This window comes from Micromesistius poutassou (genome assembly GCF_964030765.1).
Source record: "Micromesistius poutassou genome assembly, chromosome: 5".
In the NCBI taxonomy this organism is placed as follows: domain Eukaryota; kingdom Metazoa; phylum Chordata; class Actinopteri; order Gadiformes; family Gadidae; genus Micromesistius; species Micromesistius poutassou.
The window spans coordinates 18,241,609-18,353,904 of NC_140275.1; the positions used below are offsets into that span (position 1 = coordinate 18,241,609).

At 46.4% G+C, this 112,296-nt stretch overlaps 9 protein-coding genes across 14 annotated transcripts; 4 read left to right on the plus strand and 5 right to left on the minus strand.

The window, feature by feature from the left end:
• Positions 1 to 260: 260 nt before the first annotated feature.
• adora2aa (adenosine A2a receptor a) lies at positions 261 to 11,302 on the plus strand. Its single transcript, XM_084468843.1, has 2 exons — positions 261 to 917; positions 9,849 to 11,302. Exons 1-2 carry the CDS (start codon positions 580 to 582, stop codon positions 10,930 to 10,932), a joined length of 1,422 nt encoding a protein of 473 aa, XP_084324969.1. The 5' UTR covers positions 261 to 579; the 3' UTR covers positions 10,933 to 11,302.
• Positions 11,303 to 12,779: 1,477 nt separating this feature from the next.
• Positions 12,780 to 15,982, plus strand: c8h22orf15 (chromosome 8 C22orf15 homolog; the record flags this gene model as incomplete). The annotated part of the gene is made up of 6 exons (XM_084468198.1): positions 12,780 to 12,878; positions 13,100 to 13,186; positions 13,424 to 13,546; positions 14,132 to 14,206; positions 15,643 to 15,665; positions 15,908 to 15,982. Exons 1-6 carry the CDS (start codon positions 12,854 to 12,856, stop codon positions 15,980 to 15,982), a joined length of 408 nt encoding a protein of 135 aa, XP_084324324.1. The 5' UTR covers positions 12,780 to 12,853.
• Positions 15,983 to 16,132: 150 nt separating this feature from the next.
• upb1 (ureidopropionase, beta) lies at positions 16,133 to 20,940 on the plus strand. Its single transcript, XM_084467951.1, has 10 exons — positions 16,133 to 16,410; positions 17,936 to 18,107; positions 18,349 to 18,436; positions 18,597 to 18,691; positions 19,089 to 19,247; positions 19,381 to 19,550; positions 19,790 to 19,871; positions 19,974 to 20,016; positions 20,128 to 20,282; positions 20,648 to 20,940. The coding sequence occupies exons 1-10, from the start codon at positions 16,307 to 16,309 to the stop codon at positions 20,729 to 20,731; spliced, it is 1,152 nt and encodes a 383-aa protein (XP_084324077.1). The 5' UTR covers positions 16,133 to 16,306; the 3' UTR covers positions 20,732 to 20,940.
• Positions 20,941 to 21,116: 176 nt separating this feature from the next.
• On the minus strand, positions 21,117 to 23,623 carry gucd1 (guanylyl cyclase domain containing 1). Of its 2 annotated transcripts, none has more exons than XM_084467953.1 (6): positions 23,292 to 23,623; positions 23,027 to 23,108; positions 22,704 to 22,869; positions 22,509 to 22,600; positions 22,181 to 22,422; positions 21,117 to 21,910 (listed from the first exon to the last, which is right to left on the minus strand). In XM_084467953.1, the coding sequence occupies exons 1-6, from the start codon at positions 23,383 to 23,385 to the stop codon at positions 21,819 to 21,821; spliced, it is 768 nt and encodes a 255-aa protein (XP_084324079.1). In that variant the 5' UTR covers positions 23,386 to 23,623; the 3' UTR covers positions 21,117 to 21,818. The 2 variants fall into 2 exon arrangements, with proteins under 2 accessions (XP_084324079.1, XP_084324078.1); XM_084467952.1 differs by having other exon boundaries at positions 23,027 to 23,111.
• Positions 23,624 to 24,042: 419 nt separating this feature from the next.
• p2rx4b (purinergic receptor P2X, ligand-gated ion channel, 4b) lies at positions 24,043 to 28,285 on the minus strand (the record flags this gene model as incomplete). The annotated part of the gene is made up of 12 exons (XM_084467755.1): positions 24,043 to 24,075; positions 24,161 to 24,283; positions 24,446 to 24,511; positions 24,743 to 24,836; positions 25,261 to 25,397; positions 25,511 to 25,652; positions 26,137 to 26,217; positions 26,319 to 26,415; positions 26,573 to 26,645; positions 27,244 to 27,315; positions 27,568 to 27,721; positions 28,143 to 28,285. 12 exons carry the CDS (start codon positions 28,283 to 28,285, stop codon positions 24,043 to 24,045), a joined length of 1,215 nt encoding a protein of 404 aa, XP_084323881.1.
• A 5,126-nt stretch (positions 28,286 to 33,411) lies between these two features.
• On the minus strand, positions 33,412 to 36,210 carry zbtb26 (zinc finger and BTB domain containing 26). Its single transcript, XM_084467875.1, has one exon. The coding sequence runs from the start codon at positions 35,865 to 35,867 to the stop codon at positions 34,332 to 34,334; it is 1,536 nt and encodes a 511-aa protein (XP_084324001.1). The 5' UTR covers positions 35,868 to 36,210; the 3' UTR covers positions 33,412 to 34,331.
• Positions 36,211 to 36,302: 92 nt separating this feature from the next.
• susd1 (sushi domain containing 1) lies at positions 36,303 to 50,734 on the minus strand. Of its 5 annotated transcripts, XM_084467872.1 has the most exons (19): positions 50,493 to 50,734; positions 49,883 to 50,026; positions 49,183 to 49,338; positions 48,705 to 48,860; positions 47,782 to 47,961; positions 47,140 to 47,319; positions 45,093 to 45,257; positions 41,861 to 42,064; positions 41,583 to 41,762; positions 40,810 to 40,989; positions 40,325 to 40,510; positions 39,877 to 40,041; positions 39,611 to 39,705; positions 38,483 to 38,669; positions 38,043 to 38,136; positions 37,513 to 37,771; positions 36,823 to 36,862; positions 36,565 to 36,648; positions 36,303 to 36,432 (listed from the first exon to the last, which is right to left on the minus strand). In XM_084467872.1, the coding sequence occupies exons 1-19, from the start codon at positions 50,539 to 50,541 to the stop codon at positions 36,392 to 36,394; spliced, it is 2,745 nt and encodes a 914-aa protein (XP_084323998.1). In that variant the 5' UTR covers positions 50,542 to 50,734; the 3' UTR covers positions 36,303 to 36,391. The 5 variants fall into 5 exon arrangements, with proteins under 5 accessions (XP_084323998.1, XP_084323997.1, XP_084323996.1 ...); XM_084467871.1 differs by lacking the exon at positions 36,303 to 36,432 and having other exon boundaries at positions 36,459 to 36,648; positions 49,883 to 50,023; XM_084467870.1 differs by lacking the exon at positions 36,303 to 36,432 and having other exon boundaries at positions 36,459 to 36,648.
• Positions 50,735 to 52,109: 1,375 nt separating this feature from the next.
• On the plus strand, positions 52,110 to 56,843 carry rhbdd3 (rhomboid domain containing 3). The gene is made up of 6 exons (XM_084468562.1): positions 52,110 to 52,314; positions 52,808 to 53,001; positions 53,086 to 53,469; positions 53,592 to 53,751; positions 55,230 to 55,493; positions 55,628 to 56,843. The coding sequence occupies exons 2-6, from the start codon at positions 52,839 to 52,841 to the stop codon at positions 55,785 to 55,787; spliced, it is 1,131 nt and encodes a 376-aa protein (XP_084324688.1). The 5' UTR covers positions 52,110 to 52,314; positions 52,808 to 52,838; the 3' UTR covers positions 55,788 to 56,843.
• Positions 56,844 to 57,086: 243 nt separating this feature from the next.
• emid1 (EMI domain containing 1) lies at positions 57,087 to 110,104 on the minus strand. The gene is made up of 16 exons (XM_084467743.1): positions 109,691 to 110,104; positions 101,489 to 101,602; positions 100,910 to 101,013; positions 73,172 to 73,258; positions 72,991 to 73,052; positions 72,539 to 72,665; positions 71,121 to 71,165; positions 70,925 to 71,032; positions 68,648 to 68,764; positions 64,496 to 64,585; positions 62,168 to 62,220; positions 61,809 to 61,871; positions 61,464 to 61,508; positions 60,989 to 61,033; positions 58,483 to 58,573; positions 57,087 to 57,369 (listed from the first exon to the last, which is right to left on the minus strand). The coding sequence occupies exons 1-16, from the start codon at positions 109,852 to 109,854 to the stop codon at positions 57,239 to 57,241; spliced, it is 1,446 nt and encodes a 481-aa protein (XP_084323869.1). The 5' UTR covers positions 109,855 to 110,104; the 3' UTR covers positions 57,087 to 57,238.
• Between the last annotated feature and the right edge of the window lie 2,192 nt (positions 110,105 to 112,296).

The following is a 112,296-nucleotide window of genomic DNA, read 5'->3' on the forward strand; positions in this document are numbered from 1 at the left end:
CTGTAGTACAGCAGTACATCGAGCTTTCCTCATTCTGCAACACAACAGCGGATGGGCCTGATCTGCAGATAGGCTATATCAATGCTCAACTTCATTTCCTCTTTTGCTGAGACGTTTCCTGTGTCTGTGTTTTTTTTTTCCTCCCAATTCCGTCTTCCACTTTTGGTCTTTCTCTGAAGCTGCATGACGTGAAGGCCTGTTCCTGGCACGTCTCTCAGCCGACCAGAAGTTCATGGGAAGAGTTGAGCGAGGAGGAAGGGGCAAGAGGACCGGAGACTGCAGAGGATCACACAGACTGGAGAATGGAGGCCACCGGGTCCTGTGTGTGGACCATTACCACAAAGCTCTGACGGCTTCCTCTGCCCCTCCTGCACAGCTCCACTAGCTCCCATCTCGGAGAAGAACACCGAGGAGCTCTCAGGATCAGTGACCAGCTGTCTGTGGAACCTGCCATCTGGAGGAGGGGAGGACGTTCTCTGGGTTCTCCTGGCTCCTGAGGTCTGTGGGCTGGCCGGGGGCCGCAGCTATGACCGTTGAGAAGAGGCTTTCTCTCCCTGTGACCTCACCCGCTGCCTCATCATGCCTGAAGTCCTCGCAACCTCCGCCGTCTACATTGTCGTGGAGCTGCTGATTGCCGGCTTCTCCGTGCTGGGCAATGTGCTGGTCTGCTGGGCCGTGGGCCTCAACAGCAACCTCCAGAGCATCACCAACTTCTTTGTGGTGTCGCTGGCCGTGGCGGACATCGCTGTGGGCGTCCTGGCCATCCCCTTTGCCATTTTCATCAGCTTGGGCTTCTGTTCCAACTTCTACGGCTGTCTGTTCATGGCCTGTTTCGTGCTGGTGCTCACTCAGAGCTCCATCTTCAGCCTGCTGGCCATCGCCATCGACCGCTACATCGCCATCACCATGCCTCTCAGGTGAGTGCAAGGAAGGGGAATACATAAGGGGGTAGGTCTAGGTAACAGGAAGTTAACACGTACTGGGGTCTAGGTAACAGGAATTTAACATGTACAGGGGTCTAGGTTAGAGGAAGTTTATACGTACGGGGTCTAGGTAACAGGAAGTTAATATGTACAGGGGTCTAGGTAACAGGATGTTAACACATACTGGGGTCTAGGTAACAGGAAGTTAGGGTTAACATTTCAGATTGGCAACAGGCTGATACTTGCTGACTTTTTAACACTTGGATAAATGAATACCTAAATGTACCATTTAGAATTTAAGAATGTGAATCAATTTATTGTGAGCATAACCCAAGCGTCCTTAATGTATAATATACTATACTTACACTATACTTATAGTCTGGACTGCAAAGACAGAGCGCCAGCCAGTGTTTCTGAAGGGCAGAGAAGGAAAATTTATTCTCCTTAATTGCTTCTACAGATTGTGAACTCAACCGTACCCTCAAATCAACATGCTTGCTTATCACATTACTTGTTCCTCTTTGTTTGCCCTTTGTTTGAACAACAATGCAAAATAGTTGAAACACTCAAAAATGTTCAGCATGGAATATATGACCTATCACCTTGTAAACTTTCCATCCACGTAGCAGTTTACCCCCGGTGTCGACGTGCGTGAAAGTGCTTCCCCCCTCAATGCAATCATGTGTTCACGTCTCCATGTCCACCTAACCTCTGCACTTTAACATGTGAAGAATGTGATGGAGACATGCCAAACATCTCAGCTGCAATCCCACACTGCACAACAGAGCGTCCGGAAATAGACTCCTCTGAGGAAACATCCACAATACGGGGTGTGTTAGTCCAATAAATCACAAAGATGAACTGTGTGATCCCAGCAAGCAATGACCTGGAAAGGTGCTCTCCAAGCCCGTTCTACCCTACGGGCAATCAGGGCCACACCTAGCGCATTAGGGCCCTCTGGAGGAGAGAACATAGAATACAAATGTTTTTCTTATGTCGGGTTCCACAGAAATATGACAGAAAGTTTGACCCCATTCTCTTCATCTTGATAATAAGCCAAACAGAATGTTCTAAAAGTTGTTGCCAAGAAAGTAAAGTATCATGGCTGTTCTAGTGGCGAGATGGCTGTTCTATTGGTGATATGGCTGTCCTATTGGTGAGATGGTTGTTCTATTGGTTAGAAGGCTGTTCTATTGGTGAGATGGTTCTTCTACTGGTGAGTTCAATGTTCTAGTGGTGAGATGGCTGTTCTACTGGGGAGATGAATGTTCTAGTGGTGAGATGGCTGTTCTACTGGGGAGATGAATGTTCTAGTGGTGAGATGGTTGTTCTATTGGTGAGATGGCTGTTCTACTGGTGAGATGAATGTTCTAGTGGTGAGATGGTTGTTCTATTGGTGAGAAGGCTGTTCTATTGGTGAGATGGCTCTTCTACTGGTGAGATTACTGGTGAGTTTTATTTTATTTTATTTAACCTTTCCTTAACCAGGAAAAGGTCCCATTGAGTTACAATAACTCTTCTACCAGGGAGTCCTGGCCAAGACAGGCGGCAAAAAGTTTCAGAATACACAAAAGACAAGACAAGGCCACACACTACACCACAAATGACACACTACACACACTAGAATGCTAGACATTACACTTAATATCAAGCTAAGTTAAAACAAGCTAATACAAACAGACAGCTAAAAAAGGCATCAGGTTAAAAAACAGTTGGATTGTTCAGTCAGGGTTGATTTTAAAAGGTTTTTAAAAGTATTGAGAGATGGGAGTGATTCTAGATTTAAGGTGGCTTGAAGTTCATTCCAGACATTTGGTGCATATGATGAAAAAGCTGTTTTACCAAGTTCTGTTCTTCTTGATGGTGTAGTTATTAGTATTGTGATATTGTATTGTTAATAGTGGTGAGATGGCCCTTCTACTGGTGATATGGCTGTTCTAGTGGTGAGGTGGCTCTTCTACTGGTGAGATGGCTCTACTGGTGAGATGAATGTTCTACTGTGGATCAATGTATAAAAGTATAAAAGTATAAAAGTAAAATAACACTGGCATAACACTGGCAGGATATATATATATATATATATATATGTGTGTGTGTGTGTGTGTGACGGGTCATAGAATCCAGGGACACAAGTCGCGAAGACAACATTCGCGGAAATGAACAAAGAAGCGATTTTTTTCTAAATAAGAGATTTTAGTTTTTTTTGCAGAATCTGTAGTTGAGATCATGGAGAAGCCACTCCATGTTTCACATAACAGTATTGGTTTCTTTAAAAGTATACATTTTGTGTTTGAAATCGGGTGTAGTTTCAGGAATTCTCACACTTTGTAGGGGTGTGTGCGGCGATACAGTTAATTTCCATACTGGGCATTCCGTTGGTCATTAGTGTTCTTTTGTTCTCGTCTCCGCCTATCAGCTGCACGTTAGAAGCGAACCGCATGGCTACATAATGCGGCATATGATACTGATACTACTACTATACTGACGAGCTGAACCGTGGCTGCGAAAATGTATTGAAGTACTTCTTCGACAAGTCGGATGCCTCTTCTGCACAAGCCAACCTCACATCTGATTCTGAAGATGAGTGCAGTGATAGCGACGACAAACGCGACTGTATCACATTGGAAAACATCCCTAATCTACAACTGACTTTAGCCAAAGATGAAGATGAGGAAGAATCTCTCGGTCTCGAATCAGACGAGTTAGACCGGAAGATATCAGACGCTATATCTACAGTAACATTTGAAGAGGATAAAGACATCGAAATGGAGAAAATCCGTAACTTTGACTGCAAGTGTTACACAAGAAGGAAGGAGAACTCTCTCCATGGGACACAATCTGACAAATTTCTGCAATTTCCCAGCTTGGGATCAATAAAGTAAATCTATCTATCTAATCGTGTAGCCACAAACTATATTTAACTATATATATATTTTTTCAATTTTTTTTTCAAACTCCCGAAGTCCGTCGGCCCTGTATCCAGGGTACATCTAGGTGGACACGCCCACTTGTGATGTCAGAAGAGGCAGCTTTTCATTTTTTTCCTTTTTTTTTTTTTTACAAATTTTTATTTGTTTTCTTTTTTTGAGGCAATACAAGGAACCGCAAAGTGATAAGAGACATACACAAGACATAAACAGACATATCAAACAGACATATCAAAATAAAAATAAAAGAGTAAAAGTAAGTATAAAAGTATAAGTAAGTAAAATAACACTGGCAGTTGCAGTATAAAATTAAATATTTTGTACTTCACTTTTCAAATTCATACCCCTATACATATTACTCTAGACCATTCTTCTTTCAGGTTTAATTATAATGGGGACCATTCCCTTACAATAACATCAAGCATATCTCTTAGTACATGTGATAATCTCTCCAATGGCAAGATGGACATACATTTTTTATACCACATTGTAATATCAGGAGGATATTTGTCTAACCATTTCTGTAGTATGGGTGCAGGCGTGCAGCATACAGAGCAACTCTAAAGACATTTCTCAATTCGCGTTCTTGTGTGTTCTCGTGTACTTGCGTTCTCGATAAACGTCATCAGTGGTAGCCCAAGCACTGTTTCAATTCCAAGTACGCGAGTACGCGAGTACTGTCGTAAAACCCGGAAGTGTTCTCGATGCGTTCTCGATGAGGCCGTTCTACCGAGGATGCATCGGAGGTGACTCGTGTGGACTTGGGACCGTTAAATATCCCAGAATGCATCATCGAGTCCGCTGCTGTTCCAATTGCAGGTGCGTACTCGCGTTCTCGGAAGTCTGTCTTACCCTTCCATACAAATTTACTTATCAAACTATGCAGTGATTTAAAAAACTTAACTGGAACATAATTGGGTAGCATCTGCAATGGATATAGTAGCCTGGGTAAGACATTCGTCTTACTGGTGGCAACTCTGCCAAGTAATGATATTAACAAAGGGCTCCATTTTAGAAGAATTTTTCAAATTTCATTCACTAAATTCATTTTTACCATATCATCGAAATTACAACAGACATTAATTCCCAAGTATCTAAACCCATTAGGAGACAACTGAAAAGGAATGTAACCCGATAAGTCAGAACAAGTCAAGTTCCCTAGAGGTAAAGCTAATGATTTTCCATAGTTGACTTTATAGCCAGAGAACACCCAAAATTAATTTATTATCTGGACAACAGCTGAGACGAAGGATATGGGATTGTTCAAAAATAAAAGGACATCATCTGCATACAGGGAAATCTTGTATATTTGTTTTTTAGTTTGAATACCGGCATCTGAGGAGCTAGAGCTAATCATCTCCGCCAAAGGTTCCATTGCTAATGCAAATAATAAAGGAGATAAAGGGCATCCTTGTTTGGTCCCTTTACTTTTTGAGAAAGGAGAAGACATTACCCCCATAAAAGAAACTGATGCATGTGGTGCAGAATATAACAACTTAACCCATTCAGTAAACCCGTCTCGGAAAGCATACTCCTTTAAAATTTTAAACAAATAATCCCACTCTATATGATCAAAGGCTTTTTTGGCATCTAATGATAGGCAAGGCAAGGCAACTTTATTTATATAGCACTTTTCATACACAAGGCAGACTCAAAGTGCTTCACATATAAACATTGTCATACAATAAAATAAAATAATAGATAAGTAAAAACTAAAATAGACAGAAAATAAAGGCAAAGTTAAAAAAAAAACATTTTAGAAACATTTTTAGAAAGGCAAAGTTAAAAAAAATGCATTTTAGAAAGTGAGAAAATAAAGGCAAAGTTAGTAATAAAATAAAAAATAGATAGAAGCATTGTAGATTTAAGATTTAACAGAAAGCTAAAGCAAACATAAAAGTCTTCAGTCTTGTTTTAAAAGCTGTCAGAGTTGGGGCAAGTCTTAAATCCTCAGGGAGTTTATTCCAGCTATTTGTTGCATAGTAACTAAATCCTGCTTCCCCATGTTTCATGTTGACTCAACAGATTGGTCTCAGAGGATTTAGTGTAGTGGAAGCATATCAGTTAAATATGTTGGCCCTAAACCATGTAGGGATTTATAGGGTTGCAACATGATTTTAAAATCAATTATCTGACATACAGGGAGCCAATGTAACGATTTAAGAATTGGTGTAATCTGTTCAAATTTTTTGGTCTTTGTTAGAACTCTAGCAGCAGCATTCTGAACAAGCTGTAGTTGCCTTAGAGGTTTTTTGGGAGACCTGCAAGGAGACCATTGCAGTAATCAAGCTTGCTAGTGATAAAGGCATGTACAAGTTTTTGTAAGTCTTCGGTAGACATGAGCCCTCTAAGTCTTGCTACGTTTTTAAGGTGATAATATGCAGATTTTGTAACTGATTTGATGTGACTGTCGAAATGTAAATCTGAATCCATGATAACCCCTAGATTTCTGGCTTTGATTGAGGTTTTCAGGGACAGAGAGTGAAGGTGTTGGGTTACTTTAAGCCTTTAGGTTTTAGCACCAAATACAATTATCTCAGTTTTGTCCTCATTTAGTTGAAGGAAATTTCGGCACATCCAGTCTTTGACTTGCTCAATGCACTGGCACAACAGATCTATGGGCTGATTTGGTGATAGCGATACATAGATTTGCGTGTCATCAGCATAGCAGTGATGGTCAATATTGTTATTTTGCATGATTTGCCCTAGTGGGAGCATGTAGATGTTGAATAGAGAGGGTCCTAAGATCGAACCTTGTGGGACTCCACATGTCACGTTTGTTGATTCTGAAACAAAGTCGCCAATGGAAACAAAGTAGTTCCTATTTTGTAGGTAGGACCTAAACCAATTTAAGACTGTGCCTGAAAGCCCCACCCAGTTTTCTAATCTGTCCAAAAGTATTGTATGGTCTACAGTGTCGAATGCAGCACTGAGGTCTAGTAGCATTGGTATTGAGATTTTGCCAGAGTCTGTGTTAAGACGGATGTCGTTTACAACTTTAATAAGGGCGGTCTCAGTGCTGTGAAGGGGTCGAAATCCGGATTGGAAGGTGTCATAGCAACCAGTTGATGCCAGGAAGTCACTAAGTTGCTGGAGGACAACTTTCTTAATGATTTCACTTATGAAGGGTAGATTTGATATTGGTCTGTAGTTGTTAATAATATAGCTTTTGCCTGAACAGGGTGGTAGTCCAACATTTTTGTTTAAAGTGGAGACATTGATGGCGCGTCTGATGCCTTCAATTTTATCAGTATAAAATACTGCAAAACTTGCATTTCTGCGTGGAATGAAGGTCAGGTGGAATTTGTGTTGGGGGCTTGGTCAGTCTGTCAAAAGTTGCAAATAGGGTTTTGGCATTATTAGTATTGGTTTTAATGATATTGGAGAAAAATGTTTCTCTAGCACTTTTTAAGTCTAAATTGTAGGCATGGAGGCTCTCTTTATAGATGTGTAGCAGAGAGCAGTTCAACCGCTCTCAAACCTGCCACCTCTCAAACTACAACACTACCGGCATGGAAGTCAAACTCTCTAACCACTGAGCTAAATGCCCAGGCTGCTAACTCAGCAGCTAGAAGCGTTCTTAAGGCTAGGGGTGTGAGGATTTACAAACTTACTAATGCCACCTAGCCGGCATCCGTTACACTCACCCCCCTAAATCCTCACTCCCATCCAGATCACAGCACGAATGTAGCAGAGAGCAGTTTGACCGCTCTCGGGTCTCGAACCTGCCACCTCTCAAGCTACAACACTACCGGCATGGGAGTCGAACACTCTGACCACTGAGCTAAATGCCCAGGCTTCTAACTCTGCGGCTAGAAGCGTTCTTAAGGCTAGGGGTGTGAGGATTTACAAACGTACTAACGCCAGCTAGCCCAGGCTAGTTGGCATCTGTTACAGATGTCATGGTGAATATGAAGTTTTGTTTTACGCCATATGCATTCAACCTTCCTGCATTCTTTTTTTCATTTTTCTGGGCTGTTACAAAAGCAGCTTTTCTCCAGGGTGCCTTTTGCTTTCCAGAAATCATTTTAACCTTATAAGGTGCAATGACATCTATGACTTTCAAAATTTTCAAATTAAACTTTTCTAAAAGATCATCAGCAGAACATGGGTTGAGAGGTGGTAGCAAGGAGATGGCCTTTTTAAAAAGTACATTAGAATGTTCATTGATATACCGTTTTTTGACAGTATTTTATTTTGTCTGTATGTCGGGAATAAAAGATATATTAAAGAAAACACAGAAATGGTCCGACAGTGAAGGATCAGTCACAGAGAGATCTGAAACATTGAGACCCTTTGTGATAACCAGGTCTAGAGTGTGCCCCTTACAATGAGTAGCCTCTTTCACATGTTGAGACATTTCAAATGTGTCCAAATGGTAAAAGTTTTTTTTTGCACACTTATCATTAAAATCATCAGTATGAAAATTGAAGTCACCAGTTATAACTAGACAGTCAAAGTTTGTGGAGATGCTAGACAATAATTCTGTAAAGTCATTGAAGAAATTTGCAGAGTATGTGGGTGGCCTGTAAATAATTAATAGGAGAACTCTGGGGAAACATTTCAATACAGCACAAAGATATTCAAATGATGGAAAATCACCAAATAACATGTTTCCCCTGAAATACATTTTTAAATATAGCAGCAACCCCTCCACCTCTTTTTCCAGATCTACATACATCAAAAAAGTTGGGAGGAGCTGTCTCTATCAGAACGGTTGCACTGTTATTTTGTTCTAGCCATGTTTCAGTTAAGAACATAATATCTAGTTGAGAAGTGGTAATAAAATCATTAACTAAAAAAGATTTGTTATTAAGAGACCTAACATTAAGTAGACCCATCCTGATGGTGTTATTGATAGGCTTTAAGGTTGATTTTGGTTTGGAGGGAATAGGTATGAGATTTGAGAGGTTAGCAGTGCGTCTAAGTTTCCCTTTGTTTACTCTCTTAGTGGTTACAGCAGGAATGCAAAAGTTGCCATGTTTTGATGTAGGCAACCTTGGGTTCAGAAGATTATGCAAAACTTCCTCAGTGATAATCAGGATTACTATCAGTACAGGGGGTCGGGGCTGGGGCGCCCTCAGCTTGGGTGTTATCGGACCGTGGCCATGATGTGGGGATATGGTATCATTGACGCAGATGCACGTTTGATGCCAACATTTCTCAGTTTCTTAAATTCATCTGGAAAATCATAAAGGGAGAAGACAGTGGAACTGGAGTTGTTGTTGTGGTAATGGGAGAGATGAGGCTGGTGGTCATCGTCGATGGGGGAGTGCTGGACGTCATCGTCAATGGGGGAGTGCAGAGGAGGGGGGTGGCTGTTCCTCGCCAAGCCAGCATCAGCAATGGGGGAAGGCATGTTGTCGATGGTGTCGGGCGGGCTGTTGTCTCTCTTCAAGGTCTGTGGTCTGTCTGCTATCTGTGTGTCAGATAGTGGCACAGTAGATGTGTGGGGGAGGCTGTAGTCTCGCTTCTTCTCATGGCATGACCATGGCAGGGTAGATTTGTGGGAGAGTGAGAAGAGAAGATTGTCCCTTAACAGTTTTGAGCCTAACCTGTTTGGGTGTAGGCCATCTGCCCTGAAAAAATATTTGCGCCCCCAGAACAAGTTGAAATTGTCAATAAAGCCCCTTCCTCTTTCATTACAGACTCTTGAAAGCCATGTATTCAGTGCAAGTAGACGACTGAATCTGTTTATTCCCCCCTGTTTATTCCCCCTGATACCATTAAAGCACTACGTTTCTAAATTTTAACATACTGTAAAAGAGGCAACTTTTCAAAACGGCTTGTAATGGCTAATCACACTCACACCTGGTGGTATAATATGTCACCTTTAACAATCCTATCTTTGCACTTTGACCTTCTTTACTCACACATGACATTTACTCACTAGGCAGCAGAGTCACAAGTTGATGCTCTGTGCAACCTGGTTTAGAATCAGAAAGATGCACTACACTAGTTATCTTATTGTACGTCTTTGTTTCTAATCGTTCTGCAGATACAATGGCTTGGTGACGGGCCAGCGTGCCCAGGGCATCATCGCCATCTGCTGGGTGCTGTCTGTCATCATCGGCCTCACGCCCATGCTGGGCTGGCACAGTTCCACCGACGTCCAAACCAACCACAGCCACTGCCCGCCAGGCCAGATGCGCTGCATGTTTGAGAATGTGGTGGTGATGGAGTACATGGTGTACTTCAACTTCCTGGCTTGTGTGCTGATTCCTCTGCTGCTGATGCTGGCCATCTACCTGTGCATCTTCATGGCGGCCCGCCACCAGCTGAAGCTGATGGAGCTGAAGGCTGCGTGTGGCGAGAAGACGGGCTCCACGCTGCAGAAGGAGGTGCAGGCCGCTAAGTCGTTGGCTATCATCGTGGGGCTGTTTGCCGTCTGCTGGCTGCCCTTACACATCATCAACTGCTTCACGCTGTTCTGCCCGGAGTGCGAGCGGCCGCCGGCCTGGATCATGTACGTGGCCATCCTCCTGTCTCACGGCAACTCCGTGGTCAACCCCTTCATCTACGCCTACCGCATCCATGAGTTCCGCCAGACCTTCCGCAGAATCCTCCGCCGCTACATCCTGACCTGCCAGGAGCGGCTGGAGACCAGCAGCAGCATGCGCACCTCCGTCCACAGCAGCCTGGCTGGCTCCGTCCACAGCGGGGTGCGCACCTCCGTCCGGCTGCAGGCCGACGGCCCGGGGGAACGGAGCAGCAGCGGCAGCAGTTGTGAGAGCAGTTACCCCTGCCTGGGCCCCATCACCCCGATGGGCACGGGGACGCCGGCCGGCTCTCACAGCCAACTGGCCGCCGTCCCCCCTCACGGCCCTTCAGAAGGGCCCTGCCAACTGCAGGGGGGCTTGTCGGGGCCCTGCCCAGTGCAGGGGGGCCCGGCGGGGCCCTGCCCGCTGCAGGCCACGAGGAACCAACACCTCCCCATGGACATTCAGTTGCAATGCCTGGATCTCCACCGCAGGGAGGCTGAGGAGCTGAAAGACATGCAGAACGGTTACACTGTAAAGGAGGCATCGCTGTTGGAGAAGCGGCGGTCCATCTGCTTTGAGGAAATAACTAAAGCGTACTGATCTAGGGGGATCAGGCAGATCACCGCCCTCGTGGTCTGTGTAGCAGCGTTTTAATTATGCAAGGGGTTACTTTCCAAGGACTTTATTGTCGTTTGTGTTTCATGTTGATTCCGTTTTACCAAGAGACTCAAGAGACTTTAAAGGTGACATTCAGCCCCTCAGTTGGAGGCCAAACCCTTCTTTATCAATCAAAGTCCTGGTCTTCAAATAAGTTGCATTTTAAGATGTGTGTTACGTTCAGAATAATGACTGACGTTAGCTTTGTACAAAGCTTTATCAGGGTGTGAAATTTTCCAAAGTAAGCTGCAAAAAGTGTCTTTTATTTTTGCTCTGTGTTTATGTGACTTAAATCTTTGCTTATTAATAGCACATTTGCATATTTTAGCAACACAACTAAAATCATTCAAGGGGGGGAGCATTCAATTCTGGGGGGGTTGGGGGCTCTGCCTGGGCCGTGGCTGACCGACAGAAGGTGAAGCTTCTCAGACACTTGCAGTATAAAGGCAAAATTTGTGTGAATGCGGATGTGTGGAGCTTGTTCTGGAAGGCCGTTGATTTTGATGATCACGTGTGAGAGATAGTTAGGCTTCACGGACATCAATAGTACAACGCTACGGTGTGTGTGTGTGTGGATGTGTTGCACTCTCAACTCAAAACACATTTGTCAATATCTCAATAGTGTTCGAATTCTATCTGAAACAGTCACTGGCTCTTTAATTTTTTGTGTTTGTACAAACTGGCCCAAATCCAATGTCTACAAATAAAATCATTTTTTACTTCTGCATATTTCTGGATTTGATCTTCTGCAGTAGTTATGAATTATAATAAATAGTTCATGAGCGCTCGTCTACCACTTCAGGATGGGCCCGGCCCCTACCATGCCCCTACCGACCACGAGGTGGGGGGACCAACGGTGTAGGTGCCCCCCCCTCGCCCCTTGGAGGAGGGGCTCCACTTGGACGCATTTAGACCATTTCTGGAGCTCTTTATTTTCCCAGCTTTTTACCAGAATCCCCATGAGTCCAGGTTACAGGGCCAAGGGCCCACTGTGTGCTGGATGGTCTCTCCAAGGGGCTCCCAGAGCCAGGGGCCGCCTGTGTTCTGGGTGACCTCTCCAAGGGGCTCCCAGAGCAGCAGAGGACCAGCTGCACCGGCCCCGTCTACTATGGCCTTATTAGTCCCTTTATTAGTCCCCTTTGAACACCAACCCTGTAGGGACCTATTTTGTAGGAATTCTTTCAATTGCTGCATATCCCTCACAGAGGAAATTCAAAACTTGAAATTCAATATTCTCTAAGCTTGAACCAACAATAACCCATCTGACACTTATCCAGTAGCTGAAACTGTCTGCTCTGTTGAACAAATATGGTCTCAGTCCGCAATGTCTGTCTCTCTGTCTGTCTGTGTGAGTGTGAGTGTGTGTGTGTGTGTGTGTGTGTGTGTGTGTGTGTGTGTGTGTGTGTGTGTGTGTGTGTGTGTGCCTGTGTCTGTGAATGTGAGTGTTTGTGGACTCCATGGAAACCCATATAGACCGCTCCGTCTCCTCCCATTGAATTGGGATACAAGGAGACAGGAAGAAGAGCAGCAGGCCAGAGATGACGTCAGACCTGCAGATGTATGAGAAGCCCTCTGTGCACGGCTCGTAATGTCTGCACATATAAAGTAGACACTTCTATTGTGTTGGCTCCCTAAACAACCCCAGCACAGCAACCGTCTGTCTACAAGGAAAGGCCCATTCCCCTCAGAGTTTACGTTTTCTGTCTCCAAGTACAGAGTGGAGCTGTCAACAAAGATTTAACACCCCCTCCTTTGTTGTTCGACTCCTTTCTGCTAGAGCTTCTTGAAGGGCGCTGCTTAAGGACTCCTTGTAGCCACAGTGGAAGAAGAAGGTAAAATTACACAGGGACCTTTCTTCTGGAAGATGTTTGTTACAGTGTTTTTTGGAGGTTAGTAACACAGTGGTGATTATACAGTATATGTATATATTACATTGTAAATGCTATTTTGAAAGTGCAGCAAATATTGATGTACAGTACATCTTATGAATGTCACTCTTTACTGAGAAAGTAAAGTGTATTAAATGTTGATCGACTTATATTTGTAGATAACATCATGCAAGTGTACAAATTGTGGCTTTAAATATTGAACTCCTTGTTGCACTTGACAGACAGCAGGCAAGAACTGTTCAATCTCAACTGCAAGCTGATAAACTTCATCCATGACTTAAAGGAGCGGTGTGGCTTGGACAGGAAAGGTGAGTCATCACTCAGGTCTGTACATCTTCACATATCTATACATCCACTCCTGCACAAATAGCTCAACATCACGCTATGACACCCAAAGATAAAGTCATGGATTTAACAGTTATGGATTCTACCAATTAAAGCCAACTACAAAAACAAGTGATAAGTGCCATGTGTTTTGAGCTGGGCTTTGACTGTGGATACCTGATGGACAGGTGTGGATGTGACACTTGACCTCTGCCTTTCAGACTGTGTAGACCTGATGGACAGGTGTGGTCAGGTGACCAGCCTGTGGGAGAAGGAGCGGAGTGCAGCCTGCGCTGCCAGCCTGCTGACAGAGAGGAGCTCCTACGTCCTCTTGAGAGTGTGCAGTGAGTCCTCGTAATAAACGCATTGCATCGAGTCCAATAATCCACTTCAAGTGATCAGCATCACTGCTCGTGTTGGATATTGTAACGCAATGACAATACATATTTCTGTTCCAGTAGTTGGAGATACTGAGCCATAGCAGGACAGTGTTTAGACTCAACGGTAGTTCCCTTGCCATGGGAAACCAGACTTGACTCAAACATTTCATCCACCGTCCCATTGTGCATTGTTGTCCCATTGTCTCGAGGAAATATTTATAACATATCTATGCATCAAAATGGCATGATTGAAATGATGCATGGAAATGATGCATGGAAATGATGCATGATTCATGTTCATTGGACCGTTTTCACTCCAGTTGTTGCAAAGCACAGATCTTTTTAGGGTTAGCATGTACAGTATGTGTCCTTGTAGCCTATGCTATGTTTAAAATAAATGATGTAGGTTAGTCAAAAGTAAAATGTTTACGTTTTAAACCCATTGTTGAATATACAAGTAACTTTTTCTAATCTCATCCATGAATCAAATTATTTAAGATTCCTCTTGGGTTTAACTCTCCTTTTACAATGTTTATTCCCCCCATCTAGGGTGTGAAGAAAGTGAGGGTCGGAAATATGAGTCTCTTCTAAACAACCTGAGCAAGAGCCATCCAGAGTTAGCAGGTAATCATCTGTCCTGTCTGCACCAGTATGGGACTACATGTAAACACACAGCCTGATATCTGTCTAACTTATTCCAGATATCCTGAACAGAATGTCAAACCCCAGCAAGGAACGAGACAAACGGGGCTCTTCACTCAGAAAGAAGGAAATGTCTTCTGCTGCTGCACACTCAAGGAGCAAAAACATATCCGGAAACAAGAGGAACAAATGAAACATTGCTGTGTGTGTGTGTGTATGTCAGAATGGTGAATACATTCTGAAGCTTTGACCAATTTATATTTCCATAACTGCAAAGACTAGCGTGTCTCAGCCAATAAATAAACACCAGATATTCAAGTGTTATCATCATAATGTTTTACCTTGTGTTTTTGCAATCGTTCGCTTCCGAAATGTCTATTCACGTTCCTGGATGATTCCTACATTTTATTTAACATGACTTCATGTTCTGTAATGGGAAAATTATATTTTCACATGCTGTTTCTCTAGCTGTCATTTGTTGGTATGTGCCTGTTTTTCCTGACACCCTTGGGAAGGTCGAGAAGCCAGGGCTCCAACTGATAAGGCACGACTACATCCCCCCTTTATGACATCCTGAGGAGGTTCATCGATAGTTTTACATCTGGTTAACCAATACTATGGTTTCATTGGTGGGCAGAGGTGTTCTCAGCATCTTGACAACACTGTAGAAGAAGTCCTTGCTTTTGCCAATGCATTGGACTTCTCTTTGTGGAGCTCAGACTCTTGGAGGGACGCAGGGCGAACTCCCATCTGGGGACTCGGATGATTGTATGTCAGTATGTCAGGCCTCAGATTATTATGTTGGTTTTATGTTTATGGTTTGTTTGTTGTATGTTATTGTAGCTTTATTACTCAATTAAATTATCCTAATGGTTATAAGTTCGGATGACTCTTTATTCCTACTCAGTTTACACAGAAACGATTGGTGTGGTCCCGAAATTCAACTACAGTTCCCACATAAAAAACTCAAAAATAAGGTTCTGCTCAGTGTGAACTTTTGGAACGGTTTCCAAAAGCTGAAATATCAAAATGGATAGAAAACTAAAGTATCTAATTTATGTCCAAAAGAGAAAAACCAACGTTTCAGATGACTAAAGGTCTTCGGATCTCTTCATTTTCTCATCATCTTCATCACTGCAGTCAGACCTGATCCATCACACCCAGGTGTACCCCCTAACGAGCTGACAAAACAAAAATCACCAGAAAAAGAAAATGGAACTTAAAACGTAATGACATACATACTTGTGACTCAAACCGAGCCGATCCAAGCTGGAGCCATCCATACACCCCTGGGTTGGGAGCTACAGAGTCCAGCTCATCTGCTTACGCCCAGCCACTGAGCTCCTGAAATGTGTAGACTCTCTGGAAAACGTTGGTGGTTACCTGTTTGAAAAATGACTCTTTCTTGGACCTTTTAGAGAAGCACACTTTCCGGTGCCAGGTTGGCCTCCATCTTACACTTTATTTGTTTCCAACCATTTAAAAAAAAAAAAAAGTTTTTACATTGTTTACTCCATTTAGACTTTTGAACTCTGAATTCTCTCTTAGAATATATTCACTTGATTACTTATAGGACTTATAGGACGATTATGACGTGTGTGTATTTGTTTAGGTATTAATTTAAATCTGAACTGATGATTCGTAAATACACGTGGTTCACCTCTGACCCCGCCTCATCCTCAGGTGACCCGGGGTCACCTGACCAAGATCTGGTCATCTGTTGTCAGCCGTCTTACCTGTACCTGCAACCTCTCCTAATGAGAATAGGCTTATCTTACATTGCTAATACTTAGTAAGTTATACATGATGTCTTCCTTTTTTAAGCACAATAGTGTTTGAACAGTGAAAAAACGCCCTCCTGAAGAGAAGTGATTATGCTGAACACATGCGCAGTGGGACGCCTGTCACTCGACCTGTTCCACTGTTACTACCCCTCCGTACCCTAACCCTGTCTCTTAACCTGTTACACTGTATTGAATGTGTTATACTAACCCTCCGTACCCTGACCCTGGAAACAAAACCAGTTGCTCCTCCAACTTTGACGCGTCTGAAAGCAGAAGAACCTGAACCAAGTGCTGCACAATGTCGGGATTTGAGTTTGAATCACTAGAGAAAACGCTGGAGAAACACATTCCAGAAAATGAATTGAAAGAAGTTAAACGCATACTTTTCGGGAATTCAACTAAGTGAGTAGTAATGTTGAGTTATTATGGATTATATTATATATCGCTATGTGTGCACCTAATCGAATAACAGCACTATATGGTTTATTATCATTACAATATTGTTCATTCTCATGCATGTTAATCTCATGGCATTTTAGTTTTTCCTTTAGTTCTCTTGAGTTACTTATTATACCAGGTGGACTTTGTTCAGTTTTTCCGTTTTCAAGAGTGGGCATGTACCCTCGGACCTACAGCTGGGGTCAAAAGTCACGAGTCTCCCCGAATCAAACCCCGTCTCCCAACCCTGTTATTTAAATCTTTTTAGATCATATGTCTTCAATTTCTTCTGTTCAATCATTTCCCCAAATGGCATTTACTGTAGCTATAATAGTGTAATATTGGCTTCTGTTTTTTTCCTGAGGTAGACAGTGAAATGTTTCTTATATAATGGCATATCAATAGCACATACTCTCGACCAACAGCTTACACAATTACATAAAAGCGTATAGTAACCAGGGTTGCCAACTGTCACACGTTTAGCATGAATCTCACGCTCTCACGCACACGCAACAAATGTCACGCCAAAAGAAGAAAAAAAAAACGTTAGATCTCCTGTGGCTTCGGACGAGGGCTAAATTGGTGCGGTTGTCATTCCCCCCCCCCCAACCCTGCTTTCTGACTGACTGCTTTCTTTAATATAAACATAACACAATACTTTTATTTTTACTTTCAGTACTTGAGTAGTACATTTTTAAATAAACTGCAATTGCAATACTTAAGTACAAAACATCTTGAATACTTTAGTAGGCCTACTTCCACTTAAGTGGGGGGTTTAAAGAACACTTCTACTTCTACTCAAGTCACTTTTTTGATACAGTACTTTTACTTAAGTCTGGGTCTCTAGTACTTTATACATCTCTGGTTAGTAGTAGGACATAACAACACCGGCTGAAACGTCCAACTACTTATCAATAAGTAACCACCTTCGTAATGACTATACGGGAGGAGAGGGTCAATATTCACCACTGTCGCTCAATACACAACTGTTGGTATGTTCATCATGTTATATTCGCTATGGTATTATATTCACTATAGATATGTGTTTTAATATATTTTAATGTTATATCATGTTATATTCACTATGGTATTATATTCACTATAGATATATGTTTTAATATAGTTTAATGTTCTATCATGTTCTATTCACTGTGGCAGCAGTTCCCAAAATCACGATGGTGGCTCTCCATCGTGATGACATCGTCCATCGGCACAACCCTAATCATTCATAACACAACGGTTATGGAAATTAGAACGACAGTACATTGAATTAAATTGCAATGAAGTTACAAACAATCCACAACATTAAAGAGAATAGGCTCCGAAACAGATAAAATAAATAAAAACAAGGTAATATTACACCAGACCGCCATTACATTTTTCATCTTGCCCCTGGTAGCAGCTCGCGTACCCCTGGGGGTGCGCGTACCACACTTTGGGAATCCCTGCACTATGGTGTTGTATTCACTATAGTTTTACCACCCTGTAGGAAACTGGAGCTCCCAGCATGTGCCGAGACTGCGGCCTCAGAGCGGGACTTTGAGCTGCAGGGCCACACCTTTCAGAGTGCTCCAGAACAGCTGAGGGCCCCCCGGAGGGTCCGCGTCGGACTCATCCAGAACCACACCGTGCTGCCGACGGACGCTCCCATCCTGGACCAGGTCGGTCAGACCGGAGCCCAGCAGACCAGGGGGGGAGGGGCTCACCTGGTGTTGAGGGCAGGACAGTGTAGGGGGTACGGTAATCCCCATGTCACTGTACCTCTAGACGTCCTCCCCTCCATACCTGTTAGTCGTTATGGATAAAAGCATCTGCTAAAGTAAATAGTATACGGTATCCTGTGTTCATGAGGTTTGTCATAAACATACTAAATGTCGTCTTTTGGCCCCACCTATTTGACAGATCAGCGCTGCTCACAGTCGGATTGCAGAGCTAGTGGAGGTCGCTGCCATGTGTGACGTCAACATCGTCTGCTTCCAGGAGACCTGGAGTAGGTTAATTTCATCATCCTCATCATCAGAGCTAGTTATTATACTGTCTATAGAGTTCCAGTGGTCTGTAATCCAGAGTGTTCAAGTCCTGATGCGCTGTAAATCATGTTGTGAAAGGCCCCCAGCACTGACCTCTGACCTCTGCCCCCTGCTGGTCAGCCATGCCGTTTGCGTTCTGCACACGGGAGAAGGAACCTTGGAGTGAGTTTGCAGAGTCGGCTGAGGACGGAACCACCACTCGCTTCTGCCAAGAGGTGACATGAGAGGCCCTAGTTTAGAGTAGAACCACACACGTCCTCAGGCACAAACCTAACGGTGGAACAATATTTCATATTTGAAATATACCGGTCCAGCAATCATACCTGTATAAGTCAAATGTAGTGAAATATTTAATGAGGAGCTTTACTCCGGATTAGAGCTAATTTTGTTCTGTTGTTCAGTATATTATATATAATATTATTAGGTGCCAAGCAAGAAGTGCGAGGAACCTTTTGTAATTATTAGGGTTATTATTATTATTATTATTCTTCTTATTATTATTATAGTATAAACTATATTAAAGTATAATTATAAGTCTATACCGAGCATGACAGCTGCATAGCGAGCAGGGAGCTGTTTTTTTTAAACCAATCTCTCCATCTCCGCCCCCAGCTGGCCAAGAAGTACAACATGGTGATCGTGTCTCCGATCCTGGAGCGAGAGGCTCTGCACAGCACCTTGTGGAACACAGCCGTGGTGATCTCCAACTCCGGCCAGGTGTTGGGGAAGACCCGTAAGAACCACATCCCCCGGGTCGGAGACTTCAACGAGGTCCGTCAGCCGAGGGCCTGATTACGGATGACATGTTATAGACTTAATGAATATGATTTGATCGATGAACAAAAAAACAATCCTCAGATCCACCGACAATGAGAATAAATCTCTCCATCTTTCTTGCTCCTAGTCCACCTACTACATGGAGGGCAACACAGGCCACAAGGTGTTCCAGACACAGTTTGGTAAGATAGCTGTGAACATCTGCTTCGGACGCCACCACCCTCTGAACTGGTTCATGTACAGCATGAATGGAGCTGAGATCATCTTCAACCCCTCCGCCACTGTTGGAGCGCTGAGGTGGGCCTCCTCCTCTCCACACTGCCGCTCTGTAGGCGCTTCATTGATTTATGGCTTGGTCTGACCTTCAGCCCAAAGTGTATATATATTAAACTGTGGCACATGCCCCAGTAAAAGAGGTCTAGCTGCTATGTTGAGGCTGTAGCTGTGATTAAGGGCTGTACAAATAGAATTTACTTGACTTGTTAGTAAATAGTATAATCTGTATTTGTTTAAAGTCTGGTTTGTTTACTTTCCAGTGAGCCCATGTGGTCCATTGAGGCGAGGAATGCAGCGATAGCCAACCACTGCTACACATGTGCAATCAACCGCGTTGGGACCGTAAATAATCTGTTTTTGTCTCTGTACACACTCCTTCCAGGTAATTGTTATCTTGCTGTAGTAAGGCCCTTTGTACCTTTATCATGTGTTTGCTCATTGCAGGAACACTTCAAAAATGAGTTCACATCTGGTGATGGTAAAAAGGGTAAGAAGATGCTTTCTCTTGTGTGTCCAGCTCCAACAGATAATATACAGTACACATTTTAGTTCCTCTCTAGAATAACAGATTGTAACAGATAGCTCTTTGTTTCCGTAGCGCACCATGACTTTGGACACTTCTATGGTTCGAGTTACGTGTCTGCCCCTGATGGCAGCCGCTCTCCTGGGCTCTCCAGAACCCGGGACGGCCTGCTGGTGGTGGAGCTGGACCTCAACATGAACCGGCAGATCAGCGACAAGTGGAGCTTCAAGGTACGTCCTATCAGAGCCCTGGCGCAGTGCTCCTTAAGTAGGGGCGCTAGTATTACTGCGTGTACTTCTAATGCTTATATTGTTCATAAATATTAAAAAAATATATATATTATATATAGCATATCCATGAATTTATATATATTTGTAAATGAGAACAAGGAACTGTTTTTTGCATCAATCTTACACTGAACCTTATTATGCAAAAAAAATGGCATTATAAAGTGGTAATAAATTATATAAATGAGGCGGAAATGATTTTCTGTTCTGACCTTCCAGGTGTGACTCAGTTTAGATAGATATTGGAGTTAAGAGCTTAAAACAAAACAAACATCCTGGGCATCGTTCTGTATTTCTTTGTAATCCAGATGACCGGGAGGTATGCAGAGTACGCATCAGAACTGGCCAAGGCGGTCAGCGAAGACTTCAAGCCCAACATAGTGAAGGAGTAATGGCATTCAGTCGTATTAACATTTGATCTTAAGCCCAAGTCAAAGAAACGTAGGCTGGTGTGACTGTTTTAGACTGAATGACACTTGAGGTAATGAAGCGATTGAGGCAGATCAATATGAAATACTAGGTCCAACCATCAGATCAAATTGGCATGTGTTCAATTATTTATTGATTACAGCACATAGGGAATGTGATTCTATGTATCATACAAAATAAAGATTCCTGCTGAAATGTGCCGTTTGTTCATACTTCAAATGAACAGCTGGGAGACTTCTCTGTACACAATGAAAAGCAATCCATAAATGGTTTCATAAAAGTTATAATTTAAATACTTAATTATGTCTATGGAAAGGATAGTGCAATCATTTCATCCATGATATGAAAAAAAAAAGATAAGGGGTAAAAGGTCTGGTCATGTGAGCAGCTGAACTGACAGGGTTCATTATTTGGCTCCATGTATCCGTCCTGGGACGGCCCTCCTGTGTCCGTCCTGGGACAGCCCTCCTGTGTCCGTCCTGGGAAAGCCCTCCTGTGTCCGTCCTGGGACAGCCCTCTGGGCTAGAGTGGAGTAACTCTGAAGAGGACCAACAGGCCGGTCTGCCTCCCTGACCCCAGGTCTGCCTCTCTGAACACTTCAAGCACACTTACCTGAGACCCCCCAAAAAAACACCCGGTACCGCTGTCCTACGACACGTTTGATACGTTCACGCCGTCAGGACAGGAGTATTAGAAGCTCCTCCAAAAAGCTCCTTACTCTCTTATGCCTCAACAAAGCTGCTGCTGATCTAAGGTTGAGTTGACCTTTACCATCCAACACCTTCAAAAGAAACGCATTAAGATGCTAAAAAAATAACACAGTGGGTCATCTGATGCAACGGGTAAACCCGGTCTGAAGCCTGCAGCGGTGGGGGTCCTCCCTCTCTCTGAGGGTTCAGCGGCATGAGTCCTCGCTCTCCTGAGCGCTCAGCAGGGTGCAGCTCCTGAGGGATCCTGGTGTTAGTTGTCGACCTGCAGCGGTGATGATGTCACTACAGCGTGGGGTGGAGGTGAACATGCCGACGGAGTCGGCGAAGGCTCAGACCCCCGTCAGCTGTCTTTAAAGACCAACAATATGTCCTCGTCCGTCCCATAGCTGCGCCGAGCCTCCTCAAAGTTAGTGATGCTGGTGCAGCAGACACCTGGAACAGCAGAGGACCCACAGGTTCAGTTTATACGAGTTTCTGATCACCCACACATGGGATGTGTTGACATTGTTATGAAAAGTCCTTTTAACTCCTTTAAATATAGCTGTGACACCTCTTTTTGGGTCTTGCTACAAATACGTTTCAGATATACGAAGTGAAACTTGTGCTGGGTGTGCTTGGGCCGCTGTTGATAAAAAATTAAATAGAAATTATAGAAATTACGTATTTGGTCTATTAAGACTCAGGTGTGAGGGGGGGACTCACGGTCGGCGTACGCAGGGTTGTTGTAGAAGATGCTGCCCGTGGTGCTGTTGAAGCCACAGGCCACCACGAAGTGGCCCTGGTACTCAGGCCTCCTGCAGAAACACTTCTGGCCCGCGGGGAGGAAGCAGCAGTACTTGACGGGCAGCGAGCAGAGCTCACAGGTCAGGACCACGGCGTTGACCAGCACGATGGCCACGTGGCCCTGCTCTATATGGGCCGTGATCTCCTGGATGGTCACCGAGCTGTCAGGGAGAACGGAAGAAGAGTTTAGTTACTCATGTCAGAGACGCTGTCAGGTCAGGCTTAACGTAAGTACTAGAGAACTCACCATTTCCGAACCACCACACCCTTGCTCTCTGCATTCAGGAAGAGCTCATTCACTCTGTCTTCTTCCGTATCAAAATGCTTTTTATAAAAGGACTAATAGAGAGAAAGAAATAACAAAGTGTCAAAACATCACTCTTACTACCTCAACATCACGTAAGTCGAAAACAGGATTCATATTGAATTCCTCAACAAATACCTGGTTTTTAAAGCCCTTGTCCACGCCAAGAGTCTGAGTACAAAATTGGTGCCTGATTCCGAGATGACACATGAGGTAAGCCAAGTCGATGGTCCACACGCTCTCAGTCAGTTTCAGCTCCCAGCAGGCGCTCTGGAAGTCCGGGTCACTGATGGGGTGCAGGTACCTGCAAACCGATCTGACATGAATACCTAGAATCCATCCTATGGTATGCAGGCTATGAATCTACCTGATCACTTGATTAGGCACAATTACGGATGTATTATTAAGCATTAATAAGTATTATTATAACTGTGCAACCAGGAAGTTTAATGTTCACTTACTTCAAGACCATTTTGGAGCAGGCCAGGCCACAGTCCCAGTGGTACAGCTGTCGGATGACAGGAACGTTCAACAAGACGCCATCTTCTGTGGAGGGCATTGAACTATTACGATATCAAACTATTATATTAAACTATGATATTAAACTTATGATATAAAACTACTATGATATATCGTCTTCCTTATGGTGTTAACCATGAAGAGGATCTAAAAGAACAGTTGGTATAGTATTGCATCGTTATAGCAACTTTGTGGTGTCAGCATCACCTGTCATCCTTGTTGAATCTTCGTATTCGTACAGATATTTAATAGAATACTTCAAGTTGGATACAAGTGAAGATATTGAGATAAATGATTTCATGGAAGCTAACCAGCTAACGTCACCTAGCCTGTCATGGTTGGTAGTTAGCCTCCCGGCTCACTGGATGCTAATGTTAACCTAGCTGGTTATATGAACAGCTGGCGCCATTGCTAACGTTTTGTTGAATTCTTTCATCGTCTAATTCTTACAGAATAAGCTAATTCGAAAACTACAGCTAACGTTGTTCCACTCATTAGCGGTGGCTCGTCTTTTGTTTGGTAGCCTGATGCTAGCGGCTGGACTGTATGCTGTGATCCCGCCCCTGACGTCAGTGACGACCTATAGGGACATGACGCATCTATCTCGATTATGAATACATGGCCCTAAACCATGTATTTTTATGTTTTGCATTGATAGGCAAATGTACTGGTTAATGTACTGGTTAACACACACACACACGCACGCACACACACACACACACACACACACACACACACACACACACACACACACACACACACACACACACACACACACACACACACACACACACACACACACACACTTATTTGTGTTATATATAGTTATAGCACATTACAAGTTAAGTTAACAATATGTTTATTTGTAAGAGGATGATCAAAAGTCATATTCAATTAAATCATGCATTATTGGATAACTTATAAAAAGTTTGCATTGCTTCTCATATGCGTGTCAATCCTATTGAGTTCCATAGCTGGTGCCCATGGACATCTGCAAAAAGAGAAATGATCAGGTACAATAAATAATAAATAAAAAAAATAATCTAAAGAACAGTAGAAACTTTTTTTTTTTTTACTGATTGTTTGTTTTCATCTTCATCCTCCTCGTCTTCATCTCTCAGGCGTGTGGTTTTATGTTTGCTGTAAAAATCTCTTTTCTTCGTGAATGTCAGTAGAAACCAGTCAGAAACCGTCGGCACCTGCAAAATAAGAGTTGAAATCAATGAATAAATGAAGAGATGAGTCAGCTGTAAATGTTTGTTCAGGAGGCTGTCCTAGTTATGGGGTTAGGGGTAGGGTTAGCTAACTCACCCAACTGGGTGAGTTAGAGTGAGGGTTATGGTTAGGGCTAGCTCACTCACCAGACTCAGGAAGGTCAGTGTGGCTCCCAGATTCACTACTGTTGGTAGTATGCTGAATTTACCTGCCTGGGGAAAGGGTCAACATGCTGACTGTGATCCAGACACGTTAAGGGCCACACATTCACATCAGAAGACAGGGATAAGATATTCATGTTAAGGGCCACACATCCTCAACATAAGACAGGGATAATGTTTTCATGTTAAGGGCCACACATATCCTCATCATGAGACAGGGATAATGTATTCATGTTAAGGGCCACACATCCTCATCATAATACAGGGACATTGTATTCCTACTGTTCCGATAACGATGACTTCAAAGCGGATTCCGTAGGCCTTGATCAAGGTCCTGGACTCCGTGCCTTCTGGGCTTTTGTAGTATTTTGCAAACCTGTATTAACAAACAAAGCACACAGTTTTTTTTTATAAATGACAGTTTAAAGGTAATGAAATTAGTCGCCTATATACTATACATTTAAAGTAAGTATAATCATTATCTTGCCTATATGCTGTATGAATAAAAAGTGTGGAAGTGTGGAAAAACATATTTAGATGTTAAACTGGGTAAAGCAGACCCTACAGGCGTGACTTCTCTACCATTCGTACCAAAATATACTATTGAATTTCCTTTGTCCAACAGTTGCTTCTTGAACCAACTCCAGATTGCATGTTTGATTGCGTGATTTGATTGCCTTCTGTAACAAATAGTTGTACTATTATACTTCCATCCTCTGAGTCTTTGATGAAATTACTCCAACCTGTGTTGTTTTTACACCACATAAACTACACTGCAATTAACAGGGAATGTTTCCCACCTGAAGTTGTATCCTGGTGCTAGCACATGGCTCTTATTGTTATCATCCAACCGTCTGAAGCTGTATTTAGGAAGACACTGGCTGGCCCACAAGTCCAGGTCACAGGTCCAATCAATCAGAATGCCAAGCACGCCCCCCTTAAAACAACAAAAACATAAACAACAACAACAGCAGCATTGTGAGGCTGTAGTTGTCCAGTAACAGCAGCCTGCAACCATCCCCGGCCCACATGTTTTAAGCCATGGCTTACTTCCACTGCCATGTCCAGAAATTCCTCCCCAGCGTCTGAAACGATTTGTTTGAGGCGGAAGATGGGACAGTGGGGATCCGTGCTGCTGTTGAACACACACGTCTTCAGGTAGGATGAGTTAATGTGTGGCATGATGTTCCTCCTAGGGTCAGATTGAAATGTAAACCTAACTGACGTCACGTGTCAATGTCAAATAAAGTCCCCCAAAAGTAGCCTGCATATAGAAGATATCATAGAAAACAATCTTTTTTTCCACTTTCAGAAAATGTAGCTAGTTTGAAGTAGACCTATTGTAATATTGAAGTCAAGTGAGATACCAAAGCACATGTCTGGCCTAATATATGCTTAACCATAAATATGACAGGTGCCAGACAAAGATGGATTACCTGAACTAATCAGTAAAGAAATTCCCTGATTGGTCAGAAATTATGCTGGAGCGGTCTAAAATACAGAGGCAGGTGCAGAGAGACGTGTAGTCTCTAGCTTGTTTCACTCACAAATAGGTGATGGATGGCCGTGTAATCTTTTAACCAAATATACTCAAATGATAGCTCTTAAATCGTACCTATCTGGTACCTAATCGCCCTGAGTGAGTCTTCATTTACTGTCTTACTGCTCAGACCCACCGGTGAAAGTTGAACTTTGGGTAGGTCACACTGTTCTTGATCAGCAGCGTGAAGTTCTCCGCTGCATCTATCAAAGCCTCCCTAGAAGACAGAGCACGTCACACAGAGCATTAGCACTGAAATAATATTCAAAGGATTGGGATTCTCAGCAGAACATGATTTCCTCTTGGATTGTTTCTTACTTATTTGGTCCTGTGTCCTCCTCAAGAGGGCACCAGGACAAGACCTGGCAGGTCTGGACGGTGTCCGAGTAGTTCACACATCGTCCTGTCCGGACACCTGGCCGTGAGGACACAATAAGCGATATGAAACAGCACTACATGCTCGTCATTCTGCATGCATTAGAGTTAATGAAGGGTCAAGGGTCAAGGGAACGATCGGAGGGCAGTTGGGGGGGGGGGGGGGGGGGGGGTGAGGGAGGACAGTACCGGCCTACCGTTCCCTCGGAGATCCTCCAGTCCTGTGGTGCATTGGCTGTCCTGGTTACAGAGGGTGGACGGCTGTGGAATCTAGAATACAGACGGCCATGAGACATGAGGCCAACATCTATATCAACATCCAGCCTGAGCCTCTAGATGTTTGGGTCTTAGTCATCCGGTCAACTCCTGGATGACTTTGTTCGCATTAATAAGAAAAGATTTGTATTCATTGAATGAGAAGAACATGGTGTTAAGTGTGGAGAACTATTTCAAGTTGTGTTGTGTAACATTTCAACTAACTTGTAGCTTACAATGACCTAAACATCTGTAGTCAATGCTAATCGATAGTGATTTCAATACAATCATGTTACTGATATATTCTACAAATAGTAAATGCTGGCCATACCATACTCAATACCTCTCTTTGTCGACAAGAATCATCCTATAGACCCTCCCTCAGCTACGCTAGTTTGCAACACAAAGCTGCTCAGCCAGTCAGAGTGGATAGAACGCCGTTATTGAGTTATTTTAATTCTGAAAGTTGCAAATTAAAGCTAAATTGACCCCCAAATCCCTCAGGAGCCAACCAAGCTCTGACCCAGGACCAGTGTCTTTGACTGAGGGTCCTACGAAAGCCGTCTGATCAAATCGAGGTGGAGGGAAAAACAGATACTTGAAAGTAACGTACCTCAGGGCAGTGTGACACTTTTTGATTGGTTGTGACGATCATATTAGTCACCACAAAGAATGACTTATCACCCTACAATAAACAGAAATAATGACTTTTCACTCTGCAATAAATACAAAGAATGGCTTATCACTCTGCAATAACCACAAACTGGTTTCAGTCCTAAAGGCTCCAACAGGTAGCATGCACTCTTCCACTTTAACATTGTGTTCTGAATCGTATCATAAAGATCTCTTCATAGAGCATAAAGAGAGCAGGCTGTTATTCTTGTGTTCGAGATGTCTGTGTCTTAAAGTGCACGCTGTCTTTCAACAGCGAATGTACCTGTGGGGGAATGACATAATCAGCTACGTCCCTGAACTGAGGACTGGGGGTGTGGGCAGACCCCTTGATGACGGCGTAGCCTTTCACTTTGGTGGTGACGGTGCTGACCACGGAGTCAGTATCCTGGTAGGCCTTCTGAACGATGCACACGTACCTGAGTGACGTCACACAGGACCTACTCAACATTTACAATGGATATGACATATGTCCTCATATGACAGTAAAGCCATTCTATAGCACTGGAAACCCAAACTCCCATGCATGAATGGTAAATGGACTACATTTATATAGCTCTTTTATCCAAAGCGCTTTACAATATTGCCTAACATTCACCCATTCATGCACACATTCACACTGATGGCGGTGTCAGCCATGCAAGGCGACAGCCAGCTGGTCGGGAACAGTCAGGGTTAGGTGCCTTGCTCAGGGACACCTTGACACTGAGACACAGCTAGGAGGAGCTGGGGATCAAACTAGCAACCTTGCAGTTACCAGCCAACCCGCTCTACCTCCTGAGCTACTGCCGCATGACCTGTGGTTTGTGCTGAATGAGCACATTATTATGCGTCACTTACCCGACCAGATAAAGCAGGACCAGCAGCTGGGTGAATCTATACACCGCCCCTGCAGCGATGCTGGGGACCACCAGCGTTCTTGGGGTCTCGTAGTCAAACGCATAGTGCAGGAAGCCCTGGCACGAACTTCTTGCTGTGCCCATCTCTGACCGTTTTACTCTCCGGTAGGAAGAGTTTAGTAACACAGCTTGTCACACTGCTCCCTCGACCACATCTGATCCCTGAAGATTACAATTCAAATATTTTTTTTTTTGCATGAAGAACTATTTTGCATCACATGTTCTGAGTCCCAGGCCAGCAGACACATGGATATATATATACTTAATATATATACTATACATCAAATACATATTGAACCCCTTTTTGAACTGTCTCCTCTCTTTTTTAACACCTGGACTCTTTTTAAACTATTATTTATTGCTCCTCCACTATGGAGGTACTATTTATTGACTAGGCTTAGCAAAGACTTTTTATCTGCCATGTCTAATGTTGGCTGATGGTGTGTGTGTTTATTGAACGTATTGTTGGGTATGGACACACCCTGCTGCTCCTCCACATGTGAAGTTCCTAACGGAAGAATAAAGTTCTTTGAATTTAATTGAACCACATCACACTGCTTTGATGGTGTGCTTTTGATTTGGACAGTAAATACATTTTAGTTAATTACTTTTTTGAAGGGGTATTTATTCCAGGCCTAACAACAGATGGGGCATTTTTAAGTGATTCTATCTTTGTAAATAATTCCAATAAATTATAATTCATAACCTTTTCCCCCCTTATTTATTGAACTTATTGATATAGAACCTTTCATGTATTCATACAGCTCAAAGCGCTTCACATTCAAAACAATATAATTAATTAAATGTAGAAGAAACAATTTTAAACCAATAATCCTGATATTAAAGCTGGTTGAAAAGTATTATCTATATCAGATGCACTGCACATCAAAAATATCATACATGCCTTAATCTAATTCTAAAGCCCAACAACAATATTATTCAGATAGGTAAGGAAAACATTCAAACAATATTGGGGGAAAACTATCAGTCACCAGCAGCCTTGAACCCAAGGGTCAAGTGTCCTGAGCATCACCTACCATGCCTCCTTGTATCTTTTAGAAAGTAGTACCTCTCCCTCAGCCTCCTCCCACAACCGCTGGTTCATAATCCTCTCCCCTGGCGTAGGGGAGGTTGCAGAGTTCAAGGCCAGTGGAAGTCCTTGTGTCTGTTTGGCCTGGAATAGTTACACATGTAACACAACATCTAAATATGTCAACAAAACAGCACACTTTTAATTGGGACTAGAAATAGTGTCATATGTTCAAAGGGCCCATATCCCTTTCCCTCCACACGTTAGCTAGATAGACAATAGATAGGGCAGCAGGGGCACCACAACTCAGGACATTTGCATCCAAATTTTTGATATAGAGGACTGATATATAGGGCAGAAGAGTCCATCTCTTTTCCCTGCCTCTATCTCTCTGGCTTGAGAAGTATTTCACCCAACTGTGATTGACAGGCAAGAAGGACTCTTGAACTAATTACGTTCAAGAGTCTAATTAATAAGAAAAACATTAAACTACTAATTAGCTCTTGAGTATTTGTGGATACCTATTGTTATTTTAATTAACACTATTCTTATAGTCCACCTTTTTATTCAGAAACTAATTTTGTGTGTAGACAATGGAAACACATCTTGGTTCACCATACAAAAGATAACAGGGTAACACTTTATAATAAGGTGCCATAATAAATAGCAAACTAGTCATTACCTAACCCTTTGTTAATATTTGTTAATTGTTACTAAAATATCTATTTGGCACAAGTTAATAGTTTTTTCATCATTAATTAAATATTAGTTGTTTGCATAAAATCTGTATGTTAATGTTTTAACAAATAGAAAACATCTATTAACTAATATTGTATTAATATTTATTAATAGTTAACTAAATGTCTTTTTGGCACTAATTAACAGTTATTTCTTACATCATTTAAATGTTAAATGTTTATTCACAAACCATATGTTAATATAAAAGTTAATGACATATTATTATTTAACTAATTGTTATTAAACTGTGCTTCTGCCTATCCCAATATGAACCACTCCTCATAGGACCCTTACAATAAAGTTGGTTAAGCTTGATTAATATATTAGTAATATATAGCTATCAGCGTGGGGCCCAATTTTGCCGTTTTAGTTTGCGATGATGTAACTTCCGGTTTGGTCACTTCCTGTGATGTCTCTTCCTGTTACTTACCTGTGTAGAAGGAATGGCCAAGTACTAACGGCTGCGGCCTGCGGGAAGGCGGAGTTGGACGTCCAGCCCCGCCCACATCCAATACCTTTATCGTCCTTATTTCAGGACGAAACTTGCTGCATTTACGAGACCTGCGAACTGTAGGATTTCGTTTTCTCTTGGACTGTTTGGACGCCCCCCGTAAATATACGTATTCTTCACATATTCTTTCAGTGAGCGGGGAAGGAGAAGGGGGAGAGGGCCGGCGGGAAGAAGAGGTCATCTAAAGGCGGCGGCGCAGACATGTACCCCGTCGAAGAGAACCTCTTCACCATCAAACAGAGGAAAGGGAAACGCAAGCAGTAGAGCGACATGGTTACCGCTACCAACAGCTGTTGGTCTTGTCAGCCTGAATTGTGTGGGTTTATATGAACACACACACACACACACACACACACACACACACACACACACACACACACACACACACACACACACACACACACACACACACACACACACACACACACACAACACCAACCCCCCCCACCTCATCTCCTGACTGGATTGGTGTCACAGGTGTGACACTGACAGCGTTTCAGAAAGTGAACCGCTCCCCAACAGCACCACCCTGTGGCTGGAAATGAAGACAGTTTGGGGATTTTACAGTCTGCTTATTCTTGTAATAGGCCTATAAAACAAAGTCTATGCAACACCTCGTGGTTATATTCTGCTTATCAAGTTCTTGAATGGAGGACCAAGCAGAGAAATCATTCACGTTGGAAGTAATCTCTCTTCAACTCACTAAACTCCATAGGCCTACTTGCTTAATTGTTAGAGGACATGTTTAGGATGATTTATTATGGTAGATTTATAAAAAAAAACGATGTTTGATGTGTGGTTTAGACGGTTTGGATACAACTATGCACAATGTGATGTTTAGTCATAAATGGACACACAATATTTTTGTATTCTTTTATTTGCAGTTTTCACCGTCTGTTGACGAGGAAGTGTGACAGTAAAAGGTCAAGCTTGCTGCGACTCTCTCTTCATTGGCTACGGTTTAACTCAGTGTTAAGTCAGAGTTGCTACAACACAGTGCACGAGAACACTACAATTTAAACTCATAGCACTGTTCTGAATACACATTTTTATGTGTGTTCATACCGTCCATAATGTAGGTTTTCTTTATGATTTGCTCCTTGCAGCCCGTGGCCCTTTTGAAGTGATAAGATACAAGAAGGTCCTGAAAGCATACAATCAGGGCTTGAAATTGTCGGCTGTCGTGTTGTTTTTTTCAAGTGTGGTTAAGAAATATTGCCTGTCGCTCACTCTGTCTTTCTCTTTCTCATGCTCTCTCAAGCCCTCTCTTTTTCTCTTTTTCTCACACTCTTTGTCACACTGTTTCTCTCGCTCTCTCCCTCCCTCACTTTCTTGTGCTGTCTCTCTCACTCTGTCTTTCTCTTTTTCTCACGCTCTGGTTGAACCCCCTCTCTCTTTCTCTGTTTATTTGATATACCATTTTATACATTCTGTTGTCATTCTAGTTTGATCATCTTTTTTGATCAGTTTAACCGTCAGTGATCAGTGTTCCAGGAGACCATCAGGTTAACCATCAGTGGTCAGTGTTCCAGTAGAAAACAAAAAGCTATTGGAGTTCTTTGACTTTATAAATAAAGTATTTTCATCCCCCTTCCCAACAGTGTGTGCTTAGATCATTAATTTCCAGTGTGAGAGACTCACTGTAAAATATTTGCTATCGTTAATAAATGTTATAAGAAATATTTGTAAATAATGAATAATTACTGTTCCAACTTTATTATAAGGGTCCCCCATACTAATAGTTATATATTACTAATGTATTAATTAAGCTTAACCAACTTTATTATAAGGGTCCCCCATACTGATAGTTATATATTACTAATATATTAATTAAGCTTAACCAACTTTATTGTAAGGGTCCTATGAGGAGTGGTTCATATTGGGATAGGCAGAAGCAGTTTAATAACAATTAGTTAAATAATAATGTCATTAACTTTTATATTAGATGATGAAGTGTGGCGTCTGCGCCTTTAGTCTAGCATTGAGGTGTCGCCCGGTGCGTATAGTCTCCAAAAAACGTAATACTCAAGTGAAGAAAGGGGAGAAGCCGAAAAAACAATTACACAGGCCACATAAACAAGGGGTAAACGTTTCGGGTCTAGCCCTTCATCAGTGTTCCTTGTACGTGACGCATTACAGGGCGCAGCGGCCTTTTATAGGCTCGCCTGCCAATCACCCAATCACCCCAAGACACATGAGTGCATTTGGGGTCACAGTGTATCCAAATCACCCAAGTTACACCACAGATACTATCAGAATTATATACAAACATGTACAGGAGATATAACAACATTTGGAAACAGAAACATAGTCACACAAGATTTTAATAGTGATACCATATTTAAATATTTGAAAAATATATATAAAACATGAACAATATTTAGAAAAAGGTGTGGCCTGTAATTGTTTTTTCGGCTTTTAAAATACACTTTTGGAACTTCTCAGCCCTTGTGTGTGATCTCCCCTTTCTTCACTTGAGTATTAACTTTTATATTAACATATAGTTTGTAAATAAACATTTAACATTTAAATAATGTTAGAAATAACTTAATTAGTGCCAAAAATACATTTAGTTAACTATTGACAAATATTAGTTAATAGATTGTTTTCTATTTGTTAAAACATTAACATACAGATTGTATGCAAACAACTATTATTTAATTAATGATGAAAAAACTATTAACTTGTGCCAAATAGATATTTTAGTAGCAATTAACAAATGGTTAGGTAATGACTAGTTTGCTATTTATTATGGCACCTTATTATAAAGTGTTACCGATAACAGTGTATGTGCAAAATAACCCTTGTCACGTGATTTGTAAGTCTTCAGTATTGGCAACCAGCAGTCAGCAAAGCACTTCATGACATTGATAATACACGTCACACGGGACAGTGGTCAAAGTGTGTAAGATATGGACGATGGGAATGTTGATGACCAACTGTCATCTGAAAATATTGTCACACTATTTAGGCATTGATTCAGCCTGAGCGCTAGATCAGACGACCACATATAAAAAAGACAAAGACAAATAAAAGTTTAGTAAGTAGTGTTTTTTTTCCTGTCAAATTATGATTCTTTTTTTATTGTGTAAGTTACATCATGGCGCTTTGAAATACTTTCATTATACTAAGAATATATTGCCTAGCCCTAAATGCAACACATTCCATCTCCGTCCTATCCGAGGACTCACAGTAGTCAATGTACACAATCTGCTTTCACAATAACAATACTATTTGACAAAGGTTATAAAAAAGTTCAAATCAAGTTAACATCAGTGCTGAACATAACATAAGAACTGAAGGCAGATCAGTTTATTCTCATACAATGATGGATTTTATGCTAACAATTCCCCAAAAATATTGTGAGTGATGAGTTTCATCAAACTAATTATTGGACTGACTCCACAACAATCCTTTTTTGCGGCTACCGTTTCCAATCATTAAAAAATAGATACACTATATGACATTCATGCGGTCTAAGCTACATATAACCCTCTCATACTGCAACTCCAAAGATTACAATGATTTTCCCAACCATTGAATACCCAGATATTTACAGAGAGAAATTTCGATGGATTATATCCTTTTCAATTCATGGATGACCTAAAAATAAAAATAAAAACTCAGCCCAGATGTGGGAGATGTGGACCTTCAAGGTCCTTCTGACCGGTTCCCTTCGCTTCTCCACCTGTGGAGCTTTAGAGGAACAGACAGAGAACTAACATCTCAGTGGAGAGCACAGGCCTGTAACGCCCCCATGGGAACCGTCCCAGTCCAAACGTGATTCACAGAGCAGTTTGATAAAAGTACAACAAAAAGGCTGTTGATTACATGTCTACTTTATGGCCGTACTAAAAGTCCAGCACGCTGTTGAGCCGGACGTCCAGCTCCGCCTCCATCAGCCGGCCCTCCAGCCCCCCATCCATCAGCCTGCCCTCAAGCCCCCCGTCCAGCAGCCGGCCCTCAAGCCCCCCGTCCAGTAGCCTACTCTCCAGCCCCCCGTCCAGTAATCTGCCCTCAAGCCCCCCATCTAGCAGCCGGCCCTCCAGCCCTGCCTCCAGGCCCCCATCATGCATGCCCCGCTCGTTGGCATTGTCGAAGCTGTTCTTGCCATGCGTCTGCTTGAGGTGCTTGCGCAGCACGGGCTTGTGGGCGAACACCATGTGGCAGTAGTTACAGCGGTGCGGCTTGTCTCCGCTGTGCAGGTTCAGGTGGTCCAGCAGGGAGCACTTCTGCGTGAAGTTCTTTCCGCAGATCTTGCACTGGAAGGGCTTGATGCCGGCGTGCACGCGCATGTGGCGGTGCAGGTTGCCCTTCTGAGTGAACGTCTTGCCACACAGCAGACACATGAACAGCTTGTGCATCTTCAGGTGGTTGGCATAGTTCTCCAGCTGCCGGAAGACCCGTGCACACTTGGGGCACTGGTGGTACCACTGGGGCGGCTTGTGGGTGCCGCCCGGCCCGTGGGCGTGGCGCCCCGCCACCAGCGGTGCCACCGGGACGGGGGGGCTGAGTGGGTAGCCTGACATGGAGGGGGCCGGCTCGCCCCCGCGGGGCCCCACCGTGGAGTTGATGAGGGAGTGCTGCGGCTCGGGGGGGCGCAGCGGCTCAGGGGGCCGCAGCGGCTCGGGGGGCCGCAGGGAGGGCGGCGGGCTGGACGGAAAGCGGCTCACGGGGTGCTCCGCCTCCGACTCCACCTTCACGATGGTGATGTCGCTGTTGTCCTTGGCTGCACGCTGCCCGCTGGGCCGGCCCGGGTCTTGGGGGGCAGCGGTGGCGGCTTGTATGACCACATCGTCGTCAACATCATCCACATCGTCGTCGTAGTCCTCAGCATCGTCGTCGTTTATAACATAGCTGTCCTCGCCGTCCCCCATGTCCTCCTGCTTATGGACGGTCTGGGTGGGAGAATGCTGCTGCTGCTGCTCCCTCTGACTGCGAGGGAAGACCCCGTCCCCCTTATCTCTCTCCACGTCCCCCACCGGCTGCCGGGGCAGTGGTTTGATGAACTTGCTGAGGGCCTGGGTGCACTGCTCCACGATGTGGCTCATTTGGAGGAAGCTGGCCACCGCTAGGTAGTGGACCAGCTCCAGCTCAGGGAACACCAGCCGGCCCGTGTAGCAGGACAGCAGCAGCTGCCGGCCCACTTCCGCCTCCTGGCTCATGTTGATCTGGACCTCCCTAGAGTCCTGCTGCAGGATGAACTGGTCCCGTAAGAAGGAAGAGCCGGCAGCGAACACCACCTTGTGTCCGGGCACCTCCAGCTGGTCGATGCGCACCGTTACGTCGCAGAAGCGCCTCTGGTGGCGGAGGAGGTTCATCTTGTGGAGCATCGAGTCTCCGAACGAGGCGAAGCGGAACTGGAGGATCACCTGGTTCGGGTCCATAGTGTAATAACGGCTGTGTTCCCGTTACAAAAACGTATACAAACGCATTTCACCGTCTGATAACAAACGGTTATCATTCATTAACGTTACCGTCAATGACTACAATCAGCGTATTAACCCTAATGTCTCATTTCAGACATCCAAGTCACACAAGCCCATGAGAAACAAGGAAAGCAGTTGTCTGTATGTCATGTTTCACTAACGAGGAATACGCTAAATATCATACTGTTAAATGCAGTTTCTAAATGATTGTACCTGATATGATAGCTCCTGGACAAACACTGGCTAGCTTGTGAATCGAGGAAGAAGAAAACACCGGAAGAAATCATCTTAAAGGGACAGTACACGACCGTTGTGCTATATTTTAAAGGGACAGTTCTTGAAATGTGAAATAATTTAAATTAGTTACAAAAATAAAAAAACAACAATCACTAGTAAAATAATTAATAACTTTATTTTTTACAAAATGTAAACGGTTACAGTCACAAATTTAGACCTACATGATCATGCCAAAAACAAACATCTTATTGAGAGTTTAAAGGGGAATCACGTCCTCTTGAAAAACCTGTTTAAAGAAGAAGACATCTCTTATTCAATCTGACAAATTCCAATCCACTTAAGGGTTTTCAAGGTTTAAATAGTAGGCCTAATCATTTGAAAAGGAGTGAATACAGATAACCTTGTCTGGGACTCTCACCATATCCCAGCAGGACGAGCAACAGTAGCACTCCAACAGAGCCAGCAGCCCACAGCGAGGACACTCTCATGACATACGATGTACCTGGGTCAGATACATGTCAAACTACACATAAAGGCATGTATATACGTACTGATTCATATCAACATACACACATTATAAATAAATGACACATAATGGACGATTAATAGATGAATGTGCATTGGAATAGATACTAATAATCATAATAGATAATGTGAGGTATACTTCACTTCTTACCTGTTACTTTCGCCCATAGAACACAGGAGCTTTTGAAAGCCTGAAAAAGTAAATATTTAAGTTAATTTCATTGCCTCCAAAGTTGTAAACCTTTTCGCTATTAACATACCCTTTCCATTTTACTGTCGTGAAAACATTAATCATATTAACTATCATTTATAACTATAAATCATAAATCTAAATTCTTGTTTATATAGTTACTATTACTAGTCAATTGAAAATGTATTTGCACACATTCCCCTTGGATCTCGAGATACCGCCCATCCTCTCTCTACCTGAGAGATGTTAAGATAATTAGCATTTCCACTCTAGCCACAGGTCTGATACTGAGGCCAATCTGCTGACTTCTTTGTTGGGTAGATTCCTTTAACCGTCTTGCAGCCTTGCTTGTAACCTTGCAGACATGTTCACTTCACCCAGTGTATTGCAATTGAACCGCCATGGCCGACCTCAGCCGTGTCCAATCCTAAACTCTCCCTGGTTTTCCTCTGTTGCTACTGCCCTTGATGTGAATGTTTCCCTATCAGAATCTTGTACACCAATTGTCTCATTGAAGATGCTTTGTAAATTGCTACCTGTATCTTCCCATGATCATGCTCTAAAATGAAATCAAATATTTGACTGTCGAGAAGTGTCCTAAAAATAAGTTATTCTTCATAAGTTACTATTATAAATAAAAGATTGACCCGCCTCTTTCCAGTGGCTGACCACTCGCAGAATGACGTAATAGTTTGTTCCTCTCTTGAGTGGCGCGTTAAAGAAGCCGCCGTGGAACCGTCCGTCCCCGACGGTGAAGATCAACTCTGTTTCGTTCATTTGGCTGAGAGGGAACTGGCCTGTGACGTACTGGCCGGATGGGGGGTCCCCCTGAGAGGAGCCAAGACTCCCCCGGGACCTGCAGTCGAACACTACAGTCCCGTCTAAAGGCACCACGACCACCTGGTACACACTGCAACACAAACAAACAGTGTTCTGTTCACATCACACTGCAACACAGACAAACAAACACTGTGTTCTGTTTACATCACACTGCAACACAAACAAACAGTGTTCTGTTTACATCACACTGCAACACAAACAAACAAACACACACAGTGTTCTGTTTACATCACGATGCAAAACAACACAAACAAACAAACAAACAAATAAACAACCCCCCTGGCTGGCTGCTGGCTGCATGTCCTCTTATATGTTATAATTACATGTGTTATATATGGTACCTGATGGCGTCTAAAGTGTGAGCTGAGCGCTGGAGCCTCAAGGTGGTCGGGGGAGCATCCAGCTCGCGGTAGAGGATGAGCGGCGCCTGAGGCACTGTGGGGTGGGCGGACATGTTGTCAATCATCACTGGCTTCAGATGGAAGCTTGAATTTCAGTTTACTGTTTCTCTTTCATAGAAACGGAAATCAGCCTGTGTAATGTATGTATATATATATATATATATAGAGGAACCTGCTAATCCTTTACGACCTCTGTTGAAATACACAGGCTTATATATATATATAAGCCTGTGTATTTCAACAGATTAGCAGGTTCCTCTTACACCACCCATCATGGGTCTGCTCCGTGTTTGTGCCAGGGCACGCAAACACACAAAACTAGCTAAGTCTTCTAGCCCCAGTAGATACAGGCTGAGACAACATAGGTTGGTGAGCAGCACCTTGCAGGCTGGTGTTGGTGGTGATGTTGGCCGTGAATCTGGTGGACAACGCGATGACGGAGATGGTGTAGTTGGTGGCAGGCAGGAGACTGAGACAGACCTCCACCCACTCATCCCCAGAGTGGAGGAGTTGCCTCCTCTCATGGCGGAAAGCCCCCTGGTACTCTCTGGTGCCCCTGAACACCACCTATTAGGGCACAGGAGCACAGGTTAAGTGATGGTTCTTCCATCGGTGTAGACAGTGTGGAATATATACAGTATATACATAATATATCCTATCTGCTATCACTGGAACGTCGAATAATGCCCTGGAAATGCATTTAGGTCATACAACCCCTCTAGTTGTTGAGCATAACATTAACATTCTAGTCTTGGTTTGGTGAAACAGATAACAGATCACAGACCCTGGACTCCTTGAAATCTCTACCTCAAACCAAGGGCTTCGGCCTAATGCTCACGTATGAGGAGATAGTATCCATGGAAACCAAATTGAGCTCCTGAAAGAGTACCCCCACTGGCCCCCCTCTACAAAATGGCCCTGTTTCTTATGGAAAGATGCTCAAATGAAAATAGTGAAAGTGTGGTGAAACTGTTGAAGACAATAGTGAGAGAAAGAGAACAGCGAATGAGGAAGGATAATAGTGACATATTGGAATATGTGAGAAGATGAAGGATCATTGGGTAATGGTCAGTGACGGACTGGGATCAAAAAACGGCCCTGGGATTTGCTAATTTTCTAACAGGCCGCGGGTAACCCTAACCCTTGTTGATGGGCAGGGGGGGGAATAGATAATGTGAGGCATGCTGCTCCGTGATTGGCCAGCCCAAACGGCCCACGAGAGGCTGCGGCCCTTCTGGCATCTGCCCAAATGCCAGACCATTCAGTCCGTCACTGGTAATGGTGAAGGCTATTATGAAATGATGTTGGAACCTGCAGAGTGACAGTAGATATTCACAGTAGGACTCGACTCTTGACAAAATGCCTGCATGCTCAAAGCCACATGATCCATTGGTTTATCAAAACATACCAGAATGATTTAAAGTTGTTGCTGTCAACCAAAGAAACAACACATAATGGACACTTTATGAATTGAAAAGCCATCCCCAGCAGCAAATCGGCAGTCTTACCTTATATATCTCCTTGTCGACGTCATCCTTCTCTGCCCTCCACTGCAGACACTTTTCATTCAAGACACGTAGGTCACTCACAGCTGGTTTGACTTCTGCAGGATTACAGAAGAACACATGGGCCTTAATGACACACAGCGTTATCAGGCCTCTTGCTCCGGGAGGCCTACAGGTGGGCTGCAGACATCGGGCCCCCAACCCACAACCTTCCAGCAGGGAACCAATGGAAACAAACATTGAATATCTCCCATGGATTTTCCTCTCACCTATGCATTTCAGTGTTGCCTTCTGCCACTGCCCAGCGCTGCCACACACAGAGACACTGCCGCCTGTCCTCCTGCGGTATCCATCCATGCAGCGATGCACTGTCATGCTGCTGTTGTACCAGACCACCTCTGCATGGGCCAGCGATGGAGTGGGCCCACACCTAGCTGGGGTCAGGGAGGATGAATGGATGAATGTGAAGGTAAATAATAGTATGAGCTGTCCATGAGAATGGCTAACAAACACAGCTTCATCCAACATTATACCTATATTTAACAGTGGATTTCCCTCCAAACACACACTCAGAAAAATCAAGGCCAGATGACTGACAATTAAACATACAAGGAGGATATCAGACAGGAGTGTTTGGTACTTCTATGGGGACAAGAAACGGATCAAAAGCAAACATCTCATGAAAAGGAGAAATAAAGTGTGCGATGAGCACGGTACCTCTGCAGTTTAAAGGCACGTGTCCCCACTCTCCTGTCTCAGAACATGTTGAAACAGTGTTGTTCTGTCCGCCCTCCTGGTAATAGCTGGCAGCACAGTTATAGTGCACCTTGCTGCCCACTGAGCTGCGACCGTCCCAAATCCGGTTAGTACCAGGGAGGGTTAGTGGGGCTCCACAACTCAGCTCTGCATGGAGGTTAATCAGCGCAGGACACCTGCTATTAGTAAAACACGTGGCCGGCGTTCTGATTTTTCCCCGTTGACTTTGATCAAAGGGTTATGGTTAGGGTTAGTGCCGTGTTTCTCTGGCCTTCAAGTGGAGAACAGTATTCTGGTCTGACCACCAGAGAGCAGTTCCTCAGCGGTGGTTGCTACCTACAGGACCTCATATGTACAGGTACAGGATAATAGGTGTATGTATGTGTGTATATATACAATAGTGTGTATGTGTGTGTGTGTGTGTGTTAACTGAAGGCAAGCTGCACCTTCACAGCGCAGGTCTGACTCCTCCCACTGTCCGTCCTCTCCGCAGATGGAGTGGTTAGTGGAGGGGGAGGGGCGGTAGCCCTCCTCACACTGGTAGTGCAGCACGCTGCCCACGCGGGTACTGTTGTCCCACAACATCCTCGCATGCGGTTTAGATAAAGGTTCTCCACATTGGATTTCTACAAGAGAATTACAAAGCAGGCAGTATCATACAATATGTACAATATGCTCGTAATAGATTTGGTTAGATTGATGACTACAGGATAGTGAACAGATGCTGAAGATGATGACAGCTAAACAGATTAGCTTTAAAATAGAAACTGATTGCCAATCATGTTACTCATTTTTGGTCGCAAAGGATGCGAGTGCTATTGGCCCAGCCATTCATTAGCTTTCAGTGAGTGAATTGCACTGTGAGAAACTGTTTAGAGTTGAGTGCCCCTTCCTCTATATCAGCTCATTTGGATTTAGACCTCTCCTGGCTAATTTCTGACCATCTGGATAAAAGCATCTCTTGACTGATGAGTTCGGGGAATCAATCTTGATTTTAACCCCAGTTGTGTGAAATGCATCACATCTCAGCTGCATAGAAACCTATTGAGGGAGGGAAATGTTTTGGTTGTTTACATTCAAAATCTTGTTCCTGCTATTTTCTGCTCTCTCTTTTTACAGCCCTCAAATCGTACGTACGGCAGCTGTAAGTTGAGGTCTAAGGAGTTGATGAAACATGTCTAAACATAAATGTGATTTCTGAGGCTGTTGGCAGTTTTACCTTGGCAGAGGAACAAGGCCAGGCTCCATTCTCCAGAGGCAGAGCAAACGGACACGTTTCCCCCTCTGGTGTTGCGGTAGCCGGGGTCACACTGGTAGAGCACTGAGGAGCCCAGCGTGGAGCCGTTAGGCCACAACGCCGTGGCATGAGGGAGGTTGGGGGGCACGCCGCAGTCCACCGCTACAGGGAACAGAGAGTTACTGCGCTGGGAGGAGGTTTGTGCAGTCAGCAGGCCGGTGTGAGCACATTGTGCGAATTCCAGAGTCATGGGCTGTTACCTTTGCACAAGATGTTTGGCCCTGTCCAATTTCCGTGAATATTGCACACAGACATGTTGGCAGCATCATGGTTGTTCATGAAGTCTATTTTATCCTCATGAAAGCCCATTTTACAGGTGTAAAACACAACCGTTCCAGGGCTGGAGTTGCCATTCCACAGTTGGCCAGTATGGGGCAGCACAGGTGGTTTTCCGCATGATACCTCTGAGAAAGGAAATAACATGCAGAAGAAGTGGAATAATACAGATAATACAACAGTGAGTTCTGACAAACTAATTTCATTGGACAAGAGGCATTCATTAGTGCTTATATAGTGTATAGCTGTGGTCCAATAGCATGTTCTGCTTAGGAAGCTTCCTAACGGAGTGAAATAACCTCTAATGTCGCTTTTCCACCGACAGTACCAGCTCAACTCGACTCGGTTTGGTTCCAGGCATGTCGCGTTTCCATCTAAAAAAGTACCTCTTCAATGTGGGCGGGTCGTAGAAAAGAACCTCTCCAACATAGGCGGGTCGTCATTAGGTTTAATCACGGGAGACGTGATTCCCGGGAAATCTGAATCTGATCAAGACTATTTCATGATTCCTGGGAAAGGTTATGATGGGAAATAAAATAAAATGAAAAGCGCGACGACTGCGCGTCTATTGTTGTCATACGGTAACGTTGATGGAGGCGAAACTCGAGCCCTGGGAAAGGAACGACACTAAAAAGAAACAGCAAAAACGCTGATCCTCCGGAGCCAGTCCGTGGACTCCAGCCATGTCGGACACACACAATCACGCCGGACACACACAACCATGCACAGCCTAACTCTAGCCCTGGGAAAGGAGTGACACACACGGCGAAACGCTGATCAGTAGTGGTGGCTCGTTCGCGAACGAATCAGTTCGAACGAATGACTCTTTAAAACGAACAAACCGAACTGATTCGCCGCTCTCGTTCGTCGTCGTTCGTCTCGTTCGTTTTCCGAGACTCGACTCCCAGCTCCACCCACTAGTCGCTGACTCGCGAGTCGCCGTTCGTTCACTGACTGTGTTTAGCGGTGAAGACTCGAGGACTGAGAAGTCACGAGAGTCAGCCGGGCAACAACATCCCGATTAAGAACATGAAGCACTCCTCAGCTAAAAGGAACTTAGTTAATGTTGTGTTGATTGATGACCGTTTTCACCATTGCACGATCGTGATTCGTTTGAGAATGAGAACGAGGGAGGAACTGAGTCTGACCGACTCGGCTGAGAACGTGCATTCGCCATTCGTTTGAACGAGAACGAGGGAGGAGCGGAGTCTGACCGACTCAGTGACTGAGAATCATGATTCACCGCTACCGGAAATGCGAACGAACGAACGAATGAACGACTCTTCATGGCGAACTGACCGACGCGAACTGATTCTTTCAAACGAATCATGAAATCCACCACTACTGATCAGTGTCCCCCTCTGGAGCGGGTTCGTGGACTCCAACCACGCCGGACACAACTTAACTTTGAGTGATTATTCCCATTTACAACCGCTGGCCAATCAGTTGCCAGCAGCCTGTTTAAGTCAAACAAAAGTACCTACTCTGCTCGCTTGGAACCTCGACGGAGGTAGTACTAAAAAAAGTACCCGGTACTAGGTACCGGGTACTTTTTTTGCCAATGGAAACGCAAAAAAAGGCAAGGCGAGTCGAGTCGAGCTGGTACTGTCGGTGGAAAAGCGGCATAAGTATCTAATTGGCAGCCATGATACGAGCTGTTCAAGTTCTCTAAATGCTAAGGAAAGGTGCCATGAGAGAATAGTTTCAATGTGACAACCATTTAATTTCCCTTTTGTGACTGAGAGCCTTACACACTTTTTTATTTAAATTTGAACCGTGGTAATGAAGGTATATTTTTCACCGGGTTGTCAACGTTTATACCGCCGACATGAAGCAACACGGTTAGATTGGCCTGAAACTGGCCTGAGGTAAATTGTAGACTGAAACAATGTAGCAAAAAACACAATGCTGAAGTTAAATGTTTTTAACCATTTGTTGAGTCATAACGCTGGTAAACTAACCGTGCGTTCACACCAAAAGCATATTTTGTCGCCTGTTCGCGTGTTCACCTGAGTTAGGCACGAATAGAACTTCACTCGCAGGAGTGATTTGCGCAAGTTTGCGTGATTGCACAATCACACAAATTTACTCGCGGGAGTGTAGGAGGAGGGGCTTCCTCTTATTACACCAAAGTTTCTGCCAATTCCTTCCGGGAGCTCCAGTGGGAGTCCGCAAACGGCAACAATCCCTTTCTCCTCAATGTTGCGGTTAAATCTGGACATCAGGGAGTCAAAGACAGTTTCTTTTCCGTTTTCTTTTTTTTCTCCTACTTCCACTAATAATTCACTACATATTTTTGATGATTTTACTACATTTTTATTTTTCAACACAGACATTTACATCGATAGTTGGGCATTATAATTGGTTTGCCTCGGGAGTGGGTAAAACTGTTTTTATTGGCAGGCTAGCAGTTCCCCTTGACTTGCGCTAGCCTATCACTCCAATGATAGTCTCCAATGATAAATAACACACTGGCTCACTTGGAAATGAGACCCGATGTCCAAAATCCTGAACTATCCCTTTAACTTACCCATGTTTGTCACTTAGCCATTTTCTTGGAATACCCCTCTGGCCTTTGAGATGTTTTAGTTTGTTTTTACAAACAACAACAAGTTTGTTGTTTTTACAACAAACTTTTGACTGCTTTCTTTAATATAAACATAACACAATACTTTTACTTTTACTTTCAGTACAAAGTACAAAACATTTTGAATACTTTAGTACTTCCACTTAAGTGGGGTGTTTAAAGAACACTTCTACTTCTACTCAAGTCACTTTTTTGATACAGTACTTGTACTTTTACTTAAGTTTGGGTCTCTAGTACTTTATACATCTCTGTATATTATATAGATATTTATATATTATATTATGAATTATGTAGATATAGAGCTCTGGGAGTTCGCAAACGGCAACAATCACTTTCTCCTTCATGTTGCGGTTCACTCTGGACTTCAGGGTAAACGTTGTTTGGCTGTCACGACCATGCATCACGCGAAACGCGGAAAAGTTCAAATATCTGGTGAAACATTTGCCTCTAAACGCGTCTTTGCATTGACTTTGTATGGATTCACGCCACGCCATCTTTTTTGGTGTGTACCCCAACCCCATTTTCTCTCCTGAAATGCAGTGAATATCGCCCATGGGTTTTCCTCTCACCTATGCACTTCAGCGTTGCCTTCTGCCACTGCCCAGCGCTGTCACACACAGAGACGCTGCCCCCTCTGCTGCTGCGGTATCCGTCCACGCAGCGATGAACGGTCACGCTGCTGTTGTACCAGACCACCTCCGCATGGGCCAGCAATGGAGCAGGCCCACACCTAGCTAGGGTCAGGGATGATGAACGGATGAATGTGATGGTAAACAATAGGATTAGAATCCCATGTGTCATGTCATACTGCAACATTGTGGAAGAGTTCAGGAGATTGCTGTGCCATCTTGTGTTCAGGATGGTTGGACTCCACTGCACCCACCAAGGAGAAATGATTCCCCATCGAATCAAATAAGCACAGCTTCATCCAACACTATACCTTTATTTAGCAGTGGATTCCCCCTAAAAACACTCTCATAAATCTAGGCCAGATGTCTGACTTTAGTAGTTTTTACACTGCCAAATATGCTTTCTTCTTTTTTGTCTTATACCCGCCTTTTTCCCGGCATGGTCCGCGTTTACACTGACCGAGGTAATATACCGGCTTGATTTCACACCCCAATTTACCCTCTCGAGCCCTACACATATTGGGGGTTTCATTTTCATGGAAATGCGATAGGACAGTATTGTGGTACCAAGGGCGGGACTTGGGTAGAGGTGTTGGTGACGCAGCGACATCAACATAAGTAGTTTAAACTGGAGAGATGGTGAAATCCGCGAGCTGCTGACCATCATGGGAGAGAAGGGGATGCAGTAGCATTTAACGAAGATGGGGAAAGATCTACGAGATAGTAGCAGAGGAACTTTCCTTACAAGGATTTTCCCGGGATAAAAAGCAAAATAAAGAATATGCTGGCTTTTTACACTTGTAAATAGTTAATCGCATTTTAGCCTATACTCAGATGTTGTCTACTCATTCTTGCATGCGAGTGGCTTGAATAAAATAAAAATAAAAACATTCTGAGTATGCTACTTATTCTAAAGCGGCCTACTCTCTGTGTGTAGTCCCGCCTGCTCCACGGCTCCTTGACAAAGGGGGAATATACCCCCTTGGTTTTACACAGGCAAGACAGTGAAATTGCAGGGTGTGCCAAGCCGCGACTGTACCAGCTTGGCAATATAAAAATGCCTAATTAAACATACAAGGAGGATATCAGTGTTTGGAACTTCTATTGGGACAAGAAACGGATCAGACGCAAACATCTCATGAAAAGGAGAAATAAAGTGTGTGATGAGCACGGTACCTCTGCAGGTTAAAGGCACGTGTCCCCACTCTCCTGTCTCAGAACATGTTGAAACAGCGCTGTTCTGTCCACCCTCCTGGTAATAGCTGGCAGTACAGTTATAGTGCACCTTGCTGCCCGCTGAGCTGTGACCGTCCCAAATCCGGTTAGTACCAGGGAGGGTTAGTGGGGCTCCGCAACTCAGCTCTGCATGGGGGTTAATCAGCGCAGGACACATGCTATTAGTAATAGGCCTATCATAACCCCAACCCTAATGACATGCATGCTGGATCTCAGATAGCTGGGTATGTGTGTGTGTATGTTAACTGAAACCACGTCAAGCTGCCGCTTCCCACCACAGGGCTGACTGGTTAACACGCTGACCTTCGCTGTGGAGGAAGTTGAATGCTAATAGTTTTTATGGTGAGGCCTAAACTTACAGTTTACAGTTATATTTCTAAGGCTCTAACACCACATGTTAAGTGTAACAGTGCTATTACTTATCGTGCGTTTCCTCCGAAGGGTGCGGTTCGGTTAGGTATGAATAGGTGTGGAACGATTCCTGTTTCCACCACCAAAAGTGGGCCGGTAGAAACGCAAACTGAGCTGCGCCTAACTGCACCTACACTACCGGACCTAATCGTACTGGGCCTAACCGCACCCACCACATATGTTGAGTGTAACAGTGCCTTTACTAAGGCTCCACCACCACATATGTTAAGTGTTACAGTGAATTTACTAAGGCTCTACCACCACATACGTTAAGTGTAACAGTGCCTTTACTAAGGCTCTACCACCATTGTAAGGTGTAACAGTAATGGGACAGAGGCACCTTTGCAAAGCATGGTCCCCTCCCAGTGTCGACTAGGACTGCACACAGAGACAGGCTCCCCTCCCACGTTCTGATGTCCAGGGTCACACCGGTACAGCGCCTGTGAGCCCAGCCTGGAGGTCTGGTCCCAGCGCAGTATGTGAGCGTGAGGCGGGGTCCGAGGAGAGCCACAGTCCACCTCTAAGGGCCCAACAGGGACAGAGCTGAGAGCCACAGTCCACCTCTAAGGGCCCAACAGGGACAGAACTGAGGGCCACAGTCCACCTCTACTGGGCCCAATAGGGACGGAGCTGAGGGCCACAGTCCACCTCTACTGGGCCCAATAGGGACAAAGCTGAGAAGCTGCTGTGTCTACAAAAGACTGTCTGGCTCATATTTAAATATACATCACTATTGGCATCAACAATAGTGATGTCCAACATATCAGTAATCTCTAAACCTCTTAAAAAATAAGTACTCATATAATTACATTACCTCAACAACATGCTCTCTGACGTTCACAAACATCTCATATAATGAACAGACCTCAACATGCTCTCTGACGTCCACAAACATCTCATATAATGAACAGACCTCAACAACATGCTCTTTGACCTCCACAAACATCTCATATAATGAACATAGCCCAACACGCTGTCTTACCTTCACAAAGCGGGGCTGGCCGGCTCCAGGTTCCGTCCGGCCCACATGTGGACGAGTTGTCTCCCCGTCTCCACAGGAAGCCGTCCTGGCAGCCCATGAGGACCACGCTGCCGTAGGTGGTGCCGGTGGTGGACAGTACCTGCACTACCTCTCCTGCGGGAGGGGGGCCACAGTCCACCACTGAAGAAGAGGAAAGAACTCTGTGTTTAGACCAAGGGAACAGCACTCCGACTGGGTGAAGGTTACAGGGAGCATGACTCAACGGGAAAGAAAATCACAAGAATATGTTTGAGGCCTATATATGCACAATAACAGTTTGCGGAGAATTGTTTTTAACGATGATGTTATCCCTTGAACAGAGTTTTATTGTTACAGTACATGGCTGCTCGTGGCTCAACTCCTAACAACGTGCAGCGACCCTGGTTCCATTAACAAGTCCTTTTTAGCCCACAATATTATGTCTAGACCATAGCTGTCAAAGTCAAGGCCCGCGGGCCTAATCCAGCCCGCAGTGTAATTTAATTTGGCCCCCCAGACAATATCTAATGTCTATCAGAACTGGCCCGCCGGTATATCGCACTTCAGCGTTAATGTGCGTCTCGGTGCGTAAACCCTGGCGCGTGAACTCTGGCAGCCCGTAATCCCGTACCAACCCCCCCCCCCCCCCCCTCAAACAACTCCACCAGCCCGTAATTCTGTACCACTACCCCCCCCCCCCTCCCCCCTCCCCAATTAATGTAATGTAATTGGCCCGCGACTTTGTCCAAGATTTCAATTTTGGCCCACTGTATATTTGAGTTTGACACCCCTGGTCTAGACTGTCCAAAATGCCCCCTAAAGTCCAGAGAAATTAATAGACCTCTAAGATCAACAGCAAACCCTTCTTGTTGAAGTGGGACGACAACGTGAACAGAAGCACACACCTTTGCAGGAGCCTTTGTCCCTGAGGGGCTGGAAGGGCTCTGAGGCATTGTGCGCTCTGTAACCCAGGAGGCAGTGGCACTCAAAGTCCCCCTCCAGGTTGACACAGCGGGCCCCCTCTCCACACACCGCAGGGAGCCTCCGGCACTCATCAACGTCTGGGGAAAGGAACACAAGAAGTGCATGACATCTGTCTACATGGACATACATACGTTTGTTCAATACTATTTAAAACTGCATATCCGGGGGTTTAATACAAGGGAGGCTAACAGCTATTCATGGGTTCTCTATGTATGGAATATGTCTGTAATAGGGGGCAGGAACGTTGATCGTGGAAGGGAATTGGTTTGAGCTCCGATTTCTGAAGACTGTAGACAATCGAATGCCTACCCTGCTGCATAATGACACGCACACACCAGACACAGAAACACAACCCCCCCCCCCCCCCACATGGTGTGAGGAGGAGCCCTACGCCCTTACCCTGGCAGTACGTCCCGTCATTGGGGGTGAAGGAGGTCCTGTGGTTGGAGGGGCTGAAGCCCCCCAGACAGGTGCAGGCGTAGCTGCCCACGGTGTTGTGGCAGGCGGCCCGGGGGCCACAGATCTTCCTCGCTCCGATCTGACACTCGTCTTTGTCTGGGGGCCCAGCGTCAGTTCATTTTCATTCATGTATTTCATTCTCATTTAATTTCAACAGAGGTCATCGTTGGACGTGTAACGCATTTTCAACATATAGTGAGAGTAAGTTCATATGTTCAAATGGGATAAACAGTCAATGAAATCACTGCTGGTGCATAAAAAACACACTTAGGACAGCAAGATTTAAGCATCTCGGTTTTCCCTCGCCAACGTTTCCCTCGGTTTTCTGATTAGACAATCATGTTTATCTGTACCTTTTCACTTATGGGAGATTCACCCTCTTTAGTGTGTTTTTGTGTGTGTGTGTGTGTGTGTGTATGTGAGTGTGTGTCTGTGTGTGTTTGTGTGGTGCGTGCATGCGTGCATGAATGGGAAAGAACACACTAAAGAGGGTGAATCTCCAGCGTGTTATGAGGATCACAAAGGGGGTCATCTAGTGCTCACATGAGGGATGAACACACACACACACACACACACACACACAGTCAGCCCTGTCAGCCCTGTGCTGTTCTAACCCCCCAGGGGAGGAAGGTGACCATACCTTGGCAGAAGGTCCTCCCGTTCCCGATGAAGCCGTACATGCAGATGCATGTCTGGCCCGAGCCGTCCGGCAGGCTTGAGCATGTTGCATTGGCATGACATGAGGCACAGATACCCCCCGGCTGCCCTGCGGCCGGCCTGCCTGCTGGGGTCCAGATAACACCTCAGTATCTCATGGTGGCCAGCATGTTTCGGTGGATCTCTCTAAAAACCTTCTCTCTTCTCATAGCAAATCTGAATTTTCTTTCATGTCACAAACTTTAGGCCTGCTGCCTTTATTATCGCCGATGGGCAGATTAGCAGCCTACACACAATAAAACGCCTTAGTGCAAGCATAACCAGCAGGGTTGGATTATTAGGACTAGTTTATGTCTCAGTATTGTAATCATGGGGACTTTAACAGCATGCTTACCTTTTCATTTGTGACCAAAACTGCATGATTAAATCATTATTCCTAATAATTCTTCATAAAAATAGATATATGAAGAAAAACAAATCATATACTTATCCACAAACTGGAGTGCAGGAATTTAATTTTTGTAATAATGTATTATTATTAATTATATATGTTTTACTAAAGACATAAATGTAAATGAATGTGGCCTTCTCACCTGGGATAACAGAAAGCAGGACAATCCAGATCACGTTTCTTCTGTCCATCCTCCTGAGAGTGTGTGTGTATTTGAGTCTTTAACTCTTCATCATCTTCGTCTCTCTGTAGACATCTGTTTTATCCTGGTCTTCTCCTCAGGCCCAGTGGTGCTGAGCACTCCTGATAAGCAAGACCAGGACCTTCAGCTCGTTTCCTCTCTCAACGCCTGCCCTGGCATCTGGGTTTTGTGGCTTCGGTGGACATCCTGTTCAAACGGTCGGGTTATTATGGTCTGCTTGTGCTGCTGTCAGTGATACGCAGCGAACCCCCTGATGGCCAATCAGACTTCACCCTCCTGCGTGGGAGGGGTCAGGTTCTATCTTTGGCCCCCCGCTGCCTTGATGAAGCATCCCAATGTATCGTCCAATCAGCTGCCAGCTCATTACCTGGAGATATATCCCTCTATATTTTAAAGAAAAGAAAAGATAGGCCATCTTTTAACTTTAAAATATAGTGGGATATATCTTCCCAAACAGGCCTCCAGATTCAATGGCAGTGGGAGCAGAGGGATTGGTGGTTACCTGGTTGACTGAGGTCAACCAGGTAACTAGCAGAGGGGCTTGAGGTGACTGAGGTTAACCAGGTAACTAGCAGACTGGTGGTGACTGTGGTTAACCAGGTAACTAGCAGACTGGTGGTGACTGTGGTTAACCAGGTAACTAGCAGACTGCTGGTGACTGAGGTTATCCAGTTAACTAGCAGACTGGTGGTGACTGTGGTTAACCAGGCAACTATTCAAGGGGCTTGAGGTGACTGAGGTCAACCCATTAACTAGCAGACTGGTGGTGACTGAGGTCAACCCATTAACTAGCAGACTGGTGGTGACTGAGGTTAACCAGTTAACTAGCAGAGGGGCTGGTAGTGACTGAGGAGGTTAACCAGTTAACTAACAGAGGGGCTGGTGGTGACTTGTGGTGGGGGAGAGGGGGCCGTCTCAATGTGGGAGGGGAAGACAAGCCGGGTGAAGTGCTATCTCTCTGCCCACCAGAAATGACGAGCTGAGGTCACCCTGTCACCCCCCCGCCTGCTGGGTTCAGTAGATAACAGACCAGCCAGCCCATAGCCCCGCCCTCTCTTAAAACATCCTACATCTACCTGGACCTCATGACCTGTGTGTGTGTGTGTGTGTGTGCGTGCGTGCGTGTTTGAGTAAGATATAGTTTGTATAGGCTAAAACAGGCAATAACCTCCTAGTACAGAAAATCACAAATCCTTTGAATACATTTAGTTTCTAATTGATAGCTGGTGAATCTTGGTTGTGATTGTTATTATATTCATGACATGTCGGTAAGTCTCAGCCCCTCCACGCTCAATGTCAATGTGGGATGAAACCATTATTATCTTCCTCATTTTCGTAGGGTGGGCGTAATTTAATACGATGCATTATATAGGCGGAAATCCTAAAAATATGAACTTCATAACTTCTCATCAATAAAAAATTTAATATCAGTTGATAATACTGTTATTTTGGTAATATTTAAGTCATAGTTAATGTCATAGTTAATACGAGTCGTATTCGACTCTTCCAAACCTAAGGGGAGGGACTAGGGAGGGGGGAAACGGCTACAGCGAATCATGGAAGTAGAAGTTGTTGTCATCGTTTGTGCTAAACCTCTTCATGATAAGGACTTTTGGCATGTTTTACTGGTGTAAATGTTGTTAATGTTTACGTAAACGCGTTACATCCGTTTACGAGTACCGCACAAAACGTCCCATTCCGAGTGGAGCGGTTCTCCGGATCAAGCTAGGCTGTAGGAGGGTCAGTCCTCCAGGGCAGACCAGTGAGTGTGTGTGTAGACCAGTAAGTGTGTGTGTCTAGACCAGTGAGTGTGTGTGTAGACCAGTGAGTCTAGACCAGTGAGTGTGTGTAGACCGGTGAGTGTGTGTAGACCAGTGAGTGTGTGTGTAGACCAGTGCGCGTGTGTGTGTGTGTGTGTAGACCAGTGTGTGCAGACCAGTGAGTGTGTGTGCAGTCATACTAGTGTGTGTAGACCAGTGATTGTGTGTGTAGACCAGTGAGAGTGTGTGCAGACCAGTGAGTGTAAACCAGTGAGTGTGTGTGTAGACCAGTGAGTGTGTGTGTGCACACCAGTGAGTGTGTGTGTAGACCAGTGAGTGTGTGTGCAGACCAGTGAGTGTAAACCAGTGAGTTTGTGTGCAGACCAGTGAGTGTGTGCAGTGCACCACAGCATGGTGGTCAGGGGTCTGGTCCTACTGGTATTCATGGTGGCCAGGTGTCTCACTGGTATCGTGGCCTTTACCTGAACGGGTCAGGAGGCGTTGGAGTCACTGTCCAGCCCTCAGGATGCTGGACCGCATGTTCTCCTTGTGGTTCTGGTTCGGGTCCGCCCGCCCTGGGTTCTTCCTCTGGACAGCGGCGGTGTGCTCCGGGATCCTCCTCATGTACAACAGGGGGGTCCATGCTAGTCTGAGCCTGGGTCCAGGGGGAGACTTCCCTCGCCTCACAGGTGACGGGCCGCAGCGTGAGTGAATGTTGTGTACCACATGTTGAGCTGAACTCTGAATCTAAATAACCGCTTTGTGTGTCTCAGATCTGCTCCTCTACGCCTTCAGCCATGAGGATCTGCCCTCACTCCTCGTCAACACCATCCTGCTCCTGCTGCTGGGCCCGTGCCAGGAGCGGCGCTGGGGCACCCTGGCTCTGGTCTGTCTGTCCCTCCTGTCCGCCCTCCTGCTGCCCCCCCTCTACTCCCTGCTCCTGTTCGTCGGGGGGGGGGAGGCCAGTCGGATCAGCGGCTACTCGGCCCCCCAGCTGGCCCTGTTCACCGCCCAGTGCCGCCAGGTGACCCAGAGGAGGCTGCTGGGATGCGTGCCCGTCTGGTTCCTGCCCTGGGTGGTCCTGCTGGCCGGTCTGGTGCTGCTGCCCGGGACGCCGGCGCTGCTCCACTTCTGTGCGATCTGTCTGGGACACAACTGTATCCTCAGACCTTTAAACACTTCTCCAGGCCTGGACTGAAGGACGTTCAGTCTTTAAGCAAGTTGAGTTTGTTACCACATTGATTTTGTTTGGTCTATTTGACTTAACACATGGTTTCAGATCGGCCGTCTTTCATTGGGCTTTTCCAAGAACTGGAGAATGCCACAATTTTCAAGGGTGTTCCTGAATGGGTCTGCGTCCTCACCACCACTTCCCTACCTACCCTACCCTACTACACCACGTCTGGCCCCAGGCTGCCCCCCTCCACCACGCCCAAAAGGTACTGCTAATGTACAAGTGGACTAAAAATATTGTTTTACAAGTTTGGTCTTTTTTCCAAAGAAAGGGAGCAACCCAGCAATGGTCTTAATTAGGGCTGTCAAACGATAACATTTTTAAATCTAATTAATCACAAGGTTTCTTGAATTAATTTCGATTAATCACAATCCTAAATATGACTGAAAAATTCACATTTTCTGTGTACTGTTCTCAGAATAGAAAGATAAATGACAAGAAGCGGATATTACATTTGTGTTTTTATTTATGACAAATCCAAAAAAATAATTAAATTCTAAACAATTTTGGCAACTTAGCCATTGCTCTTTTTTTTAATTTTTTTTTTAGCAAATACAGGATAGGTGAATGGAACGTTTTTCTTTTTGAACAAACAACTCCACTTTCACACAATAACATGTGGCCCTTTTACCTTTTATTTATTCATCTTTTAGCCGTCGACGGGTCCGTCGGCCAATCATATCGCGGTTATGCAAATACACTAGTGTGCCGCTACTTGGACTCTGTCCAATGAAATGGTCTTTGTGATACAGTAACTCAGTAATTCAGTTACTAACTGTGAGTTAGTAACTGAATTACTTTATAATAAAAGTAACTAGTTACTATTTTACGGTACTGTAAAAAAAAAAAGTTGCTATATGTCAATGAATTTGAAGTAGTGCTTATATCTCCTCCTTGAAAATGCTAACTTTTCATCGGATTGCTCCGGACTCGCCATCTCTGCTGCTTCTTTGAATCTGTTTGGTGTGTGTGTCTGGTGCGCGTGGCCTTGCTTGTGTGTAAAAACACTGGCTCCGATTGGCTACCATGAAACATGGCTCTGCCTTAGCCAATCATAATCGCTTATCTCGTTGTTAACCCACCCGGTCTCCTTACTACCAGGAGTAAGGAGCAATCACAGCGATTGCTGTGGTACACGTACAGGGGCAACACTCTCCTTGCGACTACGGGATCCATTTAGCAATAACAACAACAAGCAGGAAGACGCAGGAAAAAGCCGGCTTTATAACGCCTGGTGCAAGGAGAGCGCAAGGAGAGTGTACCCTGTACGTGTACAGCGATTTGATTGGCAGCAGGCTGAGTCAACAAAGACTACTCCCCCATACGTCAGACACGCCCTCGCCCATCCGTCGACTGACGGAGGTAGTGTGAACGAGGCGTCAGCCATGCTGTTTACGCGACGAGGAATGAACGCGCCGGGGGTTGTGGGTAAAACAGGGCGGGAATGCGTTAATGCGTTAAAAAAATGATCGCCATTAATTCCAGGATTTAATTATCTCACGTTAACACGTTCATTTTGATAGCCCTAGTCTTAATACACGACCCTGCAGTTTCTGCAGCTGCCAAAATGGTATAATAAGGTGCTGCTGATGGCGGTGGTTCATTCTGGACCCTGCTTACAGCAACAAACCATCAAACTCATGGAACAGCCTTTTGGAGGGTTAACGTGGCCCCATCCCGCAGGTCTGGATCCCCATCTCAATGGAGACCTTCTGGCGGGGCTGATCCTTCTGCTAGCCACCCAACCCGAGACCCCTTGCCCCGACACCAGAGCCCCTGGTCTGAGCCAGGGCCTTCGTGGGCGCTAGAAGGAGCTGCTGCTCTGGGTGAACACCTCCTACTGGAGGAAGAGATGATGAAGGCGGGGATCTTGGCCTCCCTACAAGACACGTCTGAGGACCCTGTGGGGAGGGTGGAGGTGCCAAAGTCCTCTGTCTCCTCTCTCAGGCAAGTAATAATAATGATCATGGATTACTGGTTTTAATCTTCATATCTGCTGTTGCTAAATTGATGCCTATGTCTCTCTGTTGATTGTTCGGTTTTAATAACGTCTCATTTAAATAAATGCTATTTTCTCATAGACTGCAGCAGCTTGAAAGAATGGGATTCCCGACTGAGAAAGCTGTAGTTGCGCTTGCGGCCTCAAAACAACTAGATGGCGCCATATCCTTGCTGATTGACGACCGCGTTGGTGACCAGTCAGTGATGGTGTCGAAGGGGAGGATCACTCCGTCCCTGTAGAGAACCACAAATGTTGCATGTGATCTTTGATAGTGACATGGCATTGTGTTGCAATAGTAAAATATGCTTGGGTTATGCTGAGCTTAAGTGTTGTTAAATGTTCCCTGTGGGCCTTTGTTGATAACAAAAATAAGTTTATATCAATATTAAACATTGAATCAATCAAATGTTCTTGGTATGACTTTCAAGATGGACACATTTTTTTCAGTGTAATCAATGTGACAAAAAGAGGAGACATGTTAAAAAACACTAAACTTATTTTTATTATCATATCAACGACAGGATTATCCTAACACAATACCACCTTGGCAAGCAATAAAAAAACTATCAAAATATAATATGAAGTTACACATATCAGCATACAAAACATACTTCAATTGATCAAAATTTTAAATAATGAATATGTTTGATGTAGGAATAAAAAATAAATCAAGTCATTATGTCAGGACAGTTTAACCAATCTAAATTTACCAACATTGAAATCTGTTCTATCAAATACACCAAACACTGTTCTATTGATAATTCTTCACTGAATCATTGTGTGTGTGTGTGTGTGTGTGACAGACTGAGTGAAAACTGTATGTGTTTATTGAAATAGAAAGTGGTTAATAAATAGGCTGCAGTGGGAACCACCCTAGGTCTTTGATAGTTTGAAGGGCCATCGGTTTGTGGTGTTTTGAATTGTAATTCCTTTTTAGTTTAAAGGAAGAAAAGAAAGCACCATCACGGCATTACAGTGAATAAGCAACCAGGTCAGAATGCATTTACAGTTTGTGCAATTTCCCCCTAAAACCAGATGTCCAGTGAGTCTCTTGAGGGCTTTGAGACTCACACCAAACACCTTGGAGCCCAGCACTGAACAAGTGATGTTTCTGTGAGAATTGTTTCTTCTTTTTAGTGCACTATATAACATTTAGTTAACATGAGGATCTAAGCATATCTCATTTAAATAGAAAAGGTTTGTGTAATTGTTCACTGCAACCTGTACATGCTCAATATACTTAAATAATGACATTTGTAAAATATAAAATTGAAATAAAGTTACATATTGTGATAGCTAAAACCACTTGAATCCTGCTTGATAAGATATTTCTTACTGCCTACATGTGACCTTTACTTTCCCTGCGACATCAAAGCACCATAGACTAAGTCATGGATTTTCCTTTTGTAAAACATGAAACTGCTTGTTTCTGCTCAGCACCTTAAAGTGAGCTCTGCCAAGCGGTGGACAGGAGGGGGGGGGGGGGGACAGGGGGAGGGTCAGTAAGGGAGGAGGGTCAGTAGGGGAGGGGGGTCAGTAAGGGAGGAGTGGTCAGTAAGGGAGGGGGTCGCTGCTTTGCTATTTTTGTGGCCATTTTCAATATTCAGTGGAGCATTCCCTGAGGTGTCCCCCGTCTTTAATCTAAGGTACAGCCAGGGGGGTCGGTGACGTTAGAGATCCTGGGGGGCAGCTACTTCCCTCTGACCTCGGAGTCCGGGAACAGCGGAGCCTCCGTCAGGCCGAACCGCGGCGCTCGCTTGTTCCTGTAGAAGGAGGAGGAGCCCGCTCCAAAGGGGCCGTCCCCCGACCCGGGCTCCGGCTCTGTTGGAGAAAGGAACAGGTTGGAGCCGGGCTGCCCTATCTCCTTGGGGACCAGACCTGGGGACCGGACCTGACCTGTGGACCGGACCTGTGGACCGGACCTGTGGACCTGACCTGACCTGACCTGTGGACCTGACCTGACCTGATCTGACCTGACCTGTGGACCTGACCTGACCTGTGGACCTGTAGACCTGACCTGTGGACCTGTAGACCTGACCTGACCTTTGGACCTGACCTGTGGACCTGTGGACCTGACCTGACCTGACCTGACCTGTGGACCTGACCTGTGGACCTGTATTGTCGTCCCATTCAAGTAGGATTGTAAGCTAATTCAATTCGGATTGTAGTCAGAATCAAGACAGATTTTAGTCAGATTAAGCTCTCATTGCAATAATGCTAAATTCTGATTTGAATGGATTTAGATGTTTTAACTGGGTGTAATCAGTCAACTCTGATATCAGCCCGACAGATCTTTCTGTTGAATATTATTTGATTTCCAATCTGCCAAGAGGTGAAGGTAACCATGGCGTGGTATTGCAGGGTCAGGGATGGAGCTAAGGTGAAACATATTGCAGGGTCAGGGTCAGGGTTGAAGCTAAGGTAAACCATATTGTAGGGTCAGGGTTGAAGCTAAGGTAAACCATATTGTAGGGTCAGGGTTTGTGTTGCCGTGGGCTGCAGTAAAGCACAACCTTTAGTGGTCAAACGTCCTGAGGTAGGATGGATAAACAATTGTGGTCCCGTTTTTCCCTTGTAAGCTAAACAGCATTGGACCATTTCCCATAATGACAAATAGTATATGTCTGTTATTTGGTCATTTGAGTTGGCAAGAAACTCATCAACGCAATCTTCTGTGTGCTTGTTTCACTGAAGTACTTCACTTTACCTGAAGATGAAATGCTCAACAACACTGAGCATGTCGGTGGGGAATCCACAGCATCAGTCATACACTTAGAAACAAGCCTCATCAGATCACTTAGAAACAAGCCTCATCAGATCACTTAGAAATAAGCCTCCTAATCAGATCACTTAGAAACAGGCCTCCTAATCAGACACCGTGAGTTCTGCTCCCTGGGCACCAGGTACAGGGGGAGGGGGGGGGAGAGCGTTTACCTGGCCAGATGATCGCCTCCAGGAGGGTAACCCGGCGGGCAAGCAGCTCAAGGTCTGCCTGCAAGTCATGGAACATCTGCAAGCTAAGGTCCTATCAAAGCAGGGGGAGTGTGTGAGGGGAACTAGGATGTGATATGGGGGGTAGACCAGGCCAGGTCCCTGGGTTTGCCGGCGACTGTGTTCCTTGTTACACCGTGTCCCATGAGCCTTTGCATGTGACCCTGACGACCCCCTGCCTAAAGCTGACTCAGGCCCCTTACTCACCATGAATACCAATCATAGTCTCCAGGATTAAAACCCTCTCGGCTAAGATCTTCAGCGCCTCTCTGATCTGATGTATGCCGTCCCCCTGTGAAGATAGATACAGCCGCGTCAAGGCCAGCAGCACAAGCATACAGGGCGGGCCGGGGTGCGAGTCATCCCCTGTGTCTCCACAGGTCATCACAGCCGTTAGAGGGTTATTAGAACTAAGATACAACAGTCTGTCCATTCAGCACTCTGCTATCATCTCAGCTCTTCTAAAGGTCTAGTGTTGTCTGGCCATGCCATGCAGTCTCTGCCATGCTGGGCTGTACAACAGCATCATGCACACACCCAGCCAGCCCAACCTCAATGCACAACAACGATGATCAGGATCATGACATGCTTCTGAATGCAATCATGCTATCTGCATTCATTTTATTTTTTTTACTGATACTGCTTCAGAGGATGGAAGACAGTTGTGTCTGTTTCCCAGCATTGCTTCTGTACTTCTGCGTAGTGTTAGTTCTCTTGCTTACAGGAGTCCTCTGGCACTGGCTCCTCTAAGCAGACGGGTTCAACAGAACAGCATAGGAGGTCGTTATATCGGAGGGCATGCAATAGAAAAGGAAACTCCAACCAAGAAATAGAGATGAGGACATTTCTAAACACACTACAAAATATGGCAAGGTCAAAGTGACTTACGGGATTTTCATACCATGCTAATTTTAAAGCAAATCAATTGCACTTGTTAAAATATAAAGTATTTTCCCATTTTAAAACTACATAAAAAAAATGAATACATATAAAATTCATTTTTGTAAAAAAAAAAAAAATTATGAATGAAATCATTTTATATTTTAATAAATCTTGCCTTATTTTGGGTTTGTGAGGGGGGGGGGGGTTGTAATGTTGTGTTAGTTAAACAATGCCATAGTTTATTTTCATGCATCCAAAGGGGGATTTGTTTCCGTGGTTTCCATGGTTACAAAAGATGGTAGCATGCAGCAGAAGAAGAGCTGTATCCACTCCACAGACATCAGAACTGTCCCCTATACCCGACACTGATGGAGCGTTGGCATATACACCTCACAGTGTGCTGCTGTCCACCACACCGTGTGCACAGATACAGCAGAGAACTTGGAATACGATAGTTATTCTGAATATACTTTCAATTTAACATATATTAGCTTTAATTATTTGACTCTAATTGAAACCAGAGACAGCATTAACACTGCGGTTTGCATTTATAATTTGGTTGATCTGAAAGCAGCTCAAGTTCTGTCTACCTACCAAGGTGTTCAGTCTCTTGAGTCTGGTCCCTCTGCCCAGAGACCCTAACCCTAACCCTGCCACACCACTGGTCTACAGTCAGTCTGTGTGTTGATGTATATGCCAACGTTTTGCTGAACGGTGACCGTGAAAGGTAGCCATGGGGGATGAGCGGGGTGTGGACAGCTTTAGGGTCAGTGGACAGCGTTGTGATAAGGAACAGCAGTCCAGAGCACTCCCAAGAACCCCATGTAGCATCACAGCATCACCCACACACAACCACATATGTAGCATCACAGCATCACCCACACACAACCACATATGTAGCATCACAACATCACACACACAACCACACATGTAGCATCACAACATCACACACACACACACACACACACACACACACACACACACACACACACACACACACACACACACACACACACAGCATCAAAACATCACACAAACACAACCACAGATGTGGCATTACAACATCACACAGCCATAAACACACATGTAGCATTACATCATCACACAAACAAACACACATGGAATCCAAACTTCAATCACATGGCTTAAACGAAAAACATGTACAACAAAAATAGTAAGTATTTCACATGAGCTTGAAATACAATAGGAAAATGGTCCAACACTTTGTGGTCAGTAAAGTCATGTAAACATGGGAACTGGAAAAGACAGAGGACCATGAAGAAAAGGAGCTCATGTTACGGTGAACTGGACTAAGTTGATCCATAGGGAGTATGTGAGGAGAATAAAATAGAAAGTCTTACATTGTGATTGTTCTTGTGAATGAAGGAGAGGTAAAAGCAAAAGTTAGACAGATACAATAAATGCTTAAAAGTGGAAACATGGATGGGGTTGGGGTTTTAGCCATTTGTGTTTTGTATTTCCTGAGCAGGACCTGTCCTAATATGGGGCTGTGATCCAGGATGGGTACTGGGGTCATAGCCAGCGATCAAGCCCACCCTTGTCTTACCGGCAAGCCTTTGGATCCTGGCTCTCCTTTGGGGCCTACTGCTCCCTGCAGAGAGGATTCAGAACCACATGAGGGAAACGCACCCTGTTATCATTCCACACGTTGGTCAAACAAATAGACATCAGACTTCTTTACATTAATTAATACATAAATGTTGTTGTTATTGTGTCACCAAGTCAAAGTTTGAATGAATAAACAACATTTCAATGAATAAAAAGGCTGCACAGATTTCCTCACATGTCAAATAACTGTTCAAGGATCAAATCAAATCCGACACAATGTCTGACCTCAGTATCCTGTAATATGTCCCATGAAGGAAGCAAAAAACTCTCTGAATGTCGTTCCCTTTAACGGCTCGATGAGAAAGCAGTGCTAAGTGATGTTTGAGGGGTTTCTTGGAAGTGTAGTTTACAGGGCCCTAAGCAGCCTGTGTTGGTTCATTCAGGCCTGGTCTTCAAAGAGTAGCAGATCTTACCGAGTCACCCCTGATGCCTCTCTCTCCCGGATAACCCAGAGATCCCTGGAAACACCACACACAGGACGGAGATGAGGATGTATAGAACCACACACAGGACGGAGATGAGGATGTATAGAACCACACACAAGATAGAGATGAGGACGTATGGAACCACACACAGGTCATACATGGAGATGAGGACGTATGGAACCACACACAGGATAGAGATGAGGACGTATTGATAACTTATCAATCACTATTTAATACAAGTCATACTATTCAGCATCAACTTAACCTCCCTGTATTGTCATTGTTTAGTGTGTACAGTGTATTCTGGCTTCATGTCTTGTTATTGGAACTCACTCTCTCCCCGCGGTCTCCTTTGGGCCCCGCCGGCCCCGTCACGCCGAGGGCCCCTGGCCTCCCCTGCAGGTTCATCACATCCACAACAAGGCTTCATGTTGGAGGGTTAGGGTTAGGGTCATGACCTATCATGAGGCTTCATGTTGGAGGGCTGACCAATCATGAGGCTTCATGTTGGTGGGCTGACCTATCATGAGGCTTCACGGCTTATTATTATGTCTTCATCTATGGAAACATCAACTTCTCACGATGTACACCAACAGGAAGTTCAACCCTTCATCAATCATGGAGTAAAACAGCAAACTACCAGAGAAGCTCTTTAGAGTAAATGTTTAGTAGCATTGAGGATGAGCGCTTACGTTCTGACCAGACTGTCCAGCCGGTCCTACTGGTCCTACTGGTCCCACTGGGCCTGTGGGTGACACACAGCAATGCATGAGAATGTGACACATTATTTATATTTTTACAAATGTTTTATAGCATGGTCATACATCAATTAAGAATGATATTCAATTTATTTTATATTATTATAAAATAAATTGGAAAATAATAATAAATTGTGATCAATAATGAGTTGAAGCCCCCTGTGTAGCTTACCTACAAAAACTAATGTGAATGTAAAATGACCAAAATTCCAAAACTATAAGATACTAAAGAGTACAAATGCATACATCATTAACCCTAACCCTGTATCATTAACCCTAACCCAGGGGTTTTCAAAGTGTGGGATAGTGAGCCTCCCCTAAGAGAACTCAAAAGCATACCGCCCCCCCTTCACCCCCCCTAATTATTATTGCTATTATTACTGTTATTGTTGTTGCTTTGTATGTTCCACACAGGCTTAAAAAAGGTTTTAAACAATAAATGTTATACACATCTTTGTTTTTATAAACATCTTAAACATGTTTGTATGTTCTTAAACATATTTTTAAAACATTTTAATCATCTTTATCTGTGTATGTGCTTAAATATCTTTTAAAACACAATCCAGTGTTTCCCACAGACCAGGTAGCAATGTGTGGCGGATTTGTTGACGGGGGGAGGGGGGAGGGGGCGCGCGATTACCGGCTGGCGGAGTTGTTGAGGTATTATCGATAATAGAAAATGCGGATCATTTTCTTTCTCGTGTGTCTCGTTTTTCGCCCGTGCCTAAAACCGCCACTGCTTATAATGCTAAAGCCCAGTTCAGACCAAAGATTCGCGACGCAACTGCTTGCAACTCGCGACTCCTTGCGACGAGACGGGCTGAGACGTTCTAAAAACTGGGCAGTTCACACTGCTGCACCGGGCGGCGATTAGTTTTATTTTGGTTGAGAGTAGGCTAGAGTTGCTGTGTTTCGCCATTCTCCACTACTTCTGCATTGTAGTAATTCGCTGGAGCTTAGTTTGTTTAGATCCCGCTAGTTGCATTGCATTCTTTCGTAGTGGCGACTTCTCTACTGCAAGGGAAGCTCGGCTTCACCTAAAATTTCGAAAATTAAATGGTCAGATATATACTGTTGTGTTAACATTTCATTGATTAAAAATGCGTTAGAACACGTCCATCTCGAAGACGAGTCCGTTCAGAATCAGCTGCTTATCGCGGGTCGACTGACTCGATTTCCTTCTCATACACTTACGTGTTTAATTTGCGTGTGTTTAGACAGATGGGCGCGCACACACACGCGCACCAAGCATCACCCGCATTCATTCATTCTATTAAATACTCACTCGCGGTAAAACTATGTTTTCTCACGATCAAATACTCATCAATCCTAAAAGTAATGGGCTTGTACACGATGTCTGGGTCAAGAACATATGTGTTTGCTGTACGGTGTTTACAGATGCATTGATTTAAAAGTACAACTTACCGCTGTATCAGCTGTTCTTTCCCAAATCATTTACCAATCATTTACCATAAAACTAGATTTCGTTTTGGAAGCCTGGGATATACTTTGCTCGAATGTATTATTGTTATTATTATTTTAACGCATGGCATAGCCTACTACTTCATTCATGTTCATTCATGTAGGGAAAAAAAAATGTTTCCACAATCCACACGCTATTTCTATGCAGTTTCACACGTATGAATAATCTTTGACATCATAATATTTAACATGCAAGTGTAGTGGTGCCTGGTTGCTGCGGGGGAAAATCAGCTTTGCGCCGGGTGCAAGCAACGACACACGCGTCGGTGTAGAAAGTCAATTGCGCCGGGCGCAAGATAGGGCCCTTCTGTTTGGCGCACATGGCTAATTTGCATACGCGCACAGGACTGTAGGAATGGGAACATGTCGGGCTGGCAGCATTACGGGGGCGCGATTACGGGCTGGCGGAGTTACATTTAAAAATCGCGTAAGTAAAAATAAATAAGAAAAGCGGAATCAATTTGTGGCGCTCGTTGTTCAATCTGTGGCGCAGCGCCACACATTGGCCTATGTGTGGGAAACACTGCAAAAATCGATCAATTTTGCCACTCGCCAGATGTTTACAGTTTTTTTTTCTTTTTTTTTTCTCTCGCCGCGCCTCCCCTGAAACCCTCTGGCGCCCCCCAGGGGAGGCGCGCCTCACACTTTGAAAACCGCTGCCCTAACCCATTAACCCTAACCCTATTGGGGCAGATACGGGCCAGACCTCTCGCTCCAGGAAGGGCCTACAGCAGGTGGGCTGGGAGGTCAGGACCTGCGCTGGGGACTTGGACTACTCACCAACAGGTCCAGGAGGCCCTTGAGGTCCTGGGATCGGGGTCCCCTGTGGCTCCTGGAACGTGTTTGCGAAGTATGGATCCTTTCCATGACCTGCAGGAACAATACGAGGACATTTCGCTTCACAAAAGTTGCTTGCAACGCTGATGATGGGCCTCCAGGGGGTGACGTTTCCTAACAAGTCCCCCAAGTGTGGGAGCTTCAGTGGCCTGGGAGTAACTCTACCATCTCCATCTGCTTACTTTGTTTGTTGCACAGTGTTTTTAGCTTTTATTGATTATGCTATCTGTAGCTGTGTTTGAAATTGTTTCCTATCATGGATTTAGTGCACTATATAGGGTGCTCACCATTTTGTAGTGGTGTTCGAATTCTCAGTGGTTCATTTCATTCACTATATAGTGGACAATAAAATACACAAAATTTGAGTGAACATACGATGTTCCCTACATCTTACTCCTGTATACCACAATGCAATGCGGGCACATTTACTGACGCAAATGACGTTTAGAAATGTTCAGCGTAGTGTCCGAATTCTCATTTGTTCGTCCCCTATAGTTCACTATATCATAAACACTATATAGGGAATAGTGAGTGAGTGAATAGGGAACGATTTCGAACACAGCTTGTATCTTCAGTTTACCGGTACAGGAAGCCATGTTGCTGGACAGGAAGTGATGCTAAATGCACATGACAACAGTAAATCTGAATTAAATTAAGAAAAAAGGAATTACAATAGTTTTAAGTCAAGCAATACGGGTTCTGGTTCTGTAATTCTAAGCCTATGTGCAAGTCTATATGGCTCTAGCTGTAACTACAGAATTGTTGCAAAGTGCAACAAAAAACCTTCCTTGCGAGTACAGTAGGCTTGAAGTAGGTCACAACATATTAACCATGTGTAGCCAATGTTACCTGTGTGGGTAAAGAAATGCAAACAGGCCTGGCCATATTCACCCGTCTATGCAATACGGAGGTCAACTCGCTGGAATAAGTTTTACGACTCTATACTATAGAGTTGTAATACTAAAAAACTAAGTAATGCAAGGATTAGGAGCAGAGCGTCTGTATACTATACAGTGTGTATATATAGTATATATTATAGACTCTGCTTCTCATACCAGTAGTATACAGCAGAGCTGCCAACTCTCACGGTTTCACCATGTGACACACGTTTTTGCCCGCTTACACACGCGCACACGCCACACATCCACTTTCTCACGGCAAAAAAACTAAACGTCTGTCCACCCCCCCCCCCCCCCCCCCTTCAACAATCCCGATCGCCCCCTCGCCCCCCCCCATCAACAATCCCGATCGACCCCCCCCCCCCACAGTCAACATTTACACCCGCGGACCCTATATGGTATGCATTACAAGATTCTACAGAATCTCACGCCAGCGAAAACCCAAAAGTTGGCAGCCCTGATACAGACACTCTGCTCCTCATTCTTGCATTACTTACTGATAGATTGTCTCTTTAAATTTTTTTTATTGCACCCTTGGTAGTGTGTGATAACTTAGCTAGCTAGTTTGTTATCGTGTGAAGCTAGCCAGTGTGTTAGCGTGTGAAGCTAGCCAGTGTGTTAATGTTCCTCCAGAGGAAACAGGCTCATGACCACAGTGCACTGTGGCTTTCATGTGTACCATAGTTTTTTTTGGGAGGCAGACGGCATCCTGACTCACGGCTAGTGGCCATGGAAGACTTTGTGTTAGCATTGTAGCCACAGACCAGCAGAGCCATGAAGGCTCTCTCTCTCTCTCTCTCTCTCTCTCTCTCTCTCTCTCTCTCTCTCTCTCTCTCTCTCTCTCTCTCGTTATTCTGGGTCTCTATTGTTCTGTTTATTTTTAATGGCGTAAATAAAGATTCATGTTGAAACTTTAATTAGACTTTTATAAAAAAAGTTTATATAAAAAAAGTTTATATAAATAAAAAACATGTGTGGTGTTGGAGAATGATATCAAGCAAGTCAGGAAGTAGCGGCGGTCTCAGAGTCACTGGCCGTTTCTCAATACCAAGTACGCGGACTACGTTCTCGCGGACTTGGAAGTACGTACTTGGCAAGTCCGGACTTTCAAGTACGGACTTCCGAGAACGCGAGTACGCACCTGCAATTGGAACAGCAGCGGACTCGATGATGCATTCTGGGATATTTAACGGTCCCAAGTCCACACGAGTCACCTCCGATGCATCCTCGGTAGAACGGCCTCATCGAGAACGCATCGAGAACACTTCCGGGTTTTACGACAATACTCGCGTTCTCGCGTACTTGGAATTGGAACAGTGCTTGGGCTACCACTGATGACGTTTATCGAGAACGCAAGTACACGAGAACGCACGAGAACGCGAATTGAGAAACGGCCACTGTGTTTGGTCTTTGGTTCCACGCCGCTGTTCACATTCAGATCAACACTTTACAAGAAAAACTAGAAAAAACACATCCATTACAACCCTTACCAGGGCTACAACTACCACTACTACTACCTACTATTTAAGTCAAAATGTCTCTCGCTAGTGTATAGAGGATATTTTGGGTGGTACAATTTTTTTTTATTAATATGCATTAATAGGGAGAAATGTGCATTTTATTTTCTTAATCTTTTCTCAGTAATTGTATATGATCTTTAGTTTGTTAGTTATATGGCCCTCTTTCAAATAAAAGACACCCCAGGTCTCTATCTTATTCCCAAGTCATTCTAGGCTTTATGGTTTATCCATGGTTTACCCTAGTAAGGGGCGTGGCTAGGGACCCTTTTGACTTTTGGACACCAACCTTTAGAACCTGGTCCCCACCCCACATGTGTTAACATCCCTAAAAGCACAAGTTTCTATCTCCATCCCTCCGGAAATGGGGAACTTGAAACCTTCTAGGCCCCTATTCATGGATTATTCTTGTAAGGGCCGTGTCTAGGGCCCCTTTCAACTTTTGGACCCCAAACCCCAAACAGACGATCCGGGTCCCCACCCAACATGTGTTTACACACCTCAAAAGCACAAGTTTCTCTCTTCATCCCTCCGGAAATGGGGAACTTGAAAACTCCTGCCATTTTACCTCTATTGACTCTCATGTTGCAGGTCTCGACCCTTTGGTGACCTTTCTGGGTGGTGAGAGGTGCTAAAACTAGACACGCGGCCCCCTTGGTCCCGGGAACGACAAGGCTGCAGCCTTCAAATTGATAATCCTATATGCTATATGTCTTTCCTCTAAGAGACCTCAGGTCACTGTACTTGACCTCTGACCTATATTGATGTTGTTCTCATGACCTCCCAACCCATTTCCATGAGACATGGGGTATCTTTTATATGCATCAGGGCATTCAACTCTACTAAAATTATTAATTACTTTTTTATTATCTAGCCCAAGAGGAAGTGACCGAACAACCTGCCTACACTGCCACCAAGTGGACATAAAAAATGAAGCACACACAATGGACAACCCAGTATCAAGTCTTTTTGTGCTGGCCATTCAGCTTTCCTTGGTGGGGTTCCAACCCCACGTGAAGCTGATTGGCCAGCATGCTCTATGCCACTATGCTTCGTACCAACAATCTCAGCCAATCAGTGGCCCCCATTTAAATGCTTGGGTTTGTCCTGTTTGGACCTGTAAATTATACCTAGATCAGGGTGGGCGTGTCTGCACCTAACATTAAACTATTGTATTGGTCAGTTATCTAGGACACACACTTATGCTTTTGTGAAATGTTAAAGATATGATTAAAAAAAAGAATTCCGGGTGTCCATAGAATAGAAATAGATAGAAAACGCTGGGAGACCTGAACGAATGTTCGTAATATCTAACAAACTAAAGATCATATACATTCACTAAGCAAAGATTAGGAAAATAAAATGTACATTTCTCTCTATAAATGTTATAGAAATGCATATTAATTTCAAAAACACCTTAAAAAATAGCATTTACCACTCTGAATCAAAGCCATGTCGGCCATTTCCTTTGTCCTGCTCTGCAGGGCTTGATCCGCGCTCTGATCACTGGAGGTTCGTAGGATTATGCACCGATAATTGTTGCATAACTTTTCATAAGATATCGTACGAACGTTGTATGAGACCAGGATGAAATAATAGCTGAATGAATCAAGATTTAATAAAACATAAGGCTTTAGTCATGGCAAGCTGAGGGTGCATCTTTAGTGAACAACACTCACGGAGATCCGGCTCGGGGATGCGGGCGCTGGCGGGGGCAGGGGTCCCAGGGGGTCCTGGGATCCCGGGCGGTCCCGGCAGACCCCCAACTCCTGGGTTTCCTGGGGGCCCGCGCGGCCCTGAGAGGACAGAAGGTCAGAGGTCAGGGGGACAGAAACCAAAGCGGTCATAGCGTGAGGATTCATATTGGATATTTAAAAATAGGTTTTATTAAAAAATAATAAACATTGGATCATGTAGGTATGGATGTTGTTTCAGCATTATTATTAAGGCTCTGTGAGCTGGGAGAACACTTGACTGTAGTAATAGGGGAGGGTCTCAGGGACTTAAGGCTGGCCGCTCAGCAGCTGAGGGAGAGGGAACTAAATAAAGTAACTATTTAATATTTTGGCTGCTTGGGCAGAAAGTACTGATGAATAACTGCCTACTTACATTGTAGACACCATTACATCAGCACCAGGTGTGTGGGTGTTTGTGTGTGTGTGTGTGTGTGTGTATGTGTGTATGTACACACACACGCACAGATTCAACCATTCACACCTGGCAGACATACATATGCACACAGGCACACCCACACACATACACACACGCACACGCACACAGCTCGATGTGACCTTGTAGTTTGGACTCTCATAAGGACACACCACTGTACTTTACTTTTCCTTCTTCTCCTCATTTCCACTTTTCCCCAAGAGAGCCAGCGCTAGCGACTAGCGGCTAGCGGCTAGCGATTAGCTATAGGCTACGAGCACTTGGCTCTCTTTTCATAAGCTGTAAAGTGGTGCGTGCGGCGGCCATGTTCGTAATGTTACTACAGACCGGGGTGACCCCTCTGTGGGGAGAGGAGCAAACCCCGATCTCTGGGTGGACCTGTCCCAGAGGGGCGGCGTGGGGCCCGGGGACAGACCCCTGGCCCCACTATGTGAGGGTCCCAGTGTGGGGTCCGGGACACAGACCACTGGCCCCAGTGTGTGGGGGTCCCAGTGTGGGGGTCAGTGTGGGGTCTGGGACACAGACCCCTTGGCCTAATGACTAATACATAAGCTGTACGTTAGAGATATGAATAACTAATGCATAAGCTGTACGTTAGAGATATGAATAACTAATGCATAAGCTGTACGTTAGAGATATGAATAACTAATGCATAAGCTGTATGTTAGAGATACTAAAACTAAAACTAATGCAGCCCTTCACTCACACTTCAGACCAGTGACTCATTACAACTCATTTGACTTCAGTGTTGTTGTTTTTCTTGACCTCTCCCTCTAACCTCCCGTTCAGAAATCTGCTTGGCTCGGCATGTTCTGCGTGACATGAGCCCAATGCTATTCCATGTTTACCTTTCTGCCTTAAAGAGGAGGTATTCAGCAGCCTGAGAGAGGCTGAGGCGGGGGGCTCCTCCTAAGTAATGGATACAGGGCAAACAAAAACACTGCAGGCATATGGAAATCATAAGGACCCAGACTTGTATATATGGTTCCTTTTTGATTGAAGTCACATGGCGCTTCTCGTGGGTTTGGAGTTCAACTCCTGCTCTAAGTCCCGTCTGGGGCGAGTGGCGGGATGGAGGGTCATGTGACCACGTGAACAGTGGTGGGGAAGGGGGGGGGCTGCCGCTGAGCCCCATATCGGGATGTGTGTGCATCCTTCGGGTCTTGAACAGGCTCGACATTAGCTCGAACAACATATGAATAGTCGCTATTGCTCTGGCACTTATACGTGCATTTTGCTCTTTGATTGATTAGGTGACGACAGCAGAGTCAGACCTATGGGGAGTTTTATTCAGAGAGGCCAAACATCTTCTATCACACGCTAAAGATCCACATAGTCAGTGAGCAGATAGGAAAGCGGATTTCCTCCTGGATCATCTGTGGCCTCACTTACGTCAGATCTGTTGTGTGTCTATCCTAATGGATGCAGCCAAGGCTGGATTGGTTGTGTTTGCTCCGTTCATGGATCACCTCTATGCTAACGGCCGGATTCAGGGCATCTCCTTTGTGTTTGTGACCTGCTCCATGTTCCTGAACAGCTGCTCTTCAACCGTTGAAGACCGTGGTTTAAAGTTAGCTTGATGTTAGCTTAATGTTAGCTGGCAAGCATATGAAAACCTCTGCACAATATCTTTCTCACAAAACAACCCCCCCCCCCCCCGACACACACACACAGACACACAGACACAGACACACACACACACACACACACACACACACACACACACACAGAGTGTCGTTCCGCATCATGAATGACTCCATTAGCAGTTCCGGTGTAAGTTTCCTTACCCACTGGTCCAGAGGATCCTCTGCCTCCAGGGGTCCCTGAAGGGCCCCGGATCCCGGCATCCCCCTTGGGGCCGCTGGGGCCCGGTGGGCCGTGCAGCCCGGACTTGCCTGGGGAGAGAGCAGACTCAGCCTCTGCAACCTCAGTGTGTTCTCAGTCTCTAAAGAGGCCGCAGGAAGCCCACCAACGGTAACTCACCATCACGGCCCGGAGACCCGTCTCTCCCGCTGTCCCCCTGGGGGCCTGAGACACAAGAACCACAACAAACCATCAACAGACCATCAACAGACCATCAACAAACCGTCGTCCAGATTGATGTGTTCACGGTTTCAGAGACGCTGAAACCAGGAATTCTCAGAACTGTTCTGACAGCCGCAGGACGCGAGGAGTCACGGTGAACAGCGGCTGCGCTAAGCGGGGGTTCGACGGCAGCAGCTGTGATGCTAGCGGGCGCTGGGAGCTCCAGAGTAAGGCCGCAGTGACAGCCTCTCACTCTGGAGCTTTTAACAATGGCTTCTGGGCAGTGAACCTCAGCTCAGTATCACATGCCTGATGCCGTAACAAGGCCTCGCCGGAGAACAAAAGCCATTGTTTTAGCTAATCAATGACATGCGGCCAATGGACGTGAGTGTTTAAATGGCGAGCCAGTGGCCTGCTCCGCATTAGCTCCCGCGATGTTCGTAACTCGGGACATCTTGTGGCAGGACGCATCGGAACGTAATGGAAACAGATTCGCTGTGGAGCTTGTTTTGACACTGAGGCAGAGGAGCCTCTCTTTCTACCCAGAGTGCAGTGCAGCGCTAGGCTCAGCTCCAAAGGACCAGAAGGCTTTTAAAGCCCTGAAACTCCACGGTATTACGAAGAGAGCTGCACCAAGTCGGCTCTATGCAGGGTAAGGAAATTAGTCTGTGTCTGTGTGTTCCTGTGCATGTATGCCAGCGTGTGATTGTGTGTGTATGTGTGTGTGGTGTGGTGTGGTGTGTGGGTGTGTGTGTGCTTGCAAGGAAAGACTGTAGAGTATGTATGTGTGTGTGCTTTTGTGTGTGTGTGCTTGTGTGTTTCTTGTGCCAGCGAGAATGTGGTGTGTGACTGTGTGTTTGACTGTGTGCAGTGTGAGCTCACAGAGTAGTGTAATGGAGGAAGTAGGAAATAGGATATGAGGGGAGTGGACTGGGTATGGACCAGAAGAGAATGACTGCTAATGGAGTAAACTAAGAATTTTAGTTTAACTAAGAGTTTGAGTGAATAATTCTCACTCAATTATTAAAACACAAATGTTGCCAAATGCTGTCAATTTGCATGACTTCCTAGCTCACCCTAGCAACAACACAAGGTATATTATGACCTCCTAGCTCACCCTAACAACACCAGGTGTATTACCTGCTGGCCCCCCTAGCAACACCAGGTGTATTACCTGCTGGTCCCCCTAGCAACACCAGGTGTATTACCTGCGGGTCCCCCTAGCAACACCAGGTGTATTACCTGCGGGTCCCCTAGCAACACCAGGTGTATTACCTGCGGGTCCCCTAGCAACACCAGGTGTATTACCTGCTGGTCCCCCTAGCAACACCAGGTGTATTACCTGCGGGTCCCCCTAGCAACACCAGGTGTATTACCTGCGGGTCCCGGCTCACCAGGGGCTCCTTGGGCGGGCGCGGCCCCCCTCAGCAGTGAGCCCTCAGGTGAAGTTGCCCCTTTCCCCTGAAGGGGGCGCTCTGTCTTGGGTGCAGCCAGTGATTGAACCTGGTCAAAATAAAAAGGAGGCTCAGGAAAACATGAAGTTGTGTCCATAAAAAACAAATCATTAAAATCAAAGCCCTGGGAAAGCATAACAGAAATATTCAATCACTGCTTCTAAATGGTTCACTTCTGTCAGTGATGTCATGTATCACATGTCATGTGACATGTCCTGGCACCAATTTCAGACAATTATATTTTAAGAGATGGCAATAACATCTGTTCGACCAAGGATGGCGCTTAATGTGCACATTTCAGTGTTCTCTTTTTCCAGCTGATTCATTGGGATTTAGTTTCACCAGAGTACAGACCATGTGGCCTGTGCACGTACCTTAGCCTCCAGTGAGCCGAGCCGATCGCTCAGAGCTGTGATCCGGGAGCAGTTGAGACAGCCTACAACACATCAGAGCATCAGTCAATAAATTAGCCACAGACTGGACTCTTAACATGAGCCATGTGCTGGGAGGGTTCAGGGAGCTAGGCGATGCTAAGGTAGCGGCTACAGCTCTTACCAGCAGTCTCCGTGGTGCGTGGTGGCGGAGGCCGCAGAGAGGAGGGCCTCCTCGCCGCCTCCTGGCCCACCAGCTGGTTGGCGCCTTCTGAGAGAAGAACAAAGACAGGTTTGAGAAAAGATTGTCAAAGGTCAGATAGGTCTTCTTTTATGGGGCCTACTGCTTTATCATTGATGTGGTTTAAAGGTGATCTTACTTTTCTCAACTGAAGTTCCCTGATTTTGCAGAGCTAAGCTGTCTCCTGTTCTTCATTTTCTTATCATCGCTCTGGTGTAAGATTATCAAGTAACCATGGTGAACATTTATTGTAGAATGCATTGTAGAATTCTTTCCCAAAATTTACACATGAAACATATTGTATCGGTCTGAGATGATAAATGATTATTGCACTGGTGATTTGATTGAATGTTGTGTAGCCGTCGTTAAGACAGTCAGCAGCCGTGTTCCTTACACTAGTCAGTCAGGGACAGACAACACAAAGCCTTCAACACCATGTCTCCGGTTATCAATGGTATCACACCCACTGAGTGTTAATGAGCGTGTGTTGCTCTGACCTCTCCTGCTTAGTATTAGATTATTAATGTACTGTAGTGTGCGCAGTGTTTGATGGTCGTTGAGCCACTGGCTGGGTTTCAGCAGAACATGTGTTATGAGTTGAGTCTGTGGGGGTGGTGATGACAGATGTGCTCCCAGGTGAGCCCAGTCTCTACCGCAATATGCTGACCACCTGGTGGTCGGCCCCTTGTGTGTGTGAGAGAATATATCAGCTTTATCACAGGGAAGAGGACAACTTGTTCTACGCTATTGCTACCAAAATACCAGCATGAAAGAGGATCAGCTAAGTACCCTTTGAATACAGAATACAAAGGTGTTGCACTGGTTTTTGTCTGCACTGAAGCGGCGGCTCTTGGAGGAATGAGGCGACCAGAGACCACATTCAGCCTCGGCTCCGGTTATGAGGTGTGAGAGTTTGAGGCTCTGGCCTTCGGTATGTTTTCAATGGGCAGGCTCTGGAGGAACGGCGAGATGGGGTTCATTGTGTGGTCTGGCTGCGGTCCGTCCAGGTGTTTCTGACCCTGGAGACCAGACCAGGGGCGGGCGCCACGCCGTCAGCCAACACAATTTATTTGCATTAATTGTTTGATTGATGGATCGGCTGACCAATTAAGCAGCGCCGTCTGAGGTGCAAGCCGTGCACATATGGTGCCCGTGTGGACCGAAGGCTGGGCCCCTCGTCAGAGTTCTTCTCCATCACTCACCCACAAGCTATGCTTGTGGACGCAACAGCTGACCTGCCTGCGGACTGGGAGGCTAGGGGGACTGGGGGGCTAGGGGGACTGGGGGGCTAGGGGGACTGGGGGCGGGAGAGCAGGTTGAGTAATTTTCTGACGGTAGGAGTGGAGGTGGACCACATGGTTGGCAGTAAACTGAGCCCCCTAATAGCCCCCCCCCCCACACTACTCAATGCCGGTGCTTGTGATGTTTAGTTTTGGCCATATTTGAGGGTATTTCTCCCAGGATTCTCGGTGAAGACAGATTTAAACCATGTAATAACCTGAGGCCAATCGATTATGGCACTGGATGCAATCAGCACACAGAATATCAAGAGTATTCCACTTCTCAGTTAGCTTGGAAATCCAGACCCACACCTAGAAAGCTGTAGGGTCTGGCAACAAGTAATGAAAATGGCCCAACTCGAGGGGCGGCACTAAGCATGCATTTGAAAATATCACTGCATGCTATTGGATAACACGACCAATCAGAAGAATACAAGGGATGATGTATCCAGACCAGTGGAGCTAACCAATAGATAAGACTCTTGCCGTATCCGGTCGGTAAAACAGCAATGGTTTTGGCCCACCTATATCAGAGACACTGATGTGATTGGTTAATGTTCTGGGCCAGGGGAATCGGGGAATAGTATATTGCAATATAGAGTATATTGCTCGTTCCCAGAGTGACTCTCTGAGAAAATTCACAAAAAGCTCTTGCAAGAACTCTGGATTTCCAAGGTACTTCTCAGTACACGTAAGGAGTAAAATCTGTGAACGATGCCTGGTGAACGACTGCTCTGTTCCCCTCACGGGAGTCAACACACGTTCATGGAGACGACAGCGCAGAAGAGAACCCTCTGTCTCTGTGCTGATGTTCAGTGTGTAGGTTTTCCGATGCAGCCCAGCTCATGGAAGCTGCTGCATTTAATTAGAGTGTGCGTGCATGTGTGTGTGGCGGGGACGTTCTAGAAGAACCTGAAGACCCACCCTCCCCCTCTCCCCACCTTTCCCTGCTGAGCACCTCCTCCTCTGAGGAGGAGAAATCAGGAACCCCTCCTTCTCTCAGCAGCCCAGTCTAACCTTCTGGTTGGTTCTTTTGTTCTCCTTCACTCTACCTTCTAGTTGTTTCTATTGTTCTCCTTAACTCTAACCTTCTAGTTGGTTCTATTGGTCACCGTGAAGCTGTCTCCTTAACTCTAACCTTCTAGTTGGTTCTATTGGTCACTGTGAAGCTGTCTCCTTAACTCTAACCTTGTTCACTACTCTCCTCCTCCTCTCCTCGTCCTCTGATCCCAGCGCTGATGTAACGAGGTTCTGTGAAGTGTCCCTGGGACCGAGCCAAGAGTGACACACCACTAACAATGATGTGCAGTTGCATGTGTAAATGAGTGTGTGTGTGTGTGTGTGTGTGTGTGAATACGTGTATGTGTATGTGTATGTGTGTGTGTGTGTGTGTGTGTGTGTGTGTGTGTGAATGTGTTAATGTGTGCGTTTGTGGGTATGTGTGTGTGTGTGTGTGTGTGTGTGTGTGTGTGTGTGTGTGTGTGTGTGTTGAAAAGTTTATGAGAGAGAAAAAAGAGGGAGAGGACATGAGAAGGATGTCTTCAAGAGGATCTAACCACAACAATAACGTCACAGCTAGTGAGGGACCCCCAGGGCCCCTAAGCCCTGGGGGTCCATCCATCTCCTAGTGGGCTAATTGCCCCAGTGAGCACAGAGTAGAGCTGTGAATGGACATAACCTTTGGACCTCTGTTCCCTGAATCACAGCTTCATTAGGGGTCCCACAACCTGAGACCCCTCTGAGGAGCCAGCAGGACGGAGAATCTCATGAGGTCAGCTCTCTCAGACGCATGCACGCACACGCACACGCACACACACACACACACACACACACACACACACACACACACACACGTGATCTTACACAAAGAAAATCTCATAGGCTTGCCTTTGTTGACCACAACCATCACGTACATATGCATCACATCGACACATTGCAATAAACAATCTCTGTAAGTACATTGCTTTTTACGTTCTTTATCAGATCAATTATGACATGAGCTCAGAAAATTGGATTTGCTCTTTCCATTCCTGTGACATCACCTTTCAGCCATCTGGACCAATCGGAAACTAGTTCTGCAAAACAATGTACTGGAGTTCATGGGCTGCTTGGCTTCTGACCCGTTTCCTTTATGGTTGATTGATCCAGTGGAGCAGGAAGCTCACTCTGACCCTCTACCAGGCCGGCCGTCCCCCAGTGGGTCCTGCTCCCACCAGGGGGTCCCACTAGGGGGTTCTGCTCCCACAGCTGCCCAGGACCCAGTGGACTACAGGGCTGCAATCAGCAGGGGGCTCTCCCAGTAAGACCAGCAGTCAGCAGGGGGCTCTCCCAGTAAGACCAGCAGTCAGCAGGGGGCTCTCCCAGTAAGACCAGCAGTCAGCAGGGGGCTCTCCAAGTAAGACCAGCAGTCAGTAGGGGGCTCTCCCAGTAAGACCAGCAGTCAGCATGGGGCTCTCCCAGTAAGACCTGTCCAGGAGAAGAACTCAAGACTAGTTCTGTGGGAACCTTGTCTAAATGTCTTTGTACTGAAGTAACCCTAACCCTGATGTTTCACAGGTTCATCTGAAACCAGACATTAACCTAGCCACTAACCCACACAGTTAATTTAACCTAGCCACTAACCTACACAGTTAATTTAACCTAGCCACTAACCCACACAGCCACCTCAAGCACGCACGCATGCACGCATGCGCACACACAGCTACCGCACACGCACACACACACACACACACACACACACACACACACACACACACGCACACGAACACACACACAGAAAAAGTTCCCGATCCATCTCTGTCAGCGCTGCTGCTGAGCTCAGCATCGTTAGTGACCAGGTGCTGCGGCCAAGAGGAGTATTAGTCTATGTCTGCTGCCTCCACACACACACACACACACACACACACACACACTCAGAAACCCACACACCCACACACACTCAGAAACACACCCACACACACATACGCACACACAAAAATTGTTTTGTTGATGTGTGCTGAGTAAGTGGTTTCCTTTGCTTTGTCCTTAAAGACGGATGAGGTGGGAGGGGCCGTCCCCCGCCCTCCTCTGGGTCTGGATGAGGACCTACTCAGGCCATCCTCCACCACTGATACCTGCTAGTAACTCGTCCATTCAGCACATCCTGTGGCCTGTAGCTTCTCTACTGGTTTGGAACCACTGCACCACAGAGTGTGTACCTCTACTGTACTGTACCTCTACCTCTACAATCAGAGAGTCCTCTGATTGTAGTTGGAGTTGATCTGTGTAATATGCTTTCCACGGATGATGAAACACTTCTTAATACCAACAATGAATAAAATGCGTTTAGGAAACAGCACCGCATTGCACACATAAAAATGATGTGATGGGGCTGAACAGATCACACCCGACCATGAAAGTCGGTTGGGATATGAATGACTTCTGCTGAAATGTCCGTTCTCATGTACAGAAATACTCACAGACGTACATACGTCCTGATGTGAGACGGAGAGAAACGTCACATCACAACGTTGGGGCCCTCGACGGGCCCTCTCACAGCACCTGCTTCCTCAGCCAGTCTTTAGGGTTCCCAGGGTGACGGGCCTCCTTTATGAGGTGGCGCTCGTTGTTTATCAGCCTGGGGGTCTGCAACCCCTAAGTAAATATAACTAGTAAATGATTTATAGGCTTCCTTGTTGTGGCTCAATAAAATGGAAGTGAAATGAAGCACACATGTGGGTATTACAGGAATGTCTGCTAGAAATAATCCAATACCTGGACCACGTGACCATTTGTTTGCATCATGTTTTCATCGTGGATTGAAACGAGGTCGGAAACGGCGAACTGCACGAGTCCAGACCAATGCTGACATGGGCGTTCATGTGTGACTTCCTCCCACGATGCGGCGGTCGCCCCTACCCCCCCCCTGGCCCCACCGTCTGCTGGAGTCTAAGGGTCTGAGGTGTTGGGGAGGGGGGCCACCTTCAGGTGAGGGCCCCGAGGACCCCGAGGGGGGAGGGGGCGTGTGTGGGTCAGTCTACGGGGCGCTGAACACAGACACACACACACCTCACCTCATCAGTCAGCACAGAACAGCAGGAGCCCACCGCCCACCGTAATGCTTTGTTTGGTATTAAGTTAAGGGTAGAGCAGGGTAATGCTTTGTTTGGTATTAAGGGTAGAGCAGGGTAATGCTTTGTTTGGTATTAAGTTAAGGGTAGAGCAGGGTAATGCTTTGTTTGGTATTAAGGGTAGAGCAGGGTAATGCTTTGTTTGGTATTAAGTTAAGGGTAGAGCAGGGTAATGCTTTGTTTGGTATTAAGGGTGGAGCAGGGTAATGCTTTGTTTGGTATTAAGGGTAGAGCAGGGTAATGCTTTGTTTGATATTAAGGGTGGAGCAGGGTAATGCTTTGTTTGGTATTAAGGGTAGAGCAGGGTAATGCTTTGTTTGGTATTAAGGGTAAAGCAGGATAATGCTTTGTTTGGTATTAAGGGTAGAGCAGGGTAATTCTTTGTTTGGTATTAAGGGTAGAGCAGGGTAATACTTTGTTTGGTATTAAGGGTAGAGCAGGATAATGCTTTGTTTGGTATTAACGGTAGAGTAGGGTAATGCTTTGTTTGGTATAAAGTTAAGGGTAGAGCAGGGTAATGCTTTGTTTGGTATTAAGGGTAGAGCAGGGTAATGCTTTGTTTGGTATTAAGGGTAGAGCAGGGTAATGCTTTGTTTTTCCTTTACATCTAGTTTATAACTTTTAGCTAGCCACACACATGCGCACGCACGCAGAGACACAGAGAGACACACACACACACACACACACACCAAGACGACCGCTTCGACACTAGAGGAAGGAAGTTGGGATGGAGAAGACAGCTGGACGGTTGTCTGGGTGATGTGGGTCTGTCTGTCTGGTGGAGCAGAATCAGCCAATCCAGAGCCTCTAATCTTCTACAGGAAGGGGAGGGCCTTCCTGCTTCCTCTCCCACCCCTCACGTCCAGACAGGGGCAGGTAGATCTGCCTCTACCATACTTCACTCCCGCTCTCTTTTTCTCTCACCCCGCCTCCCTCTCTTCAACCACTCGACTTGCTGTCCGTGAATCACCTCCCTTTCCATTTCCTTTCCTTTCTGTCTCTGTCTCAGGCTTCGCTTCTGAAGTATGTTGATGACAGACAGACAGACAGACAGACAGACGGGCAGTCAGGCAGACTAACAGGCACAACAGTCTGTAAGAGTGTCGGTAGGCAGAGAGGTTTGCGGTGAGGTTAGGGGAGGAGGGGACCCCAGTACAGCCCTTGCTGGCTGAAGATGACAGCCTGACCGGGTGCTTCCAGACCGGACTAGTTCCTGGGGCCGCATCATGCAGTATGTATGACGTTGTTACCGGACAATGATGCCCTGTTGGAGCGTCACTTAACGCCCACACCTCCATTTAATGGCTGCCTCTTCCTACCCCTCCTCCATCACCTCCTCCATCTCCTCCGTCCCCTCCTCCGTCACCTCCACCAGCCCCTCCTCCGTCACCTCTGTCTCCTCCTCCATCCCCTCCTGTCACCCTCTCCATCTCCTCTGTCACCTCCTCCGTCCCCTCCTCCACCCCCTCCTCCATCACCTCCTCCGTCCCCTCCTCCGTCACCTCCACCAGCCCCTCCTCCGTCACCTCCTCCAACCCCTCCTCCATCACCTCCTCTGTCCCCTCCTCCGTCACCTCCACCAGGCCCTCCTCCATCACCTCCTCCGTCCCCTCCTCCACCCCCTCCTCCATCACCTCCTCTGTCCCCTCCTCCGTCACCTCCACCAGCCCCTCCTCCGTCACCTCCACCACCCCCTCCTCCATCACCTCCACCAGCCCCTCCTCCGTCACCTCCTCCAACCCCTCCTCCATCACCTCCTCTGTCCCCTCCTCCGTCACCTCCACCAGCCCCTCCTCTGTCACCTCCTCCAACCCCTCCTCCATCACCTCCTCTGTCCCCTCCTCCATGACCTCCTTGACCCCCTCCTCCATCACCTCCTCCGTCCCCTCCTCTACCCACTCCATGACCTCCTCCATGACCTCCTCCGTCACCTCCTCCAACCCCTCCTCCATCACCTCCTCTGTCCCCTCCTCCGTCACCTCCACCAGGCCCTCCTCCATCACCTCCTCCGTCCCCTCCTCCACCCCCTCCTCCATCACCTCCTCTGTCCCCTCCTCCGTCACCTCCACCAGCCCCTCCTCCGTCACCTCCACCACCCCCTCCTCCATCACCTCCACCAGCCCCTCCTCCGTCACCTCCTCCAACCCCTCCTCCATCACCTCCTCTGTCCCCTCCTCCGTCACCTCCACCAGCCCCTCCTCTGTCACCTCCTCCAACCCCTCCTCCATCACCTCCTCTGTCCCCTCCTCCATGACCTCCTTGACCCCCTCCTCCATCACCTCCTCCGTCCCCTCCTCTACCCACTCCATGACCTCCTCCATGACCTCCTCCATCACCTCCTCCAACACCTCCTTTTGGCTGAGTGGTGTTGTGTGGTGGTGAATAGTGGGCTACAGTGCGTCACTTCTTCCAGAAGGTTGCTCTGCGGCCCGGTCGTCATGGTGATATAAAACGGCCACAGCGGTGGGCGGTGGAGCGAGGGATCAAAACAGACGGCCACAACAGAGCAGACCAGAAGTTTATTCCAGTGTTTTCGTCAGCCTGATGAAAGTCAACAAAAAAAAACTGAGTTTAAAAATAGAGCAGAACTGTTATACTGTCCTTCAGCCATCTTCACCCTAAACCCCAGTACGGTTTGTGGCAGAATGCTGAAATGGAAGCAATTTTCTTGATCCTCAAAGCCATGCAAACAAACAGGGCTGAGGTCATTGTGGCCGGGCGAGCGGTGGCACATCTGCTGCAGCGCGGCGCTCCGATCAGGCGCACGGCACCGGGCCGCAGACCACCGCCGCTCACCATGTCAACATGTCCTCCGCTGGAAACAGCAGATGTCAATAAAAGACGAAGAGAAGAAGGAATCCCACACCCGGGTTTCTGGGGCGCCACCCTTTGTTTTTAATGGAGACACAATGAGGACCAGACCTGATAAAACCCTCGCGCCTGACCCCGGCTGACCCCGGCTCTCACATCAAACCTGTCTGGGGCCTTTCTCCTCCTTGGCCACCACTACTCCCCACTGAGGAGCCCACAGCCATGGGCTCTGTCCCTCCTTTATGCATTTCTCCTCTACTCCTCTCTACACCTCCTCTATTCCTCCTCTTTACACCTCCTCTCTACTCCTCCTCATTACTCCTCCTCTCTACGCCTCCTCTCTTCGCCTCCTCTCTACGCCTCCTCTCCTCCTCTCTATGCCTCCTCTCTCCTTGCGGTCGTAACCAGTAAAACAACAGTATGGTCGCTGGTGTCGGGCTGCCTTGCTCTGCTGCCTCGGGTGAATCCTCCTTCGCTGTTGCTCGACTGTAGGGAGGGTCCGTCGGTCTGTGACCTCGCCACATAAACACACACTTTGGTGTTCAAGTGGTGGTCTAAACCCGGGTACCGCTAGCACCGCGCAGAGATAGCATAGCGCAGTGCTAGCACCGTGCACCGCTAGCACGGCGTAGCGCTAGCTGTCCCTGGTGGGCTACAGGGCTCTGATAGGAGGGACTTTGAGTTAGTAGATAGATACGTACTGCCAATGTATTCTTGCATGTGAATGTGAGCCTATTTACGGCAATAGCTGACTTCATACCTTATCGAACAAACTACTGGGATAAACCCGACACTGACTTTGTTACGATCAAATATTATTGTATTAAATATGTCATGTTCACAATCTTATCGAATTGCCATATTAAAATGTTCCTCAGGCTGATGCCCCCATACTTTGACATGAGTCAGTAGCATTGGGAAGGGAAGTAAAGATCCCTTTACTTCTTCAATCTTCTTAAGTGCAGACGGTTTGGCGTTGGCGTGAACGGTCTACATCTAGATGGTCTGCAGTGGTCTCGAGCCGTTGGACACACAAATTGGAGAATAAAACGTAAAACTCTCTCTCATCATCTCATCCGAGCATCAGAGTCAGGGAGCCGACCCACGACCTATGGCTAAACATCCTGCCCTTCATCATCATCACCAGCTGGTTCTGGGTCAGCTCTCAGCCCTCGTGTTTCCTACTCCCACGCTGTTTGCCCACGTTTGATTTGGACACATTTGTCTCTAGCCGGTCGCCCCAGATGAGAACTGTATTTTCCCTGGCCTGATGCGCGGGCCGAGAGAGGACAAAGCATGGAACACAAAACAATGTACTTCCATAACCATAACCGGTGTTATGGCACTCCCCATATGAATCACCAAAATCAAAGATATCTTAAAAACCGCAGAACGTTCAACATGTTTCCTGAGAACACAAAGCTTCCAGTCTAACACGGTAACCGTATAATACCTGACATCCACAGCCCAGCTATTGTCTCCAGACTGTAGCTTCACAGCTCCTCTTACGACCACATTCTGCTCTCAAAGAAAACCATAAACCTAACTTAAACTGATGCTTGTAAAAATATCAATAAACACGGGAGATATGTGTGGGAAGACATAAGCCAAACTTTTCTTTCCTCCCTCAACTATTTCAATTGTCCTCAAGATAGAGTTGTTGATTTAAATCAGATAGCCCTGTCCATTTTACCCCCCAGAAGGAATGACTGTTATGTAGTGTTCTGAGTTGTGCTGGACGTCTCGTAAAACAAACTCATCTCCATCTTAGCCTTCCAGAGGACTGGACCTGTTGTACTGAAGTGGTCTTCAAGCACTCAGAGCTCGACCCAAGGTGAAGTATATGAACCGTAGCGTAAAGCAGAATGGCCGCAAAATGAGAGAGAGTGCGAGAGAGAGGCATACATAAAGATAATGAGGCTGCTTAGAATAGTGGACCGGGGTGGGGGGGGGGGCACAATGTCGCTGAGCTGGAGCTTGTTAATCTATGTTGCGTCACCATGGAAACACAGCGCTGTATATTGCGACCATAGAACAATGATGACAGACTACGAGTTGCTAGATAACATTGGCTATCGATGACTGAGAGAAGTCCCTTCACTAAGATCACCAACCTGGAGCAGTCTCTTGAAAAGTAAAGGAGAGGGACGTGTCTCTCTGTTCTCCATAATTGTGTTCTCCGGACACAATTTATAATAGAAATACACAAAGGTGTTAAAAGAAAACATACAAGACGTCTAGTTTGTGTTCCTTTGGGCTGCTATCAGATCTTGTGATATATTGTATATTGATGCTGGAAGGGTTTTTGGTTTCTAAAACAGGGCTGACATACCGCATTAAAATTAATGAGGTAAAAAAATAAAATAATAATAATAGAAGTAAGACATGTTTTAATAGTGTGAATAAAATTGATGGATGAATAAATATACACATGCACACTCTCTAACACACACACACACACACTCTAACACACACACACACACACACACACACACACGCACACTCTCTAACACACACACACACACTCTAACAAACACACACACACACACACACGCACATGCACTCTTTAACACACACACACACACACACACACACACACACACACACACGCACACACACACACACACACACACACACACACACACACACACACAAACACACACACACACAGACACACACACACACACACACAAACCCACTTCTCTCTCCAAATCCCTTCAAAATAACTCTTTCAGGGCCATTTTATTGCTGTTACTTTCAGTATTATTTTGATTTTGGTCCTTAAACTTTGTGTCTCTGCTTGAAAACTGACATGAAATTGAGATTGAATGACATGCAGTGACAGCTGTGGTGGTTACAAGGCACGTGTTGTTGTGCAGTGTCGATCCAGCTAGAGGGCGCTGAAGAGAAGCAGACCCAGTGGAACACATCAGGCTGAGGTTAGTGAACACGCCGTAGGACCGCCTCAGATTAGTGAACACGCCGTAGGACCGCCTCAGGTTAGTGAACACGCCGTAGGACCGCCTCAGGTTAGTGAACACGCCGTAGGACCGCCTCAGGTTAGTGAACACGCCGTAGGACCACCTCAGGTTAGTGAACACGCCGTAGGACCACCTCAGGTTAGTGAACACGCCGTAGGACCACATCAGGCTGAGTAGTTTAGTGAACACTAGTACACAGCCCTAGAGTGGCAAACATCAACCATGACCACGTGCCTTTGAGCACCACAATAGCTTGACACACAGATCTGTAGGTAAAAGGGGTGTGGTGACAGTGAGACAATGCTCTCCTGCTGTCTATTTTTAGCCCTGGAGCTATTTCTGGATCATGTGGTGAGAAAGAGCAGTAGGATGGTGAGCCGCTCAGATCAGACCACTCACTCCACGTGGGACATGTATGTGCTTTCAAATCAGAACAGATTAGCCAACGTAGATCTGCGAACAAAAGGTACTCGAGCAAACACACACACAACTGTTCATGAGCACACGTGCACACACAGACTTCATTAAAAGCATGCAGGTTTCACACACACACACACACACACACACACACACACACACACACACACACACACACACACACACACACACACACACACACACACACACACACACACACACACTAGCTGTGCTGGGGGGTGGTTCTGGTTCTAATCCAGGCTGAATGGGGGCTGTGTGCGCCAGGCATTCCTCCCTGCCTTCTTCCAGGGATTTCTGGGGCTTAAGCCCTCTCTCCTCCAGGGCTGCAGGCCGGGATCAGAGCCTGACGGGGACTCTCTGGGCTGGGGTGATAGAGGACCGCTGAGCAGGTCTCAGGTGACCAGGAGGAGCAGAGAGGAGGAGCAGAGAAGAGGAGGGGGGGGGGGGGTCGGGTCCAGCTGAGAGCGAACGCAGAGCCGCTCTCAGAGTGATGGAAGAGGGCCCCCGGGGGGGGAGAGATGAGGATCTGGTTCTGGGAACAAGACAACAGCAGCAGGGGGCTGGGCGGTCACCCTGGCTCACTCCTCAACCCTGGCTCACTCCTCAACCTACTGCCAGACCAAAGCACTACTAAGGTTTGGTGGGCACTTCAAAATGGCCGCATTCTTAGACTGATGGGGTAAGGGCTAGAGTGGGATGAATACAACTAAATACCTATAAATGATAGGTGTATGTGAGCCCCTCCCAGCCCATAACATCTGGAGCAGGGAGAGTCCTTACGGCTGGATGGCTCCTCTCTCTTCTCAAGGCCAAGAACATCAGCCTCTAGCCGCCCTGAGGGGCAGAACGCTCTCTGAGATAAACGCCCTGAACGGACCAGACCAGACGGACAGACAATGTGAGGAGTCACAGACCCTATGGAGGCAGTCTTCAGCATCTCCACAACACAGTGGGGTACGTTATACCTCCCCCCCAGCACGGGCGGAGCAGACACACAGCCCTCAGAGGCTTTCAGTGTTGTGGTCTTCCAGCAGAAGACTCCATGACAGGATTAGGATCGGTCTTTTTAAGCCCCCCTCGAGGCACAAACCTGCTTTCTCCACACACACACACACGCACACACACACACACACACACACACACACACACACACACACACACACACACACACACACACACACACACACACACACACACACACACACACACACACACACACACAGAAGATTAAGTGACATGTAGAACACTACACAAAGAAGACAGGAGAGGCAGGCTGGGGGAGCTGCCATCTTGTACATCCTGTACTTTGATTCTGTGATCTATGAGGGTGCATGTGCAGTGGTGCATGCATGTATGTGTTTGTGTGATCACGTGTGTGTGAGAGAGAGAGATTGTGCATTTGTCTTTGTGATTATGCATGCAATGATGTCTGTATGAGTATAACGTGTGGGTATTATGTGTGAGTGTATTATCAGCTGATGACGGTGATATCAGCCCTGATGGGACAGGGACCTCCAGCTTGTCATCATGTCCAAGTGTGAGCCCCTAGCCACCCACAACTCTCATCTCTGCTCCATCAACACCCCCCCCCCCCACCTCCAAGTGTAGACACGTCTCCCTCAGCACCCTGCTCCTGGTGTCAGACCAGGGGGGGGAGAGGTTCTGTGTAATTGGTTTGGGTTTTGCACCGTTGCACCAAGGAGGCATGCTGTGTGTGTTGAGGAGGTGATAATCAGTAGACTGGGGGGTGGTCTAGGTACACACACATGCACATACACACACACACACACACACACACACACACACACACACACACACACACACACACACACACACACACACACACACACACACACACACACACACACACACACACTTGGAACTCTCTTGGGTCAAGGAGAGTTTACCCAGTGATGGTCTGCAATGAGAACGGTCAAAGTAAAGTGGATGATTAAAGTAAAGTGTGTCTGGTCAGGTGCAGAAGGCTGTGGTTGTTTATAGGTGTTATAATATCCTGTGAGTGAATCCTAACACTGATCCTTTCTTTGAAGTAAACACGTTTTAATTCTACACCAATAACTCAGTATAAATGTTAAGTCTAATCAGGGCAACAGACGTTTTATAGAGACGAGACCAAGAGAAAGCGTACACAGTATAAAGAGGGGCAGCGGCGTGTGTTAAAGGGGGATTTATGTACTACGGGTTCAGTTTATTTAAATGGTGGAGCAGATGTCTGAGTTTAGGGCTTTCTCTTACGTTTTGGCCACACGGCTCTGTGGTCTCTCTCCCTCACTCTCTCTCTCTCTCTCAGGCTCTCCTTTTGGCATGGCACCACTCTGTCTGTCTCTGTCTCTCTCTCTCTCTCTCTCTGTCTCTCTCTCTGTCTCTCTCTCTGCTCAACCTGCTAGCTGATGACTGTGAGGTCCGTCTCAAGCAGGCTTCAGCAGCCTGAGCATGGCTCCCTCCACAGTGGACTCTGATCTGAGGACCAGGTGGGAAATGGCAGAGAGTGGGAAGGAGGGATCGAGGGAGCGAGCATGAGAGCATGCAAGAGAGAGAGCGAGAGAGAGAGAAAAGCATTTTGGGGGAACTGAAAAGGCAGTGGAGATGAAAGAGCGAGGGAGAGGGAGGGAGAGGGGGAGAGGAGATAAGGGAAGATGAAAAAGAAGAAGAAGAGATGTCTCTATTCATGGCATCTTGACTCCCATAATGCCTTGCTTTTCAGCTGTGGCATCAGAATGTTGGCCTTATCTCAGAAAGAACATGCCTCAGAAACGCCTCACTGTGTTCAGACAGGCCCAGCAGACACATACACTGATAAAGACACACACACGCACACACACACATTGATAGAGACACACACACACACACACACACACACACACACACACACACACACACACACACACACACACACACACACACACACACACACACACACACCATTTCCTACTGGCATATTAAAAATGTTTTAAGACTCACCAAAGTATTGAACCAAAAACGAACACAAAATAACCCAGCATTAAAATTAAATGAAAATCTCTCGCCTCAAACGGTCAGATAATGGCATCACAAAAACAATAATCTCTATCTGCAAATTGAGCTGAGAATGTTTAAGGTAATGATGTCATTACTCGACCTCCATTAGGCTGATTCCATCGGGACATGGCTGCTCTAGAAACACAACACATGAAAACATATGATTACAGTTCACTCGTCACAAGAGAGCACTTGCACACAATGAAGACGAATGCCAAATATGCATGGTGTGTGTGTGTGTGTGCGTGTGTGTGTGAGTAGCAGACCCCATGGTCTTCACAGAGTAATTAAGCAGAGAGTTCGGTCCAGGCTTGGTGGCCCACTGCCCACTTGTACTTTTCACTTGAACACTCTAGTTTAGTTGACATGTTGCACTGACACACACGCTCACTCGCTGGCTCGCACGCACGCACACATGATCGATCGCACACATACAAACACACACACACACACACGCAAACACAGACACACTCACACACACACGCATGCAAACACACATGCACGCAAACACACACAAACACTCACAGACGCACGCAAACACACTCGCACGCAAAGACACACACACACACACACACACACACACACACAACAACAAGCTATAGTTACATAACAACAGCAGAGTGCATCTCATAAAAGCATGTAAAAAAATGTCCTCTTTTTCTAGTTTGATTCTGGCAGTGACTTAGTGGGTCTTTGTGTGGTTTATGTATGTGGTGTGTGCGTACATGCGTTTCCTGTGTGTGTTGTCTCAACAGGACTTGGATCTCTTGGCTGAAGAAATGGACTCCAGCTCAATTAGCCCTCATTGCATTAATCACACTATCATTATAAGCTTCGCAATTTATTATAGACCTAGAAGTCTATATCTTCTACTCTGTGTGTTTTCAAAGACACTCCAAGATAAAGTCAGCTCTTTCTTCAGTTGTTAGAAGGCTTAGGGCTCACTGGGAGGATATTGGCTGAGGGATGGAGGAGATTTCAACTGAACCCTAACGTTCACAGAACCTTTTAAGAAAACAGCGCTGGCTAATCCTCTTACGCTTTCTGCTGTTTCCAGGCCTTGATGAAGTTTTAATTGATTCAGTCCAGAGTCCTGGAGCAGCAGCCGACTCATTAAAACACAAAGCTGCCGGGAGGCGGCGGGTCCTTGACTTAGTTGGCCAATTCAGTTTTTATCTGCGGCGATAAACTCCTTACGAAAGCTGTAATAAAAATCACAGGCCACAACTTTGCTTCAAAGCAGCCTTTAAAACTGACTCTACAGCCCACTGCGTGACATCTTCACAGCAGTCGTTGCACAAGACCACTGTTTCTAACAGAAAATGAAAGCATTTCACTTTAAACCTTGATGAAAGCAGTTGTGGGGAGATTATGACTCTATGAAGAGCAATTTATGCAATTTCAGCACTTAACTCTTCATCCATTTGGCGTTGTGGGTAGGATGGTAGAAACCAGAGCATGTGGAGAGAACGTTATCGTAGAGCAGACGTCAGACAGAGCCCAGCTCCAGGGCCATCTCCGTAGTGACCACGTTGAAGGTTATCCTTGTTTAGCTCAGGACCAAGTGAACCCAGAGAGACCTGATTTGGGACCCGGTCCCTTCAAGAGTCCTGTCTGGTGAGGCCGGGGTTTTCAGGGTGGGGGGGCCCTAGGGCTCAGCTCAGATGAAGGGGAGTTACCCTACAGCCCCTGCGGGGGGGGTTTCTCTTCCCAGCATGCCCTTTGATGCGCTTCTACGCAGATCTTACAGAGCGAGGTGGTCTCCCATAACCGTGAGGAACAAATGGCGCCCCGACTCATCATGACCTCAAGTTACCTCAAGGTAACTCTGTTCCCCTGGAAACCGCTGCCTGGTGTCGGCCACGGGACAACTCTTCATTCTCTTCCACAGGATTACAGAGACGTGAATTTGATACTGGACATTTTTCTGCAGCTGTCTGAAGCATCCTCTGGCCTTTCACCGAATGCTGGCACACAAATGTCAGTTTCGCTGCAATCTTCTGAACTAAAGAAAAGCTTGAACAATATCAAACTGATAATCTTTTACACAAAATGTACGAAGGACCCTAGATGAGCGGGATCAAGAGATTCTGTAGGATGTCTCACAGCGCTGCTACTTCAGGGACAAGGCTCACAAATAACCAAACACAGGGCCACATTTCTCTGGCCTTTCATCCTGCTTGGCATCACCATGGTGATTACCCCCAGCCCACTTCAATGGAGGATAACTAAAACGTGTCAGTTTGTTGATGGAGAGAGCTATACAGGGATAGAGAGAGAGAGAGAGAGAGAGAGAGAGAGAGAGAGAGAGAGAGAGAGAGAGAGAGAGAGAGAGAGAGAGAGAGAGAGAGAGAGAGACCCTCAAATTAGATCACACCTGTATGTCCATGTATGTTATATGTAACATGATTTGAGAGAAAATAAAACTATGCCATAATTCAAAAGCATCACGAAATTGTGGCTTCAAGGAAAAGGCCGTTCTTGAGGTCTGCTCTTTGTCCTTTTTTCAGGAAGAGCCAAATCCAAACACTGTTTTGATTTCTCTTTGTGATTTTCTTTCTTCTCTTTTGGCTCGAATGTCTTTAAATCCCGGCCAAGAGTCAGCTCAAACAATACGAGGGAGGGGATGGCTTTCTGTTTTCTCTCTCTACCTCCATCTTTCTCTCTGTTATCTCTCTCTATTGTTCTCTCTTGTTATCTTTCGCTCTCTCTGTTATCTTTCTCTCTCTCTACCTCCACCTCTCTCTCTGTTATCTTTCTCTCTCTCTACCTCCATCTCGCTCTCTCTCTCTGTTATCTTTCGCTCTTTCTCTACCTCCAGCTCTCTCTCTTTTATCTTTCCATTTCTCTCTCTCTCTCTCTCTCTCTCTCCACATGTCTTTCTGAAGCGTTCCCTGTCTTTCCTCAGGGTTAGTGCCTGTCCCTCCTGCATCCCGTCTCCCACCAGATGCTGCACGTATTCCAGACCACCTGACTCGAGCGGAGGAGAGGAGGAGTGAATCCCTCGCTAACAGGGATAACACCTTCCTAAACACTTTGACATCGCTATAAAACATGCAATTCATTCTAGGGTTGCTCTTCATCATTTGTAATCTATCATAATATGCAATATTTCCATCCGTTCTCGTCTCTGTGGGGTTTTCTCTCAGCAGGAATAGTGCAATAAGTTGGTTTGCATTGATTCTCAGACATCACCTCATCTTGTTCCTCTGGGGTTGAAACATCTGATACATCGAGTGGAAGGCACTCCCATGTTAAACCTGTTGTGTCTACAGTGGAGCCCGTCGTCCACAGAGACTGACATGCTTGTAGCATAAGGACTGGGATCCTCCGAAGGGCGTTGACCTGTCCCCAGGGTGTAGTTTGTTTCATTCCTTCAAAACTCCCATTCTGATCAATGAGGAGCCATCGGAGGGTGAGAGGCTTCAGGTCTTTGTTGACCCCAGCGGTCCATCGGAGGGTGAGAGGCTTCAGGTCTTTGTTGACCCGAGCGGTCCATCGGAGGGTGAGAGGCTTCAGGTCTTTGTTGAACCGAGCGGTCCAGAGCAACCCGGTCAGAGGGCCTCTGTTTCTCATGTAGACAGGATGTAGGAATGGGAGTAGAAAGAGGGAATGCCGTTTTTTCAGAGAGCCGGGTCTCTCTCAGTCTGTCTGGATCATCTGAGGTGGCCAAGTGTGACCCCTAAAATCCCTTTCTGCTTTTACTTTTTCATTCCACCGATCTAGTGAAGCATGCGACGAGAACCAGGCCCAGTGGTCCATCTGTGTGGCGCCACGTGACTCAATGGACAAGGACGTTTCATCGCCGTTTCTCTGATGAATGGCCTTTTGGCTTCTTATGGCTGTTGTTCTTTAGCTGCTCTGTGTGCACTCCTGCTGACAGGTCCATGTCCCCCCAGACCGGCCCAGACAGCATCCGCTCTCTGGGGGACCGGGGCCCCAATCAGGTGAGGTGGGGCCTTTCACGTAGACCGCATGGAGGACAGCCAAGATAAATAAAACTGGCATGACATCATCCTCCCACTGTCTCTCTTTGTCTTTCGTGGCTGACAGCCGGATAGCCCTGTAAGCTTCAGATGCAGAGAGGTAATTCCCTTTCTTAGAACAATATTTAAATAACCGTACATTTGCATGAAGTGAATGTATTTCATCAAAGTCATTCTACAGTGTCAGATTGACTGCGGCCTTTGAAGCCACGATTTAGCCGTCAACAAACATGTCACGCATTCCTGGGCCCCAAAATATAAATGTTTCATGGCTCTGTCTCCGTAGGAAGACAGGTGCTGGAGGAAGCCTGCTCCATCAGAGCTGGACGAGTCTGCTTCATGAGGCTCCATCATGAGTCTGCTTCATGAGTCTGCTTCATGAGTCTGCTTCATGAGTCTGCTTCATGAGTCTGCTTCATGAGTCTGCTTCATGAGTCTGCTTCATGAGTCTCCATCATGAGTCTGCTTCATGAGTCTGCTTCATGAGTCTGCTTCATGAGTCTCCATCATGAGGCTCCGTCAGGGCTGGATGAGTCTGCTGTAAGACTCCCTGGCTGTGAGGCGGGAGAGAGTTAGAAACCCCAGAAGAAGCAGGATCACACAGATGCCTTCCCTGACCGCTAGTTATACTACTGACGGACGGACACACACACACACACACACACACACACACATGTACCACACACGCACACACACACAGCTTTGCTTGCTGTCCTTTGGCGAAAGTCCAAGCAAAATACCAAGCTGTTAAAGCCCCCCCCCTCAGCCCACAACCGCCCACCGCCCCCATATGAGTCTCAGGGGGGCAGAGGGGCGGAATGCAGAGCGCTGGTTTGGAGGTTCAGGGGTACTTCCTGTTATTAATGAGCCTTCCCCGCCGGGCCTCCCTGGCTCCCATCCGGGACGCTCAACGTCTGCATGCTGCCACAGCCAAGCAGGCTCAGGATGCTGCGACAGCCAAGCAGGCTCAGGATGCTGCGACAGCCAAGCAGGCTCAGGATGCTGCGACAGCCAAGCTGGCTGAAGATATGCCAGCTTTGTCACCTTGATAGCACTATGAATGCTTTAAAATCCACTAGCCAGACCGCTGGAAGACAGAGAAGCACCTACGCTATACTATAATCAGTTCAAGAAGTGCCCTGTAGAAAGAACCCCCCAAAACAAATATTTAAACATAGGTCACACCTTGTGACCTGCGTGTGCGTGTGTGTGTGTTTCCTACTCCATCCTAGGAGTCAGGACCTAGCGTAGGAGGTCCGAGCTCATTCCTAAATGGTGCGTGTCTTACACACTCTACTAAGCGCAGGGTAAACAGTGTAAAGTGCCAACAAGGAGCTCTCCTATGCTGGTGTCGCTGTATCTGTTTCTCTGTCAGGCTGAGCCCAGAGCTAGGAGGGTATAGCACTCCATAGTGCCAGAGGCGAGAGGGACGAGCAAGGGCTATAGAAGCCCACAAGCACACAACAAACAACCCATCAACCATTTCTTGGGGGTCTTTAACCGGCGCAGCACACGGTAGAGAGCAGAGACTGCTTTAGAGTTGCTGCTTGATACATCAAATCATTTTCTGTCCTATGTCCACATCATGTGTTAAACCCCAGGAGGCCTTGTGGACGTGTGCTGTGGTGGTGAGACTGAGTGCCAGGCTCTACTCAGTCCGCTGACTTCATCCTGAACAACAACTCATCATCACCTCCCTCATCCCCATGTTTGATCTCATGATCTCTAACCCTAACCCTAACTCAAGAATATGGATCAAGTAGAACCTAACTCCACTCCCAGAACACCCAACTGGTCTGTACATGCTGTGGGAGCTAGAACCATGAGTCTCATACATTTGATTTTCTTTGATGCTTGTCATGCGACCCAAGCTCAGACGGCAGCTGTCCTTGTATGTATACTTTAAGATGAGATGTGAATCCAGATCCTCATAGAACAGTTCAGCCTATACATGGGAAGACAAAACACTTCCAAACACACTTCCAAACCCAGGAGACCCCTGGGCACCCTGGAAGACCCCTAGGCACCCTGAGAGAGACCCCTAGGCACCCAGGAAGACCCCTGATCTGGACATTGGTGTTCATCAGAGTTCATAGCGTTCACTGGAGATCAGTGGTGGCTGCTCATCTTTCAAAGAGGGGAAGCTCATTTTCGGCCTACATCATATAAATGGTAAATTTATGTATATGTAAATTATCCTCTCTGTTCCTTTTCAAGAAAATGCTCTGTCATACCAACTAGCTGTCTTTTATAGTGACTTGACCAGTGTCCTCTCAATGGCCAGCAGAGCTAGGCTGCTTAAACGGCCTTGGCCCATTTTGTTACGGGTGTAGGACTTGAGCCACTTTAAACAGGAGAAGCTCCTTTATACACCTGAAGATGTAGCTCCAATTGTTGCCACTAATGAGAACAGTTTGTAAAGCTGAGGCATTGCACTGTCCAACTCCACGTCTTTAAGGAACACCAAGAAATCACACAGCTTTCCCCTGTCACCCTGCAAGTCCTGATCTGAATACAGGACTTGAAGTTCAGACCTCAGGCTCCCTGAATCAAAGTGATGGCCAACTACCAAAACGATATTAAACTTGAAGGAAATGTGGGGATTATGTTAAACTGAAGCAAGGAATTGTGTTTGAAATGTACAATGAAAATTGTCCTGCAATTTCGCCAAGCAAATATCAAGAAATAGGTTGCAGTTTGTCTTTCGACTCCCTTGCAAAATCCGCGATGGGACTGAGGACTGAAGAGAGCTCCGGCGACGTTTTATAGTTCAAAATCACTGTCAATCTAACGGCAACTCAGTCTTTCGCAGACCCTCCAATCATCACGCAGAAGCCCAGCATCCAGGCCAGCCCACTCCTCCATTCACCCCCAGAGACTCTGAGTGTCCGTGGGAGGGACATAACATAACTTTCAACGCACTAAAAAAAGCTGTTCTATGCAGCCCCATTGAGGTGGATGGACGCTGAGTTTCAACAGGCAAATGCACTGTGACGCTACGGGAATGTATGAGAAGGAAATCGAGTCAGTCGACCTGCGATAAGCAGCTGATTCTGAACGAACTCGTCTTCGAGATGGACGTGTTCTAATGCATTTTTAGTCAATGAAATGTTAACACAACAGTATATATTTGACCATTAAATTTTTGAAATTTTAGGGGAAGCTGAGCTTCCCTTGCAGTCTTAGAGAAATCGCCACTGCTGGAGATCCTCCGATGTGCTGTCGATGGAGGCATGACCAATGAGCAGCGAGACTGTTTGGATTTGTGAGTTTACAGAAACCGCAGACCGATAAAGTGTGATGTAAACATGGAATACGCGTTTATACATTTTTATGGTGTACTATATAGCCTGACACTGGCCTCAACGTGTTTTACTGTAAACGCTTTTACTTTGTGGCTTGGACTGAGGTGGAGACGTGAAAGGAAGAGAAGAAAGGGACATCAAAGTTGAGGTAAAACAAATAGCTGCCAGGGTGTTTAAAACTATTTTTTTATCCTAATGCAGATCCCAGACACCCAAATGTTGCCTCTGATAACTTGAATAGTGAATAGTAGTTGCATCACATTGTCACTGTAAACAATGTTATGCATTCATGTCAAATAGGCTTTGACAGTAGTTTAGTTTAATTGTGTTAAAGCTGCATTCAGCAGACAGCCTGGATGTGACCCTGGCCTGAGGAGGCTACTAATGCCGCATTTCCACCGCCAGTACCAGCTCGACTCGACTCGACTCGCCACGCCTTTTTTGCGTTTCCATTGGCAAAAAAAGTACCTGGTACCTAGTACCGGGTACTTTTTTTTAGTACTACCTCCGTCGAGGTTCCAAGCGAGCGGAGTAGGTACTTTTGTGTGACGTAAACAGGCTGCTGGCAACTGATTGGCCAGCGGCTGTAAATGGGAATAATCACTCAAAGTTAAGTTGTGTCCGGCGTGGTTGGAGTCCACAAACCCACTCCCGAGGGGGACACTGATCAGCGTTTCGCCATGTGTGTCGCTCCTTTGCCGGGGCTAGAGTTGCGTTGGTTGTGTGTGTCGGGTGTGGTTTTGTGTGTCCGGCGTGGCTGGAGTCCACGGACCGGCTCTGGAGGATCAGCGTTTCACTGTTTTGTTTTAGTGTCGTTCCTTTCCTAGGGCTCAAGTTTCGCCTCCATCAACGTTACCGTATGACAACAATAGACGCGCAGTCATTGCGCTTTTTATTTTATTTTATTTCCCATCATAACCTTTCCCGGGAATCAGGAAATAGTCTTGATCAGATTCAGATTTCCCGGGAATCGCGTCTCCTGTGATTAAAACCTAATGACGACCTACCCATGGTGGAGAGGTTCTTTTCTACGACCCGCCCACATTGAAGAGGTACTTTTTTAGATGGAAACGCGCCTGGAACCGAGTTGAGTCGAGGCGAGTTGAGTCGAGTCGAGCTGATACTGTCGGTGGAAAAGCGACATAACACACCTGGTCTTCTGCCTGAGCTTCTATGATGAAGATGCTTATGTCTTTACTTCATGCTGTTCACATACATTCCAATTTAGACTACTGCAATTTGAACTGCTTTTCACAACCACAATCATTCATTCATTGATCATTGTTTCATGGGCATCTTCCACAATATCAGACTGGGGCCACAATGGGACTAAGCCCTTACAGGGGAGATCTTTCTCTGGGAAACCTGGACAATTCTTGCCAAGGAGCTGAACCTGATTCCTGAGCTGAGCTGGTGAAGAGAGTTTGTTGTCTGCACTGCTGCTCTGTTGAAGCCCTGGCTGTCTCCTGTGCTCTATTCTACTTTACTAAGCTAGGGCAGGGAACGTTGTGTGTCTTTACTCTACTTTACTAAGCTAGGTTGTGTGTCTGTAGTCTAGTGTGTCTCTACTCTACTTTACTAAGCTAGGTTGTTTGTCTAGTCTAGTGTGTCTCTACTCTACTCTACTAAGCTAGGTTGTGTGTCTGTAGTCTAGTGTATCTCTACTCTACTTTACTAAGTTAGGTTGTGTGTCTGTGTGTCTCCTGCGTCTCTACTCTAATAGGCTAATGCAGGGAGTATTGTCGTTCTGTAGTCTAAATATGTTTGTTGACGTGGGTACGGGTCTATTTTTAACTCTGGAAGTTTCTTTATGTCGTTTGAAAACCTGGCCAGGCAAACTTTCTTGTGCAGCAGGAAAAGGGCGGTTTGTTTGTGTTCCCCTGAGGAGACGGAGGAAATCATACATCAGAAGGAAGAGCAGGTTTTCCACTCTGTGACCAAGGATTCAACTGGAGCATCACAGACACATCATCTAAACAGACGTATGGATAACATGCAACCGAGCCAACAGGAGAAGAATCAATGGATCTGCTCTAAATCATTACATATGATGTGAATATATATATACAGTATAATTATGCCACATGCCCCTGCACATTTTTCCACTTTCTTCCCTTTGGCAAAATTGCAATGTAAAATGTACAGCTTTAGACCAATGAGGTAACTCAGTCGGTTTGTGTTTGGCATCATGATTGATGGGTTCCCAAAAGCCAGTAAGATATCAACTCGACAGGAGGAGCCTGTGAGGAACCACCCCCCCAGGAGACCAGGAGACCAGGAGACAGGAGGAGCGAGCCCGTGCAGCCTCCAGGCAGCATGTGTGAGGGATAAGGAGCAAGACGGAGGGGGAGAGACCATGGTTTGATTTAGGCCTCGATACACTAACAATCACAGCAATGTTTCATGTTAATTAATGGATACACTGAGTGTGTGGAATCTAGGCCTAGGCCCCTCCCGTATGATGGATAGCGAAGTGAGGTGTAGGGCCCCTGGGTTGAGAGGGGACTGACTGGGGGGGTGTTGAGGCTGGTACCACACCAGTAGGGGTCTGCCAGGAGTTGGGCTGCAGGTCCAGCGGCCCTGCATCCCCTGTGGCCCCACCACTTGGTCACTAAAACCTGCAGCTATTTATGGTTCACAGATGTGGACACACACACACACACACACACACACACACACACACACACACACACACACACACACACACACACACACACACACACACAAATTACCTAGCACACACTCACAGTATCAAGCTCACACACACACACACACACACACACACACACACACACACACACACACACACACACACACACACACACACATACACACTGGCAAACTCACAATCACAAAGGCACACACACACACACACACACACACACACACAACGTGCCACCCTTCCCCTGGCTGGTGGCGGAGCCGCAGCCCTAAGGGTGAGTGAGCAGCTTAGTGCGCAGGCCTCTGATAAGCTGCAGCGAGCTGTGAAAACACAGATTACATTCTGTGGCTTAAGACAGAAACCACACCTCTGCTGCACCGGCAATAACCAGGGCCTGAGCCCCCCCCCCCCACCCCCAGCACTGTCAACATTTCAATAAGGGGACCAAGCAAGGGAAACAAATGATAACATCCCGTAATAACAACAAGCACCCCAATTGGAGACTCACTGTGAAAGTGATGCTTCGAGTCCTTTAACTTGGAACTCCCTTCTGCAACTGCAGATCTCAGGACGGCCCGTGCAGCCATACATTAAGTCCTCGTGTCTGGAGCGCTAGGAAAGTGTTTCCATCTGCAAATACTTTATTTTTCCTTCTTCTTCTTGCTCAGGCTCCATCAGAGATGAAGGCCATTGTGTAGCAGGACCAGGAGTCAGACAACACATCCTAACATCACAGGAAACCAGTAGGAGGGGGAGAACAGGCCAGGGGTCTCAGTCCAGCCCCGAGACTCGAGTAGTAGAAGAGAGTCGATACAGAGAGTGTGTTTGACGCTCTTACTGCTCAGACTCTGGGTGAGCTCTTATCAGATGTTGCTGATGTAACGTTGAGCAGTGGATTCCCTGTGTCGGACACCAGGCAGTCATGGAGGACAGATGGACTGCTGTTGACTGATTCACCCTCCCTCCTGGGCCTACGGTGACTCCATCACCATGAATATATACCTCCAGTCATTCTCCTCCGCACACAGCACTGCTTGGCTCCCATAAGCTGGAAAGACCGAACGACCCAAATCTTAACCAGAGACACCTTATCTCCTCTCCAGACAGCACTAGTCGATCCCAGCGGCTCGGTGAGGGGAAAACAACTAAATTATTCAGAATGAATTAAATCAAATCAGCTCTGGTTTAGCGGCTGAAACGTGAGCACTGACTGAATGTAGGTCAATCCAGGAATAAAAGAATTTGATGAAAAAAAAACAACTTTAAAATCAAGAGAACAAATCATTGATGACGGGCCCCCGTCCTCCTTAGTTTCCTTTAGGCCTGTTTCCAGGGGCCCGGGCCCCTGAGAGGCCTGGGTATTGTCAAGGGGGGGCCTCCCGTAATGCGGACCAGGCTTGAGAGTAGAGCAGCAATTAGGGGATTGGGGAGAGATGGGGGGGAAGGGTGAGGGGAGCAGGGGGGAGAGACGGGGTGTAGGTGGAGGAGGGAGGGTAGGGGAGCAGGAAGGAGTCGGGGTAGGGGGGAGGGGGGGGGGAGTAAAGCAGGAGATAAAACACATTTTCCACCATATGTAAAAACCAGACGAGCAGGTGAGCTGGAATGATGAGGAGGAGGAGGGAACGACGAGGGGAAGGAAACCTGCGTAGTGACCTCTGAAATACATATACTGTATACATACACACATATATATATATATATATATATATGATTCTGGGAACAAAGGCAGGCTACCATTCCAGGCCTTCAACCTACCACCCAGCCCGCCAGCCTCCAGCTACGACAGGTTGGATGTGTCTGTGAGGGGGGGGGGGGTGAGGGTTGTGGGTGGAGCAGATGTAGCGCTGGTGGGCCTGGATGCCAGCCAGGGTGTGGGAGATTGAGGTGGTGAATGGAGACCTGTCACTTCCTCTCAGCACCACCTTGATCTGAGGCTGCCGGAACGAGGGGCTAATAAGTGGCTAATCCTGCCCCCCCCCCCCTCGACTGCACGGCTCCCATGACAACCGCAGCGATCCCCCATCAGCGGCCGCTTAATTGGATAATTATCTGTTTGGCGACGCGTCCCTGGGCTTTGTGTTCCACGGAGGGTGTTTCTACACATCTCTACCCACGGTGCATGGTACCGTGTACAGAGATACCGCTTCTCCTAAGGTCACCTGAGGCCAAGGTCTGGGACACAGCCCCCCCCCCCCCCCCCCCCCCCCCCCTACACACACACACACACTCCAGACTGCTAGGGCCAGCCAGCCATGGGGGGAGGGAGCCATTAGAGAATGAGTGAGTGTCCAGTGTGGAGCTACCAGAGCCTAACATGCTGGGCATAAAGTAGAGAACAGTACCAGGTTCCCTCTGTAGGAAGCCAGAGTCAACAGAACAGCCACTGAAAAACTACACAACAACATGGAAAACGTCAGAGCAGACTGCAAAAACAGGCATTTCCACAGCTCTACACCAGACAGTTGTTGTTGTTGTTGTCTGTGTGGTGGGATGCAGGGGAGCAGGAAGCTATTTGAACAGATTATCTTAGTAGAGCTAGCCACTCTTAGAAGAGCATAGCATCATTAAGGCAGAAACACAGAGCGCACAACAGAAATGGAGAGGGGAGAAGAGGAGAGGAGAGGAGAGGAGAGGAGACGAGAGAAGAGGAGAGGAAAGGAGAGGAGAAGAGAGCGGGTTGCATCTCTTTCAAACCAGACTAAACCCAGTCAGAGATATTTTTCCATGATTTGCTTTCCTCAGGCTATGATTCATCCGCTAGGTTCTCTAATCTAAGCAGAAAAACAATTGTGTAGATAAACATCCCCAGCTATTGTTTGCAGCACTGAGTAAACACTGAGAGTGGGCATGAAGTGTGGAGTTTATTTGCTCATGTGTGCAGTACAATTATAGATAATTCTGACGGTATGTATTACAGGGATATCCAAGAGAGTGTGTATGAGTGAGAGTATGTGAGAGTGTATATGAGTGTGTGAATGATTGTGAGTGTGAGTGCACGTGTGTGTGCGTGTCTGAGCCACAGAGAGTGAGTGTGTGAGTTTAGAGACCCCTGGACCCTGATGTGACTCACCCTCCTCGCAGGCGGCCCCGCTGAACCCGGGGCAGCACCTCCACTCCAGAGACGTCACAGTGCGATACACCAGCCTGTAGGAGGGCCTGACCAGCGTCTTATAGCTGGAGACCACGCATGCACGCACGCACACGCACACACACACACGCACACACATCATTGCATAAATGCATAAAATACTTTAGTATGCCAGACAAAACTCTGTATGTTTTGTCGACCTATTTCTGAACAGCAGGACATTGAGAGCCCGGATGCAATGGGTTCATCTCCTTAAACAGTGTCTCAATCTACACAACAGCTTTATCTGTCTCTGCGTCTCTCCACCATCACTTGCCGCTTGTTCCTCATCTGTCCCTGGTCACCTTAACATCCAATCATCTGAACCCTGCTGTAGTACTATGGAGACAGTGTTCTACAGTGAGAGGAGCATGATAGTGAGGTTCACCCTGCTGTAGCACTATGGAGCACTATGGAGACAGTGTTCTACAGTGAGATGAGTGTGATAGTGAGGTTCACTCTGGAGTTACGTTCTACAGTGAGAGGAGTGTGATAGTGAGGTCGTCCCCCGGTCCGCCTCACCTCGCTCCTGAGCAGCCCTGTGGCCACACGCAGCTCTGGTAGACCCGCTGAAGAACCGTACCGTTCTGGACCTGGCAGGTCACCGTCTTGGAGACCGTGTGAGGACACCAGTTCCTGGAGAGAGAGAGAGAGAGAGAGAGAGAGAGAGAGAGAGAGAGAGAGAGAGAGAGAGAGAGAGAGAGAGAGAGAGAGAGAGAGAGAGAGAGAGAGAGAGAGAGAGAGAGAGAGAGAGAGAGAGTCAAACAGAAGCTGGCTAAATGTAAAAAGTTATATTTTTCCCCCGATAGCTCCAGCGGTCTCCATTCATTTCAGACTGTGGAGCCGAAGCGTGTGCATCTGAAAACAGATGAAAAGGTCAGAGTGCACATCAGAGGAGGTGAACTGAAACAGAACTGAAGTCAGCGTTCTGTTTCAGTGTGGATGGACAAAGTCTCCCCCAGCATGGACAAGGTCTTAGTATCTGGAGGGTTGTCCCTGGGAAGAACAGAGAATACATAGATCCAATATATCAGAAGCAGGGCCTCTCTCTCCCACGAGATGTTTCCCCGTCACAGCAGGAACCAGCCGTGTCCTCAGACTCAAACAGTTCTGTTCTCCCCCCTCCTCCTCCTCCTCCTCCCTCCCCCTCCTCCTCTTCTCCTTTACGCTGCTTGCTCTGGTTCAGTCGGCCGTGAGACCTGCAGCAGTGCATTGTGGGGGCCTGTATTTATATTATGGTCGCTTCCCCTATCAATACACAGATGCTGGCTCTTCTCTCTCTGAAGAGGCTGGAGGGGGGTTGGAGGGGGGGTGGGCCATTGTTGGGGTGTATGTGTGTGTGTGCATGTGCACGTTGTGTAAGCAGTGTAAAAAGGACCCCTACTCAGATCACAAGGGGCTGAGTTTTCAACACTAAGCTGATGTCATCATGGGTCTTACGCCCTCCTGGAGAGAGAGAGAGAGAGAGAGACGTCGTTTAAGGGGGCTTTAGCAGGCTGTGGAGAAAGGTTCAAGAGCCAAGATCAGATGGGAGGACTCTGGAGGGGCTTCAGGATCCCCCTCCACTAGACCAGAGCACACGCTCCAGCACACTCTCTTTGTCCTCCCCTTGGTCTTCTGGAGCTTCTAGAGGAACCCAGAAGGACCGCGTCAGGTAGAGAGAGGAGTGTAATCATCTCCACGTCAGGGTGCTCCAGGCGCAACTGCAGCCCAGGCTTGCTGCTCTAGGCTTTGGATAATTAAAATGTTCTAGAAGAGCAGTTCGGTCCAGACAGGTCTGGTCTGCAGGAGCTGCTCTTCATTAGGAGTCCAGACACACACATACCATCTCTGGTGTTAATGGGCAGGGAAAAAATAAAGCACTGAAGCAAGGCAAGAATATCAGCTTGTGATGGATTCATTCATTATTGAATGGACTGACACGGCTTGCAGGATTTAGACTAAGTATTGGAGCAGAGAGATCCCATATCCAAAACTGGGTTCCAAGTCATTGCAAACAAGTCAAATACTTGCAGTTATAACATAACACCAATGTGAGCCACTGATGTATATATAATATAAAACAGGAGCTGGAACAGAGATGTCACTGTTTACTACTGACAATAAATGTTGGCATGCTTGAGACTAGTAGATGGATAGTATTCCTGTGAATATTAACTAACAATGTATGAACAATTTAAATATCCTAAGATAAAGACTCGGTAAGACCGGGTCTGGCTAGTACAAGGTTGAGGACATTTCTGCTCTTTCAAAACTTTGCTACCGTGAACGTCGCAAACCAAAGACCAACCAAAGACCTGAGCAATGAGGTGGAAAGACCAACAGGAGGAGGACTTTCTCTGAGAGAGATGATCCTATGGAGCAGAAAATATGGAAACATTATGAAAGAAGAAAAAACAAAGCCAAGTGATTTACAAGAGCCGACTGGCAGAAATGAAGTTTTTGTTTGTTTGAGGGGCTGGTTTATGGGTACTTCATCCCTCAAAGCGTGGAAACATGGAAGGGGGTTAAGAGGACTCTAACGTATGGAGTACACATGTCCTGTTCAGACCTAGCATGTGTTACAAATCTTTTATTAACAACCATGTGTTCAAATGCCTTCTTTACCTTCTGTAAGGCCCAAGTCGGCACATGGAGACGTCTAAACGTTAAGCCTGTGTTTACACAATCAGCAGAATGTACAGAGAGAGTAGAGCTCTCCCTGGAGAGAGTAGAGTCTCCCTGGAGAGAGTAGTCTCCTTGGAGAGAGTACAGCTCTCCCTGGAGAGTAGAGCTCCCTGCTCTGTGCTCTCAGACTTCACCTAGCGCTTCCTGCCAGCATGCGCTGGAAGAATGTGGGAATGTTATTATTTTTCTGTTTGTCAACATGTTAGCACAAGTGTGTGTGTGTCTACGAAAGAGAGAGATAGTTTTCACAACAGGAAACAGCAAATGCCAAGCGGCAACGGAAGTAGCACACTACTAGAGCTCATGTTAACAATCCAACCCCACCCCCCCACACACACACACCCCACACCTAAACCAGTCACTGGCGTCTCAGCTGGAGCAGGCGGAGTGCTGGTATCCCTGGTTCTGCAGCTCAGAGCTCTGACAGAGGTTCCCTTTCATACAGAGAACACATGTAGACCTGGGAGAGTCTAGCACTGGTGCGAGCGTGCGTGGGTGTGTGTGTGTGTGTGTGGGTTGGTGTGTGTGTGTGTATGTTGGCCTCACCCTATCATTTCCCCCACCGCTAATCCCCCAAAACCAGGAGATAAACATGGGGGTTCCCAGCAGGCCGGAGGGAGAACAGGACCCCCCTCTGGGAAGCGCTCCCAGAGCGGCTCAGCAGGGTTCAGGAGAGGGAGGGGGGGAAGAGGTGGGGAGGAGCTCTGACCCCCCCCACCTCTCTCTGTTTACGCAGCGTTTCCATGGAGACAGCAGGAGCTACAGGATGGAGGCTCTTGACTCAAACGATCACTGACATCATTCACTAACAATAAACAAACCGTCAACGAACAGTTAACAGTTAACTTATAGTTTAGTAATCATTTACTAATGGTGTTCAAGTTTACTGATATGACAAAGATAATTGTGTTGGTATTAACAAGGTGTTAATTTATTATTATAGAATAGGGTAAGAACCTCTAACCCACTAACCATAACCCTATGCTAATGCTATATAATAATGCTTATTACTGCATAAACTTAATTTGTTAATGAATAGTTCCTAGAACACAAGTTAGCTGTTAATTACTGCATACATAATGTTAATCCATGGATAATTAATGTGCCCTTACTGTAAAATGTTATTCAATGTATTATTCATGTAATTCAATGCACACACAGTACAGACATGTTCCTCATTTGAAGCCCATTCATCGAAGCTGTGCGACCTCTGACCTCTAACCTCTGACCCAGGGCCCTGCTTTGGATCCTAGGATCTTGATAAGATGATGAGATAAGGGAGGGCATCCACTCCACACTACAGAACAGGACGAAAGACTTCCCACTGCTCTGCTTCCTGTTGTAAACGTCCGAGCTGACGGGGGAGCTGGCCTGCAGGGAGAGCCAGCGGACCGTGACTCCTGCATGGCTTTATGTTTGTCTGGGGACAGCAGGACAGGGGGACAGGCCAGGGGCCGGTACACTCCACTGTACGGTGAGGCCTCCCTTTTTGGCTGCACGGGGCCCATGTGCAGCGAGATGTGAAGCCAACAGGTCGGGCAGGGCAGCAGAACCGGCAGAGTCCCGGTGAGTATCGGGTCTCGTGTAGAAGCACGTTGCTCTCCCCACACCGAGCCCAGTCTAAATAAATCATCAGCCATCGCTAACAGTCGCCTCACAGCCAAGGTTTTACAGAGAGGGAGAAAAAACATTCATTCTTAATGGATGGAAAATGGCAGCACTGGCCATCTGTTGCTGAGCGGAGCGGAGGCCAACACAGAGAAACAATGAAGAGGGAAACGGAGCTGACTGGGCCTCAGATGAACAGTAATGCTGATGGAGAGCCCATGAAACTGTCCAGAAAGGCTCACAGTTTATTCTTTAACAAGTGATTTCTGCCGCTATTCAGAGTGGCTTGACACATTGTAGCGGTGCAGTGCATCATGGGGCAGCGGGGCAGTGCATCATGGGGCAGCGGGGCAGTGCATCATGGGGCTGCGGCGCAGTGCATCATGGGGCAGCGGCACAGTGCATCATGGGGCAGCGGTGCAGTGCATCATGGGGCAGCAGTACATCATGGGAAAGTGGCGCAGTGCATCATGGGGCAGCGGCGCAGTGCATCATGGGGCAGCATGCATTGAAACCTGACCGGGCGTTAGCGGAGGTTCATTCATAGCTTAGCTTGGTTCTTCATGAAAGCTGAAGGGACATAAGGTGAGGAGGAGAGGGGGGAGATCTGCTGTTCCTGCTGCTCCTCTTAAGCCTCAGTTATGCTTCCATGTCGACGCAACGCAATGACCACTCAGATGCTTCGACGCAGTCATGAACCTGTTTTGGTTCTGTGTCGGGTTTTAGTGAGCAGACCAATCACAGCCCTTAGTGCTGCAGTGGATGCAAGGAGGTCCGTAAACACCCTTTTGTTGCGTTGACGTGGAAGCATCACTGAGCCTTTACTCGTTATGAGTCCTTCCCTCCAATAACAACCAGACTCCGGGAGACAGGGTGGGCACAACATGTCCAATACAAACCATCACCATCACCCATTTAATCCAAGGTCGTTTGTGTTTGTGTAGGTCACCTGTTTGTGTGTGTGTGTGTGTGTGTGTGTGTGTGTGTGTGTATGCATGGGTGTTTGTACCACGTTGCTGGGTGATGGATGGGGTCAGAGGGAGAATATGACTAAATTGCAGTGCGTTTGAAATCTGGAGGAATTTAAGCTGTCTGCAAAAAATATTAGAACAAGGAACAAAAGACAAATGTGGCAAAAATCCAATTAGGAGAGGAGTGAAGGAAAGGGGGAAAGGAGTGAAGGAAAGGAGGAGAGGAGCAGAGGAGAGAGAGAGATCATTCTACCAAAGGGATCAACAAAGCTTGCTGGAGTGAAGAAAAATGCCCCGCTGGTCTGTGGAGGCGGTATGACCACAGATCTAAGACATAAAGATATTGAGTTACACCACAACAATTTAAAGCAAGAGTTCCAAAAACAAATCTCCTGGGCCATTCGTGATGTAACCCAGGTATGGACTGTGTTTGGCCAAGGTGATTACACCCAGACCCCTAATAGAGTGTATGATATGGTCTGATGTGGCAGCTCTATCTCTCCTGGTCCTTCAGCAGGTTTTTCAGGTTGTCTCATTTCACTTTTCCGCTGGTTCTTTCAGTACTCTAATTATTGAGCAACATTGTGCTGTATGATCTTCTGGTCGCACTGGGCTACACCCCTTTCCCACGTCCCTCACAGACCCTGGAGTCTGGAGATTACATCAGATATTACATTGAAATTAATGAGAGCCAAATAATGCCTCTTAGTAGTTTATTCTTCAAGAAGTGAAAACCTCTGAGCTCCCAAAGGGGCTGCGAAAGTCTGATCATGTTTATGACTAGGTAATAGATAGTAACTGACTATAATAGTTATAGACTGATAATAGTTATAGACTGATAATAGTTATAAACTCATAATAGTTATAGAATAATAATAGTTATAGACTCATAATATATAGTAATAGTCTGATAATAGACTGTATTAAAGTGAAGAGCAGTGACATTGATGTGACAGGACTCATGAGGCAATGAGGGGGAGGGAGATGGTTCCCCATGGGACCATCCAGTGTAACGTGATCGTTTACCCTGTAAACATCCTCTTTGTGGGTCAGTGGACACTGAGATCCTCAAAGAACAAGGTGAGCCATGGTGGGCTGAGGGCTCTCAGGTACTTCAGGACACCTGCGATCGGCCTTGTCCCTCTGTTGGCCCCGCGGGCCCCACACTCACTAACCCCCCTCCCCCCACTACTTGGGACTAGGACCCCCACTATCACTGATTTAGGACCAGATTATACAAGATGGTTTCAATTTATTTGTCTACTTTTATATTCTTATGTGCCTTGATGACTGATTAAATAAAGACGTTCTCAATACATCTTATCTGTGTGATGGGAGCAGAAGACAATGCATTTCTATTACCACAGAGCAACTAGCACTTCAACCAGTCCCACTTGTCTGGCCCGGGCAGAAGACAGCAGCAGCAACCTGACATAGAAGCAGATTCAATAACAGTGAAGGTCAAAGGTGAATAAACACTTTACTGGCAATGTTACTCAAGCACAAAGAGTGGTTCAGAGACCACAGTATACAGCCTCATCAGCTGTTGTTTGGGCAAGACTTCCTAATCTCTGGTTTTGTTCTCCTTCTCTTTGAAGCCATCTAAATAAACAGCGTTTCCCGCCTCAGCGTTCATCCTCCCGACTCTGCTCAGAGACTTTCACGGCCTGATTGGATTGTCTCCTTCGAGGAATGTCCTATTGTCGAGTCCTCTCCTATAAAACCCAACGGTCCTGTTGGTCTTTGTTGACCCCCATAAACCCTGAGGTGGAGCAGACCGCAGGTGGACCTGATTCACAGCTCCTCCTCAATGTCCTCCTCAATTCCCCGCCCCCCCCTCCCCCCCGATGTTCTCAGGCCTCTTCCTACTGCCGTCTGTCCATCCAATCCGTCTGTCTGTCTGTCCACCCGTCTGTCTGTCAATCCGTCTGTCTGTCCACCCGTCTGTCTGTCTGTCTGTCTGTCCACCCGTCTGTCTGTCCCTCACAGCCATAGGTATTCAGTTCCATTTCATTCAAATAGTCCTCATTGAGAAATGGTGATTTTGTGATACCCTCCCAAACCAGTTTCTTGTTTGGTTTTTTAGAAAAACATATTTTTTTAAGTCTGAAATATTGAATGTTGAAAGGCTTTTGCTGATCAAACACAGGAGAACTTAATGTTGAACACGGTCCATGAAGCGCAGAGAAGAAGGTGAACCAATCTGTATTGTAGCAGCGCTCAAACAACTTGGAAAGTCTCCTCCTCGCTTCCCCAAACCAAAGGCCAGATGCAGAGGAGCCCAGCTGCATGTGTTTAGTAAACATGTCCACAAGCGGCCGCCTAGTGAGGGATGAGGAGGAGAAGGAGCAGGAGGACCAGGAGAAGAAGGGGGAGGGGGAGGAGCAGGAGGAGGAGGTGGAGGCAACAGCGAGACAGACCCTCTCCAGAACACCTGGAGGTACCCAGGAGAAGGGGTACCCATCAGGGGTTTCTTTTGCACCTCAGCACAGGAAGAAACAGAAACACCGGAAGCCTTCGGGGGATAAATATTAGTGGGATAAGGCTGGCCATGTCTGAGCCCCCAAGAGCAGAGGGGGTCACCCCCTCGTTCTCTCCCTCCAGGGGGGGAAACTGTCTCTAAAGGCAGACTTTGGTTAGATAATGTTATTTCATGTGATGTCTGTGAAGATAAACATTAATCAAACAATTGTTTTTACTACACACACACGTCACCTTTAAAGAGGCTACATATATATATATAATTTATATATATAAGTGTGTGTTAATAACAACTGAAATAATATATGACAATTAATGGACCACTGTATCCATTAATTGCACATCATGAGTCCCACACTGAGTTATGAACCGCCCAGGCGAAACGAGGGCAGGTGGGTAAACCTATAACCCTTACCTAACCTATAACCCTAACTCCCTCTTATGCTCCTGAATGGATTTCTTATCTTCCCGTCTAAAGGGCCCTCAGTTACAGCGGAGTAACGGGCTGAAAACCACTAGACAGTTGTTATTGGGGGCCCTCCATCTTCTAGTTAGATCTTGGCCTAAAAGTCACCGTTGGGGATTCGAACTCAAATCACCCACGAGGCGGCGAGTGGGTGGTCAAACGCAGCGGGAAAAGGGCCGCATAAAGAGCGGCTGGTATCAGCCGAGCATCAACTATGCTGATGGGAGTGAGGAGAGCTGAAGTGCGTTGGCAGGACTGGAAGAAGAAAACCAACCGTGAGGAAGACAATTCGACCGATAAAGGATGGGAACGTTGGTCTATCGTAAAAGACCATGAGGTCAAACAGAGCTGTGTAGACCACGCAAAGGACGACGTGCAGATGATGGATTGTTTTATTCGCAGATGAATGACTTTGAAATTAAACATCAGTTAAATTATCTAAAGTTGAACATACAAATGTATCACTTCAAATAAGAAAAGGTTTGATGGACGACAGCAGACCATTAAATGTGTCGTTGGACACAGGCTTACCTCTTCTGGTAGACGGCGGCGTGGTCTCTGGCCAGGCGGGGGGTCGAGGCTCGGTAAAGTCCGGTCCTCCAGGTGCCCTGCACGCACGCGCTCAGCCACAACAGAAGCACGACCCCGCGGCAGCTCCCCGGGCGGAGCGCGGACGCGCGCTCACGGCCACACATCCCCGGGTCCGGGGCTCAAAAGTACGACCTGAAGTTGTAAAATAAGCTTCTCCTCTCGGACAGCAGCTGGGTATCCACCAGAGCGGGAGAGAGGAAGTCACAGATCCACTCGGTCGGTTAGGGTAACGCGCGCATCTCGTCCGCCGGAGAGCAGAGTCCGTTAAGAGTCCAAACTCACTCCTGGAACATCTGAACCCGAGCTCTGCTTTAAATGGTAGTCAGGCTGCTGGCTCCAATCTTCTGCAGACTTCACCGGGAGTCTCACGCACGCCGACAGAACCGACCGGACGCTGCAGCTGATCTGAACCCTGAGCCGCTTCGTCTGCTCGCGCTGCGGGAGGAGACGTCACGTGCACGCAGCGCCCCGTTTTATAGTGGGGGCGTTTAAAGGCTCGTGCCCCGCTGCAGCCCCCCGGAGACAGTACCCACACCGACCACCGGCATCTGTTGCACATTAATCCACTACGATGACATCAGAGCCGCTCGTGGCACGTCAGCGGTGAGCGGGACTTTGTTGACGTTCGGCTTTATTACCAAGTTAAGGCTGGCGTTTCAATAATAATGAACAACCTAATACATGCTAGAATCTGATGATGATTTTCTCGAAAACTTGATGTCGAGCAATATGGACTTTCAAGATAGGGCTCATACTCAACCCGTTATACAAGTAAAATGTACTGTAACGAGTTATGATGCTGTCCAAGACGGGGACCGGTCTGCTAGAGCCCTCTGGACACTAGACTACCTAGGGAAACAAGTGAGGAAGTCAGGGTGTCCGAGGCACCTGTAAGGCTACAGAAGAGCCAGCAGTAAGACGCTCAGGGCCGGCTCCTGATCCAAGACCACCTGGCTCAGGGGTGCCGGCAGAGCCTGGACCTGTGGTCACTGCTGCTGCTGATAGTTCACCCCCTGGGATAGGGGCTCACCCCCTGGGATAGGGGTTCACACCTTACTGAGAGGCAAGATGGACCTGGTTCTGTACAGGCTTTGTCCTCTTGACTGATGGCAATGACCAAGGGGACAGGAGGTGTTATTTGGCGCGTTCCGACTGAGGGACTTTTCCCTCTAGTGAGCTGCTATGGGTGTGGCTTGGGAGAGAGGATCCGCCCAACTTCACCGTTTAGCGGCCCAGGTAGTACCTGCCTCTGGGTAGGAGCTTTCTGAGCCGCTCCTAACTAGTCAACGCTGATTGGATACGGTTGAGGTGGGTCATCGACATTAGACATAACATTGAGTATGTATTGTAGTGAAGTGGGCCTATGCATGTGGTGAAGTTTTTCGATTTTCAATCGAAAACACGCTTAACATTTGCCCTTGTCTAAGACGTTGCATTGCATTTTTCTGATGCAAATTCCTTCACACAGGGACACTTTGTGTTACCGTCTTGCTGTGTCGGTCTGTTTTGAGCGTTGGGTAGAGCGTTGGGTAGCCGCTACAAAGGTTCCTGTATGGGAACGGACGTCGAGGGGAAATAAGTGAGTGGGCGTAGCCAAAACACTGAGCTGCTTTCCAAGAAGTCTCGGAACGCGCCTGTTGTTAAGGGACAGCCTTTAACTGGACGTGTTACTTAAGGGACAACCTTTATCAGGGCATGTTATTTAAGGGACAGCCTGTAACAGGGCAGGTCCCTACCATGTACCATGTACATACCTCCAGGTATGAGTTAGAATCAAGCAGTTCATGTCAGCCAGGAGAGACAAGTCAAATGTGACCCTTTTTTGAGGCCCACGTGTACTGTCTGTGTATTTATACATATATAGAAAACCCATTATAAACAAGCAAGTTTGAAGTCATGTGGTCCGTGGTCATTTGGAAAGACGTTCTGAATTTGTAGCAAATGCAGCAGAGATTGACAGTCAATATAACATCTTATTGTAAAAGAGGACAGGACATCCATCTCTAGTGGATCCTACGCCCATGACAGATGGCCTGCTGGCTTTCCAGATCCCACCCCATGTGTCAGTGACTGGTTTCAGGGCATTAGCTAGGCTTACTATGGGCCTACCTTACTCTGGTGATGGGTCTCCATCTCTATCTGTTGATGGGCCTCCACCCCCACCTCGATCTGTTAATGGGCCTCCACCTCTATCTGTTGATGGGCCTACACCTCTATCTATTGATGGGCCTACACCTCTATCTATTGATGGGCCTACACCTTTATCTGTTGATGGGCCTACACCTTTATCTGTTGATGGGCCTACACCTCTATCTATTGATGGGCCTATACCTTTATCTGTTGATGGGCCTCCACCTCCACCTCTATCTGATGATGGGCCTACACCTTTATCTGTTGATGGGCCTACACCTCTATCTGTTGATGGGCCTACACCTCTATCTGATGATGGGCCTACACCTTTATCTGTTGATGGGCCTACACCTCTATCTGTTGATGGGCCTACACCTCTATCTGTGGATGGGCCTACACCTATCTGTTAGAGGTAT

Excerpts from the sequence above, each read along its gene's own strand:
- emid1 (XM_084467743.1), bottom strand. The coding sequence starts at position 109,854 with ATGTGTGGCCGTGAGCGCGCGTCCGCGCTCCGCCCGGGGAGCTGCCGC. Across the intron at positions 72,666-72,990 it reads TCGGCTCACTGGAGGCTAAG|GTTCAATCACTGGCTGCACC; the intron begins GTACGTGCACAG and ends TATTTTGACCAG. Across the intron at positions 71,033-71,120 it reads CGGGTCTCCGGGCCGTGATG|GCAAGTCCGGGCTGCACGGC; the intron begins GTGAGTTACCGT and ends CTCTCTCCCCAG.
- zbtb26 (XM_084467875.1), bottom strand. The coding sequence starts at position 35,867 with ATGGACCCGAACCAGGTGATCCTCCAGTTCCGCTTCGCCTCGTTCGGA.
- rhbdd3 (XM_084468562.1), top strand. The coding sequence starts at position 52,839 with ATGCTGGACCGCATGTTCTCCTTGTGGTTCTGGTTCGGGTCCGCCCGC. Across the intron at positions 53,002-53,085 it reads AGACTTCCCTCGCCTCACAG|ATCTGCTCCTCTACGCCTTC; the intron begins GTGACGGGCCGC and ends TGTGTGTCTCAG. Across the intron at positions 53,470-53,591 it reads GATCTGTCTGGGACACAACT|ATCGGCCGTCTTTCATTGGG; the intron begins GTATCCTCAGAC and ends ACATGGTTTCAG.
- susd1 (XM_084467870.1), bottom strand. The coding sequence starts at position 50,541 with ATGGACAGAAGAAACGTGATCTGGATTGTCCTGCTTTCTGTTATCCCA. Across the intron at positions 50,027-50,492 it reads CCTGCTTTCTGTTATCCCAG|CAGGCAGGCCGGCCGCAGGG; the intron begins GTGAGAAGGCCA and ends TCTGGACCCCAG. Across the intron at positions 48,861-49,182 it reads TGACGGGACGTACTGCCAGG|ACGTTGATGAGTGCCGGAGG; the intron begins GTAAGGGCGTAG and ends TCCTTTCCCCAG.
- upb1 (XM_084467951.1), top strand. The coding sequence starts at position 16,307 with ATGTCGGGATTTGAGTTTGAATCACTAGAGAAAACGCTGGAGAAACAC. Across the intron at positions 19,872-19,973 it reads CAATCAACCGCGTTGGGACC|GAACACTTCAAAAATGAGTT; the intron begins GTAAATAATCTG and ends TGCTCATTGCAG. Across the intron at positions 20,283-20,647 it reads GCGACAAGTGGAGCTTCAAG|ATGACCGGGAGGTATGCAGA; the intron begins GTACGTCCTATC and ends TTTGTAATCCAG.
- adora2aa (XM_084468843.1), top strand. The coding sequence starts at position 580 with ATGCCTGAAGTCCTCGCAACCTCCGCCGTCTACATTGTCGTGGAGCTG. Across the intron at positions 918-9,848 it reads GCCATCACCATGCCTCTCAG|ATACAATGGCTTGGTGACGG; the intron begins GTGAGTGCAAGG and ends ATCGTTCTGCAG.
- gucd1 (XM_084467952.1), bottom strand. The coding sequence starts at position 23,385 with ATGAAATCATTTATCTCAATATCTTCACTTGTATCCAACTTGAAGTAT. Across the intron at positions 22,870-23,026 it reads TGCTCCAAAATGGTCTTGAA|GTACCTGCACCCCATCAGTG; the intron begins GTAAGTGAACAT and ends ATCGGTTTGCAG. Across the intron at positions 22,423-22,508 it reads GGTGTGGTGGTTCGGAAATG|CTCGGTGACCATCCAGGAGA; the intron begins GTGAGTTCTCTA and ends TCTCCCTGACAG.